This window comes from Coloeus monedula (assembly GCF_965178545.1).
Source record: "Coloeus monedula genome assembly, chromosome: 5".
NCBI lineage: Eukaryota > Metazoa > Chordata > Aves > Passeriformes > Corvidae > Coloeus > Coloeus monedula.
The window spans coordinates 30755851-30900029 of record NC_138785.1 but is presented as its reverse complement, the minus strand read 5'-3'; the positions used below and the strand labels follow the sequence as shown (position 1 = coordinate 30900029).

Genomic DNA, 144179 nt, shown 5'->3' with positions numbered 1-144179 from the left:
AATGCAGCCAGAGATATTTCCCTTGGCTGGTGTAGACCTGCTGTAAGTGGGTAATTCATGTTAACCAGATTTGTACCTGGTACACCAGGATGGTACTTACAGGTCTGATTCATCTCCTTTCTGCTTTGCAAAGATCTGTGGTGACCGACAGGAGTGTATTGGAGAAAAAACACAGGTGAATCTTGTCTCATTGCATGTATATTTGCAATGAAGGACTCTTGCCCTCTCTAGTAGGGCAAATCTAGTATCAGGCTTTAGTTGGACAGACCTGTTTTTGAGCTACAAAAATCGATTTTTCATGATTTTCCTCTGGACTGCCCCGTGGTGTCTGGAAAACAGTCTCTTGAAGTGATGTGGCTGCACCTCCCACCAGTGACAAGGAGTAAGAAACATCCTGAAGGCAAGTGTGAGGCACCAAGGGCTGTGAGCAAAGAGAGGGCTGACAGGCACTTTCTAGTATTACGTGGGAGGCCCTGTTAAGAAGCAAGCATGGTTCAGCTGGGAGACTTCTCGCTGGCAGGAAAAGCTCTCCAAGGGCCTCATGCACAGTAGTGGCTGAGCATCCTGCTGAAACCAGTGCTCAGCCCCCAGGAGAGTGATGGGGCCATGCTCCTGTCAGCCTCCATCCGTCACTTGCTGTCCCTCCTACGGCCAGTGCCAGGCTGAACTGAGGAAGACCAGGAGCTGGAGAGGGCTCAGCCCCCAGCCTGGCAGAGGTTTATGTGGGTGTTCAACTCTGTGTGCTGCCAGCAGCTTCTTCAGTGGTGATGCAGGCAGGTTCAGAGTCTAAGATGAGGGGTTTTGGTTGGCCTATTGAGAAGAAAGAATGGGGAAAAGAGAGTGAAAGGCAAAAACTGATTCCAGCTCAGTATATTCTATGGTTCTATGATTTTGTTTCTCTAAGCAGACATATTTGTACATTCAGAAAAAGCCACTCCCAAGAAATGAAAATGTGAAGAGTGGATTGGAAGAAGAATAAAACCATGTAACTCTACCATAAGCAAGAGAAAATGAAACTTCTTTCTTGTCTTTTAAATCAAGTTCTTTCCTGCTGATTTGGGAAAAAAGAGCAGGGAATGTAAAACTCTTTGCATAAGCACTAATTTAGAAAGAAATATATAGTAAGCAAAAGAGTAAAACCCAGTTAAAATATTTCAATAGAGTGCACATTTATCTTCAGTCTACCAGTTCAAGAGCAGTCGGTGTAACTCACCTCAGCTCATTTCTTCTTAGGGTGGACCAGGGGACACAATTTAATCCTTCTGTGACTGAGACACCATGTCATCAAACCTACATGAGGATTTGGCTCATTCTGAAGTAGTATGTGCAGGGTATTTGGGGTGCAGCTACCAGCTGGTGTGCTGGGATATGCAGAACCTGTACCTCTGAGTTTGGGATCTGCTCTGCAGAACAGGTCACAGAGCCAGTCAGAACTGAAACTCTCCCTAGAAACTTGGAGGATTTAATCTGAAGTTCTGAATTTAGTGCAGCTTGAGTTGTTTATGAGCAAGGCTATTTAAATAACTTTTTTAGACATTCCTAGATTGTAATACATTTAAAGTTTATTTAGATTTAATTAAAAAGCCTGAACACTGACAACCCACTCACCCCAAAACCTCACAGTACTACACTACACTGACTGTCAGAAGATTAAAGCAGAGGGAAGTGAAATAGCACAGTGCTCTAATGTGAGAACACACAAAACAGGGATCTGGGGACCCATATTTAAGGAATCTTTAGAGAGCTGAGATAAGCTGTTACTACTTTAGCTGATCTCTTTCATTAAAACATGCACCTTTATCACAGATTAACATATATCTTATCATGAAGGCATGATCCTGTTAATATCAAAGATAATTTGGCCCTTGATGGGCTATCAATTCAGTTATTGAAATAACTTCTATTAAAAAAAAAATCTGCAGGTCTTTGTGTATATTTAATGCAGGGATACAACCAGAGATCAGTGACTTGCACCAATATTTTATTCAGTGCTTCAAACTGATGCCCATTTGACAGCGAAATGAGGGACTGAGGGAAGACAGGAGGACACAATTAAAGTTTCCACTGGCAGGACAAACCTTAGCCAAGGTTTATGCTAGAAGCTTTTGCTTTCACTTTTCCCATGTGGATGGTCCCTGTGGTTCAGCCATGCACTTTAATCCACTTAGCTGCCCAAAGATGTCTGATGAGACGAGAGAGAAACTTGTACCCTCTCCACAGAGGAGAGGGGGGACACTTGAAATTTGTTTGGCTTACCCTCTTCATCATTTTTGCATTAGGAAAAGAAACTTTGTGTTTAGTGGTAGGTGGGAGTGGCAAAAGATTTGGAGAGACTCTGGGTGGTCTCCAAGGGTCTGAATTTTGAATCATGCCTTACTGCATGTTCATCCCACAGCGAGGCCCCAGGCAACTTGGAGGGAACTAAGAGTTCCTCCAGTGTTTTGAGCACACGGAGGCACCTTTCAGTGTCAGCTCTCAGGGGCATCCTCACCTATAATCTGGTGTTAGGGCACCATGGGACACACAACCCCATCCTGCCCTCTTGGTTGGGTTTGAGGCTTGGACAAGGGTTTTCCCTTTCTCTGGGTCCTACAAGCTGCTCTTGAGTTTTGCTACGGAGCTGCTTTGCAGCCCAGAGAAGGACAACTTCTGGTAAATGGCCATGCTTGGAGAAACCTGCTAGGAAAGGTTGTCTGTGGTGTGGTGGAACACCATGGGTGGCCAGGTGGGCTCACGGCAGCTGGGCAGCATATTCAGGGTTGTACCATACATTCTCTTCCTGGCAGGGGCTGCTGAGCCGTGCAGGCAGGCATGGAGCTGGCCAGTGTAGCAGAGCAAGAGAATCCCAAGGAGCTGGGATTATTTGGGTAACTTGTGCAAGTTGCTTTGAAGATACGAAGAGCTGTAGAATCTTAATTATTACTATGAGGTGTCTTAACAGCTCTTTTAAATTTCCTGGTTGCTGTTTACTGTAGCGTGCATTTATAAAGGGCTTCTGGCAAAAGGGACTCTTATTGTTAAAATTCAGAAAGTAAAATTTTGGGTTACATGTCCAGTGCTCTCTTGGATAAATTATATAATTTGCCCAACAAAAGTGAGACCAAAATTAATGGAGGAGGACTTAACATTAATGGAGCAGAGCCATCTCTTAGCCTTTGCTCTCTGAGCCATTCTGAAATTCCTGGAAGTATACAGATCCCCCAGAAACCTTTCTACATCACTAAATGTATTTTAGTTGTGTTAAGGAATAATAGCTCACTGTGTAATACTATTGGCCATATTTATAGAGAAAATGCTTCCACCCAAAGTCTTAAGTGCTTCACTGATCTTAATGAATCCTAGCTGGAAAGAAACATGATTTGTATTTATGAACAGGGCACCTGAGGCATTCAGAGAGTGAGTAATTTTTGTGAGTGCAGAAAGGCACTTACACCCACCTGTGCAACATGTTCTCCCCTGTGGCTGCATTTAATAAAGCTGGGTGGGTTCTGATACTTGGGGCTCAGTACCATCCTCATGGATGGTGCCAGCATTAGCCCTCCTCTGTCCTTCTCTCCTTGTGCTCAGTGTCCTCACATTTAAAGATAAAATGCAAACACTTTCAAAGCTCTTGCTGCTTGTGCAGATTTCCTGGTGCATTTTTTCGTTGCTTTCCATAGTTTCTGGTTGTGTGGAAGCTCCCACAAATTGACACAGTAGAAAAATATGATTCCAGGATTTGTGTCTAAACTGGGATCAATTCCCAGCTGCCAGGTCACCTGCTTGCCTTTGCCAAACCTGTCACCATCACTCAATGACACCTGCATGTATTGCTACTGCTGGCACCTCGTTTCCAAGTGATGGAAACCTCAATGCACAGGAGAGAAAGGAGCTGTGACAGCCTCCACCAGGTCCCTGCATGAATCACCAGGACAACATGATCCTGGACCACTCCAGGGGCACATGTTCCAGAGAGCACGAGCAAAGTCAGAGAGTTCAGCAGCAGCTTCCTGAATCTGAGCAGAATCCTCCTGGTGTCCGACTCTTTTCAGCTCCTCAAGGTGCTGAAAGGAGCTGATTGGGGTGTAATGGCAGGATCACAGCCTGTGGGGAACTGTTTGCCAGGGGAATGGTACAGGCTCTCTTCCAGCAGGTGGTTTTCCATGACTGTGGGGAATCAGATGAGAAGGTGTCTATTTGTTTCCTAGCTCCTGGTACACAGCTCAAGCATGAGAAACATTGTTCCGAGGCAGCAGATGAATGGATCACTGTTAAAGATGTGGCATCTCAGGTGAGTTCCCCATTGGCTTTACACTACACACTGTAGTCACTTATTTTTTACTTTCACTTTTCCCAGTTCCTGGTATTGGCAGCTATCATGTCAAAATGCACAAGTGCTTACTTTTCCTTTGGAGCTGTAAAATAAGATGTTATTAAAAGCTCAGTCTGTACTGCTGCCAGACAGTGCCACTAAACAAAGATGTGAACTAATTTGTATGCACTTAAAAACCTATTCAGTATTTCTCCTAAAGCTCATATCAAACCTTTTGGGGATGTGTTGGGAGGATTTGACAATAATGACTATATATTAGAGAAAATGCATAGCAACATCCTTGGATGTGTTAGGGAATTTACACAGATCTTTTTTCTTTTTGGGAAAGGAAGAATCTACAGTAAATTGCTTTGCTTTATATTCTCCCCAAACTATCAGTTGGGAAGAAGTTTGATAAAATATGCTCTTGAGGAATAAAAACTAGAACTATTGTTTTAATGTGGCAGGCTTGAAGGTAAAGAGATAAAAAACTGATTTAATTTCTGTCCAGAAATGTGTAACTGGAGGGAAAAAAGGGGGATTTGGAGAGTTTGGTTTAGAAAGAAGTTCTTTTTCCTGCAGGAAAAGTTGAAGATTCATGCTGGGCTCTGTATGGTAGTCAAAGACTTTTTTTGGGAAAGCAGGAGCCCACTGAGCTACAACATGGATAATCTGCCCATGAACAGCCAGGAGTTAACTGTAACTCTGATAAAACTAGCTTTTAAAATTGCCAAGGGGTTCAGTGTCCCTGGTTTTTAGAGTGAGTATCTTGCAGAAAGATCAGGAATTGGGCTCTATACTCCATAGGAGGCTTGTCATGTAGTTTTTATTTGCCAGATAATTGTACGCTGGAGTCTGGTTTTGGGCATTAGTACTCAGCGTTAACATCTCCTTTCATTTTATTGTCCAACCCTTTTAGATGTGAGGTTTTACACAGATTAAATTAGGATTTAAAAGTTGTTTAGTCTTCTGTTCAAAATAAGTGCATTTAAAGAAAAGAAGCTGTAGCATTTAAATGAAGGACAGTAAGGAGTGTATACCCAGAGGGGCTGTCACTTCAGATAAGTGTGAAAGCAAGTTCTCTATCAAGCTAAGACAGAGAGCTGGTTTCTTCATGTGTTAGTTTTGCTCACGACTCAGTATAATCAGGAATCCAGGAACTGTTCAACCAGACTCAGGAGAATAAAACCTCCATTCAAGTAGAATGCTGATAGGTTTTCAGGATCTATTATACATCCCATAATATAAATGGAAAAGATGAGTTTAATCTGCGTTCAGCACATAACAGTAAACATTAATTTTGTTATTTACCATATTCTAAAAACATATATATTCAGTAATGACATACAGGCCTGGATGACTGGGCTAACCTTTACACCTGGATTTATGAACCTGTTAACAAGCCTTCCTATTCTCTCAGAAGGAGGGGGCCATAAACACTGTAATTTAATCATAAAGCTTTTGACCTTAGCACTATCAATGGGACTCCTTGTTGCTGGCTGAGGGTGTATAGGAGTACACTTGAAAGCTGGTATTGCAAAAATATGTTTGCTATGAATTAACATTTGAGTGAATTCTGGCAGCTACTTTATGTCTGGTTTTGTCTGTTCTCTGGTACAAAACTTCATCTAGAATATCTGAGAGAAGTTACATTCAAACTCTAAATGCAAAAGTATTCAGTGAAACAGAAATATACATAAGCTGCACAGTTATTTTTGCTCTCTCAGCCAAGGGCTCGAAGCAGTCCCAATCATGGCCAATAATAGCTGAGCAAACCTCAGTCTGGAACATTAAATATTTCTTTACAATCTGGCTTAGTAGATAATTATAAATTTACTTATTGCAGTAATGGGTAAATTAAGCAGTTGCATAGATGTTTGCAGAATGGTGCTTGCAACTAGAGTTTTACAGAACAAAATAATTCTTTTGGCAGTGGTAGAAGACGAAATACATTTGAGAAAATTACAATTGGTCTCAGATATCCTGCAGATGGAAAGAGACTCTTACATCATGGGATATGTTATTTGCTGAGAATCAGTTTTTCCAGCTCCAGTTATGGATGAAAAAGAAAATTTAAACTGATCAAAAATTAAACAGAGCCGTGACTGTGAGGTTTAAACTTCAAGTAGGTGGGAGCACAGAAATGAAAAAGAGCCATTTCCACACAGCTGAATTGAGATAATGGCTAGGCATGAGAACCCTCTGACACAACATTGGTCCAAGCAAGGAATTGCTTGGAGGGGTTGAAAGAGCCAAATTTGTGGAGTGCATAGGGAGAAGACAAAAGGGTAAAGTTAACTGCACTGTTTCAAACCTCAGCAAAACCTCTGGATATCAAGGAGATACATTGTGAAAGCTTTGGCCATACCCTCTTCTGCCAGATTTTTCTTCAGTCTCCTGTTTTAAGAAATTTAGAGGAAACTTTGGAAATGTGTTAGCTAACACTGCTGACCAAGAATTGTGGGGTTTTTTGGTCAAAAAGTTGGTGAACTTTAAAAGTACACTTTGAAATGGGTTGTACTGATCTGTTTGATTTCCACATAGGTTCAAAGATCGACCATCAGGGAGAGTCCGTGACTACAATGGCAAAGCCACAAACACTGCCTCTATTTTTGTTTCAGAGGGGTAGGATGTTCATGTTTGGCACAGAAGGCCTGCTAAGGCCGCTCTGTGTTCATCATGTCTTTCAGGATACCACTGTGTCTGAGCCCTTGCAATATCAGAGCCTTTATCTTTGAGAAGGTCTGATAGAGCAGGATAGTACTATTATTCTCATTTTACAGGTGGTGGAATCAGGAAGAGAATGTAGTATGGCAGAAGCATGTTTGAGGCAGGAAGCTGAGTCTCATTATCTCAGTTTGCCCCCATGGAACACATATTTCAGAAAATAAGTAATTTAAGGACTCAGATTAATATACTGATTTACAAAGTGTTTTCCAAAAGAAAGGAACATTATTTATTTTCATTGCTTTCCAGGTGTGCTGGTTCACAGTGAACAGTTTGGACAGCTTTATGGACTGCTCCTTCTCCAGCCCTGTGATACTCTTCCATGAAACTATGCCACCTCTTCCACACTAATGTCCCTCTCTTCTCCCACCTCTTAATGCCTCACTGCCATTTTTACCTGCACTGAAAATGCTGGTTACATTTATTGATCTACTAATTGCTCCATTTCCAAAAATACAATTGTAAGCCTTTCCTTGAGTATTTTGCCTCACATGCTTTTCACTTGAGTCCTCACAAAATTACAGGGCTCCCTTCTCCTCAATCATGTGTTTCAGCTGCTTTTTACTCTCACGCCTCAATGATTTGTGGACCTTTCCCCTCTGGTTCTTCCCTCTCCATGCTGGGGATGTTTTCTCTTTTGTCTTTGTGAGATGCTGTCACACAGCTCCAGCAAGCCATGTGTGAGAGAGATTCATTGCAAACTAATGATAGTCCCCATGTTTATTTGAGTTGTTGTCATGTTCAGTCTCCATCAAGGCAGAGTGAGTGACTGCATCACTGCCTCTCACTTACAAGCTTGTGTTAAATGTCATTTTCCGCATGTGTTATAAAACACTGCGTGGTGAAGAGAATCCATTTTGTTCTGAAACTTGAAACCCCTGTCGCCAGACACCAGAAATAACCCCATGTAAGTTGTATAAATGACTTTATTATGGCCAGCCTAGATGCTGAACCCACATTTGTGCCGTTGCTAACTGCTTAAGCAGAAGAGCCTGGCCGGAAAATTCACACCGGCAGCATACCACAACTTGGTTTATTATGAAGTCAGGTGGTAACAGCATCGAGTTTTGTCCAGCAAGCACCCACAGCTCTTCCACCTCCTGCATGCTAAAAGGTACTCCTGCTGTAGACAGCAGCTCATTGACAAAAGCCATATTGACTGATGTCCTAATGCATTATTGAGCAGCTGCACAGGGGTCATCCCTGTGTGCAGCTTAGATATTGGGTGTGACAATAGACAGGAGAAGGGGCAATTGGGAAGCTTTCATTGGAGTCAAGATCCAGCTGAAACTGGGCAGCTTGTAATGATGGCGCTTGTCTAAAGAATCAGAGAGTCATGAGAACATATCAAGGGTATCTGTGTAGTTGCTTTGTCTTCAGCAGCTCATGAGTGAAAGGGACATAAACAACACTCAGCCAAATCAGAGCAAGGAAGCTGGAGTGCTACCCATTAATTTCTTTGTAGCTCTCTCTGAACAGAGTAAATAACTCTTTAACATCATGTTTAGGAAAATAATAATCTTTACATTTGCTCCAGGACTTCTCTGATGCTGAGTGATTTCCAGGTGTCAGAGTAGCCTGCTCAACTCACTGGGACACTTTGGTTTCACTCTACTTTCCGACATCTCATCCAGTTTAGATACTCCTCAGTATTAAGAAGATCCTCTCCATAAAGTTGAAAGGATTGGCAGTACAAGATGTCTCTAGGGGAATGGCATTGCCCTCTGTCAGGTAAGAACTGCTTTGGCAGGACATCAGGAGACAGCCTGAAACTTGGGAGTCCTTCATGCTTTGGAGAAAAGGCCTTCTGTCCATCTCACATGTGGGACAGGTAAGGTGTGTGTTCTTCCAAGCATGATGTGTTTTAGAAAACCACTCCTGTGACTCACATTGCATCAGTCTGGAAAAGGGCTTCCTATAGAAGGGCCAGCTAGTGGAGAATTACTTTGCTGACTAGTTCATTTTTGGGGGGGAGGTGGGATGATCTGCTGGTTTTATGTTGCGTTGTTTCCATGCCAGACTGGTCCAGCAGAGGGGGCTTTTACACAGAGGAGAGGCAGCCTTGCGTGTGCAGTTCCCAACACGCAGGTGCAAGTGCTCCTGCAGCAGGAAACAGCAGTCTGACCAGAATCCACTTACAGTATCTAGTATTTAAACACAGGCATGGGTTTATTGCATTAAATTCGTGATGCAGGAGACATTTCCCATTTTTATTTGTGCCTGGACCAGTCATCTGGTGCAGTATTGTTATGTCTGTTAACAAAATGTTCCCCTGTTTTCACTCCACCTTCCCAATCATAGGATGTTTCAACAACTGCTATAAAATATGCTCACACTGTTGAAATGCAGCAGCACTGATATGACCTGGGATGAAGCATTATATAAAATCTCAAAATGTTTTAGAATTACATTTACGCAGCACCTAGAATTGACCCTTTGTAACAAAGCAAAAGCTCTATTTATGGCTCTGACATGTCTTGTTTGATTGTTAAGTTAGATTCGTACACATGGAAAATTAAAACCCCAGTAAATAAAAATTGGTCATTTGTGCAAGCAGGGCCTCAGTGAATACGAGAAGCTTGTGACCTCATTTTTGACCACTAAGCCCTAGTCCTTGCAGCCAGCCCCACTATGGGTGCATTACTGTCCTCAGATTTCATTTATACATCCTGAAATCATGCTTTACAGCAGCTCCTAGTTCCCTCTCTAGTCAGATAGTATCTGTGCAGAGCCATGACCAAGCTCTTCCTTGGTTGTGACTTGCCATTAGACATTCACCCATTAACAAATTTGTTTAAAAAGTTGGTTATTTTCTTTAATGCAGAGGCATATCTGAGTTATGACCAAAAAAAAAAAAAAAAAAAAATATATATATATATATATATATTCAGATATTTCCAGCATGGTTGAAGGTTTGATATAGCTAATTTTAGGTGCAGAGTAAGAAATGAAAGTTCTGCTAAGGTGGCTTCTACTGTGGAGCAACCCTGGCTGTTGAAATCCAGACGTGACATCCGCTGGCTTTGCCTGTCCCTGTGCAATGTGTATTTTAATCTACTGCTGCTTGTAAATGATTAATCTTCCAAGATTTCTATATGCTGCTGCGTATGCAGCAGTTAGCATTGTGAGTAGACTGATCTCAACATCCTACTCTTAACTTTTTTGCACTTGATAGTTTAGATTTGTGGGTTTTTTTTCCTTGCTGTAAATGCAGATTTTTCACTTGAACTGTTTTGCAACTTGCACTGATTCCTCAAATAGAATATTGTCAAGTAACATTCAAGAAGAAGAAAGTATGATTTAAGAAACAAGTGTTAAGAAAAATATACTTTGGTGACCAAATAGGAGGAAAAGAAGGAGAAAAGTGTGGGACATCCTTAAAGATGTATCAAGAGCATTGTAGGAAGGCCATGGCTCCTGCAACGTCTAAGAGTTGATAGGGAGCTGAAATCTGCATTTCATGAGAACCTCCCCCTGCAACTCCCTTTCAGAGCGACCATTTTTTTCCTGAACATTTCTGTGAAATTGATTTATTATCACTTTGGCAAAAATTTTGATCATAAATTCTATATACTGATGGAAAAATCCAGGGACTACCTGGGACTTTGGATCCAGGATTCTGCAAGGCAGAGGGATTGATACAAGGGAATGCAGGTGAAATAGGTTAAGTCTGTGATGTGCTTACAGTGGAGAAAGGATATGATGTCGGAACTGAGGGGGAATATGCTTGCTTGGGAAAAACACTTGAGCAATTTGAATTTTTTTGAATGCTTTTAAGCGTTTGACTCCCTGTGACAGAGTGGAATCCCTATTTGTACATGAATTATAGCCCAGCCACAAAGAAACACAAGTTAGCACAGCACAGTTTGTTCAAGTAATCCAAATCCAGCAGTGCTTCTCTCAGCACTCACATTTTCCTCTCCTACTCAGGCATGTCCAATATCAGTAGCAAAACTCCAAGACTTCCTGTGTGAGTAAATAAATAACTGAGCTTTATTCATTAAGCATGTTTCTTTAATATAGCAAGTTTTCAGTGATGAACAAAGACCATGCATGGTAATTCAACATTGGAACCAATTCTTCAGGTGTAGTCCCATGCCATCTAAATTGTGATAGTGGCTCATTCCTTTATTTATTTTATTTGTTGTCTTTATTTATTATTTTATTTATCTTTATTTTATTTATCATCTCCACGATAATTCTCAGTGAGAAGACACAAGATACACCATTTTGTTAAAAAAAAGAAAAATAGACACTAATCTTAAACTTTAACACTTGCTATTGGAAATCCATATAAATTCTGCCACCATCATTGGCCAAGGGTGACCACTGGAAAAATACCAGTTGATTTTTAGAGAGCTACAGTTTTTCTATAATTTGCTCTATATGACAGAATGATTGATTATGCTTCTAATACCATTTTGCCTAGTACCTGCTTGAGGGCTTCTTTTGGCTTTTTTCTGCAAGTTAAGTACACTTTCTTGGTCATATCTAATCCTCTGGAATAAAATCCATCTGTTCCTTTTTAGAAAGTGAACTTTTACAGCTTTATTACAGACCGTACAACTTGGTAATTGTGAGTTTTATGTTTCGTAGCAAATACTGTGTACAGCTCTAGCTTGGAAAAAATAATTGAGGAAAACCCATTGAGAGCTGCAATAAAAATCATAGCAGAACAGAGCTGAAAAGCAATCCAGTAGCTTCCCCAATTCTTTCTGCTCCAGGATAAGAACAACTACCTTTATAAAAAATATTGTATTCTATTATCATGTTATATCTTCCTAATACATTCTTCAATGCTTCCAGTGATGGAAGCACCACACCACAGCCTTGCCTGCAGTACACACTGCAGTACTTGTCTCCTGTTCTCACCACCCTACGTCTCACCTTGAGACAGTGTGTGCTGTAAATCCTTCACTCAGTCTGTGGATGCTTTGGAATATTACAGATGAGCCCCAAAAGGTCAAACCACACGTCTGTTTTAGAACAAAGCTTTCTGAAAGACCTTCCTCAAAATGGTGGGTTTGCAAACCGGCATCACTGAAACGGTGGGGGCTTTCTGATTTATGAATAATCGGGAGTATAATCAAGAAACATGATTTCATTGTAGCATATGATATGAGTGTGAGTAGAGAAAAATGTCCCCCAAAAAATGCTTTTGTACATGCCATGAAATGAATAGCAAAATTGCAACCTGCATAGATGTGCATGTTTATGTCTGAAAACAGGATTAGTTTCCTATTCATCTCCAGAGAAGGAGATGGTCTGTGGTTTGCATGCTTCAGAAAAAGCTCTGTGAGTGATATTTCACTAAGTGTTGAAATTACTTCACAGCACAGAACAAGATGTCTCGCTGTGCCCAACTATTTTGACTGAAAGAGACTGCAATATTAAAAATTACTGCTGCCCCTGAAAATTTCTGCCTATCCCCAGAACAAGTTTGTAAAGAGTTAAAGGAAAAAGATCACTATGGAAAAAGAATCAAATCTCAGCTGATACATAAATAGTTAATCATACAGAGCTAATCAGTAACCTAGGAAGAGCAGCAAACCACTGATCCTTGTTTGCTCTTTATCGCACTGAGGAGTGACTGTGCTTGGACAAATGGGAATAACTTTGCCAAGATTTCCTATAAACTGTTTTTGTGGTTTGATACTCTAAGGGAAGGATTATACCACAGTGAATTAACAGAAGAGCTCAGGCTGTGTTGTGTCCTGGTATGCTGACAAGGGGTAAAAAAAAAATGTGTTGAAAGGATACAACTGTGAGAATGGCCTAGCCTAAAAATTTTCTGTAAAACCAGACAGCCTACATTTGGGCAACTAAAGACCTGACCACCTTGTAGCAAAGCCCAACCAGCCCTACATCTTAGGTGAAGCCTGCAAATGCTACTTCAGTGCAGGCACGAGGTATCTTCAGCACCTCAAGGTTTTCTGGGCAGAGTGACTATACCATCCCCGCCAGCCTGGCACTGAGAGCAAAGAAACTGGCAGAGGAAGACCTGCCAAATGCTGGCTCAGAGCCTGGCTGAGGTGGTGAGGCCCTGCAGTGAGGTGTTGCTGTTCATGCACTGCCTGGCTGGATTAAAACCGAAGAGAAATGCCCATTCCCACTGCCCCAGATTACCCACCAAGCTCCCACACCAGTGTGCTGCAATACCCATGTGCTAGGAGTAATAGCAGCGGAGTGGACAGGCCTAGGAGTCAGATCTCCATCTCTTTCTCACTCTTCTTCTCTGGATTAAAAATAAAAGGTTAAAAAAACACATCTAATTTGCTGTGGTTTACACACAGATACTGTAGTTAATGTTGGGAAATAAATTCTTGTGATGCTCTTTGATCTTTCTCCATTGGCAAGATTTTTACAGTCCAAACTGCAATTGAGTGAATTGTAATAGAATAAGGATTCCTTTTTAATTTTTTAGCATTGCTATTTTAAGAAATTTGTTGGATCAATAACATAGCTTTTTTTTTTTTTTTTAATGTAGCCGCTGAAAATCCCTGTAGTAGTCAGGCTGTTAGGAGAGATGTATTTGCTTCAATACACGTTATGTCGGATTCCTGGAAAATAAGTAACTGCATCATGAAAAAGAAAAAGAGTGGCTTCTATTCCCAAACAAGAGTCTGTCTTGTTGAAACCTCTGAGCAACCACTTTGCTTTGATTATGTATGTTCATTCTTTCTTTGATCACATCATTAAAGATGGAGAAAGGATTGATTTGCTTTACTTTGTTCTGGCCTTAACAACTTTGCAAGCTGTGTGAGACAAACAAAGACTCCTCAGAAAGAAGAAGGAAAATGGGGAGGAAAGAAAATGCTGAAAGGTCTCCTGGCTTTGTGAGCTGAAGCAAAAAAAAAAAATTTATTATGACAGTTCTTCTTGTGGCAAAGCATAGACCCACAGAAATCAAGAGTTTAACTTCTCAGGAGGCTGGTCTCCTGGCTGATATATTGCTTGACAGCAATGAAAGCCATTCATGCCACTCCACGTGCTCACCATGCTTGTACAGATCCTTTCTGCAGAGGGAAAAATCAAAGATTACTCTCTCAATTCAGAAAAAAAATTACTTAATCCTGCTAAAACTCCTTACATCACTGCATAACTGCTCGTCTCTGCTATGGAAAGCAATGGAAACACTGGATAGCAATTTGTGCTCGTGGTTCCCTGCTGTGAGATGAACTCATGCTCACTTGAAGGCCAAGTCCTAGTCAGAGCCTCTGTTTGCTCCTCACACCACCCACCCTCACATTTATTCCAGTCTCAGTGTATCTGTCTTCCCACTGGGTGTGCAGGATTACAGTCCTAGAGGATTAGGCCACTTCAGTCTTCACCCTTTCCTAAGGGCTAGTCTGTCCCTTTGGGCTGCTGACTTTCTGCATGGCTCCTTCAACAACAAAGTTTCACAAGGCCTTATTAACAGCAGCGTGTAATATTGATTTATGAAATATCAAGAAGTCTTGCTTTAAAAAAATTTTAAGAGAGAAAGTTACACTGGAGCACTTTGTCCCTAGTGAATGGAAAGAAGATCAGCTTTTTGCCTCAATTTAATTTTCTGATTCTTCTCAAGGGGATGCTGCCATCTTTGCCAATTTGCATTGAATGAGTAGTTCCCCACTGACTTTGTGGCTGTATTATTTATGTGAACACCTCCTACTCTGTCAAACATTCCCCCAAATCACATAAACACCACATTTAATGTAGCGAAAACCCTGGGGATAGTTCACTGTAGGCTTGGAAGATTAACTCAAAAGCACATGCAATGTCTGAAATGCTGTTTTGTGCATCAGATGAAAGAAGAGAACCACTGAGTTGACCCATTTACCACATATGTGCAATCATCCCCTGGTCTGCATGCCTGGGGCAATGGATAGGAGGAGTGAGAAGGGAGCTAGGAGGAAAGGGACAACAGGTGGGAGTGAGGATGTGCATCTGAAATGCACAGATTTAGTAGGAGTCATACAGGGACCTGACTGACACACCTGAGAATGTTTTACCATGCTGCCAGCTCTTAGCTGATACAGGTTGCAGTTGTCCCTCTGGTGCTCTGAATGCTGCCAAAGAAATCTAAGAGCCATGTTTGTCTCTGGTTTTACCCACCCCCTTATGGGCAAGAAGGCCACATTTTCTCCCATGTCCGACTGCCCTTTTCCTTAATAGGCCAAGGATGCTGGTTGGACTGGTTGGCACCAGGGGTGCTTTCCACTGCCAGAGCGCTGCTGGGTGATCCAGCTGCTCAGGGGCACCAGCAGAGAGGAACTCCTGGTACTCCCATCTGTCTGGTCCATCTGTCAAAGAAAGGCAACACAGGGCTGTTGGTGTGACTGAGCAGGGTGAGGGCATGGCTGTTGGGCAGGGCTTTCCCAGAGGTATGGGAAATTCTGCTTCCACACCCTGCTCTGCTTGATTTATACCAGGTTTGATAAGAGAAGGCCCCTGTAATTATCTGTTCATCAATCAGACAAAGTCTATGTAGTGGGTTCAGTTCGTAAACCAGGCAGAAACACCAGTAAGTGTAGTGGTTTGGTTCAAAATATCCATTACTTACTTATTTTCCTTCTGTGAGATAAGAATTAGGAGAAAGCAAAGCAGGCACAAAACTTAAAAGAATATAAAGAAGTTTATTAACAGACCTAAAAGAAAGAAAAAAAAGTCAGACTAAACCTTCAGAACACTTCTCTTCCCCCCACCTTTCTCCCTTCACCCAGTGACAACATAAAAAGACAGCACTTGAGATTTTCAGTCAGTTTGCCACCTCTATAATAATCTCTTTTTCAGTTCACTTAGGGAGAGGAGTCTCTCTTGCTCATGCTATGGAGACATCTCCACAAGAAACAGTTCTCTCATGGCCTCAGTATCACAGCGAGACAGCCGCCCGGGTCGGTTCTCAGCTCGCATGTGAGAGTCCCTTCCCTCGATTTACAGCTTTCTCCACAACTGTTTTCAAGGCTCCCATCTTGAGCTAATGGGGTACCATTTTAAGGTTGAGCTGTTCAGAAGCAAAAGGTTCTCTTCACCTATCTCTGGGAGCACCTTCATCTCTAGGAACAGAGGTCTTCTTCTCCCCTGGGAGCAAGGGTCTTCATCACTTTCATCTCTCCCTGTCCAAGCTTCTCATCAAATCACAGTTACTTCAACATTTGCTTATTTCAGCACAGATACTTTTGCCCACAATTGCAGTTTGAACGCTCCACCCCCCCATGCTTTCATGATATTACAGGTACTCTGATGGATCATAGTCCATCACCATAGCTTTACAACAGAATTTCAGCTTCTAAGTTTGAAACATCTCCTCTTTCTCCTCTCTAGGGGTTTTAGCTCTTCCTTCTTCACTGACTTTGGTGTCTTTATGGTGTTTTCTTCACGTGCCTTCACTTTTCCTCTTTCTCCGAGTCAGGAGCGGATTGATGTCTGCAGGCTTCATCTGTTCTGGAGAATCTTACAGCACTAAGAGAGTTAATCTCACCCGGGCCGTGCAGCTGGAATTCGCCTTTTGCTGTTGGTCACCTAATTTCTGCCGTGTGGCGGCCAGAGCTCATTTCGGTGCAGCATTTTATGTCAGCAGCCGCACTGGAGGGGCTGGCCGAGCCGTGGGGCCGCCTGCACGGAGCAGGGCCATGGATGGAACAGGGCCACTCGGCTCCAGGGTGGCTGTGTCCCGGCCGGCCCGGCCTGCACGGAGGGGCTGTGCCGGGTGTGCAGCGAGCAGAAGCGGCTGAGATCTCAGCCAAGCTGCGCCGTGGCCAACCCGGCCGGGCCGTGCCGAGCAGGGCCCAGCCCAGCCCCCTGGGGCGCACCACAGGCCCCCAGTCACCTGTCCGAAAGCCGGCAGCAAGAGAGCTTTCCCAGGGTTTGTTCGTTCTTAACTGTGGATCACAGAGGCGTGTCAAGCTTCTTAAGTGGATTTAAAAAGTTGCCAATATTCAAACTAGCCAGTCGATTGGTTCTGTTGGGTCTAGAGGATGGTGTAAGCACCTCTTTGCAAAAGAATCACTTCCGTGGCTGATGGAGCCCTCTTTAACTAAAACCCCAAACGATGCTAAACCATGACAGTCTAATTGAAGACACAGTAAAGAGAACAAGTTTTCTTCTCAGCTCCTGAATTCCCTTTTATATACAAAATATTTGTGTGGGAGCAGGAATGTGAACTATGGCCACTTACCCAGGAATACCAGATCCACCAGGCTACTGAGTGAGCTGCTCTGTAGCAAATTCTCTGCGGTTTTCCTGGAAGCAAATTTTAACTATCCAGCAGGAAGCAGCTAGTTTGTGTGTGTAAAAAAATGGAAATCAAAGTGCTTAGGGAAACTGTGGGACAAGTGGCATTGAGCCAGCCCTTACCTGGTTCTGTTCTCGGGATTTGTCATGTTCAGTGCTCATCACCTTGTATGGTTACATAAGGATTTAGGGAGGAAAATCAGTTTAGTTAACCATTTTTTCCAGCAGAACATCTGAAAACTCCATTAAGAGAAGTCTGCAGACTGGAGGAGAAGAAACATGACTTTTTTTTAAATTTGAAGGCTGTAAATTTGTATTCAAGGGTCTGTCATTTTACTAGGTAGTGAAGCAGCCTGATTAGCAAATTCAGGAGTCTTTCACTTGTGGGAAACAACAACAACAGAGCAGCTGTCACTTTTCAGATCCACATTACTTTTAGCAGGATCTCCACACTCAGGCTGGTGTCCCATGGAGCATCCAAATTACTGTTGTGATTTCTTTTGCACTTGACCAGCTGTGCTGCTGTAACAGAGCAGGGCTGTGGCTACACTGCAGCTCATATGGGTTCTTCCCACCTTTCTTGGGAAGAGCCTTCAGGTGGCCACCAGGCTGTGTAAGGCAGGGGTCCAGAACTGCAGCATACATCATCCACTGGTTTTCATTTTTAATTTCCATGGCAAAGTAAAATAGAGATTCCTTCTCTCTTGAAATATCTGCTGTGCTCCTCTTGAGGGCTACATATGTGGATGATTAAAGACAGCCCCGGAGACGTTCGCTTTCTTCCCGTGATCTATGTCTTGGCACATATGTTTGTTATTCACTCATTTGCAGTCACTTCCTATTTCCCCCCTAATTTCAGCTCTCTTGTTTAGAAAGCGGGAATTTTTGGGAATGGGAGGCTTTTCCCCCTATTAGACCAGCTGAGAGGGTTGTCAAACAGGTATTTTTCCCCTGGAAGGGGAAATTAATTCACATTAAGCAGTGAGGTACCCTCCCAATCATCTTCTCTCCCAGTTTTTGCACACACCTAACAGGAGGCTTTGCTCATGGATCACTGACAGCCATGGCTGCACAGTGGACATGTGCTTAGAATTACATCTCACCCACACCCTCCACAAGACAGGTTCATCCAAACACAGTCCTGATGGAAACTTGTTTCTTTTCCTTTCCTTCAGATTGTAGCTTGAAAACCTCAGATAGGCTTACATGTGAAGGAAAAAAAGGAACATATAAGGAAAACACTCCATCTTCCCTGCTGTTTTCCCAGGGAGTATCCATGTGTTCTTCCATCAGGGCTGACTTTTCACATGAACATCCCTTCCCATACTTGAAAGCTTGTGCACAAATGCAAACATACAACAGTCCCTTTCCGGAGCCTGAGGAAGTCTTGTTTCCTCCATCCTGTAACTGAGTATCATGAGACAGAGCAAGAAATTACAAGGGCAGGCAAACTAAAGCCCATTTGATCCCTACTCCAGAGGCTTCTGCATGCACTTCCTTGGTCTCCCCTCACAGGCTGGCCTGCCCAAGCTACTCATTTCCCCCTCTATCTGCAAAGCCTGGCCTCCTGACTTCTGCAAAGTAACTACCTCCAGAGTTTGGCTGGAGCACTTTCTTCCTCTCCTCCTGAGCTGCAGTAGCAAAAGCCTAAGCACATTGTGATTTTAGGATTGGTGCTCTTTGATTTTAGCCTGGAGTTTAGCAGCAAAATGTATTTCTAGGGAGAAAAAGTACTGGCTGTTAAAAACCGGGGCTGCTGTTCCAGGCCACAGCAATCCTCACAGCTGAGAGGTGCCCAGCTGCTCCTGTTCCTGCTCCTCCCTGCTCAGGGACTCAGTGACACAGGCTCTGCTTGCAGGCAGTGGACCAAAAAGCAAAGATTTCCAAGAACCAAGGCACGTAATCATGTTGACCTGCTCATCCAGGTCAACACAATCCATATGCTGCCAACAGATGATGGAAGGCTGGCACAGAGGTTTCACCTTTGTGCTGTGTGGCAAAAAGGAAGGTGATGCTGGGAAGGGCATGGTATTTCTCAGTTGGAAAGCAACTCAGAAAAAAAAATCTTGGAGGCCAACTTCTTCCACATACTTTGTGTTTGAAGTGAGTCCTTTGTCTACAGATCTGTCATCCCTCTGGTTAGCTGATCACCCAGTCATGCTCTCATTTGGCAAGGAAATCCCAGGAGCTACTTGATGGCTTCCTTCATGGGAATAAAATTTGTTCCAAGCAGGAGCAGTTTTCCCTTCAATTCTAAACAAAGGTATTTTTTTCAAAGTTTCCTTTAAATCCTGGGAGCAGAGGAATGAGGAGTTAGCACAAGAACAGGAAGAGCACAAGAACAGAACGAAACTTCTCGTAAAGTTCAAGCTGAGAAAGTTGAAAACCTATTAGCTTAGGAGCCAAGCTTGTGATGAAAGCTGTGAAGTATTTTTCCTGAAATAGCAGATATCAGAAATTTTTAAGGGGAAAAAAAATTCTTTGATGTTTTCCAGGTTGAGCTGGTAGAAGGAAGGTAAGTAACCCCTCATCCCCCAAAATACCATCTCGGGAGAGAAGGAACTTGTGAGCAGCAAGAGTTACTGGTCAGCCAGGTGCAATCCAGCTGTAGGATCACAGGCCATTGCGGCACTCTCTCTCCCCTTTGCTAAGCCTGCTGGACAGGCAGATTGCAACATATACAGTGCCTTTACCTCTCAAATCCCATCTTTGGGAGGACTGGAAGAAACAGAGAAAGGCAGGTCAATAGAGACTCTGCACATGCACTGTGGATCTGTGGTAATTTTGTACTGCAGAGCAGAGACTGGTTCTTTGAGGCATTTCTTGTGCACATCTTCTAACTCCCCTCCAAACGGAGAGCTGTCAGGCTAAGTGAGGGCATTCATATCCACATGAAACATGAGTCAAGTAATGAGTGCCAAGAACTTTGTTAAAAGATGGTTCATGCCTAGAGAGTAGGTCACACAAATCCCATAATTATGTACTACCCTCTAATTATGACATCAAGATTTTAATTTTGTGTCTCTGAAAATGTTTTCAAAGTTCAAGGGTCCTGATGCAATAATTGCCCAAAAGTGTAGAATTCGTAACACTCCTGCTGGTGAAATATCTATTTTTAAGAAAAATATTGGCTCCCATTCTACCATTGACATGACCAATGGAGAGATCAGCTTTAGCTAAAATACAAAAATATATTTGTCTGGATCTTTCTTTATATTTGTTTTGGAAGCCTTCCTGGTTAATTATAGCAGTACTCAGCTCAAGCTGCAAATATGGACTTAAAGAAAGAACTGATGAGTCATTCTTTACTGAATGACACTTTCTAAAGGTAAAGATCTATAGTTTAACTTTATTTTTTTATTCTAACTCTTTCACCCTCTACAGAGCTGTAATCCCTGTAAGGTCGATATTGCTTAACAGCACAAATAGTCTTTGTGAATTCAAGAACTATTTGTACTCCTCTTGCACAATTTATTGCTATGGAATAGCTCAACCAAAGAGCAAGCAGGACTGGAAATTTCACGCTTGCAGCTCTTGTAAAAAATTGTGAAAGGTGGTGGATAATATTATCTCACTTTTTGGAACCAGAAAAAGTCATGTAATTGGAGTTTGCCAACAAAAAGAGTAACAAATAATGAAACAAAGAGGTATCTTGTAGATGCCTGAGCAGAACTTTGAGGACAAGTTAAATAAGTAGCTTAAGCTCTGGAGACACATAGAATGACTACCACTGCCTTACCCAGATGGTGTCTGTCTTATCTAGGCAATCTCAGTAAAAAATAGAAGTTTAACCTGTCTAATTAACACTGATTGTGAGGGTAAAGATAACTGGGTTCAGAACACAGATACAAACAGGACCATCAGTGTTGAGAGCTCATCAGTAGCTGCACTTAAGCCCAGTGTTATCAGGAGGAAAACTAGAAAGGAAATAAATTACCAACAAACATATTGTGGCTAACAGCAGGTTCACAACTGACCAGCCACGAGTATTTACAGGCATCTCACCAAGCAGTCAGTAATTAAGCAGTGGATATAAATAATCCTAAATGAAGGGTTTGGTAAATGAATTGGTTCGGTATATCACAATACCACAGTCACAGCTCTGTAGGCTACTGCATGTGCAAAGCCTTTCCTTGTTGTTATTAGTGCTCCCATTTCTGTGATTTGTTTGGGGACATGCCTGAAACTCAGATTTTCTAACTCTTCCAGCAGAGAGGACACAAGTGCCCAGCCAGCCCGAGCCTTTGGCTGTCCTGGCATTGGTAGCAACAAAGTGACCATGAGCGTCTCCTCAGTTCAGGTTTCACTATTTCACCAGGCATCATTCTGAAAAAACAATCCATGTCCTTTCCCTCTTTTCCTCTCTTTTGGACTTGCCAGTGTGTTAGAGAGGAACTACACAAGGAAAAGGATTTGCTCAAAGTAATGGACTCAAAGCCAGATGTAACCTGTGTGCTTCACTCCAACTCAGGAGGGGATGTCTCAGGAACAGGAGGCCATGTGTAGAATTACAGCAGGTAAGTGCTTACTAAAAAAGGTCTACAAAAATACAGTACAGATCTTAAACCCAGAGTGTCTGCTGTACTGAAGGATTAAGCTTATCAGTAGGAGTGGAGAACAGTTTACTTCAAGCATTATTGCTTAATTTCAAAATTAAAAAGTGACAGCTGCAGAATTACCAACTTGTTGGTGTCTGATATACACACTTCAATCTGCAGGCAGCTGACCAGCACTGTGGGGTTTTAACTGCTGAGAAATTTCCCACTGAAGAATGAATTCATGAAGGACTAGTAAGTGCATGCTGCACACGGAATTATACAAGCCCTTTTTGAAGTCAACATCAGGAGCAAGACTGTATTCTCTAAATTTACTTTATAGCTAGTTGCTGTTTCACAGCACTGGTTGTAACACTGCAAGTTCTAAGTTTGCATGGGATACTTTCAAGCAGTGAGCTGTTATTCAAAATGAAAGTTATACATTCCTTTAAAGATCTCCTGACTTTAAGAACAAGCTCAGTTGCTGCCTTTTAGAAAATAACTCCAGGAAGCTCCATACATCAAACGCATGAGACCTATGAGACCTTTGCAGTTAAAATATCGGTATTTTATACATATAAATGCACACATACTTTTGATGAGTTTTCTAGATTTCTACAGAATTTGAGCAGCAAAGTTAGCTCCTGATTCCTCTTACTGCCAGTATCATCCACAGAGGAGTGTGAGAAAGCAAAACAAAAGAAAAAAAAAATTAAAAAGATCCCGCAGAGTTGAGAGCAATTGAATTTTCTAGAGACACTTGTACAGTTTGGACTTACTGAAGCTGTACATGACTGAAGTTCACTCCTTTAAAAGAGGGGAAAGCTCTCCCTGCCAAGGAGTGATGTGTGTCCACCAGCCCTGGGCAGGCACAGCCCAGCTCAGGAGCTGCTCAGCCTCCCTGGGGCTCACAGGTGAGCAGGTGGCTCTGGCTGTGCTGATGTACCAGAGACATCACAGCGTGTCCTGGTTTGCCAAGCTGTGGCAGAGGCTTTTGGTCAGATGTGCAGTATCTGCAGTTACAAAAAGACAGGCTTAGGAAGGTCTGTCTGGGTAATGATGACAACCAGTTTGCCCTCTTTCAAACACCAGCAACTTTTTCTTTCTGTTTTACATCTGAAGTTGTTTAATTTTTTAGAAGTTTAGTGCTTTTATTTTCCAGCATAAGACCCTCAAGCTCATTAGCATTGCCCTATTGAGGGAGGTGGAAGGGAAAGGAGACTTTTTGTTGTCCAATTTTTGCTGGCTCCTTCACTCAATCCTCCCTGTGGTGTTGTACGATTTTAGAAGACAGAGATGTCTTTGTTCCTGAGGCTCCCATGCAGTGTTGCTTTGCCAAGCTTGCTCTCTCTGAGCCATGCCGTTTTGTGTGGTGGCCTGGAGCCCATACCAGTCCCATGGGCAGCATGCAGGACCTGCCAGTGGCACTCCTGCTGCCCTCCAGGACAGCACACAGCCTTAACACAGCAGCTGCCTCATTCCCTGCTACAAAGGGATCATTTCCTTTGCTCAGGGAAGAGTCCCTTGCCTCACTCACTGATGCACAGACTGAGGCCACACTATGGGGTGGCAGAGCAGGGAGTAAGCAGTATTTTGTCAAGGCAGTGCAAGAAGTGAGCAGCCCCTGGGTGCCAGAGTGCTGCTGCATGTTGCTGCAGAGTGCTGCTGCCCACCACCTCCTACGGCACCAGGGGTGGGCAGTTAAGTAAAGGAAGGTCAAAGGTGCTTAGAGCTGCATGGAAGAGAGCAACCCAGTGCCAAGGCTGTGTATGTCCATGGTAGCTGTCTATTTGGGATTTCTATGTGGTTTCCTCACTCTGAGCAAGCCAGGTGTTCCCAGCCTCTGGATGCAAATCCGTACAAGCCACCAACATTTTATAGTGCATGCAGTGGTGCTGGCCAGCTGCCATGTCTCATTTCTTGTGTTCTCCTTTCGTTTGAAGGAACAGGTGTCCTGATTTAATTCAAACAAGTCTAGGATAAACCAGAGAAAATAGCAGCTCAGAGGTGTTCTCTCCAAGAGACATGTATTGCATAGGAGCAGATATTCTGGAATTTTTTCCCCTGGATATAGCACATACTTAAAACTCTTTAACTCATGCAAATTTTTCTTCTGGCCCACGCGATATATTGCAGTGGGTGGTTTTGTACTGACAAGGCTGGCTGAAAAAGTGGGGTGGAAGTTCACAGAGGACTTCAGATAGGACCAAGACCTTACTAAGCTGGAGTCTTTGAGGTTTTTCCAGTTTTCTCTTGGATGTTCCATCAGCTAAAAGCAGCACATGTTTTTGAGAAGCCAAGTTTCCTGTATGTTTCATACTTTTCTGTTTGAAATTAGCCCTGTGAAGTTCTTAGGCATCCTTGTACGACTTTCTATACTATGCTCAACTTACTACCAGAAATAACAGCCACACACTCTCAAATTGCGTCTACTAACTCCAAGCACTCTCCATGGCTGGGTCAAGGTCCTCTTCTGCCAACATAAAAGAAAAGCTGCCTGGGGCAAGCCGAGGGGCAGAAATCCCACCAAGAGTAGCCCCCAGACCGCATCTTGTGGTCAGCCCACTGTCCAAGGCTGACTAGCCCCTCTCCAAGCTCCCTGGGAGCACCGGCACCCCCTCTGCGGGAGACTCACTGCCCACAGACAGGGCCAGGGACCCCCTGGGATGGGTATTTCTCACAGCAGCAGAATGCCAGGCCCAGCACACCTGCAGATGCCCTCTCCAGCTGCTGTGTGTGAGTTCAGGCCCCATGCCTGCATCATGCTGATTGCCATGTGGGACAAAGGAGTTCAGCTCTGCTTGGGGCTTGCAAAAGCTCCACCTGAAGCAACAGTTTCATGAGATATGTTTGAAGTGATTTAACATCCTTCCAGCCTAAAACTCTATGGATATCAACAGCGATGAATTAAATTCTGACATGGGACAGAGTTGCCATCATGAAATGCATAACCCTCTTAAGTGATAACAGGCCTGAACAGCTTTTATCTCCCTAGAGAAAGACTCTGTTACGCAATGGAAAAAACATTCCCAAGCAGACAGCACACCCCCAAAAAGCTGTGATCTTACCTGTCTTACAGACAGATACCCTTAATTCTCATCTGCCTCCCTGGGCTCAGCTTATCTTATATGGATAGAGCCATGTTGAAAGAAAAGCTGTAGTGAGAAAGCAGAAGAGATGAGCAGCAAAGCCTTTGTTAACTGTATTTTGCTGTCTGTCGAAGAAATACTTAGGAAAAAGCTTTTAAATGCTCTTAGCAGTTCTACTGTCACCATATGTATGCAAGCACCAGCATTGTATTGGACAAACCTCAGATCCCTGCTATTTCTAGTAAAATTTTAAAGGAAAAAATACGGACCAAAAAAAAATTCCTTTTTATGTGACCTTTAAGGTCCTTTTGATGCCTTAGGTTTTAACTTTTATATTTTTCAAATCCTGTACTGCCTAGTGTGTAACTCTGAAGTTTTGTGTGGCCTGTTAGCTGCTGCTCTCTCATGCTGGTCAGACATAACAAACCTCTCTAGGTTTGCTCTCCAAGGACACCCAGATTGTCCTAGGTCCAAAATGTGTAAACTAAAATCTTAAGAAGGGGGGTAAACCTGGGGAAATTACATCATTAACTGGGGTTGCAATGGGAGAATTGATCCTGATATGCAAATGAACCAAACTTATAAAAGTGTGACAAAGAACCCATGACTCAGGGTCCATCTTGGGTGCAGCCTTTTGACTGCCCAGGGTGTACCTTTGAGGGCCCTTCAAATAAAAACCTACCTGTATTCCCTTACTCTTGTCTAGTCTCAGTTTCTAGGTGGCAACCTCAGGCATCACTTTCAGCAAAAGTAAATTATTCTAACATTCAAAAATTGCTATTTTTTATTACTGTTTCCTTTATTGTAACATTACCTCCTGTCATTTCTGTGGTTAGATTTTCTTCATCACCTGCCTTATGGAGGTGCCAGCAGTGCTGGAGGGCAGACCTGAGATGCAGTGGTGATGCATGAAGAATATGAAGAATTGCAGTGACCACAGCAGCAGAAAAGATTTGAGCAATGAATTGCAAACTGTAGCTGGCAACAGTGGGATGGGGACTGTAGCAGGTGGACAGAAAAGTCCTCCTCTGTTAAGCTAAACAATGGAGTTCAGCCTGGGCTGAACAGACAGTCAAAATCCTTGAAGCAGCAGGTCCTGGGGCTGTGTAAAGCAGAGAGGAAATGTGAAGAGCAGTGTAGATGAGAGGTAAAACAGAGCACTGTGCCCCAGCAGAGTTCATCTGGCTTCATCTGTCTCCCCCAGATCAGTAATGTAGGCAACACAGCCTGCTCTGTCGCTGTGTTCCCTGGTGAGCTTCTGACAGCAGCAGTGAGGATTTGCTTCCTGACAAGTTCTCAGGCCTCCAAAAGGCTGGAAGGTGGGAGAGCAGGCACAGCTGAAGGTGTTTATGTGGGGGTTTCTGGCAGGGATTTTGTGGGCACATCACTCTCAGGGAGCGCAGAAGTCACCAAGCTACTTGGAGGAGAAATATGAAGAATGTTTATTCAGCATTTTGACAGTAAGCAATGTGGCAAAGACTCAAGAAACTTGTTGGCCAAGTCCAGCATCACTGTAGAATCTGTGTTTTCTTGCATGGACTTACTGTGAGCTTTGTGAAGTGTTTCATCTTTGTGTTCGAGGCAGCTGCTGTGCATGAGGGACAGAGCATGGCTAAAGGTGGGGCTGTACCCCACTCCTTGCACAAACTGGCAGGAGAGCATCAGCTAGGGCTCCATGGCTCCCCTACACTGTGGGTGGGCTCCTGCATGCACTTAGCTTAGGAAAATGTTTCTTCTTGCTGGAAAGGAAATAAACAGAGCACTGCTAAAGCCACGTGGTGATGGATGCCTGCCTGTCCACTCAGTGCTGAAGGACAAGCACAACACAATTTCTTTCATCCCAATATCATCCTTCTGAGTGAGCAGCAGCCCACATTTAGTGGGATGCCAGGATGGCTGATTCTGCTGGGGACTTCCTAAGCACAAGCTCATTGCAATCCATGACAGCTTGACAGAGGACACTAGAAAGAGGAGCTGATTTTTGTGCTTGGGGGCATAGACAATGGCAAGGTACCTGTCAGAAGCATAGAGAGGTGGGTACAGGAGGAAAGGAAATGTAGTTTCTGCCATAAACCTGAAACAATCCCATACTGCCCAAATCCTGCTTTTTTTTCTCCCTGGTTACTGAACCAGTTATTGAGCTGCACCTACCTCCCGTCTGCTTTGCTACATTATTTGCTCTTTCACTCTCCCTATGATAATACTGACAATGGTAGGCAGCACTTCCCAGTGCATATGTGCAATTCCCTTTTCTTGCTGTTTCATTTTCAGACTGCTTCTTGGGCTGATTCCCAAGCCAGTCCTCAGGAAGGTCACCATGGTCTCTCAGAGCCCCATGCGTCCCCACTGTGGGCTTCCCACTCTGCTTTATCCTCCTCCCCCCGCCTCCAGCTTCTGCTGTCTTTGCTCAGAAAGATGATGTGGGGCTGGAAGCCAGAGGGGGAGTGGTTGGGGTTCAGCAGGGATATGATACAGTCCACACATTTTTCACTTTGGGTCTTGTCTCAGATTTTGGTTTGTCCTGCGATAGATGCAAGTCACTTCACTGCTTTGTGTATACAGAGCAACAAAGCTTTTCTTTTCCTTTACAGCCTGCTTTAGCTTAACTGCAAAAGAGTAAACCATGAACTGCTCCTGCTGTGCAGTGGGGATGGCTGTGTCCATCATTCAGCAGGGGTGCTTGTCTGCACAAGCTGTGCTGCTGGCAGAGGGATGGGTGGCTGGGATGTTCAGGGAACAATGGACACAGGATTGTCCAGAAAATGGCTGGTGCAGAGATGCTGCAGAGCAGTCAGTGCCATCAGTATGGCAGTGATAGCACAGTGCTGGCAGGGTTCACTGGCAAGTGCTGCCCTGCTCATAAAGGTCTCCCTGCACAGACGGTACCATGACGGACAGGGTTTCTGTTTCTTGCCAGAGATGCAAAGATTAGGATTTCCAAAATTTCAGCATGTACATTTAAGCACCTGTATGATGTGCACGCTTATCATACAGATGCATGTGACATACACAAAAAGAAAAAAACCACATGATGCTTCTGTGTGGTGCACAAAAAGATGAACTTGGTAGAGATCTGCTGGGAAGTGGAACAGTAGTCATGCTGTAGTCTCATACCTGGTGAACCACTTCTCTTTTTCAATAGATGGACTTGGTGGCAGTAGAGAGAAAAAAATGCATGTTACAGATTAATAAGACACAGAGACAGATTTTATTTTGAACCAAAAGTTAAAATTTTATTTGGAATATCAATATACCCCAAAAAAATAAAAATAAAAACTTCCTTTTATGTAATGAAATAGCCATTTGAAAATGGTAAAATAAAGATATTTATCATACTATTCTCTTCTAGTTATTGTACACATATTAAGGTTGTTTTTCTTTTTCTGAATATAAATCTAGCTTGAGCTTTAAGGCTCCAAAAAGCCTAAAGCATGTAGTGGCCCTTTTGAGAAAGCAGATAAGTCAATCAGAGCTGCATTTTTTCAGCAGACAGGCCTGTTTGAAGCTGTCCAGGACTGGACAGAAAGGAGATTTCTCAGGAAGGTCACTGTTTCAGGGAAGTATTATTTTATACCCATTGGGAAATACACTCTAACCCCTCTTCATGCAGCATTTTATATTATTATGTCCTGGGGAGGGCCCTGGTTCCCCTTAGCTGTCAAGTTAATGTGCAGATCCAATCTTATTTGTGTTGGTACAGTTGATTTAAGAAATCAAGTCCTACCCTGTGATGTTTGCTCCACTAGAAATTAAGTCAATAACAAGACCCTGGTGCTGCCTTTACCCCTGTAAGCAAAAGCCTGTGTATGGTGCACTGACTGCAACGGAGCGTTCACGAGAGCAGGATCGGGGACTTGTCCTTTAGCTTGCTTTTAATAAAATAAATGGAATGGAAAATGTATTAAAAGAAAACAGTGCAAACCCACTGGCAATTCTGGGTTACAATTCTTCCCTTGTAGAGGGCTCACTAATGCTAGGCTGGAAAATATGACTGAAGACCCACATCAGAGCTGAGTAATGCCCCAGATGGTTCATGTCACCACTCAGCAAAAAGGGAATTTGGGACTTGCATCACCCTCTGCAACTGGGCTCCACTGGGCTGAAGCAAAGCTACCTGAAGTCACTGGACATCTCACCAACAATCTCACTTTCAGCAGGCATTGGAACAAGTCCTGAACTTATGCAGTATAGTCTGAAATTAGCTTTGATTCTTCCTTGATCAAAGCCATTTTCATTACTTAATGTCTGTGTTTATGGTTCCAATACAAAGATGTTATAATTCTGCTTCTGGTTCTGAAGTACAGGATAGGCTACAACTACTAGAGACATTACAGCAGTAATGCATTATATGTGGCACTGCTTACAAAGGCTGCTGTTTCATGCTCACAATAATTGGTCTCTTACAATCTTTGCTGCCTGAAACCACCTGAATATTGATCCCTGAGGTACCATCGTTTTCAACTAAAATGTCCCAAGGTTTTACTTTCAGGAGAAAAAAGTAAGATATACCCAGGACTTGAACAAGTTATCAGAGCATGGATGTTCCTCCAAACAAATCCACAGACCCACGTTTGCACTCAGGGAGTGACTGCCTAATTAACTTCTGCAGGAGGGACCCCTACATGGAAGCTTTATTCCACAAGCCACCCCATCTTGGGCACCTGGCACTGTGCAGCCCACCCTCCTTCCACATGGACTTTCCTCATCTTGGAAAGGAGTGAGTGTTCAGCCTGGAAATACTTTGTCCTGGGATATGGAAAAAATCTCCCTGTGTGTCTGTCCTGCAACTTGTGCTCAGTATTTTATTCCTACTACCTAGCCTGGCTCTTCTGAGTGATTCTTTTTGCACACTTTGGCCCTTACTCCTGCAAGTAAAACTCCTGTCATTTTACTGTGAGATGCTGGTGAGAGGTCTCTTTTGGAGCCAGCTGCTCCTAGTTGGGCATTATCAGTGAGTCCAGACATAAATAATTTGTGACTCTGAGTTACAGAAGGTCTGTAAGAATGAGGGGTTTCCTTCTCATCACAGGCACAGTTTATAGAGGATGCAGAATTATCCAAGCTTTTGTTCTTTCACTAACTAGTTGAAAATATTTTCCTTAAAGTGTTCACTACACAGAAGTAGTGTTGAGAAAGAGCCAAATTCTGCTGGCAGCTGCCTAAGCGTAAATCCATACTGACCTTTCTGGTTTTATTTCAGTACATTGAATTAATGCATCAAAACATAAAACACGGACTTAAACCCTGGTAGAGTGACCTCATCACCAGTGGAACTTTCCTGACTTTTAACAGTGGATCCCATAACAGCATTTCCAGCATCTCTCATGGCTGTCACAGGTCTCAAAATTTATATAAAGTTTGAGTTCCCCACGGCACGTGTGAATGCAATAGAATTACAGATTTCTTTAAATTAATTAGGGGAAAAAGGGTTCTGGTAGTGGACAGAAAAATCTGAAAATACAATTCCAAGACTCAAACCAGGGGAAATAAGTAGGACCCAATTATCTGTGTTTGTATCTTGTGGCTCAAAGGTTGGAACAGCTGGAGTACTGTTGAGGTGTCATTACATTAGGGTTGAAAAGCTCAGTGTTTAAGTATATGCAGGTGGGTTAAATGGGATGTCTAAATATGATGCATGTATGTTTTAGGGGAAAAAAAGTAAGAAAATCAGTGTCAGTTGTTTTTCGTCTTATTGTCAAATTCTTTAATGCCAGCTACCACCTTGGGCTCCAGTGGAAAACCTCAGAGGAAAAGCCCAATGGTACAGTAGGGCCATAGGACCTGTGTAAATGCGTGTGTGATGTTACAATTTCTGAAGCAAATGGCAGTGTCACAGCCAGTTCCCAGTGTGACAATAAATGCTCCCTAATTTGTCACTGTACCTTACATGTCTGATCCTGCTGCCCCGTTCCTACAAGGGCGCTTGTCTGCAGCCCAGTCACATGCCAGGATGCCCCCTGCATTTGGTGCTGAGCCCCCCCTGCACACCAGGGGTGCACCTGCACTGCCTGCTGAGGAGGTCACTCGGGCTGGTGACTGCACTGGAGCCGCTTCCCAGGCAGCAGGGAAGCTGCCTCTCGCACACCCAGCCTTGTCTGGGAGGGCAGTGGGCATGGTGAGGAGCAGGTGCTGGAACAGTGCAGAGGTACCCACGAGGGTTTCGGGAGATGGGGAAAGAGCAGGAGAATTTCTTGCTCTGCTGAAGTCAGTGTTGGCATTGCCAGCATGACCAGCCAGCACCTAGAAATGTGGGCTTTTAATCCTATGCAATTAAGGAAAACAGAGTATGAAACAGGGTAGGTGGTTGTTTGCAACCCACCCCGTTTTTGGCCTGTGGTAAACTTAGGCTGCAAGTCCTTGCCATGCTGTGATGTCACCTGTCATTGATAAAGGTTATGGGACTTTTAAGTCATGAGCCATAAGCCTCAAATTCACAGGAGATGTGCAGGGCTCCTCCCCCTCTGCTCAGATAAAGGCAGTCAGGCACACTGGCTCTGTTCAAAGCACAGCAAAGCCTCCACTGACTTCAGATAGTCCAAGATTTCTGTCCCAGCTTCAGCTCCAGACACTGCACCACTTCCACCCCTCTTGCTCTATCTGAGAGACTTAAGACACACAGGACTGAGGGTCTAAATGGCACAATGGTGGGCTTCTACTAACGCTTATCAGCTAATTACAGTTGACTTTTAATTTTGCCTTTTCCACTCTTAACCAGTCTTCTTAACCTGCTTTTTAGCCAGGGCAAAATTAAACATGAGGAAAAAGGCTTATTCAGCATTATAATTATCTACTCCCAAGCTGTATAACAAAATGGTTTACACATTTAATTGGTTTTGTCTAATATTTTCACGTATACAGTAGTCCTATTAATGAATATCATAGCTTCATTACTGCATATCACATTTTGCTATGTTTTGTACCATAAAATAATGTCAGCACATCAATAACTTAAATAACACAAATGTAAACTCATTTTCTGTTTGTTATAATTATGATTTTAGCCTGAAAAGGCGTTTTGATTTGTAAGACCATTCACATAATATGGAATGCAACTTTATTTGTTTTTCTTTTGTATATAATGAGACACCGAAAGCCCTTGTCATCTCTTAACAGGATACTAAAGCAGCTCTGTTTCATGAATGACAGCACAATTAAAGCTAAAAATCATAATTAAAAAACCCCCTCTGTACTGTACAATCTCAAATTAAAGCAAGAAAGATAATGACAATCTTTTGCATTAGCCAGGAAATGTGATTCTCTGCCACTGGGCTGTTTTTTCTTGTTGACAATTTACAGAATGTGTATATGGGTGTAGTTATAGGTGTGTGTATATTCTATGCAGAACAGCAGTCCCTATTTTGTTGATCTAGTTCTTCTAATTGTTTAGTTAAACTACCTAGCTGTTACAATTTAGAATACTACATTAACACATTTAACATCAAGTTTACATACTTGCGTCTTTGAAATACTAGGAACTTTTACACATTTTATTTGGCTTCGTAAGGACTGGAATACCACAGATAATGCAATCTACTTGTCTTTGAAAGAATATGGCTGTTCTCAACTAACTCTCTAAGGTTCAGAGTGAAATACATTTCTCCTTATATCTGTAGCTGACTTCAGAGAAGAAAGAGTGTCTTCTTAAGCGGTCAGTCTGATGTTACAGTACAGATTCTGCAGAGATATATATTTATTTAATGAAGGATTAATTCTCTCTGGACTTTAGAGTCAAGCTGTTGCAGCAAAATTACTTCATTTAGACTATTTTTTTCTACACAAATCTCAAGAAAAACCTATTCCAAGTATGTTTTGTAGTAGTATCTCCACATGACCAGAGGAGGGCACTTTGAACATCTTTGCACTGCCCAGGAGGCAGATGCAGAAGCACAGTGATACCCAATGTCGAGCATTCCTGCCACCTCTCCCAACTCAGGCAAGCATCCTTGTGTCTGCAAAAACACAGAGTCCCGATTGTACCACAGGGCTGTGTTCTGAAAACAGTGGGCAGATAAATCACTCTCTTCTCGCTAACTGCGATTTCTTCCAATTTCCCCCATTTAATTCAGTGTTGCTGCGGGCGAAATTAAGAGTAATGGATAATTCCTAAAAATCTCGTGAGGGGAGTTGTCTCCCTCTCCTTCCTGAACATCCCTCCGCTATTAGCCCCTGGTAATTTAGCAAATATTGATTGATTTAACCCTCTATGACTTATCCTGCTGCAGAAATTCCTTGCCTTTAACTGAAAAATGCACTTGGAAAATGCACTCTCTGAGATACGTATTGCAACAGTGCATCTTTTCACATTAGACTCTTGTAAAAGTACTGCTCCTTTCCGCCTTCTGAGGGAGGTCACTCTGTGTCCCAGATCTGCTCTCCTGGCAGAGAAATCAATCTCTTCTCTTTTCCATTCATAACCACAGTGTGGAGTTCAGCCAGTTTCCATGCAGGAAACATCTTTTTGGGCTTCATTTTGACTAAAGGTATGAACCTTCTATGGAAAAGATTTTAATTCTGCAATCTTGTTGTTATTATAGACAGATTTTTTTGTCACCTCTGCTTTTTTTTTTGTTTAACGCAGAGAAATTAATAGAAAGGATTTAGAAACCTTTTTTTTTTTTTTTTTAAATAAAAGTCTCTCCTGAACCTTGGGGAAACACACTGCTTATTTAATGTACTTTTTCTCTCCCCTTAACACTATTCCATTTCTCTTTTCTTCTGTTTTTTCTTTCCTTTTTTCTTTCCTTTTTTTCCTCTTCTTTCTTTTCTCCTTCTTTTCTAGAGCAGACAGGTACAAGAAGGAAGTTGTCTTTCATCAGCAGTCCTTTGAGATAGAGTTGAATTCAGTGAGTCCTCACCATGATAGGATCATAAACTTACTGGGTTAAACCACGCTAACTTTCCCTAAGCTGCCAAGTTTTAACTGCACCATACATATATGTGTTTCCTTGTGCCTTTTTTTCTTATAATTTTGTTTTTCTTGATGACCCTGAGCTATGGCTTCTCGTTTCTACCACTAGTCAACCTTTCTTTCTTTTCTGGTTTTGCCGATATAGGCCTCAAAGAAAAAATGGCAGAAGAGCACAAAGTAGCTGAGGTACATGAGAGAGGACCAGATGATGTTCTGCACGTGGGAATGGCACTGGCCCTGCTGCATCCAGGAGAAGACCAGGTAATTGATCACGCAACCGATCAACATCTGAGTGATCTGCGACAAGGTGATGAACATGGCAAACTTGCGTGAGACCCTGAAGCCAGCAGCTCGCAAGGCATAGTACGAGTACATGACGGCGTGTACTCCATAGTTCATGGTCATGAACCAGCCACCGCCAGCCACCATGTCCTTGTAGGAGTACCAAGAGTAAAGTAACACAGTAATGTGATGGTACCAGTGTAAGAAGATGAGCTTCTGCTTCCTAAGAATAATGAATATTGTATCACCTGTAATAAAAACAAAACACAAAAAAAAGAAGAGGGGAGGCAATGAGAAATATATCAAACAATTCTGTAATTAATGCAGTGCTCTCTTCCCTTTGCTATTGCTGGAGAATACACTACTTTAGAGCATGAAATCCACCTTACCTCTAGATCTGAGAGCCTGTCTAATCCAAGAGCCAGTTTGGCTCCTAAGCTCTATGCAATCTTTAGAAAACCAACGCATCTACATTTTCCTGTACGGATAACTCCATTTGGAAACTCCATAGATTTACTTGGTAGCCTTTTGCTGCAAACATTATCCACAGAAGTCTGAGGTGAGGTAGGTGGATGTACATGTATTATCTCTAACTGTGAGACTGTCCATTATATACTGTGAGACTAGAAGAGAAATACAGCTTGACAGAGAGCAGAAAACCTAGAGGAAGCAGCAGAATGTCCTCTGATTCAAATGTCTACGTGCAAACTGGACCTAGTTAAAATCACTAGAGCCTTTTGAGCTAATACACAAAAAAGCTGTTGCATAGGCATCCTACCATAATGAAAGAGATGCTCCCAAAAAGAAATTTGGGTTATGTTGAAACACACATCTCTTTTCTGCAAATCCATCTTACTATCGTAGAAAAGTAAATATTATTCCTCTTGTTTTTTTTCTTCCTTCTGCTTCTCATGATTGCAATGAGCATCTCAATTAGCTATATTGATATGTATGTATGCTACTTGTTTTCCACTGTTATACACACAGTGTTTTCAAAAGGATCCCTGGGATCTGAACCTGGGGACTTAGTTTGATGTATAAGTATCCCAGGAAATCTAAGTCATGAATATTAGTCATGGATGGAAGCAAAATTGCACTGTCTTCACAAGGTCTATAATAAACCATAATGCTACTGTTCACTTCATTAACTGCAAGATGTTGACTCATATTTTAATAAGTAATCATATGTTCAGTTTATTATTGCTGTGCAGTTCTTCCTCAGTTTTAGCAACTAAATTTCTGTGCGTTTGCAGCAATTTAAGCAGCAGGAAACCAAGGGATTCTGACACAGCAAGGCAACTGGTGTCTGTCTCATTCTAGTTTTAATGCTGATGAATTGCTGTCCTCTAATTTGCTGAATCAAATTACCTGCTGAAAGGTAAAGTCTTTATTTTTGCTGTACACCTGAACACAGTGAGAGCAGCAGTCCTTTGAGGTTTAATAAGGGCATAACCTTAAATGAAAGCTGGTGGGCTGCTCCCTTCCATTAAAACAACCCTTTCTTACAGTAATAAGCCACAGATGAGAACACATGAAGACTGACTTCCTAGTTGGCTTTCACATGTATATCATAAGTATCCTTATCAAGAAACTGCTGCAGAGATACAAATTTATAAAAATCTGGACTGGAAAAGCTAGGGACATTATGGGAAATTGGTTTCTACTTGGAGGAAGAGGACAGCCACAGCTTTCCATGTCTAGGGAGGAAGCACCTTACTGTTCATAACTGTACACTTAGATGTGTACTAAAGGATGAAAATTGCAGAATGGAGGAAGAGCCTGACTCAAAGCTTCTTACTGACACAGCTGCTATAGCCCACCCTTCACTTCTGTAGCCATGGGGCATGTGACTGCCGATTATGCCACTCCTATTTGCCTACAAGTAGCTCAGGAAGAGGTACAGACCACATTGCTTTTCCTTCTTGACTGCCCCGCTGTGTACAATCACTGCAGTTTATTCCCAGGCTGGGAAAAGTCTTATTCAACTGCACATTGATCTAACTTCAGCCAAGCTGGAATTTACCACTAGAGACTAAAACACATAGTTTGGGGTTGGTTACATTTACTCAGTTTTTCTGAGACTTAAATGAGATTTTGATGGTGATGAGACCCTTCTTGTGCTTCCTGCATGGACATTTCTTCTCTAAAAATACATATATGCATATGAGAGAAAGAGAACTCACCTAGTTCGGGTGCTTTGCTTAGCACAAATGCATATGCCCAGAATTTGCTGACAGGTCCAATGTAAAAACTCTGGTCACACACTGACTGTTTCAGGCCTTTGGTCATCAAAATGTACAGCATATAAGCACCAGTTCGAACAGCACCGAATATACTTTAAAACAAAAAGAGAAAATTAAGAAAGGTCAGTGGACATTCGAAATTTACATGCCATCACTCCCAATCATTATGAGGAAAAGGCCATAATTGTGCTGAAATAGAAAGTTTGAGACAGCTTAAAAGCTGGAGAAACTCTGCTGGCTTCTGGGAAGTTACTCTAAACTCAGACTTGTAAAATGGAATGCAGCCACATCCCCTGATGAAAGTCTGGAATGGTAACATCAGTGTTTTTTATTTCATTACTACAGGAATGATCCTTCAGTTTTCAGGAGCAGGGAAACATCTATTTCAGCTCTAAACAACATGCAGAGTTTTGATGCTGATGGCTGTGAAACGACAAGAAATGAGTCAATAAAATGCTGTATTTGCAACATAATCAGGACCCATTCCCTCTTCGGATTTCCTCAGAGTTTTCTCTCATTTCTCCCTGTATTTGTTACACCTGCAGGAGCTCTGAGCACAGCCAAACCCAGGTAGGATACACAGATTTTGATGAGGAATCTCAGAGCTGGTGTTTTGGTGCACATGCTTGACTTCATCCCTCGACAGGTCATTGCTAACAGAGGAAACAAGTAGTTAAATCAAGCTGTAAACAGCAGATTCACCTTCACCTCATCAAAGTGAGATGCAAGGTAACAGTGTTCTGTAAATGAGAAACATCAAGAGATTTGTAACGGTATTAATTAGTGCAATTACAGAGGGGATAGGCTGACATCCATCTCATGTAAGGAACAAAGGCTTCTGTCTCACCAGCAAGGATCTCTGCAGAAGGAAATGCCTCACTGCTTTATGGCAAGAACATGCCTGCCCATCGTCTACCACTGTAGCTTGGTGGCGCTTCGTAAGGTGTGATGAATACTTGGTGAAGGAAGTAGCTTTCAAAAAAAAAGGAGCAAAGACAGACACAACCTATTTTGGGATTGAGTGTATCTTACTTTATGCCTACATCATATGTCCTCATCCCTCTACCCAGCTCCATCTTATCTCCCCTCTAGCTTCTTTGTGACCTTGACCTATCCTGGTTCCCACTCTGCCTCATTGTCTTTTGTGACTATTACATGGCAGCAGGCAAAACAAGCCACCTAAAACTGGTGTACAAACACATGTGGGTAATGCAAGCTACCATTTATGCAAAATGTGCGAAAGAAGGAACAATTCCTCTGAAGTTATAGATTCTCTGTTACTTTTCCTTGTCTTGTGAAGTCAGTATTCTTTAAAAAACATGTTTTAAAACCATTAAGGCAGCTTCAAAAGCTGAGTTCTGTGGCAGTTTCTATGGTACTTGGTCAGACTAGATGGTTCTAGTAAGCCTACTGAACATAAAAACTGCTGACCTAATTTATATATAATATGCAGAGCATATTTAGATTTCCAAATCTGCAGCATTGATACACCCTGCTGCTAAGGAACAATGCAGAGTGCTCTCCCGTCCCCTGCACAGAATCTGCAGCCCAGTGAAGTGCCACAGTGCCTGCTGCTCTTTGGGCTGTCAGTGGGGGCTCTATGGCCACATCATGCCCATGGAGAAGTGCTGCATCCTGGCTCCTGCACCACTACCTTTAGATGCCTGAGGTTTCACTGCGCCATCAGGAAATTCAGACAATTGTGAGCACTTACCAAGCTACTATTATTATCTGCTATTTGCACAGTGGTATTTGCACATGGGCTCTACTACCAGATGAGTCCTCTTGTGCTATGTGCAAATAAAAAACACCCTGCTGTGGTACAGGTGTGCTGAAGAAGTTTAGCTGAGTCTGTATTTCCCATTAGCATTGCCCAAAGCAATGCACATATTCCCAGGCTTAAGCAAGAGAGCTGCTGCAGTCTCTCACGTTCATCCACCCCTGCATGCAGAGGAGACAGCGCAATGCTCTCAACATCTACACAGCCCATAGTGCATCCCCCCCCCATGTAGGGTTGTTTCCTCCCAGAAATGCCCTCTCAGCACACTTTTCTCACATCTTTCAGGCATCCGTCATTTCAGCTCAGCAGAGAGTGCCAAAACCTGCAGGAGGAGTTTTGAAATGAGGTGCAACTTATTTTGTGCCTTCTCTTTGGTGTTTAAAACATGCTCCTTTTTTTTTTCTCAGGAGCTGCATTTCTCATTCCCAAGAAGACAGATCCTGACAGAGATGTGATCTGATCACTTCCTGAAGCACTGAACTCCTCAGGCTAGCCAGGGCATGCTGCTGCCTGCTCCTATGTTTTGGGTGGTTGCAAAACTGCGTGGAGAAAGAGCAGGCAGAATACCTAATGATACACTGGTCTTCCCATTAGTAAGTATCTCAGTGCTGACATTAAAAGGGAGGGAAAAAAGGAATTTTAAATTATGAAATCGAATAGCTGTGAGCAATACATCTTTCTCTGTAAAGAAGCTGTACTGCTTTTCTAAAAAACTGTATGTTACTAAAGTTTTAAAACCAAAGAGAATTCTGTGCCATGAACACAAATGCAAATGAGAAGAACACTTGTTCGAGCAACAGGCAAACAATGATCTAAGTGTGATTGAGTATGGACAGCCAGGGATTTAATCTAGACTGGTAACAGAGCCACAGAGTCTGTGCCTGGTGGGGATTACAGTGTCCCTTTGCTGTCTTTGAGATTATATTGATGTAATTCTGCCTGTCTTTCTGTTTAGCAACTACAGCAGGGCTCTCCCTGGAGTGCACACCCACACTGATTCACACTCACACACTTTCCTACAGTTCCACAGGATGGTGGCTTCCTCTAGTTCCATGACTCTAGAAGTGACTCCAGTTACAGCTCTACATGGTGTGAGTCAGACTAATCTGTATTTTTTTATTGGTAGAAACCAAGTTACATTTTCACACAATTCACAATGGAAGGCTTTATGAAAAAGAAGGATAGCAAACTCCAAGTAACTGATTCAATTACCTAAAGAGACACCACGAGTAGGTAGCTGCTTATGAGAAGTGCTGCATGCCAAAACACTACCTTGCCAACAAGACTGAAAAAAGATCTGATGCATGCCTGCAAATGTGTCTTGGAGCCAGAAAGCTAGGACTGCTTTTTGTGCCTCTGCCACTTCATCTTGTTTGTTCTGTAAGGTAAAGTCAACCAACAAATTTCTATGTTGCAAAGACATGATGTGCAGCAGAGTGATGACATTGCTTACTCAGTAAATAACTTCTGCTTCATTCTGTCCTCACCCTGCTTTCTGCTGTAGCTTTTGTGAGGTATTGAAATGAACTGCTTACCAAAGCAGTCTGTCTGGTGGGAATCATCTGCAGGGATTTTCAAAATAAGGTAGCAGTGAATTACTGTACAAGTACAGTCTTTTACAACTAGAGAGACTGATCAGAAATAATCTGCACCATCTAATGCAGCTTTCTCATCTATTCGGGCTCAAAATGTCCTACATTCTCCTCCCTTCAGGCAGTGACTTCTCTGGTAGGTTAACAAAAGCCCAACTGATATTTTACTGTCCATAGTATGATCAAAATATATCCATGAGTAAAATACAAACTAATATTTTTCCCTCTCAAACTTGTTTTCAAACAGGCATTGGTGGGTTGACTCTGGCTGCATGCCAGGTACCCACTAAAGGTGCTCTATCAGACTCCTCCACAACTGGACAGGGGAGAGAAAATACATGAAAATGTTACTGGGTTGGGATAAAGGCACAGAGGGATCACTCCCCAGTTACCATCATGGGCAAAACAGAGTCAACTTGGGGAAATGACTTTATTACCAATCAAATTAGGGTAGCATAAAGAGAAATAAAAGTGAAATCTTAAAAACACCTCCCATGTTCCCTTCTTCCTGGGCTTAACTTTACTCCTGAATTCTCTACCTTCTCTTCTCCAGTGATGAGGGGAGGAGGGGGATGAGGAATGGTCCTCCTGCTACCAAAACCTGGCCACAGAAATCCAGTATTCAGAGGGCCTCAAAACACATCCCATGCATGGGTTAGGTGCAGAATTAAGAAGGAGGCAAACTGAGGACTGGAGAGCTGGGTGATGGAAAGACAGTGCAGGTGTTATTGTCTGAAGCCTATTGCTACTTTCTGCTGTCTCCATCCCACTTGCCAGAAGGGAATGAAGTATTTGTTTCTCAAAAGCCCAAGTGAGCAGCAGGTACCTCAAGCCTTCAGTACCAACCCCAGCTGGCGTTGTAGCAGGCTTAGCTCCTCCTTGCAGTGGAGGTCACTGCCCATTTTTGCTAGGGCTGCTTTCTAGGGACACCCATCCCTGCACTTGCCTCCTGACACCTATGGACACCCCAGTCCAGGATCAACACTGCAAAATTGAGCAGGGAATGTGACTTCCAAATAAGAACAAATTTAAAAGTTCAGCACAGAATATAGCAACATGCCCTAAAGGACAGAGTGGAAAACCTCTACTCCGGTTTAAATCTTTAAAAAAAATTAACCAAATCATGCAATCTGTATAAGCAGAACATGATAAAGATGGCATTGAAGGGGACAGGAGTCTTGACTATGGCTAGGGATGAATGAAAAATATGTTAGCTACAAGCTGGAGGTCGGTAGTGGAGTATCTTTTTGAAAGCATACCATCCTCTGTACCCAGTACCCAGCACCCAGCAGAGAGCAGCAGGGAGCCCTCAGACAAGAACCAGCTGTGCTGCACAAAATTATGGGCTGGTAGGGACTTCAAGCAGAACCCTCCTTTCCCAGGCCTCACAGGCTGTTCAACAGCCCAAACCACTGGGAGCCAGCTGGTTCAACCAGTCTCTGAGGTGTTGGACTACACTGTGCTATGGGTGTGCTGGGCAAGTCCAGCAGCGAGCCAGCTGGCCACCCAGACAGAGCTCCCACAGGTCCAGCTCCAGCTCCCAGTCCAGAAAAGGGAAAAAATTTTATTCTGCCCTGACCTGCTTACATGGTTACTCACAGGAGTCCTGGCAGGTGAGTCTGTGCCCTGGGAGCACAAGGCTATGGCAAAAAGCACAACATCCTCCTTTGTGAAACCCACATCGAGCAGACAGTGGTCCTGGGAAAGCAGCTGAGATGACCACACTGACTGAAGCCTGCTTGTACCATAACAGCAAGAAAAGAGGGGAAGCAGGTTCTTTAGTTGATTGTTGACTCCCTTTTTTTTTTCATTTTAGCATGTGAAATATTTACAGAGGGAGCACTCTGAATTCAAAGGACATGTCTAAAGGGCAGCAGGTGAAGAATGTGGAGCTCCCTACACCTTCCTTCATGACAAATCAATCCATGTTCACCTTCCCGTTCTGGTCAGCAGCAGTACTTTGGCGTTCATTCCAACCTTCCCTTCTGCTGCTGAAGAGTTCTCTCTTAACACAATAAAATGGCCTTTCTGTGTCTTTCTGATTTAAATCCCAGCGTCCTCAGGAAAGAGGAAGGAGTTGTGCTGCTAATGCTGAGGCACAGGAGCGTGGCAAGTACAGTGACCCCTCTGTCTGTCATGTCCGAGCAGCAGGGCAGTCCTGAGAGCACACCCAGAGACAGCAGTTTCTGTTAAAAGGGGCAGCAGAGTATTTCTGTGCTTAGCCAAGCAACAGAACACATGCAAACTATGAAGTGATACTAGGAAATTGCAGGGAGGAAGCATATATAAGAAACAACTCTCAGAACTAATTTTCTTGAAAAGAAATGCAGCTTCATCAAACATACTGAACTCCCCACCAGCACAGTTGTCAAAACAGCAAAGAAACTCAGAAACTCCTGGTATTACCAAGCACCATGTACCAAAGTAGGTGTATGTCCATGTCCAAGAACATCTCACATCATTCAGTCATTCCCTTGCTGTGCTTTTTAACTCATTCCTAAAAATAAGTTTGTAACAAAGCCATTTTTCAACATGAGTGGTAGGTAGGTTTACTAGTTCTCTGGAAATATTTACAGTTTTTCTTCTCCACCTGGTAATGGTGAACTTCTTTCCAATCACTCTTATCTTCTGCAGTCTTGTGAAACCTGGTCCCAGAGTACCAGCCCATCAATGATGTGCACCACAAAGGTAACACAGCAGAGACAGGGCTAGGTGACAAATTTCTTAAGAAACTGATAGATCTTGCTGCTGGAAATTAAGCTGTTTGTAAATTTCCATCTGTCTCCCATAAAACCCTGCTTAGGCCACGTGAGAAAGAATGGTAGTTTTGGCTGACTCAACAGACACCAAGGCACCTCCAGAGGATGCAGGCACTGAAGGGGGCATCTGCCAACCAGCAGAGGGAAGGGCTTTTTCCAAGTTTGCATTATTTTTTCCTAGGTGACTTCAGATAAAGTTGGTAGACCAGCATTGGGAAATGGCCTGTTCCAGGGAGGAAGAACATGAGGATAGGTCCTACCTAGCAAACAGAAGTTCTGGGAACATGCATTTGTATGGTGACCACACACTAAATGTATGTTTACAGCTCTATTACAGGAAGATAAACTATTATCTGTGTGGACAGGTGAGGTAGTCAGATCACAGTGTGCTTGCTGCATTGCTGTTGCTACTGTGACAATACTGACAATCAGCCCAGTGGGAAAGATGGAAGATTTAATGAACCATTGGCCTGCTCCTAATCTAAAATCTGTCTTTAAATTTTGTGGTGACTTCAGGTCCCCTAGGATCAGAGTACTCTGGGAAACTGCTAACCTTAATGGCAAAAAGAGAAGACAGTCAAACAAAATTTTAGTAGTTAAATCAGAATGCTTGCGGGAGTCTGCCTTCATCATCTGGGAAAAAAAAAAAAAAAAGAAACTGCATTTTTTTCAGTTCTCCCAGGATGTGGCTACAGAAAGGGTAGTTTCTTTATAAAGTTAAGCAAAACCAAAAGGGAATGTCCAGGCTAAAGGGTTTATCTGGGTAATGACAAATGAGGAAAGGATACACTGTGGTCTGGTTTGTGCTGACCAGAATTATGGACCAACAGCCTACTGACTTTTACTGGTGCCTGGGTGATTATTCAAAGACTATTGTTCCAAAGCTTTTGTGGGTGGACGTGCCAGACTGTTTTGAGGCTGGGAAATGAATTAAGACTATGAGAGTAGCCTCCTTAAGAGCCTGTCCGACAGAGATGGCGTTCTGTCCTCCACAGAGAGGGGACTGGTGAAAAACCAGGCCACACACCAACCTTCCAGTGCACTGCAGCAAAGGGCAAGTGAGAAATACGTTTCCTGGCTAATTAAGTTTCCTTAAACTTTTGTGTCCATGGGTTACAGGGTACCACAGAGAGAGAATGTAGGTTCTGTGGGCCCCACTTTCTGGGGGGCTGACGTGTGCAGGACCTAGCAAAGGAGCAGCACAACCCACTAGAATTTGCAATTGTTTCAATCTGCTTTCTGATAGCCAAGCTGCTCTTGGTGTTTGTGGATTGGTTAGATTTCATTGTAGCTGTTCCTCCACTTCTTTTTTTCTAAATGAATCACCTCTTAAATCTTGCTGTGATTTTTTCCCACTGATGGACATATTCATCCACAGCTGGCCAGCTCTGCAGGGGGGAGGGAGGAGCAGCACCAACTTCACTGGGCAATGTGTAGTATGTGATGGTGCAGTATTAAAAAGTTGGATTTTCCAGATGAAACAAATCTTCTAAAAGAGAGAAGGACTCAATCATGACTATGAAAATCTTAATATACGGTGTCACTTAAAGGTTGTCAGACTACCTAAATGTTATCTCAGATGTGACTCCTGTCTTAGTTTGTCTCTTTTATTGTATTCAATAAAATTTAAGTTACATAAGTTCCATGAATTACCAAAAAATCCTGGATCTTCTTGTATTTAAACTGGTGTAGAAACTATTTTCTAAGTTTCCTTAGACTTATCTTTGATTGAAAAATCATGATATTTGTACTGTACGGTGAGAAGCCAATCATTAAGTACAAATGAAATGTGACCAATGACTGAAAGCTATCATTTGGCTGTTGCTCCATGTAGTGACTGACATGGAATTAATGGCTCTTATTTTGACTTCACAGAGTTAATGAGATCTGTTGGTAAGTCACTGCAATATAACGAGTCCTCTAAACTTTTCCACAGAAAAGCAACCTGGAAAAGGATCTGGCACCCCATGTCCTAAATGGTCAGTGTGATGCAAGGGGCAACCTATATGAAATATTAATTTGTATTAGTAACTGACTAGAAGAACTAGCTTTATAAGTCTGCACCTAGTTATTGAAAATATTTTGCTAGGTTTGTGGAAGAGGTTTAACTTTCCTAATTAAATTAATCAGTCTCTTGGTCAGTGAAGAATACATAGTGAATGGTACTCACCTAAATGATAAAAAAAATTTGAAAAAGTATGGTACTGACTATGGATTTGGTCACTCTTAACTCTAAATGTAATATCCTTTTTTTAATAAGCATTTAAAAGTTTTATAAGCATTTAAAAGACAGGACTTCTTAACAGTGAGCTACCTTGAAATCCTGGAGAGACACTTGTTCAAATTATAGCTGATGAACTCAGCCCAACTGTTTCTTTTGTAAGAAACGGCAAAGAAAATTAATGTAATTAGGTTATTGTTTCATCATCTTTCAACATTTCCAAAGTGCTTTCAAGCAATGCCAAGGTTAGTGATGGAGAGGGAGACCTGTTCCTGCAGAAAGACTGTTGTTGTAAGACACCTGTAAAGCACTTCTCTGCTTTACCTCCAAGAACTGATCCAGGTACCTCCCCAGAAGTTTCTGTCTCCTCACTGAATCCACTTCAGATGAAAAGGACATCTCCATTCTCTCCACAGAGCAAACCTTCCTCTGCCATACCAAAATCTTGGTCTCCTCTGCTTTCCAACAGTGAAGACCTACCACTTCCAGACTGGGCTATCCCTGAGATACCAACCTAAATAAAATTCAGGCCAGCAACTGCTTTAGGTCAGACATTCCTGTGTGAACAAGAACTGCTAAGTGCAAAGCTGTTCATAAGCTGGGGTCTATCCAGGTAACTTCCTTTAGACTTCTGTCTGTGTTGGCATCTCCAAGGCCCTTAACATTGTATTTGTGAATTCCTTACAGAACTTTATGTCCTTTACTCGTGTGATAGCCTTGTAAGGTGGTTAAGTATTAAACCCATTTCAGAGACAGACAGGTGAGGCAAACTGAAATTTGTCCTGTCGAAAATCTGCATCTGACTTGGGATAAGAAATGATGTGCAACTTCGTGAGTCCAAGGTTGTGGGTTCAGTCTCCATATGGGCTATTTCCTTAAAAGTCGGACTTGATGATCCTTGTGGGTCCCTTCCAACTCAGGAATGTGAATCTGTGAATCTGTGAGTTGTGGTTCAGTGCCCTACCCAGGAGGTCTGTTTGATGAAAGCAGAAAGAGGCCTGACCTCACTCTGTATCAGTGAAAACAGTATAGTTGAAGTAACAGTAAACACACTTCAGTAGGACAAATTTTCTTCACGGTCCTTTGACCTACTACAGATTTTCTTTCCACTTTTTAAAGTTGCTCTCTAAACCTTCAAGTCCCAAGTCCTTCATCTTAATTACCTCAGGTACACCTATATTTTTCAAGATAAATAGTTTCTAGACATAAAAGCTATTGGTACACCTCTTAACAACACTTCATTGCTTGTATATTTGGTACTTGGCGGCACACTTTCAAGATCTAAAAATACAGAGTGAGGTGCACAGACACACAGTGCAAGTTTACAAAGCTGTGCTCTTCTAGAAACACCAACAGCTGAAAACCTTCTGACCTAGCCTGAACATCGGCTGTGCCTTCCACAGAGGCAGTCAGACCCTTGCTCTCCCTCTGTTTTCCCTTAGGAAAGTATGTTAGGCAAACACCAGGGTAGATTTGGCCTGACACAGCTGGACAGAAGTGACAGAGAATGTGACCTACAGAGTTTCAAGAGCATTCATGCTTCTACCTCCTCCCCACTGTCACACCTTCTGAGTTTGCTTAGACTGCTGCAGACTGCAGCAACTGACCTTAACTGTAAGAGAAAATATTTTTATTTTCTCCCTCATGGAAGTTTTGCAGTTGTTTTAACTACTGTAGTTGTTTTGCACCAGTGAACTCCAGAATAAAATCAGGTATGGATCAGAATCCATGACTGGGTGCTTAACTCCTCGCAACATGACCACATACAAAAGTGAGGTGGAAAATTCAATGCCAATATTCTTAAAAACTCCTGTTCTCCTTTACTTAAGCCTTCAATTGATAAAACTACAAAAATGCAGTTTTAATCCTATTCAGCAGCAAGAGAGTCCGTGGGAAACCCATTTTAAAAGGCTCCTATCCAGCCAAGTCTATGAAGGAAAAGCCTGAAGACATAACCAGTGAGTCAACCTTGGACAAAAACAGAACCCTGAACTCTCACTGTAAAATGAAAAAATCTGGTTATTTCAAAGTCAATCTTTCAGAGGACTGCAATGCCTCCTTTTGTATGTTTGGGATTTAAGACTATCATAACATTACTGAGCTCCTTTCTGCTCTGTATTGTTTGCATTTCACTAGGGGAAAAAAATCACACTGGCTAATAATTTTCTCACATTTTCCTTTAAGGAAAGTAATTTTGAGCACAGATGTGAAAAAATGTTACCAAGTTTTCACTGGTGCCAATGAACTATGGTAACTACTTACATGCTCATTCTATATTTAGCAATTTTAGTGTAAAACTGTAACAGCAAAGAAGGAGGGGTTTGCCACCATATTTTACCCCTTGTTAACTGTGTTTAGACAACCATGTGCCCAGTTACTACAATTCAGTTGCTAGCAGACAATTGAAAGCACAGGAACAACTCCCTCACACCTGTGTCCTCCAAGGCCTAGCCTATGGATAAAATTATTTGGGACCATTATTTATTCTCTTAAAACAGACAGGAAAAAGAAAAAATTATGAAAAAAGCACCTTGGTTCCATGATACACTTTTTTCTTATGGTAACTGAATATCTTTAAAAGCACTTTTTCAAAAATTAACAAAGCAGTCATTTAAGAGCACTTATGTTAATCTCATTCTTTAAAAAGAACATAGAATTCATCCTCTTCAGCCCATGTGTCTGAAAGGCTGCAAGGTATCTATAAAATGACTAAACCATTGTAATTAAGAGCACAATTTTCACAAATGCTTCAGACTAGAAAATGTCTTTAACTTCCTAAACTGCCTGAAAGCTTGTAATGATGAATGCCTTTGTTCCCACTTGCAATTTTACCTCTCCAGCTGAGAAAATGTTCTATTTGAAAACATTCACTTTCTTTGGGGAGGTGAATGTGATTACTAGCAATGGGCATTCTCTGTGGCTCTTCTCTGCTCCGAGTTCCTGTATCCATGCACCCCACATGGATGGCCCTCTCATGCTGGAGCTATCCCATGCCTCCACCCATCCCACAAGCAGGCTGCTGCCTCCGTGCCCGCTGCCCACCCTGCTGTGCTGCTCTGCCTGGTTCCATGGCCACAGCATTTGCCTGGGCTGGTGAATGATGCAGCTAAAATGGTCTCTCCTCCACTTTTTAATAACATGATTTCACTGCTCTCATTCACAGGGAAAACAAAGACTGGGGAAGGCAGGAGCCTTTCCATCCAGCCTTGGCACTATAGAGTTCAAAATGTGGCACCATGCTCTGACCGGCTACTCTGCTCTAGGAAGCCATTTAAAAGGCATTTAAGTCAGTGGTTGGTATCTCTGCTGGATCTTGTTTCAAATACACTCCTTTACAGGGTGAAAGAAAAGCCCAGGACTGACTCAAAAGCTTGGAAATACACAGGCTACAGTTGAGAATGCAGCAGGAACTGTACCAATGCTGTATTAGGTACCATTATTTTTATTACAAATTCTATCTCTATAAACCACTGCTCTGAATAACAGAAATGGGTCCATCCAAAACATACACAAATGTAAGGGCATGAGAACACCAAGAATTTAACAAGCCCCAACAGTAAAACCTTCCTTCTGATGTTTTGCTGCCTAGCTGCTCCTCAGCCTCTCCCACTGACCATCTCCTAACTGGGAAGGAAAACAAATGGATCTTGCAGTTCACCCACACAGTCCTCCTTTACCATCCTTGAAGGTGAAGGAGACTCATTCAGGGTGGAGTCCAAGCCACAGTAACATTAAAAAAAAAAAAGGTAGGAATAGGGGGAGATGAGGAATAACACTTTTTTTCAGTATGGTGCTTGCTTATCCTAAAACCTGCTGGTTAGAAGTACTGGAAGTGTTTTATAATGAGGTTCTCTGGCTTTCAGGACCATGTGTGTGAGCACAACCTGTGCTGATCTTTGCAGTTATTATCAGTCATTTTGGCAGAAAACTTTTCTCTGCATAAATTCATGCATACTTTGAGGTTTGGGCTCAGTCCTATCAAAATCCCAAAGCAAATTTCAGAGAATTCTCCCTCCATTTCTAAAAGAAACCCCCACCACTGAACCAAGCACACAAGCCTTGCTTTTCAGACCGGTCTACTGCACTGATCCAGATGCCTTTCTAGAAAGCTTTTCAATGCAAATCATTTGAGTTTTCAGTTGGGACCAAAACCTGAAGTCAGGCCAGCTCAGACTGATTTAGAAACTGTGCAAATATTTCACATGGCTCTAAGAAATAATATATCATTTATGCAGCTTTATAAACCCATAAGCATATACATACATGCCTGGGTGGTGTTAGGATCCCATGTGATAAATTTTGGGGAAGGTAGTGAGTTCTATTAAAGTGACAGCTCGCTCTGCGGTTTCCACGTGAGGGCAGGTACTGTGCGTCTTGCATCTGCCTTTTTTTTCTCCTTGGCAATAAATCCCTCAGTGTGGGGCCACTCCCTTCAGCCTTTCCCTCTTGTCAGCAGATTTCTTAGTCACAACTCACCTGGCTCCCCAAACCATTTCTTTGTCCTTTTTATTGACAAAACTGGAAGGAAAGCCAGACCTAACTTATTTCTTTCCCTCCCCAGGGACCTCATTAAGCATACCCAAACAGTGACATCTCTGCAGGGCTCTCGATCAATGGACACTGTCATCTGGAGATTTTAATCACATTAACACCACAGCAGAGGAAAATCCATCCAACTCTCCCTTGCTAAAGTGGCAAACTCAACAATTTTGCCAACCGCGGCAACTACTACTCGTAAGACTTATCTGTTCGTGTGGATAAAAATCAATCTACCAAGGTACTGCCTTCCAGTCTCTCCTCACAGAGCCTGAATTACCTCTCCAGGAAATGCAATTTGATCCTCCAGGCCTGCCTTCCTTATGATTGGGAATAGCTATATTCAGACAATCCTGAGAGCAGAGCACACACACAAAAAAAAAATAAATCAATAAAGTAAAATTTTGTGAGCTGGTGGAAGAACTTGCATTGGTTACAAAGCACAGTAGAAAAAAAAAATGCTGGGTGTACATCCCTACCAGTAGCTTGTGCAGCAGCGGGGAAGATAACTGGTGAAAGTGAAAAGAGTTATACTTGCACAGAGAGCCTTACTCAGAGCACTTGGCAACTATGCAAGGCCCACTGGGTTTTGGTGGAGATAAGCACAGAGCAATGGTCAGGCTGAAGGGCAGCTGCACTCAATCATCACCCAAGGAACACCAGAGGACAGTGCAAGCTGCTTACAGGGACACCCTTGTAACCATACACTGTTGAAAAACACGTAGCTGTTTTCTTACAGAGAATGAAAAATAATTTTCCAGCTTACCCATGCATCCCTGTATCTCCTCTGATTGACAAAGAGGCAGTTACAAGCTGATCAAGAGTAATTACCTATCATCTAGTTTTACTCTCTTCAGTGTGCGGCTACCTGACATTGCTTCCTGGTAACCTGGCACATGGCGGGTAGGAACTTGCAGGAACAATATTTCTTGATGAAAGCTCTTACTTCTCAAGCAACACCATCACTAAATAGTAATTGGACTTTGTTGTAGCTGAAATTCCCTGGCACCCTGTGAAGGCTGCATACTCAATGAGGTATTTTCCTTTCAAGAAGTATTTCCTAGTTCTTAGATATTTATTTCAGCAAGTTTGGACTGTGGATAGACTACTAGAAAGGAAAAAAAAAATCAATTTTCAACTTAAGCCTTGTGTTTGGTGCAAAATCTCACAGGAATTAAGGAATCCATCTGAGGATTTCTAAAGTAGTCCATGAGGATTCATAAGCACAGTGTGCCTCTTAAGCAATCCTTAATGAAAGCATCAGGGGCATTTGCACTTGTTCCTTTGTTGTTACTGAAATTATTCTCAGCATCCAATGTCATCTCAAGGCAACCTTACAGTAGGTGCAGAATTGCAGTGATTTAAATGATAATCCAAAAAAGCAGCATTATCTAGTTCTGCAGGATAAATGAAAGATACTTACAGGATCAAATGTATCAAGTTGGCAGAGTAACTGTCATGTATAGCACTGAAATGTATGTGTTCAGGAGTTTGAAATTACCCTACACAAATAAAGCCAAACAGAAACAAAGTAAAAGGTTTAGCAAAGAGTCAGGCCAACCAAGGAAGCCAGCCATGAGTAAAGCTGTAAAACTGGCAGAAGACAAAGTAAGAAAAATCTAAGTTACAGTGAAACACTAGCATTTGACAGAATAAGGGAGGCTTAAAGAAGCTAAAAGTTATAATACAACTGTAATGTCAGATCCATAAATTTAATAACAACTGGAGGCACTGATCTTCTTTTTCACTCTGTCCTCAGTGGGGCAATACTCCTGCAAGCTGCTAGAGAAGTTCAGGGATTTGCCTACAATTGGCAACTGTTTTTTGTTTTTTTTTTTTTTAATTCAACAACTTAGGGGGAGGATGCTGAATGGTACAAGCACAAGGAGACACATTTGTTTAGAAGAAGCTAAACTTGTGACAAAACAGTGACTGTGCTAAGCCACGGGCCAACACCCGTATGCAGCCAAGCCCTGCGTGCGAGCACTGCTGGGTCTGGCAGTGTTTATTAACAGCTCGCACTCAGACAAGGCGTTGGATTTGATAGGTCATGCAAGTTAACACCTCTCAGTGTTGTATTCCCGCTGTCTCCAACAAGCACAAGCTGTTGGGGACTTACTCAGAAGAAAAAACTTGGGAGACACCAGTTCCCCAGGGATTTCCGCATGGAGGAGGCCCTTTTAGCATGCTCACAAACCAAGTATCGAGGCTGAGTAAAATACAGAAGTGCTGCCACATGGGGAGAGAAGGGAGGTTTGATTCCTTTTGAATTAATGATCTACTTTCTCTCTAGTACCGTTCCCTGCTTAAGTCACCAGACAGATGTTCTTTATTCCTCAAATAACATTTCAGTCTGCTCCCTGTATAAAATTTGAGAGGTAAAATTTCACTCCTGGGGGCTCTGCTTTGGGTACCATTCATACTGAGTGGTGACCTGCGATGGCTCCCATGGGCTGGGACAGGGTGAGCTCACGAGAAAGGTGTAATTCAAGGTGACACACTGAGAGTCAACACATTCATTGATTGCGAGAGAGGGGAAAGAACAGGGGCAGAACGAGCACAACAACAGCTTTTCAAATAAAGTATTGAATTCACTTTGCTAAGATGCTCATTTTCCAGCAATAAAGACAAGCAAGCCAAGTCAGAGAGAAAGAAAAGGTTTTAAAGAAAGGAGGTGCACCTTAACACTGAGAAAAGAGATTTTCATAATAATTTTTAGACAATCCTATCCGTATCTCCTGCAAAGCAGAATTAGCCAGGTCTCACAGTGACTCCTTGGTTTACTTTTAAATAGGCATGAGTAGACAAAACCAGTAAAACCAGCCTACATTCAAAATTACTTTGATGGACACAGGAATCCACAGGAGTAACAGCAGAGTGAACAAAGGGGTGAGACTTTAGAAGATGGGCACAGCATTTTGTCACATGGCATCAGTTACAATTCTGGGAGTAAGGATAGTGTGTTGCACTGTATGAATTCACTCTACACAACACTGTTTGTATTTTCCTACCAGAATTACAGTAACTTACAGAAAAGAAACTTTTCTTCTTAAACTGCTAAATCTCATCCAATGGATTTTTGTCTTCTCTCCAATCATTCTGAATTTCTATTGTTCACCCAGTATTCAACTTCAGCTCCAAAACGGTAATTAAAAAGATGTTTCTTTATCTCTTACATAAGAAAATCGAGTAAGCATGTAAAGATGAACATGGTCCTGTAGAAATAAATTGTTAAGTATGTGTATATTAAGGCTTTTACTGATTTGGGTTCTGAGAAATGTCCTGAGAATATGTATTAATGCTTTACAAATATAGGGAACGTTTCACTTTGAGTTAATTTCCTTTAAAATTTATAAGTGAGATTATTAATTCACCTTAAATGCTGCTTATTAATTTTAATGTTATTTGGCAAACATTCCTCTTTTCAGTAATTAATTTTCTCTTTGAATGTACTGTCAGGACCTTATAAAATTTCAGAGTATTTTAAGATTTTGATGGGTTGCTCAGCAACATATGAAATTAAGTTGTGTTTAAATCTCCATGGCAAGTATCTGTGAATAGCAGCTCTTGTGAGGGGACATAAATCTCTATCATCTTTCATCGATTTTCCTACTTACAAGCACGATAACTAGAATGTATTTCAGAGTCACAAATCCAAGCAACTGAAATCCTTTCTTTAAATGTATGTTTTGTCTTTTCTGTTTAATTTGGCTCAGAATTGAGCTCTTCACATAAGGGTGTGTCTCAGACTACCTTGTCAGGAGCCCTCTGTGGAATGAGTGCAAACCCCTCTACATGTGCTGCTGTGCTTCCAGTAACATATCAGTAAACACCCAGCCCCATAAAGGCAAAGTGAGTCACCTTCTTTTAGTGAGTCTTTTTGGGTCTTTCAAATATAAGACCTGTTGTTGTGGGAATACTTTACTTTTGAGGCCGTGGTTAGCTTTGTGGCAAGCAGCTAGCGACCTTTTAGCTACATTTGATACCATTTCTACTACTTAGAGAAAGTGCTTACCTGGAAGAAAGACATTTGGAAACCCTGTACTGACATCTACTCATTTCCACCACTGCTACAAAGCATGGCTGGCTTTGGATTAGAATCTAAGTGATCTCAGGGGATGATAAGAGCCTTACAGTTGTGTGGCTTGGCTAGATGAAGAGATATTCCTTCTCTCACTGCACCTACCAGTCATCGTCAAGCTTAGCCTCTGCCTACAAATGACTGCCTCCCATTAGATGTTTTAGCTTCTTAGCCTCCTGTATTGACGTGCCAGAGCTCCCTAGGGAAGACAACCTTTTCCTGTTATTAGTTAGAACCTTGACCCTGAAACTTCTGCTGTCAGCCCCTAAAGGATGCGCAGGAGAACGGTGCCACGCTGCTGTCCTTTGTGAAGACAAGGCGATCAAACACGTTTAAGCTCCTTGATAGAAATGCTACCCATACACAGACTTCTTGGCCTATAGAAGGAATTACAAAAATCCAACTGAGATGTAATGAAAACATGAATTAATGACTTCGTATCCTTCTGTGAGTCCTGGCCTCAGCTTTGCTGATTTCTACGGATGCCAGCATGACACTTCTGATAGACTCCAAGTAAGACATTCAATGAATGGCCCCAACAAAGTGTCACAAATATAAAACTGGCAATTCAGGTTTGATGTGTTTTGCAGATTTTTAACACCAAGGAATATTCAGAAATACAGGACTGACCATCACTTTGATTGTGTAGGTAAAATGGCAGTGGTTTCCTTGGGGTCATATGGGACTGAAGAAAGACCTTTTGTGTAGCTTCGTAACAGCAGGTTCCTGTTAACAGAGAGCAACACAGGACTGCTCCCTCACGACCTCAGTATGTAACCAGGCTGGGTAAACACACTTAATTAAAGTGTAGACAACAAACTGAAATAGAACAAAAACAAAACAGAACAAATCTTCAATGAGTTAAACAAGTCAACAAACCTGCTAGGGACCAAAAAACCAAACCAGCCCAGCAACCCCAGTATCTCAAACTGATTTCTCAGCAAAAGATTTCAGGAGATGATGTTTTCACAGGGGTTTCCAAGTGAAAAGCAAGATTTACTGTCATTGCTCCTACTGAAGTTTTCAGAGACAAAATGTTCAAAACTAGTCAATGCTTTCAAAGGGAAATAAAGCTGATTTTTTTTCTCAGGAATCCGGCTGGCTGCCAGTGTTGACACAAAACTCGCTCTTGACTGGGCTCCTGAATGCTCAGCAAGCTCAGCAGGGTGGTGTAGTTGTTTTGTTTATTTATAAGCGTGGCAAGTTTCCTACTGTAGCAGCTACCACATTTAAATGATCTTGGCAAGCGCAGGGCATACAGGATACATTCTGAAGAAGGACCATGTCATTGCCTGGCAGGCAATTTCCTTTTCTTTTAAAGCCCTAAACACATCTTTTCAGCCTCTGCTAAGTGTTACTATTTCTGAGGATATTTGAAGCAGGTAAAATGGTAGGAGTGCTAAAAGGGAGATAAACAAGGAGTCCAGAAAAAAGCCTCACAATGACCTTGAGGCAGAATACTGAGGGCTCTCCAGGCAGGTTTTTTTCCCTCAGTACAACCACTCACAGCAGACAAATATATTACTTCGAATTTCTGCAAGGTATTGTAAAAGTCATAGCATTTTAGCTTCCCAGAAAGCCAAAGATGAAGTCTTTTGAAATTTAAGCAGCATTTTCCTGGATCTATAGTAAGTCTGCAGTCCTCTAAATGTATCTGAATTGACCTTTGGAGGAAGCAGGAATGCCTTTCAGACCACAAATGTATAAATGCAACACCTAGTTATGACAGGAGCCAGAAAAAAACCAAATCCAAGTTACTTGGAAAGTTAACAATATTTCCAGTGCTGCTTGCTAAGAGAGTCAGTAAGGCTGTGATCGATGGCCCCAGAAAGAACAGTGGTGCTGAAGCACCAGGTAATGGATGTTCCAATGAACACTTTTATAAGAAGTCTTTGTCTCACGTTTTAATGAATTCTTTGCCATTTTTCCTGTTTTCCAGGCAAGAAGTCAAGGGGTTTTGTATGGGATTCCATGTTGTTACGGAAGCTACAAAGGTTTCATGCTCTGTCTTACTGCAAACATTTTGGGTTGGTTTTCCCCCTTCCCTATTTCACTCTTCTGCACACTACTCAGCACCTCAGAAGTGCAAAGCATAGTCATATAATTTTCATAATCAACTGATGCCAACTGCAAATCCAGCAGGGTAAATGCACAGTACTTCTGTGCAGGCCAAACATCTCACACACCCACTCCACTTTGCTTCCTCTTTTCCTAACATACAGAGGAAAGGGTGAGTTCTGCAGCACTTGGGGAACACTTGTCCCTGAATGGTGCTATTTGAGTTGATGGAGGAAGCAAACTATGGAGTTGTGAATCTCTGTTTTAACTGTGCCCTTCTGGCCAATGCTTCTTATCTGCACAATCAGAGCTCACCTTGAGTGCCTGCACTGAGGTGATCTCCGTGGCAGACTGATCCTGGCTGCTTGTACCTTCAAAATATGAAGGCCACATTTTTCACATCACCCAGCATCACTCAGCAGCTCATGCTGGCCATGAGTTAGCTATTTCATACGATTATGATGGGAAACTCCAATTAGCAAGTAAGGAATGTGCTAATTTCAAATTCCATCTAGACAGTGTAGTGTAAATTCATGCTATTCATTGATCAGTGCCTCGATCTTGTGATTGTGGGAGGAAATTAGCTAGTGAAACTGCTTAAAAACCCCACACTGTGAATGTCAGACACATCTAAAAGTAATTTAATTTTTAAATTTGCTCTAGACATCTTCTGCAAAGGAGAGTTCCAAAATCATGATTCCCCACCTCAAATTGAGAATTAAACTACAAATGCTTTGTGTAAGCCAGCTAGTTCCTAGTGTCCACATTCAATAGGAAAGTGCAATCAGGACTGGGATCCTGCTGGCAACAAACCACTTTACAAACTGATCCACAAATGAAATGCCATCTAGGAACCAATTCAACAGCTGCTGGGATTCAGACATTTCTGAAACAAACAATGACAATTGCTTACAGGACCTTAAAGCAAAATGATGTCAGACACACAGCCAGAAGTACAGCACCAAGTGCAAGCAAATGAAAATTACAAATTTCCACAGTGTTAGAACTTGCTCTTAAAGTTATCCAGACTGCTAAAAGTTTTGTCTGCTCTGAGATATTCTTTATTGTGTTGATGAACTGTTAAACCCAAGCCAAATTAAAGTTCTTCTGTTAGCATGTCCTAGCTATTAGAAATACAATTTATTCTCCCCTGCCAGTGTTTTGGAAAGTTTCAAGGTGATATAATTTTGGAGAAAAGAAAGAAAAGCCATGAAAAAAGCCAAACTTCTTCATTCCTGCTTTATTTCACTCTGTAGAGTCTCTCAGCAAAAACTATTCCCATCCTGTGAAAAATAATGCATCATTCACACCTGCTCAGTAAACAAGCCTGTTTTATGTAGCTGTGAACTAATATAATCAGGAATTACTATATTGATATTAGAAAGATACAGGTAGCAGTGTTTGATAACAGTTTGTTGGTCTGTATGTTGTTGAGTGAGCTGTAACTTACAGTCCCAATAGTCACTGAAATGAAGGAAAATCCTGAGGTCATCTGTGTACTATTACTAGTAATTTGTACCAAAGTTCATGTGTTTGTAAGGGCTACTTTTATAAGCATTTGTTTGTTCATTCATTTAACTTCAGCCACATTAAAAATTAGCATATTAAGCAGATAAAGTGGAATTCAGGTTGGTCAATTTTGCTTCTGACTTCAGCAACTACCAACAACCTGAACATGACATTCCCCGTACTCAGTGTGGAGTCAACACACAGCCGAGAGATGTGCATTACTGAAAAGCAGCCTTTCCCTGTGGAGCCACCTTTTTGCTACAGTCACAAGCAATTTGTGATGGAATAACCAGAAGTCAGCTCCTGATATCGATTACAGTGGTCTAATTTACCTGTCATCAAAGCACTGAGTTTTGGTTTACCTCACTGTAAAGGAGATCAGAGTCTTGACTAAATATTCCATACACACGCACACACACCATATAAACATAGTACTACTAGTAAGTGAGAACAAGACTAACATCTTAATGTGTTTATTTCCATTTGTAGCTTGCATGGTAAATGTATTGCAATGATAACCACTTTTTCTCATGTCCTCCTTCATTTTCACCTTTGTTCTTCAAGAGAGTTACTGATTTCTCCCCTCTTCAAATGCTCTGTGATCTGGTAAGTCAAAGGGGATCATTTCAGTGTTAAGGAGGGGATCAGGACACAACCCTGAACAGCAGAAGCAAAGAAATGCCACTTCTGTGTGAGCCTATTGTCACACTAGCAGTGCTGCTGTATGTGAAGAACCCCAAACCTCTTCAGGGCCTCTCCCAAGGCAGGTGGTGTGAAGGAGTGCCTACCTGAAGACGGCGAGGCTCAAAGACCAGAGCACTAGCGGCTTCCTCAGTTCAAATTTTGCTCGTTTGTTCATTAGGTGCCGACCACCAAATATAAAGGCAGCGTACAGAGCTGAAAAGAGGAATGATTTCTTCCTGCAAAACAAAACCAAAGAACACCTGTCAAGTGTTTAATTAGTATTAGATACACAGCAGAGTCACATACGGACATCACTGCTAAGGGCTTGTGTGCTTCCTTAAAAGGAAACTCTTCTGGAGGCATTCCTGCATCCCAGCTGAGCTTATCATTTCCATATGAATCTACATGCCTGCATACAGTCAGGGCCAAGTGCAGGCAAAATTGACCCTGGAGAAGTTCTGGAAAATGACAGACAAATTTGGCTCCCGTTCTTTGTCAGTTTCCAAACACTGAACTTCTGTGAGGAATAGAATAGATATTGCAGAGCCCAGACACACTTTTGCAAGTAAAACACAGCTGGTACTTGAACCAGTTGATCACATTTTGCACTTAATTTCTCTTTTTCATACAATTTTTTGTTTCCTGCAGAATCCTCCCTACATGGCAATTTAGTTTCCCACTGTTTCCTCTAAGAAGACACTCAAAGATCACGAGCACTGCAACACACCATGATGAACCCCACAAGAAGCAGAGAACCAGTGAGGAGAGGTCAACAGCCCCATTAAGCAGCAGGACCATGCTGGGTGGCATTGCCCTGCCCATGAGTGCTGGTTCAGGAAATCCAGTGCATTTGCTGAAAGGTCAAGCAGGGCTCTCTTAAGGAACTTCAATTACACTCTTCAAACTGCAAGTTTTATTTTTAAAACTGCCTGATAGTAGTTCAGCTCAGCAATAATCACCAAACATTTGAACTCTGCTACTATAACTCATTGTAAATCATCCATTAGAGGTCAAAAATGGACTCAGCCTGGGATTCCTTCCCACACAACACAGTATTACGCTAAGACTTAATGATGTACACCATTAATGGTGGCCTAACTGGAAAGGTATCTGTTCAAGAATAGAATTTTCCCTACATTATTTATCATTACGTTCACAAATATAGGGTGGACTATGGTTTTGCACCAGGTGCTGGTTCCTACTGTACCCCAAGAAAGAATGACAAATACTCTCAAGTAAGTTAACTACTTCATCAACATCATGGAAAAGACAGAAGCAGGCTACAAGACCTCTAGTTCCTTCTGACACTGGAATCCCAAGGGCAGCAGCAGCAGACAGGCCTGTGATCAGGGCATGGCACACTGCCCAGGCTTCCCACTGGGAGAGACCCACATTGTGGTCTTCATAGGATTTTCAACTGGATGTTTAAATGATAGTATGTTGCTTCACCTTAAGAGAAAGACAAGTATGTGCCATGGTGTCACTACTGGTACCACCCAAGTGCCACCTCCAGGCTCTTCCCTTAAGATTGGCCAGCTGAGGTTACCCCATGGCAAGGAATTTGTAGAGCACAGCACGATCCTGAGGGCCAAGCATAGAGTGGCACAGCACAGCATGTGCCTGTGCCACCTCAAGGCATCTGGTAATGGATCACGAGACCCTTGATGGCCAAAGGTCTTCTTGGAAGGTTCAGAAAAACTAAGAAAAGCTGTAGCACATCTGACTGGAAATACAAAGCACATGCAACCTTCAATCGAGGTAAATGAATTGAATTTTATGTAAGTTTGAAAGCTAAAAGAGAAAACTCCAGAGACAGAAGCGTATCAGTATGCATTCTGCAGCATGCCATTTTCTGCCAACTTAGAAACTCTGCTTCTACTGATGTATTTACAGCTCTGTGTTGTAAAACACAGGTAACTGCACGAAAATCCACCTGATGCTCCGAGAAGGGAGGACCCAGTGCCTGTGGTCCACTGGGTAAGCTTTAGCATCCATGCTGGCAAAAGCCCCAGGAAGACCAGGATGACCACAGAGCCCGCACCCTCTCACCCTGTGCATTTAGATGGCCTAATTGCCATGGCAATGGTTATCATGACCAGGTTCTGAAAACCACAAAGCCTCGGCCCTTATTCATATCATAATACAGAAAAAAGCATTCATTTTTACTTCACTGGTCAGGGAAGGGACAGAATCACCAATCTGATAGCATGACTGCAGTTTAGCTAGGCTGGAGATCACTAAATATTTGTTAACCAGTTTGGGTAACGATGAACAACCTCAAGCTTGCTCATACTGAACCACCTAACTGTTTAGACAAGATTTATGGGTTACAAGACAGAAGCAAGCTCTCAGTGTGAGTTTGGACTGCATTCCTATCTCCTTCCCTCTGCAGCCTTTTCAGCAGTGGTGTGAAACGCAGCCCATTGCCGCCCTGGGCATGGGTGAGGGAAGGAAAGGAACTGTGATGGACCCATAATCTGCAGTCCTGTCCAGGCTGCTCCAGGGCACTGGGAGAGATGTCTGCTTGGCCTGATTTTGCCCCTTCAATCTCACAGAAGTCTGGGCTTGCAGCGCTCAGTGCAGACAGACAGCAATGCACATGACAAGGTATGGAGATACACGTACACACATACGGCCACTCGAGCCATGTCACGTGCAGGTGCCACACAGGAGGGACTGTGCAGCTCCACACCATGAGGGAAGTGCAAACCCACACTTCACAGCACTGCAGTGTGAATCCCCCACGCCAGAGTCAGGAAAGGCCTGTCTTGCACTGATCTATGCAAGGATCTCCAAAGCAACTGAGAGCAGTGCAGGATGACATTCCAAGTCGTGCAGGGGAAAAGAATGCAACACAGTGCTGCCATGCAGCTGTCAACACGGCACAGGCCATGCAGGCTGGCACGGGAGGATGTCGGGATTCATGAGCTAGAGACACTTTGCAGGAAGGCAAGCTGGAAACAGTTCAGTTCTAGATCAAATACAGCCAAGACTTCAAAGTAATGGTTCAACTTCAGTTCCAGTTCAAGACAAAAAAAGCAGTCTGAATGAGTTAGCAGTTCAGGTCTATGTTCTGCTTGTCTCCTGTTCTTCCTGAGCCAGATAATCTATATATCTACACCAAGTAACATTTCACTTTGCTTCTTAGTAGTGAAACTATCTTTTGTGAATTCAGTCAGTTTATTGAGGTCAATAGTTACATTACAGTAATTAGAACCAAAAAATTTTAGGTCACTTTAGAGCTTTGTAATGAGTACAGCACTATTTACAATGATGGTAAATTGTACTCCCAGAGTATGCAGCTTTGTATCAGCAGTGGCAGACAAGGCAAGATTTGACTGCACACATGATGTGAACTGCAAAGAGCAGCTGTAAGCAGTTTCAGACAAGGAGGGACACAGTAGTATTATCTCCCATTAGAGGTAAGCACAATACTGAATAATGATTAGGCTGATTTTGAAATCATCACTGTTTTGATGCTTGCTACTTTTTGCACTCAAAGGACTTTGAATTTTCCCCATTTTGCAGCATAAAAATGGTTAAAAGAACCTGGCAGGCCAGATGATAGCGTTACAAAGGGGTTGCAGAGGTATGTACTCTTAACATAATCTGATTAACTGCATTAGACTGGTATTAACCAGTTTCCTACCAGTGTTTTTATGATGGATTTTCCCAAAGATTCATGACTACAGTCTGGTCCTGGGATAGTGACACAAAGCAATGGCAATCTGACAGAATTCAATTAGATCTGATTGATTTTAGTCAAAGGAGAGTAATATCGTGTCAGAGACTGAAATATTACAGTTTATGACTTAAACATTTTCCTAAAGACTTTTAAAACTATATTACAAAAGCTGCGAAGAAGACTACCACACCCTGAATGGGGCCCTGACTGAGGCCTGACACCGCTCGCTGATGAAAATAAGATAAAGTAACAACTCAGGGCTGGGGACATTCACTGAGCACAGGCTTAACACCTCCAAGATGAGGACCACAGCCCCAGGGCTATCAGCTGCAGGGCTGGCACAGACCTCCTGCACCAAAGGGTGGAGTGAAGAGAGGCTCTGGGTATCTGGGAAAAAGCCTCTGGTCAGAGGTGCAGTGACTGCCCACCCTCCACTGTGCAGAGGAGCCCAGCTGAGGGCTCCTCACCGGGGTGGGAAGCTTATCCACAGCAGAAGGGGGTGACATGGCCCATCACAGGGGCCCCCCTCAAAGGGGTGCCCAGACCCTGCACCAGAGCACCAGAGATGATGCAACAGACCCTCAGTGTTGCAAGGGACACAGTGTGTCAAGCTGGCACCTGCAAGAGAGGCACGTGGACATTCCCACCTGGCCCGAAGTGTGTATTAATCCACGGAGTTCTGCACTCTTCGGCATGGCGTGTGGTGTGTGGTGTGTGGTGTGGCACGGCGGCAATGGGGGACCCTCACCACCAGCAGAGCAGATGGAGGGGAACAACGAGACGTCATTGGGACCCTCGGAGGGATGCTATGCTTCCACCTAACCCCTGTCACCTCTCCCTGTCCCCTCACCTCGCCCACACACTTCTTTCTCTATTTCGTTATTTCTTTTCTCTTTCCTTCTCTTTGCCTCTCTAATATTAAATAAAATACATCCATTTTTTGGCATCAACATCTAACCTCATTTGGTTTTAATCTCATTTCTGGGAATATTTTGAGCCTTCTAAGTTCCTTCCAGTTTATACACAGAGACTTAACTTTCCTTGCTTTTCTGGGTTTAAACTGGATTGTAACATATCGAACAAGCATTCTGAAAGATGGAGGTCTGGAGTTGTTCTGGAGCAACGTAACTTTTACTATTAGCTGAAGAGAAACTAAATAGAGCAGAACAATGGCAAAAAAAAATTAACCTTGAAACTAAAAAAATAAAATCCCTCAAAGTAATTCGGTAACAGACTTGCATCCAATAACTTAAATGTTAGCACATTCATATGTTTGTCTTCAATTCTGTTCTGCAGGGTAACGCAGTAGACATAAAGACAGGGCTGCCAAATCCTCCACATTTTTCTGGCATTTCTGTTTCTCACAGTTGTCTCCCACCTTCCTACATTTTCAGACTTCAGGGACTAAGTACCATCTCTACTGAATACAACTCCATGTTCCTCTGACAAAAGTTGCCAGCTCTTTCCCCCTTTATAGGTTTCTGAAGAACCTATAAAAAGCTGTATTTAGGCTTACTACAAGAGAGGGAGGCAAGAGGGGCTACAGGCTGAAGATGTGAGACAGATCTTCCAGGACAGAAGCACAGAGGTGGCTGTATCATGAGGCAAAGGGACAGGAAGAAGCTGGGAGCCATGATGGGAGAAAGAGAAGAGAAAGGATGACTAGTAAGCGTGGCAGCAAATGAGGGGAGCTGGCAGCCATGAGATGGACATGAAGCTGGGATAGCATGGAAGGCAAGGAGGCTTGAAGCCCTTTCTCTGCTGGAACCCCTGGAAGGGTGCTTCTTGCATCCATGGGCAAACCTACGGCAGAGGAACAGACACAGGAAAGAGGAAAAGTATAACTGACAGGAAAGAGGAAAAGAAAAAGTATAACTGAAAAGAGGGAGGCAGAAACTGAGGATGATAAAGGAAGACAGGGACAAAGCTTCTCCTCATTTCCAGCCAGAAGTCCCACCCAGGAAAGCCTACTCAGGCACCAAGGAGTGACAAGAACAGATCAGCCACCCAAGCCTCAGGCAGGAAAACACAACACTGGGAAGGGACAGCAAATAATCCAAAGAGGAAAGCAATGGTAAACAAATGGCTAAGGAGTAAGACATCCTGACTCCCTCAGAAGTACTTATTTATAAAATGCTGAACATGTTAGAATTATCACAGTATTCTAAAATAAGGGGCCAAAGCCTGAGGGTGAGCCTCATGTGCAGCAGCGCGAGACATCCCCCGTCTCTGATGCAAAGTGAAATAGCCCTGAATATTGCAGTACTGCTGAAGGAGGTAGTTTTGCGCCCAGATGCACTGCTGCCATTTTTCCCCCTGAAAATAGCAGACTGAGTCATTATTGTAGAGTTCTCTGATGTTAATGAGTAAACTGAAACAGATATGTATCTATATATATGTGTGTGTGTGTGTGTGTGTGTGTTATAAAATTGACTATTTCCACAGGATTTTCCTTAATCATCAAAGAAAGTCTTTATAGAAATGCCCAAAGGACAACCTCATCATGGATTGTTTATCTTTCATCATGTAATACAGGATTATCTGCCTAACAGCATTCAGTAAGAGAGCAGTAAAGTGGTGGTAGCCTCCTCTTTCTACATTCTGTAGGATTCTTAAAGCTTTTTTAAATCAAGACGTATTTACTTTGCACATTCAAAGCTCATTTTAAAATTCACTACCACTCCTTCATATGCTGTAAGGGAAGCACAAGGGGTTAAAAAATCCCCACTGCAGTTGCCAGAGCAGAGTGCTGCTGGAAAGTAAATAGGCAGTTTCAGACTCCTGATGTTTTTCTTTCGGCCTTCTTCATCACCATTTTACTCATGTAAAAAAAAAAAAAAAAAAGATTTACTGAAAAAAAAATAAAATAATGTTTGGTTATATGAAATATAAGGGAAATTTCCTATTCCTTTCTCCCAGCTTTCAACAGAAAATAACAACAATCACTTGTGTTTATAATTGAAACTGCTAACTTGAAAGTCTAACTGAAGCGCTTTAACCTGAACCCATGTGAATCCCACACCACACCCATGTCCACAGATCAGCCAGCAGGGCTGGTAGCCTTGGCAAAGTTACTTTCTCTCTGGTACTTATTTAAAAATCACACATTCTGTATAAAAAAGGGTGTGAAAACGCTTCTCAGTCTCTCAGTGTTTCTACCTCAGAAATACTGTCAAAGCAAATCTTTCTCTCTCTCTTCACTGATAGAATTTTGACAGAACTGGCAAGAAGAGATCCAATGTGTAGATATGCCAGATCTGTGTATGAAAATATAACCTGTAGTCCTGGCTTAGATTTGAGTTTCTGCAGCTGCTTCCCATTGACCGTAGCAGCCTTTGTAATGGAGAGAGAAGGACACACAGAAGAGGAAGATCTGTCTGATACACGCATGCCAACACAGTCTGATTTATTCCTGCAGCTCAATATCCTTTGACATTTATATTTAGCACAGCAATGATGAGAGTCACACACACATGTAGGTGATTCACTGATGATGGTCTTCGATGTAAAAAGCTACCAGAGAATAAACAGGGACATATCTCATACCAGTCATCTGACCCCTTGATTTCTAAAGCCTGCCTCTCAAAAGGCCATTCAGCCTCCTTGTGACAGGTACTGTTGGATGTTCAAGTCTGTGCTTCCCCAAAGGCTGGAGCAACTCTCCAGGCACCTCTCTCCTGTCTGGGAGCAAGGGAAGAGAAGTCAGAGCCCTGGGAACACATATGGGCCAGGGGCTGTTTTTCCCCCACATGTGCCTTCTCTCTGGGGTCCCATCACCCAATTCATGTCATTACTGCCAGACAGTACTTGAGTCACTGCCCCAACTTCTTAGCCCAAAGAAAGGGAAGAAACATGGGGCCGGGAGGCTGCTAGGAGGACTGCTGTGGGAACTGTCCCAAGCACAACGTTGCTGGAAAGGATGGAAGATGAGGAAGACTTGCAGCTCTGTGAGTGCTAACGGCTGAGCTGAGGGGCAGCCTGAAGCCCAGGTCCCCCACTGCCCAGGTCAGAGTGCGAAGGGTGAGAGCTGCGGGGGAAGCAAGCTCTGAAGAGCAGAGCAACTATTTTTTTGTGGTATATCACCACCTCAAAGCCTGCTCTGGTCCAGTGGAGATAGCCCCAGCTCATCACCAGCCAACTTGCATGACCAGTATCCCAGGGGAGCAAGGGGCTGAGCCCACCTGGGCCTCTGCCCACACTGCATTCAGTCAGACCCAGGGGCAGGAAACCACTCCTGTGTTGGCAGGGCAGCCAACAGCCCTAAAATTACAGAGAGGAGAAACAAGGGCACGGAAGTGTGGGGGCATGGGGGAAGGTGGCTCATGTCCTGCACCTCCCTGATGGTTGCATTTGTTTTGTTGAAATGTTTGCCAGTATTTGTAACACTCATGTTTGTAAAACATGTTACAGAGTATTAGTCACATACTTAAAATGTGCGCAGCTAGGGACAAAAACAGCAGTAAATTTTTCTTGTTTTCTCTGTGAATGGGAAAATATAAGAACAGCATAGGGGTGAGAAAACAAAGTTAAAATTCATGAACAATTTTGGCGGTTTTTTCAGCTAGATGGGGCAAACTCAGCTCTGAAGCATAGTCCCCTGTTCTTTATAAGCCTCATATAGGCTTGATGGAAGAAACCATATTCCTGTAAAAAACTCATAAACTGCAACCCCAAATATCAGCCACGTCACAAGAGAAAAGAACCTCTCAAATAGAAAGCACTTCAGAAAAAAAACCCAAAACAAGTTCCAAAACTTTGGGTTTTGAAACCAAGTTGCCAAAATTATCACTGAAAGAAAATCAGCTTCTGGCTCTGCCCCAGATTTCCTCCACTTACGCTTTGAATGGGGTCCCACCCAGTGGAGACAGCAGGTGAGTGTGCTTGCTGTGATAACAGCCACTCCTGAGTCTTCCACCTGGCACAGACAGCAGTGGAAGTTGCAGCCCAGTGAGTTGGCTGACTGGGGTGAGCCACACCATACCCTCCTACCCAGTTGGCACGTGTCAGCCTAAGTCAAAGCCTGCATCACCCCATCCTCAATGCCACCACACATCCCAGGGATGGGCCACATGCCAGGGGTGGCATCTGACTTCACTGTTACTGACACTGATCATATCTAACAAATATTTTTGCACAACCCCTCCAAGATTTACACTGCCAGTGCTAAGAACTGAATCTAGCCCCAGAGGAGTCACAGGAGCCTACTGGAAAAATGACCATCCCTGTCCCTGTGAAGAGCCTTTACAGAAGCCCACTGTAGTCAAGAGAAACTCCTTGACTGGGAGCCTCTGCTTAATCCATTAGCATCACTCCAACAACATATCTAGTTCTTAAGACAAAGATTTGGGGTTATAAGAGGTGACAAATTGGTGTCCCAATTCCCCATGGACCCACCACAGGTTTTTCCAGACTTTGCTGAGACTTTCAGGCAGTCGGTGGAGAGATGGCAGAAAGCAGAGAAGCTAATGTAGGTCATAGGCACTGCAGGTCTGATGAAAAGCTACAGTACTTTCACTTTGAATTTCATCAATGTAAATGTAAACCTCTGGCCTCCACAGTAAAAACACAGAGCTAGTGAACACTACTGCAAGTGAACTTGGGGACTACTAACCTACATCCTTCCTAGTTGAAGTCACTCTGTTTGCTCCCACTTCTCACCTGAAAGCAGTTAATGAAGATGCTAGTGGAGGTATGTCATACAGACATAGCATGAAAATAACTAGATCTACAAACCGCCTTACTCCTTTGATCTGCTTTATCTGATCAAATTAATCAATGGTTATGACATTTTGTAATTTTACACTTAAAGGAGTACATCAACGTAAGTCCTTCAGATCTAGGAAGATCCCTGAAGAAACTCAAAATGTTCTTTATATAGACAAGCGCTGCTTTTTAAAACTGCTTAGCAGATAGATATTTCTTTATTAAACAGGACAAAACACAACTCAGGTAACAGATCAGTAAGAATACTGAAGCTGCCTTTGCCCATGCACCTGCAGAAAGCCTCAGCACCACAGTGGCAAGCTCACGTTCCTCTACCATTGCAAAGGCAATTTGTAAACATTCTGGGAAGTAGTGTCTGCTGGATCTCAAAAAATATTTAAGCAAAAATAAAAGCCGTCATTTAAAATGAAACATGGAAAATGCAGGGGTTGTAAGCAGTGTGTTATTTTTCTATCTATCCGCCCTAAAAGACATTCCAGCAGACATTGCTCCCTTCCAGCCTTCTGCAATATGACCTCAGAAAATGATGTTGCTACAACATCAGTGGATTGCAAAACACAAACAAATAAAAACTGTTCTGATTTCCCTGAGAGTGTTCTCAGCCAAAACAGATATGCACGATTTTCCTGTAGAGCAGAGCGCAATGTTAGAAATAGGACAGCAAAAAGTAATGCACAAATAAGACCTTACAGCCAGGGCTTGTTGATCACCTTATAGAAAGCATCACCGCGTAACTCCTTCAGTGCCAGAAAATATTAAATTATCCTGGAGCTTTGGAGGAAACCAAACTAAGGGGATGCCTGAAAAGCACAATAATTTAGAATACTGTCCTGGCTCCGGCCAGGACAGGGTTAATTTTGCAGTAGCCAGGAGGGGGCATGGCTCAGACCCAGGGGTTATTCTATACCACCACATGTCACTGCCGTGTTGTCAGGTTGGAGGGAAGGGAGTCTCTTCCAGGGAGAAGGGGTTCCTTTTGGTCCAGTGAGCATGGCAGAGGGAGCTGTCCAGTCCTGTCTGTTGCTGGGGGTCTTCTGTATGAATCCTTCCTTTCCTGTACCCTCTGTCGTAAGTATTGTTGCTGTTATCGTTTGTTTTCTTATCTCACTGCTCTTCACAGTAAACTGGTCTCATCTCAACCCGTGGTGCCTCCAATTCTCCTCTGCAGCAGGGGAGTGGCCAGGAGGGGAGTGAGTGAACAGAGCACAGGTTTTAGGGGGAATTCTAAATTGGGACATACCATTCCTAAACCATGACAGATAGACACTTACTTCTCTTCCCCACCTAAAGACCTAAAACCATATACATGGATGAGAGCACGCCAGCAATACCATTTGGTGGCCTAGCTTTGATTAAAAGGGGATACTAGTACCAGTGATATTACATTAATGGAACTGTGGAATAAAATGTTTTGCTTTCAAAACTTGTGAATGCCCAGGCGACCTGTGGAAGAGAAGGGAGCAAATGGATCTCATAAAAAAGGGCATTTTGGTGGAGAAGCAAATGAAAGAATATCTTCCAACAACCCATACTGAAGAAAAATCAGGTCATCTTGAAAACAACTGCCTGCTCTGACTGGTCCCATAGTACTTTTTGATGCATGATGTCAAGGACTGCTTGATGTATCTAATAAAATCTTCAAGGACATGTGACCTTTGTCTACGGATGAGAAAGCAAATGACAAAGGATGCTAATGGACATGATGCCGTGAACCTGGACCTAAGTCCTGACTGATAGGAAACTGGCAAAATCCAGACAAAAAAATGGGGCAATCTTGTCATAATCTTTTCAGTTACCACTCTAAAACAAAGAGCTCTGCCCAACAGCCATTTTCCTTCTTAATCAACTGGGAATCAGATCAAAACAAACAGAAAGGTGTTACAGCACAGCTCAGAACCTGCAACAGCAAGCAATTCAGAGTAGCCAGAATGCAAATTTACATGCTGCTACCTCCTTTCAACACAATGTTTTGCCACTTGTCCAACATGTCCACTGGCAGGGAAGGTAGCATTAGCTGGTTATGTTATCATTACCAAATGACATTTTTGTGAACTACGCCTCACTACTACTTACGATTTTCTTGCTTTTCATTCCAAGTGGAGGCTTCAATTCTCAGAATAATCTGCTAATAAATTTGTGGGTACTTTCAACCTGTCACAATTCCCATGTCACTGACTGTGACCTATAGCTTCTCCATTAAATCCAGAATTGCTTTACCTGAAATCAGTCAAGGCACTATCTTTAAAGGAGACCCTTTCAAATGCAAAGGTAGAGGCACGCTGGCTTGAATCCAACTAAAAGTCTTTGAGGAGCATATTAAACACCATGAGAAATACTGCAAGCAATAAAACAGTGGAAGTAATTTTCTAATTACTGTCAGAATTTTCAGGATCTGAGGTGGACAAAATTTAAGAGGCAGGATGACATTCCTAAACCTGTAATGGAAAAAATGGGACAAAGGAACATAGCAAAAGCTGTACTATTACCAACACCTGTTCCTCAGCTAAATATCACAGCCTGGCTGTGTTTTGGCCACTTCCCGCAGATATCCCACTTGCACTTCTGAACAAGTCCAAAACAATCGGCATAAAGCAGCAGAAGTGGCACAAAGCAGTACAAAGTACATGGCATTAATGTAGCTTATCTCTATCCTGTCAGCAATATGGTTGCGACAGCTTGTTCTGGCTTTCCACCTCTGCCTACAGCATCACACTCAGCACACGCCCCTCTGTCTCTCTCAACAGGTGGCACGACCCACTGGCTCTCCCAAACTAAAGAGTCTGAGTCTTTGTTTTTGTTTCCAGCCACAAGGGTTTGACTGACTGCATTCTGCCCTTAGCCACCCCGTCACCTAATTAGATGGGATACTAAACTGCTTAGTAGTATTTCACTTTCCATCACAGTGTAAGAAGACCAGGTTACTAACGGATTAGGAAGTATAACATTAAGGTGTTACATATACAAAGAGAGTTGCCTGTCCTAGTCTCTTCTAAATCTTGCTCAGAGGGGACCTGTTAAAAGACAGGAGATGCCAAAAGGAAAGCAATCCTGAAAAAACAAGGTGATGAATCTGGACTATGGTGGAAGTGGCTGCATACATGACCCAAGAGAAGGAAAAGGAGCATTATGAGGAGAGAGCAGTGATTGACATCCAGCTCTTCTGGACAGGAGACAAATGGAGCAATCAAGGGCATAAATATGAATATATTTTTAAACAATCCACATACATCAACAGTCAGAATTCAATGGCTGTGGTCACTAAGGGACAAAAAGCAGAACCAGCTCACTGCAAATGAATAGGAAAGCCTGTTAGCATGTCAGTGATACTGCTTCAGATTCTTTTCAAACAGGAAGCAGCCTCCCATGAAGGTAGAGAACTTCAGTAAGTTACCTGACCTTGGTTTGTTCCCAAAGGTCATACAACCAAAATTTGGTTTACATCTCCAAATATATTCTGTTTCCTGTTCTTTTCTTTAATTGGATCGTACACCACTGTAACTTGTGGATTTTGCTCAAATTTCTCTCCATGGCAGGTTGACTAACTTACAGGTGGCCTATAAAGAGGTAAAAAAAAAAAACCTGTTCCAGTCAAAAGCCAGGCTACTCCTATATTACTTTCTGTATCACACGGCTACTACAGTAGAATACTCTCCATGCTCATCACCTACGCTTACCACTTTTCTTTCACGGGGCTCTTGTAAAGTCAGCAGTAAATCTGCTTCCTGTATCTGCCCACTGTTTCTCTCATGTTATGATCAGATGACACATGAACCCATTTATATTGGTATCTCATTCAAGGATGCTCTACTCCCTTTGCAAAAAGAATACAAGAGTCCCTTGGCCCCTGTGTGCAGGATTTGGTGGGCAAGAGAGGGAGAAGAAAGTTTGACACTGTTTTCTCAGAGGATGTCCTGAGGTGCTCCAGTGCTTTACAACTCTTCCACCAGAGCCCACCAGCCAAACAAAAGCAGCACCCAGGCACCAGTCACCCTCACTGCCCTGCACTTGGTGGCCCCATCACAAAACTCACACATGCAACTGGGAAATCTTTGACGCTTTCTTGCTGAGCCTGCACAATTTAAACACCTACCACAGTCTCCGGGGGTGGGGCACTCCAGTTTCTGGGCATTAAGTACACATTAACAGTAGCCTGCTTTTATGAGCCTCTCCTCGGGAAGGTAAATGCTATCTCTTTGAGGCTGGTAATGATCAACGAAACTGCACATTTGCCACCCAGCTAACCTAAGTGCCCAGAGAAAAAGCTGCAAACCTGTGTATTCAACAAGTTTTTCCACTTCCATGATACCCTAGAGCAAACAGCAGTTTGCTAAGGTTTACTGCTTTAGGTTAAGCTTCTTCTGTTGCTGTAGCTTGCTTTGAGATCCATGAGTGTAAACATGCTACAAACGCGTATTAGAGACTTCCACAATTACTCTGCATGTGGAGCGACACTTCACTCCAGCCTATTTTCCAAAAGGCAGACAGTCTTGGAATTGAAAGCACCAAGGGGAAAGTTTACTCATGTTTTAGGAAACTATGCCAGTGATTCCCCTTCAGCCCCATTTCAAGGGGTATTCTACTTTGTTCTATTTCTCCAGCTCACTGGGACTCCAGCTCACTAAAAACAAAAATATTTTTAGAGCCCTTGACCTGCACCACCACTGAATGACCACCAACACAGTTGCATGCCCCCATGTTTGCCTGCATCCTGGCCACAGCTGGGCTGCGTTGCAGTCAGCCTGTACCTGCACTGAGAGCCAGCAGTGATGATCTTGGGCATGAGCTCTGCTTTGCTTCTTTGGGGCTCCAAGCTGCTACATCCACATGGTCAGCACAGTGCAGGGGTGCACCAGCTCACATGGACATGTCCAATGCAGCCCTTCATTTTGGTCCTTCCTGCTGGTCTGAATCACCAAGGTGACACCATGTACAGAGGGACAAGTGACAGAGAAAAACCTCTGAAGAAAAATGTTTGAGTCCTCTGTCTTTTGCCAAGAAGGAACAACATTCATTCATGCTCGAAGTTTTGGTTCAGCAATTTCAGTCCCATTGGTAGAACAGGTTGGGCCAAGCAAAAGCACAGCCAGTTTGTGATTCATTGCAGATTTTTTTATTTCAGCCTACAGTTTATGGTTTAATCCCTCTACCTGTCTACCCTATCAATAAAAAGAATCAGCAACTCCCCGCCTCAGACATTTAGCAATCTCACAGAACACCGGTGACTTGTTCAAAGACACATCAAGCCTGTAGTAGCAGAAGTTTGGTTTTTTGGGGATTGAATTCTTACAGCTTTGAGCTTCTCATCCACATTTCTGGAAACTACTGGATCTGTGCCACTCTACTCATCCTGCCCCACCCCTGGTAGCTTTTGCCCTAAATAAAACAAGGATATTAGCATGGCTACAAACCAGATGACAGACCTAACTAGACTTTAGTCACAACCGTACCAGTCGTTATTACTTAAATCAGCCTGTGCTTCCTTGTTCTTCTATCTCTGTATTTAAACATTGTGCTGATATACGCCAAGTTCCCTACGGCACTGTAACATACTTCATTCATGTCTCACATGTGCTTGTTTGCTTAGATGGCGGGAAGAATAAATCCCACTTCTACTCCCCACTCACTCCTGTTAAATAATACCAGCACTATGGATAAAAATTAAATACTACTGATAATACTGCTATTAGTAACATACTAAATTAGCCTCTTAAATAATAAAGAAAATGGATTTGCTCACAAAACAGGTAAGTAGCTGAGAATGCGGCACCATGTAATTGAAACTTAACCCCACTGCTACATTTGCATTCACAGAAAGACCATAAACTTTGAGTAAAACTATATTCAAATGATTTGGCTAAATTTGGTGCTCACAGCCTGTGCTAGGCTGACACTTTTCTGAGAAGGCTCATGAACTGGTTCCATTAGACCTTCTAAAACCTACTGATGACAGGACGTGTTAATAAGCAATGGGATTTGGGGTTAATAAGCAAATGCAGTTTGGGAGCTCCTTGAGACCAAGTAAAAGCTGGTAATGTGTCCATGTGAATTTAGTGGCTGCATTGATCCAAAAGAGCAACAGTGAAAAAACATTCTCAAGCAGCTGCTTCTCTTCCTCACCATTGCATACTAAAGCATTTTAAACCATGCAGTTGTTTAAACTATAGGGGTGGCACATTAAGCACCCTTCCTGCATACATCCTGCAGCCAAAACAAAAATGTGAAAATCCTAGTACAAAACCTAATCATCCTGCAGCTAATATAACTGAAAAGTGACAGAATAATGTCTTGATGTCCTGGCATGGCTTATTCTTGTATGCTAATGCACTCTGGAGAGAGTGAGCAGTCCTGGAAAACTCTGCATCCAAAGCTCCACAAACCCACCAGCACTAGGGCTCCTTCACTATTTAGATGGTTTCCCAGCAAACTTTGTGAGCTTTCTGAATGGTGTCTCTGGGGGCAGAGTTTTAGACCTAGAGCTGCAGTTCTTTCCTTACACTAGTCAAAAGCTCTTCACGAGATGTCTCTGCAACTTCAGGTCAACATCCTGCAAGAGAGCTCATCCCAAACGCTCCCACACCCACTGCTTCTTAGTCTATTTGGAAAAAAAAAATCTCTGCTTCCTCCAAATTAAACATTTTACAAAGAGGTAAAATGGGCTGGGGAAATAAAAATCCCTGCAGCTGCCTGCCAGCAATGGGCACGCATCACTGCTCCCGTGGCTCCCTGGGCTGCAAGTGTGTGCCACATGAAGGAAGTCCATACCTGATGATTAAATTTCTAAATCGTCGTTTCCATGCAGCGCCTGGGGGCAAAATAGGCTCTGTCATCCTTCCTGAAGCTGTTAATACTGGACCAAAAAAATTAGAGGAAAAGAGTGGAAACAAAAAGCTGAAGGAAACTAAATTCAGATGATGGCAGTGAGTTGAGTCAGTGAAGGCAGCTTTTTCTTTTTTTTCTTTCTTTCCCTGCTCAATGCCAGACTTGTTTAACAAGACTCTCCTTGGTGAATTTTCTTTTGTAATTAACAAATGAAAAGGAAACATGCTTCTCTGCCTTAAAAGAAAGGACAAAGAAACAATGCAGCTGCCTTTTGCAATCCATTTCCATTTTTAATATTAGGAAAAGGTTTTGCTGCCTCTGCTTAAGTACAGTCTTACTTTTCAGCCTTCTTTAGTTCGGGAGGGAGAGGGGGAACAAGCAAGTGTCCTAAATGATTGAGGATTTCTGCATTCATATTAAATGATAAACACCAACAAAGTAACAGTGAGAAACAGTTTCTAGCATGCAGGCTGGGCAGACCTATCACAACAGATGCAGCAGGTGGCTGATCTCACAAGACCTCAAAGATTATCTTGCTCTTCAACCTGTGCTAACCACACATGCTTTTAATTTTTTTTTTTAAAGATATTTTGATGCCTTACAAAGGCTCACACAACTCTTCCCTGCTTCATGTCTATTAAAAAACCCTGGCAGGTTGAGTTTGCTCTCATGCAAGAGGGAAGGTGAGAAAGGTATATAATCTCTTCAATTTTCTTGGCACCAGAACAAACCCACAGACGCCAGCCACCACTAAGTATAGACAGGAAGATGACTCCCCGTCATTAGGACATCCAAACTCTGGGAGACTCTGCTTTCCAAGTGCAAAACTGCTTGCCTGCTTCAAAGATGGGGCTTGGCAAGTTTGGGGAAAACAAAAATTACAGACTAGGTGATGGGCTGCATGACCCTTGAGGTCCCTTACAAAATTAAACTGGGCTTGGGCACTCCTGCCTGTACCCCATCACTTCCTGCATGACTGTGCTGAAAGTGATCACTGGGAGCACAGACCCAGGAGAAGAAAAGCTCGATGGTGCTGGGTACGGCTGGGTGTGGCACACGAAGGTGGCAGACAAGTACTCACCTCTACCCTACAACAGAGTACCTGCAAAGAGAAACATGCAAACATAGCACTTTTAATTTGCAAAAGCTTCTTCCAACACAAATCCCCCAGGCTGCAAGGCTGGGACTTGTTGAGCAAGATGTACACAGTGGAACTCTGAGATGCCTGCACAGCATGACAGCGTAGAAACGACAACATACAGCTGTCCTCTGGGCAGGAAACTTCCTACAGACTGCATACCTAGGAGAGCTGCAGAGCTATCAGCAAGGAAGGGAAATCTAGAGAAGGAAAGAAGGAAAGGAAAAGTAAGTTTGCAAGCATTAAGAGACACAAAAATCTGCCCTTGCACAGCCACATAGTGACTGTCAGCCCAGCTCATGTGCTGTATCGTCTTCTGCATCCTTGTAGCCCAGTGGCAAAGGATGGTCTCTATCTCCAGGGCCCCTGAAGTGCTGTCTTAACCACTCAGACACAGACACCAGGAGCTGGGATGAGGCTTGAGAAATGTCTCATTACTCTGGACCTTGAGCGGCTGCAGTGGCAGTGGGATCATCACGGATCCCAAAGTGTCCCCGTGATGGTATCAAGCCTGCCTCCAGCACAGTGCTCTGCAGACCCATGGGTTCTGGCTGCACCCATAATAGCTGGTAGCTCAACCCAAAACAAATAAATTAAAATTAAGATTCCTTTGGGGCTGACTCATAGCAGAAATGTAGTCTTTTACTAGCCTGTGCTTCCCTTCCCCCATGTGTTCACCTCCCTCACAGGAGAACGATGAAGAACTCCAATTTACCAGTGAACAGGCTCCCACACCTCCCCAAGCCAAGCCCAGTTTTGCTCAACACTCCACATCCCCGCAGCTACACAGACAGTTTAAAAGGCTCCAGTTTAGAAGGCAACTCAGAGCCAAATGGTTAAACACCTTACTTGACAAAGCTCACTGAGCAGTGCCCATGCACAGATTCCACCTTCCTTTTATTTGTTTTGCCGAAATGCTTTGCTGCATTAGTGCATTGACTGGGCTGACAGTGCGTTCCTGGGAACTAAACAGTAAACTATGTGCTAGCCCATTCCTAGCAAATTCGTCCCTTGTAATAAGAGCATATTTTTGTCTGGCTTGGTTTGGATCAGTGGCATTTGTTATGCATCACTACAGAATAAAAAGAGGGTAAAGATTTCAGAGTTTGACCCTACACTGTGTGTGCAGAAACGAAAAAGGGAGGCTGGCTCTTAGTGATAACAATATTTATCTGAGCTCAAGACTTGGTAAGTCTTGAAGTTTTTACCAATTGATGTTGACAAGCGTTTTGTAGTTTCAATCCCCTTCCCAAGAGACCTCTTTAAGGACAGCACTGCACTGCACTGATGGCACTTGGCAGCTCAGCCACTGTGGCAGCTGATGCCAAAAGGGCTGACAGGGAATTAACTGAGTCACTCTCTCACTTCAGTTCAGGTCAGCCCAGGTCATGGCTGAGGTGATGTGGAGAGACCTGCACCAATAAACCTGTATGGGTGGAAAAAGGGCTGCCAAGCTGGTGTTTGCTCCCAGTGCTAAATGTGCTTTTCCACATAATTCTCTAGCTGTGACCATGGATGTATCAAGAAAAAACAGAATCACAGAACCTTTTAGGCCAAAACACACCTTTATAATCATCAAGTCCAACCATTAACCCAGCACTGCCAAGTTCACCTCTAAACCATGTCCCTAAGCATGACATCTACACGACTTTTAAAACCACCACGGACAGTGACTCAACTCTTCCCCCAGGCAGCCTGCTCTAGTGCCTGTCAACCCTTCCTGTGAAGAAATGTCTTCCTAATATCCAATCTAGACCTCCCCTGGTGCAACTTGAGGCCATTTCCTCTTGCCCGATCACTTGTTACTTGGGAAGGATGTAAATGGTATGGAGCCATACTCCTCTTGGGGGTGCCAAGCAGTAGGATGAGAGGCAATGGGCAGACACTAGAACACAGGAAGTTCCATCCGAGAAAGAATTTCTTTACTATGAGGGTGACTTAGCACTGGAACAGGTTGCCCAGAGAGGTTGTAGAGTCTCTTCTCTGGAGATATTCAAAAGCCATCTGGACACAGCCCTGAGTAACGTGCTACGGGACTCTGCTTGAGCAGGGAGGTTGGACCAGATGATCTCCAGGGGTCCCTTCCAACACAAATCATTGTGTGATTCTGTGAAAAAAGACCACTCCACACCTCACTGCAACCTCCTTTCACATAACTGTCAAGTGTGATAAGGTCATCCCTAAGTCTCCTTTTCTCCAGGCTAAACAACCCTAGCTCCCTCAGCCACTCCTCACGGGACTTACCCTCTAGACCCATCACCAGCTTCACTGTCCTTCATTGGACACAAACAAAAGTTAGTGCAACTTATTGGGAAGGGAGGGCAGGGAATGACCCTTGCTTCAGGCATAAACTGGCAGAAAGCACCAATTTCTACAGCTGAGAAACACAGATCAGCAACTCCAAGCCAAACATAAATGCTGCAGGCAAAGCTGCTCTACTGCCTGTCAAAGAACAAGCATATTTGTATCCTCTCCTTTTTATCTGCACAGGCCCAGTGGGAAATAACAGAGAGAGGATGCCAAACACTGCCAAAATATGTGGTGAAACTGCACAGAAGCCAGAAAAGCTTTCACCTCTCTCTGACTGCCAGAGAAACACTTAGGTCTGGTCCAAGCTTAGGGGCATTAATAGAAAATTCCTTAAAATTTCAGAGCACTTTGAAAAAGTTGCATATTAATTGATGGACTCTGTTTTTGTCATTTGACATCCCTAAGTCAGCAAAACTCAACAGCTTTAACAATCTTACTTTATTTCTTAGTCTCCCAAGTCCCTACCAATGCTTTTTCTTGATTAAGCAACCTTTCTTAAGGGACTGATCAGCTTTCAGTGATCTCTCTTCCTGTGTGACCTATTCACAGGCAGAATTGTACTGAACATCCATTCCCCTTCCCTGGGGTTCCTTGCAGTACCTCTGAAGAGTTTCATTCTGCCTTTTCCTGACTGGATTGGAAAGATTACCACTCCCTATATGGGTGTGTTGACTATATCTACATTGCTTAGTAAATGAAAAAGAAACATTTCAAAAAGCTATTCCTCATCTAAAAAATTCACATGGCCCAGCCTTCAAGAGTGACTTAAACAAAGGTATCTCAAGGGCGGAACTACAGATCTGACCGTGTTCCTGCTGTGGTCAACCACAGGAGTCAATTCAAGCCATTTACAACCTCTGCATCCTTACAACAGGCATTAGCTGGGAGTCAGAAGGGGATAGATATCAATGCAGGCTTGCCTTCCCACTTCCTTGTGTGATTCCCACTCACTGCACACAGGTGGCATCATCCCTGGTCCCACTACAGCTTAGCTTCTTCCCAAGAAAAACTGAGAAGTCCCTAGGCTGCTGAGGAACATTCCATACAAAGTAAGAGCAAGTTGCACTCTACTAAAGAAAAAACCCAATTTGTCTCTTTCTATTAATTTTTGGCCTGTACAACCCAGCTGAACCCATTACAGTTCATTTCATTGGCATTTGTGCCAGTGCTACAAGACTGTAATTTGCACTGGTGCCAGGTTGTCTGCATTGTGAATCTGCATTGTACAACCCCATTATACTTACTCCAGTGCAGGTTTCTCTAGGGTGTGTCTGAAGAACAGAAACAAAACCAGAACTTACCAGGAACAAAAGTAACTGAGCTTCATCTTTGGTTTACAATAGCTCACTGGACGCAACATGTATGTTACATATGAAAGTACCACCTGATGAACTTCACTGTAGGTCACTTGAAGTATCTCAGTTTAGTTATCCAGATGTAAAATAAATGTGTATTTTCTATGTCTGCATCATCTTCTTAAAACTTTGGAGACCCCCACCTCCTGCAACGTCCTGCAACACAACTGTTTGTTGGAGCCTGCTTACAGCACAAAAATCAGAGATAATAAAGCCAAGAGGGAAAACTATCTTTTTCTGCTCATTTCTCATACCTGTGCAAAATGCCACAGCATTATGAGACACATAAAGACATGTTAATATGGAGAGATTCACAGTAACAACTACCCATATACAGTACTTTTCCTAACAGTGGACTGTTGGTAAAGGCAGCTGACTTCCAGCCATAATTACTACATAAAGTGGTTCATCTGCTTTAAATGCCTGTGTAACCTCGTTACTGCTCACATTCTTCTCACACTCTGCCATTTTACAGACAGAAGACTGTGTTAAAGAATAGACTTGGCCACAGTCTTACCTGTGCTTTTGAGTCCCTTCTGTGGGGAAATGCTGTCCAACAGCAGAACTTAGCAGGAACAGATTCAAGACCTCTTCCCCTTTCTCTCTCCTCCCTGACTCACTCTCGTTATACCCAGGTCTCTATATAGCCGAACTAGTCTTGATACTGGGTCGCATTTGGTTTTACCCAAGTCAGTGCCAACCCTCCTGCCCCACAATCTTTCTTACCTTGCAGACTTTTTGGTGTCTGTGGGAGAAAATAAGGCACAAAATATTGCCCAAGACCCTGCCTCTACTCAAGTGCACTTCTGATTATTCACTTCATTAACTGACTGTATCAGGGAACTGCAGCATCAAGCACATCACATGTAGGGCACATCTACATTCTCCTTTTCAATATGTCTTTGTGATTTGCAATGTATTTCTCTCATTTAGAAGCAGAATAACATTTCCTAACATAGACTGAATTTATTCAGATGCATAGAAGTCAGCTGTCTTTACCACTCACAGATGCACTTCAATGTAATTAGTTTCATGACTATTCTCATTTGAACTTTTGCCACTAAAATGTTAATGAGTAAGACCAGACAGTGGCTTGGTAATGGGATATATAGATCCTTTCACAGTTTGCTAGCTTAGATCTGGCCCATGCTCACCATGACCAAAGGTCATTACTACCTGAAGACTATTTGATAATCTGCATGAGACGAGCTGATAGTATTAAGCCCATGCTTAGCAAGTAACAGCCTTATCATTTCCTCTCAGCAGAAACACAAAGCTGAGGAGGGTCACTGCTACTTTTACACAGCTGTGGTCAGAAAACTTCAGGACACTTCACCCAGCATCTTTCACTGGCAATGAATTCCATGAAGGTGAAAGAGAAATAATTGGAGTTGAAAAAGCTTGTGGATTTTTTGTGCAAGATACAATTAGCCTCTCTGACTCACTGTCACAGATTGTTTGCTTTTAGCACACTTGTAAAGAGAACAGGAAAAATAAATAAATAAATACTAAACCCATAAAAGATCATACTGTGTCTGAGGTTTAGCCAGTCACTCATTAGGTTCAGAAGTGCATTTAGGGATGTGAACCATGTTAATCCTGATATATTGTGCCCTCTTGTCAGTCCAGCAAACGAAAATACACACAACTTTCAGCAGTAGCCAACACATACTGTATCCACTCCTTAAAAAAATTATACTCTTCTGTTTGGTACTGATATAATTCAGCCCATACATAAGCACATACGAAAATTAATAAATTCACCCTGACAGCGTTCCAATGCAAGCCTTAAAACATATTGCTACCTTTTCACAGACAGTAAAATGTGACAAGGACATGCAACAAAATTATTTGCTTAAGGATTTAAATGAACTGGGACTTGTTAAGTTTTCATGGGGAACTTTAGGATGGGTAGGCACAACAAAATTATTCAAACAGAAATTCCAAGCACTCGAGCTGGCAACCCTTCTCTTATGACTGCACATGGGGCTTGACCGAGGTTATGTTTCTCACTAACAGGATGATACCTCCAGCACCATGTTCCTTCACCTTGCCATCCAACTCTTGCCTTTACTCAGAGTCACAACACAGACGCCCAACGAATCCTGAACAAGCCCACTCCGCAAGCACTGATTTTGACAAAATAGGCAATGCGTGCAATAAATGCAATTGCCTAGCCTACCCTAGGCTTTCCCCTTCTTTAGTCTCTGAAGAACAGTTTTATTTGGACTGGATTATCTTCTGCAAGAGATTAATGGTGGGAGATCTCACAAAGCCTCACCATTGTTTTGGCCATGAAAAATGAAATTAAAACTGCCAAGTGGCACCCAGTCTTCTGTGGATTTTACACTATCATCAGAGCACTCTTTCAAATGTAGTTACAGGCTACGGTCTTCCAATGTCCACACGTGCAGATGTAGGATAAATGACATGCTTGCAGGGCGCTGTTATTTCATCAATTTTTAAAAATTAATGACCAAGACTTAGCTTTTAGTCTTATCATATAAGATAGTAATTCTACCTTTTTTTTTTTTTTTTTTTTTTTTTTACAGAAAAAGGATTGCAGCTTTGGTAAAAACCAGTCACTGCCCTAACTGGGAAGTTGTGATATATTTACATTTACATGCATATGACTGAGCCTCAGCAATTGGCAATACATGAAAGAGCCAAGAACAAGTTTTTGAGCGATGTTGTCTTAGATGTCACAGGAGATAGTGACTGTAAATGCCTGTGGCTTTCAGATGCCAAGATCTTGGCAGCCAGTCTGGTTTTCAGAGCAGAGCTGCTCAGTACCCTTTACAGACTCTCATAAGGTGTTTCTGACTAGGAAACTCCCAGGGAGATACTATAACCATCAGTCACTTTGAAAACCTTGAGACCCAGCAGATATCCAATATTAGGTATCTCACTTCATGCACATTTCAAAGAGAAACTTTCACATTACATGGTGCAGCCTTAACTCCATAGTTACTGGCCTGCTCACAGGCACTCTTTTCCCACCATTTCCAGATTTCACACAAATATTGCAGCAGAGTAATGAGTGTCACATGTTAAGATTCAATTTAATTAGTTAAGAACCCTCCAAACCTGACACCACATAAACAAAATGGCTTTTGCCTAAATTACACAGGCACCCTTCAGTAATAACCCAGCTGCTCTGTGCTTTCACTCGTTCGTCTCCAGCTGGGATATGGAGTCACCCCTTTGGTCCTTGCATAAACACCTGCTTGCACACAGACAACTTTCTAGGTAAAACCCTCAACACTAAAAAAGGCTTCAACTAACAAAACCTTTGAGACACTACGGTGTCTTGATGAGGGACTAGTGCTTTTCTCTAGGAAGCCACACCACCAGTCAGTGCTGTCATCTCAACTACAGCCACATTCAAATTATTTGTTTATTGACTGAAATACTTATTCTAAACACACTGGATGGCAGCTTCCAAAACATATTGATATTACAAGGCAAAGGCAACAGAAGAATTACCTCAGTGTAGCAAAACCGAACCTGAATTCAGTGACTTGACAGGAAGAAAGTGCACTTTTACAGCACTGCTTGAACACAAAGCTTTGATTCTCTAGAAATGGGGCACTTTATTCTGTACTTATATTTTTCCTCAAATAGCAAGGTATGGTACTGTTGTACTACTGACAGATCTTTTCACTGTTTGCAATGATAATTCCTTTTTTTTCAAGTATTTGGGATTCTTCTGAAGTGGGATCTTCTGAACTTCACAGTGACATTCCTGAAATAACTCTGAAGAAGAAATAATGAGCCTCCCCTTACTTTACAGGTTCTCTAATACAACATAAGCAGCTTTACAAGGCTTAGCTTGTCTCTGCTGACCTAACTGCATATTTTATTCCTACAATAAACTAAAATAAGCAGGCTGCTTCCACAACAATTGACTAATTAACATAGTGCTTTTGTTACTTTCTTATTAAAAAACAATCCTAGTCTTTCAAAAATCAGACGTACCAAGTAACAGCAGAGAAGATTATAAGAAAGAGAGATAGACAGAGACACACACATATCTCAATGAGCAGATCAGTGTGTGCTACAGTTGTTTTGTGAGGTTTGTTTTTGGTTGCTGGGTTGTTTTTTTTTAATTTCCAGCCAGTTAGGGTGGTTTATTTCATTGCCTCTGATTCATTTTCTCAAGTGCAGACACTGCTCAAATCCCTGTTGGCTGCTGTGTTTGAGCACTCTCCAATCAGCACTACGGTGTTTATATGGGATCTGTCTGCTACTGAGTCACTGTGCCCCTGCAGAGAGCATGAGGTCACTTGCTGCTAGATCAGAGCACCCACAGGGACCGCCCGGAGCTCAGCTGGACAGGGGAAATGTCTTTTACGTGAGAGACGGGCTCCTCTCTGCTGCCCACCATCAACTGCACTGCCTCTGCTCCAGAAGAACCCAGTACCGGGCTTTTCACTAACACAAACTTTTAGGAAAGACAGGCTTGCAAAATTTACTCTCTGGAACATCGATGTCTCTCGCACTGCATGAAAGCGATAGCTACACACCCCCCATATATACACTGTGCCTACTGATGTTGGGAAGTATAGGGGGGAGAGGGCATTTAATTGGAACAAACCCCAGAACTGCTTTCTCAGACCAAGCCTATCACACCTGTGATGGCAGACAGCATTCAGATGTGATGTCCCCAGTCTACTTCTTTTGTGTTTGCCCACAAAGGAATCAGCAAACAGTGCTTCTAAATTGTTATCATTAAACTCTCAGAACTAGTGTCTTATGGAAAAAAAAAAGACAAGGCAGCATTCAATTCAGTTCAAGCAATCGGGCAGAAAATTACATGTTGATGCAAACTTAATTCACGAGGGTTTAATAATTTTTTTTTCAAGTATTTAGTACTATTTTATCTGACAATTTGTTTTCTGAAGCCCAAGCGGCTGCTCTGAGTAGCAGTATTTGATCAAAAATTCTGTCATCCCCTGGTTTTACCCACAGCTAACACATTTTGCTTTTAGAGAAAAAAATAGTTTGCTACCCATACCAAAGCTCAGTGGCCTCAGTGTTTTTAGCTTCTTCACTTCCCTCATTTTAGCTTTACATTCTGGCTGAATAATTTGGTTAAAGGTATAAGTAAACAAATATGATAATCCAGAGAAAAATGAAAGGCAATGGTATCTCTAAATACTGTTATATCCACAGCAATAAATAAATAAATCTAATGTAATACAACTATACAGGTAACAGACTGAACATACAAGTAAGCTGATCCTGTGAAGAACAAGAGTAAAGAAAGGGATGTATCTTGTCTCCAGCAGCTGTTTACGTGACAACGAGCCTTATGTCCCAGAATGCCATCATGAACACCAGTAACACATGAAATGGTACAAATGAAGAACTGTGAATGGCAGTTAAAGTAATACAATTTCTGAACCTTGTTTCACTACTGATGTTCCAGAAATTCTACATCAAAGGCTTCTTCCTAGAGACTGATAAGACTATATGCTTTTTCTAAAGATGTGACTATCACAAGAAGAACTGACAGGAAACACTTAAGGAAAGGACAAAATTTTCCTAGGCACCAAAACATTCTACAGTACTCTCATTATGTAGGTTACTAATTTGCTTCAATGCATAATCAGGCTTATTACCAGTCACAAATGCTGTGCATAGGACTTCGCTTCTCAGGCACAGACCCTTGTTCATCCTCCCTTTACAAGATGGAAGAACTCTTCAGTGCTCAGTATTTTCTTTCCTTTCTGGCGCTAACATGACAATTTAGGATAAAATCATCAGATAAATCTTTCCTCAGAGGGCATCTTCTGCGGCCCTTGAATCATCTGCAACTCTCTCACAACTTTTCCATCTTTGCAATAATACTGTCAATGCTGGATACGTGAATAATATTCTTTTTTCAATATCCAAAACAATTTTTTTACCTTTATTCCATGTTAGTCTCTTTGGACATTGACTCGAGCATGTTCTGTGGAAGGAAAAACCTGACCTGTCCATAACAGCAACAGCTGATGCACCGGCACATCCTCCAAAAGAGGTGTTTGAAATCACAGGACCCTCAAGCACTGTTGGAGTGAGAGCTCCTCTGGACTCAGGCCCAGAGGGAAGCCAAAGCACAGGGATTGAATTAAAACCTTTGGACAAGCTGAAATACATGAAGCCACACCAAAGTGAAATAGAAATACAGATTTTTTAACTTTTAGTAGAAGTATATGCTAAGAGCCTTAAACATTAAAAAGCTGCAGCAGAGGCCTTAAACACAGTTCTTGCTGCAGCAGTGTTACCTTTTCACAGAATTCTTTTACTTCAGACAAAATATAGATAGAACTATACTGCTCACATTTTTTAGATACAGTGTTCACATAAACAGTAAGAGCTGATAGAAACTGTATACACAAATCTTACACTTGTGTAAGACTTAATGACTGTTAGAATTAGACCAGGATAGGTTAAGAAAAGAAAAACTAGAATCATATGTTAATCTTTTGGTCAGTTAACAAATACAATCCACATTTTTGTAAGAAAAAATATAGAGTCTATAGAGTCTAGAGTATCGAGTCTAGAAAACAGAGTATATAGAGTAGAGTATATAGAGCATATAGAAGAACAAGCTGGTTTTGCCTGCTGCTGCTGTTTGCCTTTATCATGTAACCCCCTTCGAACTCTGCGTTCAAGAAAGCTACGAGACTATGAAATAAAGAACTTATCGCAACAGCAGCCTCCTCTGCTCTTTTACCCTGGTCCAAGAAGGAAGGGTACCCCATCAAAAGCTCAACAAAGCACACTGGATGTACAATTAAACACTGGCTGTGTGACTTGATTTCTCTAAAAGGCATTTCATCAAAGATTAAAAATAATCAAGAAAAGCTGGGATTTCCTCCCTCTTGCTATAAAAAACAAATACAAAAGCACTCAGAGGTCGAGGCACCAGACTAACTGCAAAATGGTTAAGCTACCCACAAATGTTTCACTGGAGGTCATTCTCAGCCCTTGGGAAGAAATATGAAAGCAGACAAACTTAGGATAGCTACAACTAAAAGCACCACCTAATACCTTAACCACTGCCTCATCAGAACCATGGCCCAGAAGAGCTCCAAAGTGCAGCTCAGTTTAACACGTTTTACGTATCTTTCTTGGGATAAGGAGGCTGAAGCATCAAAGGAAAGGCTTTGCAAACAACACGCTACGCAATTTTGAGGTGAAATTTTAATTGCACAAAAATAAATGCCTTTGGCATTATCATTACAAAACCAAGTTTATCTTTGTCCTCCTGCCTGTTTGGATTGCTTGATTGTGCAAGTGAACTAATCGCCTGGTTGTGCAAGTTTCAGGAAGGTGACATTTATTCAGCAAATACATTTAAGAAACTGAACTTCTAAAACATAAGATGCATGAATGTGATTGTTTGTTTTCCTGTAATTATTCTAGGCTGTAATTTAAATACCATCCTTCCAAATACAACTGTGTAAAAAAAAAAATTCCGCATCATGTGCATAGATTCAAAAGGCATTTTTTTCTATAGGTATGGATATATTATCAATCCAATCTCACCCTTCATGTTGGATGATCATAAAGTGCTTTTTAATGAAAATTTAGGGAGCAGAAGCCCAGTGGCACTTCACACAGAAACTTGTAATCCAACCAAAGTGATCTTGATGCACACATCTCAATCACGCCACGAAAAATCATCTTACCCAACAGTGCATGTATCACCAGCCAAACAAACAAACATACACTAAAAAATTGATTTTAAGTTTGAACATGTATTTCTTTTTCATTTACCTTTCTGTGTCTTAAGGCATTTTTTGGCAGTAATACCCATACTGTGTCATTTCATTGTTTCTCCATAAAAATTGCCCTTCCGAAGTTTACATGTATGCATGCATCCATCTCTACAGCACAGCTACATACTCTGGATAATCCAGATGAATAATCCAGCAAATATCACAAAAACGTATAGTTTTTAACTGCAGACTTACAGGGGGACTTTGAGAACAACTGCCTGCACCCTCCTCTGAATTAGCACTACAGAAATCTAGAAAGATCTTAGTCATCTTGGGCAATTCTAGAAGCTTTTAGGCTTGTGTGTATATGCAGTCAAATTCCTCCTTTGGATGCCTCAGAACTAATGCATCACTGAAGCCAAATGAAAGAACGATACAATTCTGAGATCTTCAACAGTGATAAAGCTTACCAGTGGCATCAAGTTGAGTTTGATAGCATTGAAATCTGTGTCTGGTCTTGCTCCTTCTCAGTCAGGAAAATGGACATACCAAGCAGTTGCCAGAACAAAGCCAAGACCAATGTTTACCTGCTGCTCTGCTTTGGTTACTGCTATTAATTATACACAAATTCCTTGAACTTTCAAGGGGTTATGGATACCCTGATGTCCTAGTTTCATTTTGCTGGCACTTACTAAACTTTCGAAGGACTTGCCTGCCTCAGATGGTCTCATCCTCCTCCGATTCGAAGTTATGTCCTTACTATTACTACTGCAGCATGACAACAAACAGAAAGCCCCAAGGCAAGTGGCACAGCTCATCCCACAGAACTCAAAGGATTATACACGGTAATGTTTATTTGTGCAACACACACAACTTCATGTGTGACCAAAGGGCAGGGGAGTGTTCCCCAACCAGTGTGGCAACCTGCAACCAGCAGAAGCCGTAATCATAAGCATACTTCTCTGGGAATGCCTAAAGGGAGGACGGTGCCAAGCTCCTACCATGCTCTTCCTCCCATGGCTGGCAAGAGGGTCACAATCTCTCTGCAACTCCTCTTGCATAACTGAGGACTGAATTCAGCCCTCAGTTTTTTTAGATAGCAAACTGAGCTGAAACACCTTTCATCACACAAGGCAATTTGCCTTAATCACTTCCGAGAAGGTGTGTGTAGGCAGGTGTGGAGGTAAAATCAGCCACAGAATCACAGAATTAGTTAGGTTGGAAATCTGGGATCATGAAGTCCAACCTTTGAACACCACCATGTCAACTAGACCATGGCATGAAGGACCTCTTGTCCTGTTACTTGTTGCCTGGGAGAAGAGGCCAACCCCCATGAGGCTACACCCTCTGTTCAGGTAATTGTACAAGAGAGTGATAAGGTCCCCCGAGCCTCCTTTTCTCCAGGCTAAACAACCGCAGCTCCCTCAGCCGCTCCTCATAGGATTTAACTCTCCAGATCCTTCACCAGCTCCATTGCCTTTCTTTGGACTCGCTCCAGCACCTCAGTATCTTTCTTGTAGTGAGGGGCCCAGAATTGGACACAGCCCTTGAGGTGTAGCCTCATCACTGCCCTGGTCCCACTGGCCCCACTGTTGCTGATACAGCCAGGATGCCACTGGCCTTCTTGGCCACCTGGGCACACGCTGGCTCGTGTTCTGCTGGCTGCTGACCAGGACCTCCAGGTAATTTTCCACTGGGCCACTTCCCAACCTCTCTTCCCCCCAGCCTGTAGCGCTGCCCAGGGTTGTTGTGGATGAAGTGTAGGACCCAGAACTTGGGCCTTGTTGAAGCTCAATCAACACCCCACTCCCAACCAAAGGTGCAATTAAGGGAAAATTCCCAAATGGCTCCACCCACAGCATTGCACAGGAAGTGCAATGGAAATAGAGCGCTGTATTTCTTCTCCAATTATTTTCTGTTTACATGAAGCCCAGCATTGAAGAGACCCTATAAAGGCAAACCCGTAATTGCAAAGAGCTCCCCAGGTTAATCAGGTCTGCAAAGAAAGGTCCAGACCATGCTTCATAGGCTGTTCTCTTCCTCTTTTTCTAATTCCCTCCATCCTGGCCTGAAAGGAAGAGGTTTAAAAATACAAGGCCCTTTTCTACAGACCACTAAGCAAATTCAGGTTTAGCCATCTTTACACTTTCAAGCTGTAAGGCGTGATCCAAAAAGATTAGACGGAATACAGCAAATTTGTTTTGGCCTTACAGGAAACGGCAGCTTGAAGTTCCTTGCAAATAAGCTAACTTTTTAAACCTTTGAGATGCTGATCAGGTTTTGGAATTTTTTTTTTTCTTCTGGACTCATTCTCCAGTCTTCCTGCTTATTGTCCTGCTATTTTAACTGCCTAAACTATACTGAATTGAACTAAATCTAATATAGAATTATGTAATCATTATAACAACTGAGAAGTACAAGGCTAGCGGATTCATTCATTATGATCTTCTAAAATTACTTCAAAATTTGCGTTCTGTGAAGGCTGTGACTGAGCCTAAAAACACTGCAAACCTGTGATTTTTCTCTCCCCACACAGACACTGAAGTGCAGAGAAGAACAGATGGATCTCTCCACAGTTCTGCAAGCATGGGAATGGGGAAAGAGCATGCAGTGTCTACATGAGTTTGCAGCTGGGGCTGTCCATCATTCTTCTACTGATAATAGGTAGCATGGAACAGCATTATTGTCATTCTGTATTGGACACTCTAGTCTAGTCACACCAATCTGTGCAGGCTCTTGCACCACCTTTTGTTACTGAGGAACAGCTTATGTAAAAGGTAAGGTATGATTTTATCACCATTTATCACCATTTAAATACAGAGTCTGTCTCCACAGTTAACTCCAATGTGAAGTCCCATGCAGAGCATCCAGATTCCCACACATCACATATTGAAGTTTCAATGCCCTCAGGAATTTGGCTACCTGATTTTGCCTTATTTGATCTGTCAGAAAATTGGCAAAACACTACTGTGCCTGTATTTGGTCTGCTACATCTATTGAATAGTAGGACAGTTATTATGGTCCCACCCATGGAGAGCAAGAAGAAAAAATACTAAATAACAGAAGAGAGCCTGGGTGTCTCAAGCAAAATTATTATTTTATAACTGAACAGCAGCTGTATTAGAGATTAGCTGTTAGTAGAAAAAAACGTGGCTCTAGAGAATAACCTAAAGAAAACAGTGATCTTTCTTGGGAGAGCTTTTCCTGCAACGTAAGAGCATTACATCTCATTAAAACCTGTACTTTTTTAGCTTAAACCTTTGTGCTTTTTGATTCTGGAAGTCTGTACTTGATCCTTTATTACCTACTTGACTTAAGACTGGGTTCTGACTTATGAATCTACTTGCAGAAGATGACTGATTTATAATGCAGGAAACTCTGCTAATATATTCCAGACCACATTGCTAAAATGACAGAAGTTTAAGAATAAGGTCTTCTAAATTAACCTCTTATCAGACTTAGGAATGTTATTCAAACAATACCAAAAATGTACTGTACATAACAGAAGAAGCCACAGAATGGAGTTATATACAAAAGAACAGTAACAGCGTTGTTCTATATTTCACTTGGAAAAAGTAACCCTAAAAGGTTTTAAACCTTCTCTGAATTCAATGAAACGAACTTATATGAACTTAAAAATGTATAGCATGTTGGGATTTTAGACCTAGTTCACATTCACTGTAGGAAATTAATAAGAACCAAAATAAAAATTTTTCAATATTCAAAAATTCTAATATAGTTGAAACCTGGGCCTCAATCTTTCACTTTGTGCATGCAGATTTGCTGCATCTTCACCCTGAGGTGAACTGAAAGCAGCTCCCAGAGTGAGAGAAAGGGTACTATCTCATGCAGGACCACAGCCCAGGCTGGTACCAAGTAAAATGCAATGACATAAAACACAAGAGTACACACCATGCATAGTGAAATGGAAACAGGAGTTATCCCCATGTGTCAGTGACTGCAGGTACAGTAAGTCTTTACAAAACAATGCTTGTTACATTTGCTTTTGAGCAGTGCCATAAAATTGAGACACTGCATGATGCTACTCAAGGATGCCACCATTTTCTACTCAAGGGCAATAAAACATTAGTGTGACTGCAGCCTACTGGGTAACACACTAAACTCTGATGAGGAGTCCAAATATAGTTATTTGCCTGACCTGGGTTAGAAATAGGATTACCATTTAAATATATTTCAGAGTCTACTGGAATAAGCTATTTCACTCTACAGTTACCCAATGGCACAACAGACTCCTCTCTCTACAAAGCCCTCGGCAGATTACAGAAGTGTTTATTGTTTCTGCTTACAAGCCAAAGATCAAAAGATCTTAAGCTAAACAGATAATAACACGAAGTGAGAGGCGAGCCATGAAAGTCATACGGACAAAGCACTGACAGCAGGAACCAAAGACTACAGCTTTGGTTAGATCGGTTTCTTCACAGCTGCTTAATCACTGAATTCAACCAGTGAAAGTGCTGTGTAGCCCTTCATGAACTAATAAGCACACAGAAAAAATTTAGATGAATACTAATAATGGTGTACTTACGGAAAATCATAGAATCACAGAATGGTTTGTGTCAGAAGAGACCTTCAAGATCATCTATTTCCAACCCCCCTGCTGTGGGCAAGGACAGGTTCCACTGGACCAGGTAACTCAAAGCCCTCTCCAACCTGGCCTTGAACACTTCCAGGGATAGAGCATCCACAGCTTCTCCGGGCAACCTGTTCCAGTGCCTCATCACCCCCACAGTAAAGAATTTCTTCCTTATATCCCATCTAAATCTACACTCAGTTTAAAGCTGTAACTCCTTGTCCTACCACTATATGACTTTGTAAAATGTCCCCCTCCAGCTCTCCTGTAGCCCCTTTGGGTACTGGAAAGCTACTGTAAGATCACCCCAGAACCTTTTCTTCCCCAGGATGAACAAATCAAATTCTCTCAACCTGTTTCCATAGGAGAGGTGTTCCAGTCCTCCGATCATCTTCATGGCCTCATCTGGACTCACTCCAACAGGTCCACGTCATGTACCCAAATCAGCACTCCCCCTTGGTAATTTGTCATAATTAAACAAAATTTGTCATGTGCAAGTACCCCAATATGCCTGCAATACATCCGTAAGATATCAACATCATCACCGCTTAAGATTCAAGCAGATTTAAACAGACACTGAGATGGATTTACTCATAAATCAGTCAAATATATAAATTCCAGGATTTGCACACACTACCTCAAGTTATTAAACAATGAAGGGTGATCCAAGGAAAGTCAGCAGACATGTAGTGCCAACATACACTAAAGAAAACAAGAGACAGAAATGCTTGACAAAATATTTAGGGAAGTTGCATAGGAATAATCTCTGTAAGAGAAACATTTATTTGTATGGCCTTGAGTCTCTTCTCTTTTTGAGTTAGTATTCTTTTACAGTGGCTCATGGTACAGGAAAAGCTTGTCCTATGAAAGCTTTGCCTCAGTAAAGCATGGCAGGGCTGGGTTTGCTTCCTGAAACACAACAGCAAAACTGCAGCAGCCACAGGTAAAGCCTTAAAGACTGCTTTTGTACTTTTCAGCCACAAAAGATGCCCCTTTGAAAAGATGAACAGTCAAATGAAAAGCACTCCCTCATTGTGTGGCTACAGTTCTACAATTCTGAGTAAATCAGAAAATCATCAATAGTCCTTACATTACAAATGAGACACTGATTCTATTTTTTTTAAAATAAGGTGTACATATAACGTGCATTTAGTTTAAAACCTGATTTAAAAGATCAAAATGCCTGAATACTGGAGTACCACCAAATCCTACCTAGATTACTTTTTAATCACTGCAAATCAGGATAGAAATTGCCAGCTAGTAGAAGGCAGATTAAATGCTAATGTAGTCTAGAAACTTTGAAACTTAAAATTGAATTAGTGGAGAAACACTTTTAAGCCTAAAGAAAAGATGTCCAAACAACACAGAAAAAAGTGGTGGCTGATACTTATTCTGTTGTGCTGTAGCCAGCAGGATGTTTCTCCCAGGGAATCTGAAGGGGGCTGAAAGCCTCTCGTGCTAGGCTTCACTTCAGTGAGCAAGGTCGCATGGTCTATTGGGCAGCTTCTCAGACCTCCTTGGCTGGTACAGTGTTTTATGCCTCATTTGAACCAAACCAAATCTGTTTCTTTCTCTCTCAATCAGCCTTCCACCCACTGCCTCTGCCTGGCAGACACATACAGACACCATTTTCAAAATCAGCCAGTGATGCTGCTTGCAACAACAGCATCAGGCTCCCTTCTGGGGATGGCTTTAAATTTTAGTCCAAATGCAGGTACGAAGTCTATGTTGGTTAACAGCAGCAGAAAGAAATTCATCCAAGTATCTGGGAAATACAAGTCCTTTTTCAGAGAGCTGCCAAATCTGAAGCTTTAAAAAGTATCAACATACAGTGCAGGCCAATAAGTAGTACTGGATTAAACAGGAATGCTAAAGGTCTATTAAAATCATTAAAATTAACAACTTGGACTTAATAACCTCTAACTGCATTAAGATGTCTCAACATGCTTGTAAAATAAACAGCTGGAAAATCTGATCTAACTATCCATGTAACTAATATATGGGTATTTCCTTGACTCTGCCTGCAGCCTAAAGCACCTTCCAGTGGTACAAACCTCTTCCTTTATCTTACAGGAAAAGCCAAGTGGCCATCTTAGGGTTGGGGAGGAGATATGGCACAATACTGAAGAGTTAGCAGTTTGGAGGCCAACCAGGGTGGGAGCAGGCTTAGGGCTTCCAGCCTACAGGGTACTCTGGTAAGGCAACAAAACCTTCTCCTCAACTCTCTAAAAGAGGTAATTTGAAAGCTGGGTGGCAAAGTCCTGGTTTCCATTTTAAACTCTGCATTGAAGCAGCTTTTCATTCCAGAAATTCATCATCCAGCTGCACAAGGGAACATTAAAAGGCACCAGGAGCAGGTGCTGCAGTTTGGAGGAGGAGAAGAGTTCATCTGTTCCAGCACCACCATTCACCCAGTCCTGTGAGAGTATGTCATGCTGAAGAAAAAGCTTATTGCTCACCTTAGGCAACAGAAATGAAGAAATATTTCAGTAGAGCAGACCTCGCCAGAATACGCACTACCACTGACTGATAAAGATAAGGCATCTTTATTAAAGCTCTCATATTATTGTCTGTTCTGGTTTCTGTTCACTTGGGCAAATAAATCTCAATGTATGACTTACAAATAGGTCATGCCAAATGCTCTTTGTCAGAAGTATAACACGAATTCAGAGGAAGCTGGGATAGAGGAGATGGACTAATTTAATGTAAAACAAAAGCTCTGCTCATCATTTAGTTTTCACTGTATGGGTTCATGGTGACAGGCACCGCTTTTGAGACTCTTTCAGATGCTTTTGAGCGGCTTTCAGAAGGATTTGGACAATTTTCTTCCCATTTTCAAAAACTTCATCTGCTTTATTGCCCCACACAACAATATCATCAATGTACTGCAGGTGTTCCAAAACTTTATCCTGCTCCAGTGTAGTCTGGGTAAGTCAATGGCAGATGGTAGGGCTGTATTTCTACCACTGCAGCAGTGGATTTCAGGTGTACTGCATGCCCCTCCAAGTGAAAGCAGACTGTAGCCTGCATTCTGCTGTCAAAGGGATTGAGAAAAGTGCATTAACAAGTATACAAAAGTATGTGTACAAGCACACATTGTCCTGATATGGTTTGAATACATACTTGGTCCATGAAGTATTCAGAATCAATGACAAAAATGTCAATCCTAAAGTGAGTAAAGCTGGGCACAAGCCCATAGCATTGCCACTGAAATGCCTGGGGGGCTTTCTGAGCTTGATTCAAGAAGCTGACAGTCATTTCCACTATGAAGAAACAGGTAACAGAAGACACGAGAGAAGCTGCAAGTTTAATTCCCTCCAGCACTTACAAAAGTCACAATCAAAAATGCCAAGATTTTTCTGAAGTTTCTGTTTGCAAATGCTAAGTATCACTGATCTCACTGAATCTGAATACTGAAACCTGCAATAAGAAATCCTATGAATACTGTTCAACTTGAGGAAAACAATCATGCTTAAAAAGAATCAAAAAGGCAACTCTTTCCAGGCTGAAGTTCCTCAAAGTGTCCATGTACTCAGAAGCCTGGTTCTGTTCAGCCACTGCTGTGCAAAACCAGCACAGAGAGGCCGTAGTTTCAACACAGGGAGGGTTTTGAAGGCACCATTGACGCTGGATTCCTCTTGATAATGTTGGGGAGTGCTGTCTGTCTGCACCTAGACTGACACACAAGTGGTGAGCAGGAAGGAGAAGGCACAGAGGCAAACAGCATGTTTCGTTTACAGCAATGCTGCTGCAAGGTGATGCTGCTGTTGTATGATCTCAGGGGAATGCATACATAATGCTCTTTGAACCATGAGGAAGATGCTGTCTGCTAATTAGTTCCCTGGTAATTGGCCATGCAGTGTCGTTCCTTGCACGAGGACTGCTGATATATTGGACATCATCTGATTAAAACAAGAGAAAGGAGCATTATGTGATAGCAACTTAATGAGGTGGGCTTCAAACTAGACCTAAACAAGCTGGACAAGAAAAATAAATGGTGGCTTGTTCAGAAGCCATTGAAAAGACAAGACAGTTGCAACCATCTGTGCTACTCATACAAAAGTTTAGGAGCCTGGGCTTTAAAGGGGAAGAAGTTGAAGACATACTAGTTGTTGCATACTAACCTGGATTTTAGGCTCATTTTAGGACTATCACTTAGGATCGCTGGTATTTGAGAAGAAATGTCAGAAATGACCTGTACCTCCCGAAGTACATGAACACTGCATATCAAGAACAGGCATTCTTTGAAGTGGCAACAGACACGGACACTTAATGGCTCCAGGGGAGAGATCAAAGTGGGAAAGCATGCTGGGCTGTGAGGATGCAGGACTGCTGCAGCACAGCTGGTGAAGAGCAGCCAGACCAAGCCCTTCCAGGAGCACCCTACAAGCAGGGTCGGTAGTAAGCAGGGCCTCTGATCACCCATACTTCTCCTAGAAAAGCAGGACACTGGGGACCCAGCAGCTCTGCCGAGCTTCTTAGTCATACCCATGTACAACTCCCACTTAGAAAGTGCTTTTAGACACAGGCTGCCTGTGTTAGCATCTTCTGCAGGTGAAAACACAAAGCTGCCAACAGCCCATTCACTTAAGAGCTGGACTTGATGATCCTTATGGGTCCATTCCAGCTCAGAATATTCTGTGATTCTGAATTTAAATTCATTGTTCAAAACAGTTTGGGGGAGCAGGGCTTGAAGAGACGGAAAGACCAAATGCAAGTGGTTGTGCAAAATGCCAGGCAGTGATGCCGGGGACAGCCCTGCCCAAGAGCAGCATGTCCCTGCCCTGCCTCCCATGCCAGCGGGCTTCAGACCCCCAGTATTTTGTTGCTGTTTTTCACTTCCGGGTGAATGATATTAACATTTGTATCCAAATGTAAATACCTCCACCAACACAGGAGCCAAACACAAACAGGCTGATTATACAGTGTCTGGGGCACAGCCCTAGTAACAGAGATAGAAATCAACACATCCAGGGAACAAGAAAGAAAAGGCAGTGCAAGAGTGAGTCAGCAAATGTAAGCAATATGTTAGTCAGGCAAGCGTTTCTGAATGCACCACAAAGCTGCTCACACTGCAAAGTCACAGCCCCGATAACCTGGAAGACCATCCTGGTGTGAGGGCCCCCACCCCTTTGTGAGGGGACCTCTAAATTTTCAGACTGGTTTTGGGAGGGCTTTAATGTAGATTTTTTCCATTGCCCTCACCCTCCCCCCCATTCTTAAGCCTAAGAAAGGAAAAAATCTGTGCCATGTTTAGAAAGACAGTGATGTGAGCATGGAAATCTGGTAAAGCAGAGGAGGCCGGCTGTGCTGCTGTGTCAGGTGTCATGATAAAGGCTGCAGGTTTCCAGGATTAGTCTGGCCACTTTGCAGGCCATGAAATGCTCCACTGAGCCTGTTTAGCCTGTGGTTTGGCTCTTCCTCCTGCCAGCCTGCATTTCTCTGCAAAACAAGTGACTGAGTGCCTCAGAGTACCGCTGTGACATGTCCCCATCAGCGCAACAGCCACGGGGAGCAGGGCCGCACCGCTCCTCTCTGCGGCCACACACATCACAACCCACTGCACTGAGTCCAAGGGACACAGCTGCAGAAAGCAGTGACAGGGAAGAAAAAGCAAGGCACAAAGCCAGGGAAGTTTTACAGAAGTCACTGGATTTCACGTCACCAGCAAACTTATTTGCAGTTTGTCTGATCTAAATCCTGTTGTTCCGCCACTTTGAAAATGCAGACTCTAATTAACTCACACTCTTATATACTCTGGAGCCTGAAGGATACTTGCTTTTGTAAATGATATTTATAAAGCACGAGCTATTTAATACCTGCTTAACATATATCCATAACCTTCAGAATGTCTTCTATGAGTCAACACAGCCTGACTTGAAATGACATCTTTCCCCTTTCTGTTCTGTAAGGCTTTCTGCAGTGTCCAGCCACTATCCCAGAGCACAGCAGACGGCAGCCTAAGACACTGCTCATATTAACTCATTAAACACTGGGTAGTTTTATTCTTGAAGAGGAGCACTTGCACAGAGAGGACTACATGTAAGCCCATCTCTGGGAAACGAGCCCTTTCCAGTTTTGTCTTCATGCTTTCTAGCAATCTCCCATATATAACCATTTACTCCACAGACAGATCCTGCATTTACAACTCTTCATTGGTATTTCTGCAGGAAGCCTGTAGGCTGGTGGCTTAATCCAACTTCAGCAGCACCCAGATTTCTATCTGCACCAAAGCTACAGGTAATGGTAGAGCCGTCTCACTTCTCATCCACAAATATTTACATCCTCTTCCCATTCACATCACAGATACATCTCCCACTGACTTGGATGAATCCCAGGCCCCAATTTCAATAATGAAAGTCCTTGACAGTCTATAGTTCTCCAGACGGGTGCCTTACCCACTCTTTGAATGAAGCAGGTCAAGCAGGATAGTCTAGGGACCACACCACGGGACATTATCACAGCAGACCGTGGGATCCAGTTAAGAGAGGGATGTTTGTCCAATTCACAAGAGTGTTTGTCCCCGCTCCTGCAGCTAGAACGAAACAGCTCAGACTGCATGGGTGCAGCATTTTGGGCTCACCAGCACCTAAGTATAGATGCCATCACAGGTCCTACTTAAGACACATCACCTCCATGCCGTGCTTTTTCCAGGACTGCTTTCAGGAAAGCTACACAGGCAGCCTGAAGGCAAGGCAGCTGGAGCAGTGGGATAGTTTACTGCCTCTACTGGTCCCTTCCACTCTGCCACAGGAGACCAAGGTCCCAGGAGGAGTCATGAAAGGCAGTTCAGTTTACACAGCTGTAGCAGTGCTTCCATGTGTGTGGCATGGGGCCAAAGTTCAGCCCCGGGAAGCTACTCCAGTGCCAGCAAACCCAAGGCAACCCACCCTGATATCATTCCCTTGTGCAACCTGGCTGACAGGGAGGCTGTCCTTGTTGCCTCACAGGTTGGCTGACATTCAAGAGGGAGCATTTGATCCAGCAGCCAGGAAAAACGCACGATGGCACCAACTTTGTCTGTACATGCAATGGGAAACTCTCCAAAGTTTTGGGAACCAAAGTCTTGCTTTCTTTTAGTGTCACACAGGACTTGAGAGCTAAGAAGAGAGACATCAGGTGAAAGTCTGGAAATGGTTATTTTCATCTGGGAAGCCTTCCAGCTGCAATGGCTGTGGGCAGCTCTCAGAGCAGCCCTTGTGACTGTACGGATCCACCACTTTCAACACATCCTTCCTGTTCTTAGAAATGCTGCATTATAGAGCTTTCTGTCCTTAAAGCATCTAACTCACCAAGAATGTGACTGTGGAATTCTGTCTCAACCTTAGCAAAGGGAAAAAGATAACTTAAAATACCATAACTCTTCATGGTAATACAGTGAACACGAATGTCCCTCTTCCAAGATGTACAGCTATTTTACAACACGAGAACTACCTGAAACCCCATTGAGTCAGGACTCATTCTTGAAAATTTAAACAAGATAAGTGGGTCAAAGATGTCTGAAGCCAAATTCGTATCCCCTGTAAACAGATACAACACTATCTCGTTTAATGGAAAGGAGTCCAACGCTCTGCCAGCAATAAATATGGATCATAACTAAGGTCATCAGGACACAGCCTATGAAGACAAAATGCTGGACCATAATCATACAAGCAGAGGCAAGATGGCTGTGGTCTGCAAAAATCTCCCTCAATCCTACATGCCATTTATTGGAAACAATGAAGACTGCTCACAGTACTTCCAACAGTTCATTGAGATACAGCAATGGACCACCCACAGTATCCTACACATGTAGCATGCCTACCCTGAAGCCACCAGCATTCGTTAGGGAAGATGCTCCATGACACCCCAACAGCTGAAGTCATGGGTACTGCTAAGGCAAGAAGAGCATTTGGAAAGCCCAAGGCCAAAATCTGTGCTCCCAGCTTTAATGCCAATACGTGATAGATGCTAACAGATCCTATTTTGTTACCCTAGTCCATTTTTCTTCTCCATCAAGGGCATGCCACTACAGAGAGCAGAGGAAGGAGCTCTGCTTGTTCACCCCCCAGTAAAAAGCCGTGGTAGCTCTTATCAGCCTGGTGTGTATTTTTTTCTAAATGTAGGCACATTTTTCTAAATGTAGGCACAACTTCTTTTCATTTTATCCTAACACCTTCTCCAATTATTCCATTTACAGTAACGACCATTTCAAAATATGTGAATTGTCATAATTGTTTTACGTACCAGATGCTACATTAGGGTTACATTAGCCAACACACGTAAGTTCAGGAACTAAATCTTTTATACTGAAGCCAACTGCTGTTTTACAGTGGACTTTTTAGTATTTTTCCACTTAGTGACTGGAAAGTGTCTTTTAAAAGAGAGGGCCCTTTTATACCAGTATACCATGGGGCTGTGGAAAGCTACAAGCAAGCATTCTTCTTTGGTTATTACTGCCTTATCCCAGAAATCAAGGACCATGTGACTTTATCAGAAGGTGGCAGTGGGACTACCCTGATGCAGTGCTTTTTCTTTCAGCCAGAGACAGCTCAGGGCCAAGCCCGTGCTGCCCAGCTCCACCAGCCCAACGCCAAAACATGCACCAGATGATTCCCACCCTGCAGGGTGTTTTACAGAAGCATCCAGGGCTTGCCCAGCCACCTGTCCTGCTGACTCGACTGCTCCTAAAGGGGAAAAAGACATACGGAACATGAAAGAGGAATGGGCAAAGGGTTGTAGAAAGTAAAAATCAGAAGAAAGAAGAAAATGCATTATGGGGGAGAAGAAGGAAGAAGGATCACGAGAAATAACTATGGTCTAGTTAGTTCCCTGAGTCTCTACATTTGGTAAGAGAGGGAGCGGTTTTACAATAAAACTTAATTCTCTCCGTTGCCCACTTCCTGATGACTCAGACACCTTACATAGCAGGCATCTGTGGTCAGACAAATGCCATCACCAGCGCCTGCAAGGTGCTCCTAGGACCTGAATGAGTGAACAGTAATATAAACTGTCTGTAATCACCAAATACCAGAATCTCGGAAAATAAACAAAACATCCCGAGCAAACATCCCGAGCAGGATCAAAAGACATCATAGGCAGAAGGATCTGGGAAGGGCATTCACTGTAACTACCATCTTTATGCAGGGGCACCATTACAACAAGGACCACCTCTCATGAACATCAGGGGACTGCTTTTCAGAATGTTACTTACAGCAAAATGTCTTCCTTTATTTCCTAACAAGTGTGAGCATCCTGGGTACAAGACCAGTATCTTGTTTCAGACAGTGCCAACAGCAACATCTTAGGAAAAACTATAATGGGGAAATGCCCTCACAAAATAATGTAAAGACAACACCGCATCCTGAAATACTTCTACCTGCTGAACAACCTGTTTCATCCTGAGTCTGAAATCAGTGCTGCACACTCTCATCAGCAGTTCCACTTAGCACATCCTCACAGCTTCTGCCTTTACCTAGGAAAGGCAGTGAAGCCACCCGGGGGTTTGGGCTGGCCGCCTGTGAGCACGGAAGATGCCACACACACGTGGAACAGGACGGATCCTCATCCACACCCGTGGCCGGGGCTGAGGTGCAACAGGGTCCAGGGCAGCCGGCAGCCCCAGAGCTACTGTGCCAGCAGAGCAGAAGTCTTTGTGATGGTCAAGGTAGACAAGAGCATCTAGAGACCCATGTGGTGGACAAAATAGCTTGGAGTTTTCTGCTTGGCTGTCAAGCCAAGGAGAGTGAGGAAACAAGAAGGAATTGAAATGTAAGATGTCTACATCATTTCCTACTAATAACTAATGTTTCTTTTGCTTGTGACCTGCAAAGACATGGAAAAGGAGCTGGACAGCCAGCTCCTCCAGGGAGAACTAAAAGGAAGAAGAGCCGTGGCTTTCAGCTGCCTGGAGATGATGTATGTTGGCAACAACAAAATTCCCATTAATGTTTACAGACGACCTGTAAACATTCAGAAAGCATTCAGAAGAATCACATCAGGGGACCTAGAGGGTAAATTCCCAATTAAAGCTAAAAGGAAAAATACATAAGGAAAAAGACAGACTTTGCAAACATTTGTTAATAAACCCACTATCTGAATGGCACAGCGCAACAACTTTGGCATCCCATTTTTGTTTATACTTAGGGGATTTTACTGTTATCTTAAGCAGCTCTTAATGGCTCTAAATAAATAAAAAAAGAAAAAGAAAAAAAAGAAACCTGAAACCCAGGCAATTTTATTAGTCAGAAGATAAGACTCCTCAATAATAGCACTCTGATATTTTTTCAAAAATTAACTTGGCCCATTGTTTCTTCCCCTTAAAACTTTCATTGGCACTTCCTGGGATTGCTCCTTCCAGGTGTATTTATACTGCTGGTGGCTCAAGACATAGAACAGACCTTTGTCCTTAATAACACTCTTGACTGACTTTAAGTTTTATGTCCAGGGGTAACTGAGGCCATCAGATATCAAAATCAACACATTCAATTTGACAAGCTCACAACCTGGATGATGTCCAACTCATTTTTTACTCACTTGCAGACTTCACATACTGAAACTAATTACCAACAAATTTTAAAAATTCTATTTAAAAGTTATCATCAGTCTGAAGTTTTATTGGACTATCTGAAGGACAGTTCCTTTCATAAATTTGCAATTAAAAATGGTCTGGACTTCTGCAGTTTAATCCCATGATACCAACACTAAACTGCCTTGCCTCTAATATTACAGCAGCTCTTCTCAGTCCCCAGTTACCACAATCAAGGAGACAAACTTTGCCCCACATCCTTGGCAAGAATAAAGTATTCTTCACTACTAGTACAAGTGTAAAGCTGCATAGTAATAGTGTAAGACCATTGTGTTTTCTGTACTGTTCTAATGTAGTTACATACAGGTCTTACCACCTCAGGATCACCTTTGTGACATGGCAGAAAACCAACTCTGAATATCCCCAGAAAGGAATTATTCCCTATTTTGCAGCAGGGCAAATGAGGCAAAAAGAGAAATTTTCAGAGATGACACAGGTCCTTGATTTCCATTAAAATGAGGCACTCAGGCACCTGACCAATGCCCATCTTCTGAAAGGTGGCTATGGCTGCCTTCAGTTTGAAGTCAGGCTCCCCATATCCTCAGGTATCATTCCCCTCCATACCATGCACTGCATAAACCACTGCGTGTCCTCTGCAAAGTCCCAAATCCTCTGGCATGAGGTAAACCACTGACTTGGATCTCCCCCTCTTTTTCCCCACTCTGAATACCAGCTCTTTCCACAGGAGGTCAAGGACTTCTCAGCAGATGCAAGCTCTGCCCACCATTTCATGCCATGCTCTGCAGGACTTGGGTCCCTTCCCTAGGCAAACTCAGGTCATGTTGATTTTGGAGTCCTTCCACCTTGCTCCTAGTCCATAAGCAAAATTCACAGGAAAAAAACTGCACAAAAGTCAACAAGACTTGCAAGTGACAGTTTGCAATGGAACACACAGTGCAAGGCATAACATGAAGGGCAGTAGCAGGTACCACTCCTACTCTGGATCTGAAAGCAGTCATACCATTTGCAAACCTTGCACATGAACTGATACAATTTTCTTCTGCTATAAGCCTGGGTGCAGCACAGCCTCGCTGTTTCCTGTGCTGTTGACAGATTATGAAATGTTTAACTGGGTGTCCCTGCAGAGCTCCCCATGGGGCTGCACCAGCTTTCCCCAGTGAATCCAGGAAGTCCCAGGAGATGTGATACTGTGACACAAACAGGAACAGCACAGCTTGTAGCAGCAGCAGTCTGGGATGCTTTGGTCAGTGATGGGGCAGCACAGTAGAAAACAAAACCCTACCACTCCAACCCAGGGCAAGGCTCAAGTGGGCTGACAAAACTGTTGGCGAGAAAAAATTTACAGTACAGAGGTAATGCAGTTACATAAACATCTCACGTGTTGATATAGCCTAAGCCAGTGAAAAGTTTGTATTTCACACAATGCTAATGTATAGTTAAAAATAACCTTTCAATCTCTTCTCTTTTCCATTAAAAGAAAAAGCACCTAAACTCTTAACTAAGCTTTCCAAAAAGTGTTTTGGAACATCCACGTTCCTGAATGCCCATATTCCCTTCTAAAAATGATGGCAAGTTCCTAAATTACTCCTTGCTCCACTCCTACAAGTTTATTATTCCCAGAAGTATGTGGTGTTTCACAATGTAGAAGAGAGTAGAACTCTCAAGAGGTTTAAAATCACAGAAGCAACATGATGACAGATGTGTCCACATTCTAGGAACAGAGTAAACAAAAGGCCGATGCCTATGTTTCAGTGGTAGGCTGAATTCAGAAGACATTGATATATTTATCTTCAGGATGACATTTTGGTGTCCACCATGTTTTTTTTAAAATGTTTTTTCCCAGGACCACCCAGACAGAAAACACCTGAACTCTGACAGGAGATCTGCTGTCATTCCTCATTCCTCCATCCTTTCATTTTCAAGGAGCCAAAACCCTGTGATACTCCAATACATCAGTCTTTGGCTCAGAAAGGCCTGCAGGATGAAAGAAAGGCAAAGAAGTGGGTATCCTCTAATCTCTGCCATGCACTGGTGGCCCTGTCAGCTTTATTGCCAGTTTGCACAAGAGAGCAGCAAAAATCCCCTCTGGAGAATGACACGTGGGGGCCAGCTAAATTCTTGGGCCAACTGAATTCTGCTCAAGTAAAACAGTCTCTCTGTTGAAAACAATTCACATCTTCCCTTTGACTCCTTGCTGCAGCACAGAGGAAAGTACAGGGTGACCGCAGCGTCCCTCTCTACATCCTTCGCTTGGCATCTAGTAAGAGCTCAGGGGAAAAAAAAAAATGTAATTTACATCAGGTTTTGGCTGCTACGCACACATGCCTGGAGAGATATGCTCACAGCCTCTCACTCTTGATTTCTGCATGAGGTAAGAGCAGCTTTAGTGGATGAGGAGAGCTTGTTCTGCATTTAGGAAACAAAACTGTCTAGGACGATGGTGCTTGTGTGAATTATTAAAAGGCAAGTGCATTTACAAATCCAAATTATCTGACCCTGTGCCCTTCCACATCTACCTCTCATTTTGACTTGAAAGAAAATCACACCAAAGGATAAATTTCTCTCAGCACTGGCTGCATTTTCTGCCTCTGTCACATAAAAGTTTTGGTAACAAAAGGTTAAAAATAACTTCCTGCACAGATGTTTTCTTTGAATACATCAACATTTATCCTCATCTAAGGTCCACAAAGTTGATTTCAGGATCGAGTTTGAGTTGCCAGATCCCTTTAAAACCAAAAAATTCCCAGCAGTCCTTATGCAGTCCTTCTCTCTTTACTGAATCATTACTTCTGTTAAATAACAAAACCAGCCAGTATCTGCAGCAGAGCCCAACAGCTTTTTTAGGGAATAATCACTTCCACTTTCATCCTGCTCATCCTCCTCCCCCTACTACCTGTGAGCATGCTGCCGGCTGCCAAGGGTTAAACCTTGGCTTTTCAGGAAGCAAAACAGCAGAGGAAAGAGAGAGAGGAGCGAGGAGAGCCTGCCCAGGGCAGCAGCTGGTGGGAGGACATCGGGCTGGAGCAGAGATATCCGGAGCGCTGCAGCAGCCGACGGAGCAGCAGAGGAAAAGTTTCGGTGATTTTAGGCAAGCCCTGGCGTGACGTCAGCTCTCCCAGATAATCTCAGCGCAGTCAGCACAGGCCTCCTGCCTCCCCATTGGTGAGCCCCTCGTCAGCAGACATCTGAAGATAATTATTATTGGCCAGACAATTATAACAGGAACGACTGTCACTTCGTGCTGATGCCTGAACCTGGTGCTCTGCAGCACGATGGAGAAGGACTTTGGCAGTCACCACTCCATCCAGGCATTTCTGTCACTTTGCCTTTCCTAAGCACTGGCCAGTTTTTGCTGCCGCACTGGCTGCAGCTGGGAATGGGGATCTCAGTGCTACAACACTTCTTGCTGTATGTCTGACAGAACTGTGACTTTTCTCCAAAAATATTAATATACTTACCCATACGAGATAAAGGACTAGAGCTGCTTTAATTCTCATGCAGCAGTTTAAGGAACTGCAGACTATTTACTTCATACCACTTCCCTCTTTGAAGAAGTTTAGGAGGAGGTGCTGGAAGAGCTTGATTTGAGAAATCATTTTAAGCAATTATTTTCATAAACATTTGACTTAATCCTGAACATACTGAAATCACACCTCTCATGGTTTGAGCACAGTATGACAGTATCTTAAAGTGATACTGTATTTTATATTTAAAGCTACTCAATGGCACTATACTTAAACATGTATCAACAACAGCTTTCCAACAACATAAAGTGTAAGGAGTTTCATGATAGTAACTGGACCTGTTTCTTAACCTCCTGAAATCCTGACATTGTTAGTTTAGGGAAGGCAACTAATTGACAGCTCTTACCACCAGAGGCCCGCAGGCTGCAGGTCCATCTTTGCAGCCTCCAACCTTGCCCTGCCACTCCTGCCTCCCTGCATGAGAACCAGGCAGTCTGGGGCTATACCATAAAGGAGTGCATAAATGTAAAGCCAGGCATTCAGGGAGGCATGAAACCAATCAGCTCGGAAGTATCAAGCAACAGACTACTCATTTCCCCTCTGTGTCAAAACAGCACCCTCTTTACAGCACTGCTAGTCCAGGCCCAAGCTTTAAAGAGGTCTCAGTGCAATGTGTGTTGCAGGATAGGGTCTTCCATATAGTGAAGCAGGAACATCTGGAATGAAGCAAGGAGGACCTCATTCACTGCCATTAGACCAATATGCCGTCAGATGGGATTTTCAGGGGCAAATGCTAGCAAGGAAACAAACCCTAGGATGGGGAAGAAAAGCCTGGGAGCCAGCTACTGCTGAGGGCAGAGGACGTGTACTTGCCCCAGGGAGTGATGCAGCTTGGAGCAGGCTCAAAGGACCAAGGCAAAGGAGGGGCAAGCCTTGGCTGAACAGAACCAGACCTTGCACCATGATCCTTCCCAACCAACCATACCAGTACCTAGGGGTGTATGCCACTACCTCCAGGCTTTGCATTCAAGCTTTTCCAGCTTTAGGCCTACACAGTTTTAATTAGAAGGGCTGGATAGTGCTTTAACCAGCTCAGAACTCAGAGGATATATAAAAGGATTCACGTCCATCCTCAAACTAGGCTACATCTTCATACGCAACCTAGTCAGACTCCAAAGATACATCTCAAATTCCCAAAGTCAGGGTCAACTCCTTACTGCCAATTCATGCCCCCTAACACCCTACAGCCTTTTTTTTTGTGTATTTTTTGTGTTGTAAGGTAACAAGACATTGTTCTGAGATGAGGTAAAATAGTAAATGCCACACCTACAGAATTTGTTTACCTTCATGTTAGCATTGTAGTAGTATTGCACCCTAATTTAAATAACAATTACAATATAAAATCCTGACACAGTCTTTCCTCAAACAAGTCCCCCTTGTCTTACTGCTCAAAGAGCATGTTTATCCCTACAAACTACTACTTAACAACCTCATCTTGGATGGCTCTTATGTTAAGGATGTGTACGTTAAGGCTACACCTACAAAGTGCAGGAGCCATTGATGTCTGCATACACAAACCTATTGAGTCAACCTGACAGGAGTAAAAAAAGCTGCTGTATTTTACCAGGTAAGCTCCCTGCAAAACTCAAGCGCTTGAGCAGGACCTGTTTCATTAAGCAAAGGCATTTCTTAAAGACAAAAATGCACAGTTTAACCTAGAACGCAGAAGAGTCTTCACCAGCATTTTCAGGAGAAGTCTGCCACGATAGAGACCTCAGAGAGCACAGCTCTATTTCATTTCCAGAAACACTCCCAGGACACAGGAAGATGATTCTCTTTCACTTTCATGAGAATCAAAGACATTAATTCATCAGTTCCCTAAGAGAAGGTGAAAATAGACTGAAAAGCATGTGGACATGTATGATTGTGTCTCTTTAGCTGTACAGCAGCAGTGTAACACTGACAGTCTCCTCCTCCGAACCTGGAAAGTGGGAGCCTGGCATTATGGAATCCCAGCTAGCGACCTCTGCAGCAGGTGAAACTGCCAGGGAGACTTTAGCAACACTGCTTAGTATTTATGTAGTACCTGACATCTTCAAGGCACTCAGCAAACATTACCAAAATCATTAAAGCACCGAGTAAGGGCATTTCAGCATTATTATCCCCCACTCCCCTGGTCTTTCTCTGCTGGGGAAACTGAGGCCTAGGAGAGGTTATGTAACATTCCCAAGGTCACATCATGAAGCACAGGAGAGCCAAGGAGAAGATGCAGGAGCGCTAGTTGCTAGGAATGTTCTTTAAAATAAACTGCATCCCTCCTGGGTTATCTGGCTATTATATACACTCACATATCACCCCCTCCATCCTCTTTTACCAGAATATCCTATTCTGATGCCAATTTTCTTCTGGAACATGGTCAGAAAGGGAAGCATCCAATACTTCCAGCCCAAGAATATCTATGTGGTCTCCTTTTTCCTGAAACATGAGTGACACCAGGCACCCCTCAAGAGGTAATGAGCTCACCTGCAGAACAGAGGGAGACATACATGGTCATTTTAATTACACTGCCCTTAAAAGTCCCTGGACAAGTCACTAAAGGATTCTAGCAAATCCCTAGCTGAGATCCACCTAGGATCCTGGACTATTCTGCCCTACAAATGCAGGTACCAAAGCCTGGGCCCATAGACAGTCCTATCCTGCCATTGTCACATGAGGGTGGCATGGGGAAGGTCCTCACTCGGGAGGTCAAAGGGCAGACAGCCCTGCCAAGGGAGGTCATGCAGGCAATGGAAAAGTTGGGGGCTAGCTGGGGAGAGAGACCACAGAAGCAGCAGAAACAGCAAGACTGGGCACTAGGCAAGGCCGGTCAGGGACAATGCATCAGCAAGGCACAGGTGAGCGAGCGCAGACTGTGAACACAGGGCCAGTGCAGGTGGACAAAGCCAGGACAAGGACTGGGGCAAGGTGTGGGCAAGTGTCATGGAGAGAGGGATCCTGGCCCCGAGAACAGCTCAGAGGGCCTGGTGGAGGGGGCAAGGACAGCTGGGGCGCTCCCTCCATCCTCGTCTCCCTGCTGCCGGCCAAGGCCCAGGGATGCCCCCGGGGCAGTGCCCGGCAGAGAGCAGCTTCCCGGAACAGCCACTCCCCTTCGGCGGGCCAGGATGTGAGCGTGCCTGTGTCCCCTTGCGAGGCCATCAGGCTCCGGCTCGCCGCGACCCGGGAAGCCCCGACGGGTCCCTGCGCAGCCCCGGTCCCGCCGCGGCTCGGCTCGCCCCGGCTCCCCGGCCGCACGAACACGCCGGGAAAGTTAATAACCGCATGGCTGCAAATGAAGTTTATTAGGAGCTGAGGGAGGGGGAAGGCAAAGGGGCTCCGCGGGGAGCGCGGGCAAACGCGCAACTTGTTTGAACGAGCCTGCAGCGCGGGGAGCGGGAGGGTCGGGCAAGGATGGAGGCATGGGAGGCCGAGGGCAGAGCCGGGGCACGTGTGCGGCTCCGCGCCGCCGGGCCAACCGGAGGGCCGGGGCGCGGCGGGAGGGTGCGGCGGTGGGGCTCGGGGCCCGCAGCGCACCGCACCGGCGGCGGGATGCCCCAGCCTTCTGTAACCCGGCGGGGTAGCCCCCGCCCGGGCGCGCAGGTAGGGCCGGCGGCAGCGCCCGTGTGCCCGTGCACGGCGGCGCAGAGCCGAGCCGCACCGCGCCGGCCGGGCGCAACCCGCGCACCCGGATGGGCTCAGCGCCTCCCCGATCCGGGCGGGCGGCGAGGCCCGGGGGCGGCACTCACCAGTTCTCTTGCATCCACTGGATGGCCGCATGCTCGTTGAACTGCTTCTCGAATTCGTATTCCTGCAAAGTCAACACTGACATGTTCATTGGCCCGGTGGCTGCGGAGCCGCTCCCCGCGCCGAGATGCTGCCTGCCGCCGCCTCGGGAGCCGGGCCCCTGCGCGCCCGCCGCCGGAGAGCCCCCGCCTCTGGCCTGGCCCGCCCCGCCTCAGCGGTACCCCGGGTTTAGCATAGCTCCGCTCCCCTCCGCGCCTCTCCTCCCGGGCCCGCCGGTCTCCTCCTCTTCTGCGGCCGCCGCGCAGCGCCCGGGGGCGGCGCGGTCTTAGTGCCCGCCCGCCGCCGCCGCCGCCGCCCGGGACACCCGCCCCCCGCCGCCCCTCGCACAGCGCTGGCTCTGCTCAGTGAATAGCGCCCGGGCTGCGCTTTTGGTTGGGAGGAACTCCCGCACACACCCCAGGCCGTCAAAAATAACTACAAAAATAGGAAGCCCCCACCCCTGTGCTGACTCCATGCCGCAGTGCCCTGCGCACCCTCGCCGGCCAGCCGGGAACGAAAGAATCACGAGCTCAGATTTAGCCAGAAGGGCAGACGCATATACACTCCCCCAGAAGAAGCCTACACACACCCCAACATGTCCCCTTTTGCATTTAGATCCCAGCGCACCTGCTGCGGGTGCCGCCATCCGGCGGGAGTGGGCTCTCTGCCGCCCTGCCCGGCCGGGTCCAGCTTGCGGGGACAGGGGGTTGCAGCTGGGTGTCCCCATGCGGGTCCTGCAGACTGGGTGCCCTGAGCTCTATGCTGTGCACAGACACGCTTTTGGATGTTATAGTATGCATGGGGCTGGTGGAGCATAGGGCAGAGACCCTAAGTCTAACCATCACCTGCTGAGCTACTCTTGCAGCTGGGTCACACGGTGTTAATGCAGCCTTAATTTTGCCTTCCAGTTGCATCTGCCACTTGCTGATGTCTCCAGCTGTGCTCTTCCGATTCCGGCAGCATCAGCTCGTGTGCTGCAGTACGAGCCGAGCTAAAAGAGTGGCCCCAGCCCCCAGTGAGCTTGCAGTCTTAAGGCAGGAGGAAAACAATGTCAAGAAAGCCAGCCTAAGCAAGCAGGTCCAGCAGGGTCAGCACTCTCTTGACTCCTGGACTTCCAGTTCTCAATGACATGGAAGTCTTTAGTATCATTAAACCCAAACACAAAGAAAAAAAGAGAGCCTTCAAGTATTGAGGCATCAACAGCTTACCAGCTTGCATTTTGGCTGCCATGTTCTTCAGAGTCATGTTTTTCAGTACATTAGCCAGAAGGCCTGAAGACCTTCTCCCTTACACTGGCAGCTTCCTAAAGTTGGTGTCAGAGCTGGTGAGGTGCACAGGATGAAGCTGAAGGTTATGAAAAGTTATGACAAGGGCTCCTTTAGGGTTAGAATGGCCATGGGGCTTCAGATGAGGTTGACTATTGCCTTCAGTGTTTCTGCCTACCTGGAAGCTCAGCTGCCAGCCAGACTCGCAAAGCATCCATGTGGCATTCAGCCTTCATTCCGGAATGCAAGACATCGGCCAGAGGTTAACGCATAGCAACACTTGAAAATCTACTGTAACAGTTTCAGGAAATACATTAACAGCCTGGAAATACTAAACCCTACTGGGATTCATGTGTCTCAAAAACTCTCTGGGGACTTTTCCAAGTTTTCTATAATTTACAGGACTTCTGCATAGGTTAAACAATCTGCAGTGAATCTTACTTCCTTTCCTGTCCTGCTCTACCTGAAAATTCCCTCTAGCATGTGACTATCTACAAGTTAATACTGAAGCTTGGGGTCACTTGAAAAGTCTGCATGAACAATGGAAGAACATATAAAACATTCTTGGCCTTGAGGAGTTTGTAAGACCTGCTTCTAGCTGATTATATTGATTGCAGTCAAGAACACTAAACAAAAACATATAGTCTATTTTGCAGGGAAATAACTTTTATGTAATCATATTTGAAGTAATTTAATTAGTTCTCACATAAAAGCACAAACTTGAAGTGAAAGTAGGCAATGCCTCTCAGGAGAAAGGATGTCGGGAGAATGATGTGGTCTCAAGAGACAGGGAGGACAACGTTAGTCCCTCTGTACTTGTTCATGTGCATACCTCTATACTGTTGTGGTTTTTTATGGGGTGCCCATCTCGTTCAGTAAGTGGATAGTTATTGAGCATTACTTTTTATTCCCTTTATTTAGCATGTCTCCTAAGGCTGTGTAGAAGGTATAGCAGGTAAATGATACATTTTCCACCAGATATATGTTTATGCCATTTCTGTTTACCAAAGACCCTTTGGTTGAATAATGCAAGCAGCTTCATTCAGGATTTACAGATAACTCTCTAATCAGGCTGGGCACCTTACCATTATAATTTCTGCTACTAAGCAAATACTTTTCCCTCCGTGTCACAGTGTTAATTTATTGCAAAAACCATTAGGCTTCTATTGCTGTAAGAAGTAATGTTGAATAGTTTGTCTTGCTGATGTGTAGCTAGGTCTCAACTAAACTCTTAGCAGCTGCTGGGAAATGAGATGCTATACTGCTGACAAGTCAACATAAGGTATAGTAAGTGGCAATGAGAGTTGACATTGTGATTTAAACATAACATCAATTACTAAAACACACAAAGACTTGAAGGAGGCCTGTGTGCTCGAGAGCTTATTTCCAGCTATATCAATGAATACATCAAAGGATTTAACCTCTCTGTCTGTGATTTTGCCATACTTGAAATGAAAGTGACATGCAATAATGGAAGCCATGGAAAACTGGGTTCTCCTATATACCCCACAATCTAGAAACAATTCAGTGATCCTCTTGGATAAGGTAATGGGAGTTAGTATCAAAAATGAATGGCCCTAACAAAGAGAAGGATTTCATCAAGTGCCAGGCAATGAACAAAAAATGGCCAAAGGATGTTTATGGCCAGCCCAAGTTCTCCTGGAAACTCAGGCCTGCAAAATTGTTTGTGCCACAGCATTATTCAACCATGGGAAGCTGGGAAGCTGCTTGAATGGATGCCATGCTAAGTCTAAGCAAATCCTATGAAGCAACTGTTGTACACAGGAAATGTTAGCATGTAATAATTAATAGTAAACACTAATCTGAATTACAATGTTACAAAGACATTTAAAGCAGGATTATTGTCATCTTGAAGGTCTGTAAAATAGCCTATGTCTCTATGTACTCCCTTCTGTCATGCTACAGTATCCAGGGACTTCAGCTTAATCGCGTGCTTAGAAATCACCTGTGTGCTCTGAAAGTACCTACATCTGAGCTCTTCTGAAGTATTTTTAGTGCAGCTCATGCCAGTTACCACAGAAAAAGATGATGGGCAGGAGCAAGCTGCGGAGTGCACGCTGGGGCTGGGCATTAGCTCCAGGGTGCAGGCCTTGTGGGTAGCTCCGATGGAAATCTGTCTGTCATTGTCAGGGCTATGGTTTAGATTGGCTAGATAAAAGCTTACTGTTGGAAGTGGGGTAATTTTATGTTTGTCTTCACATGATTCACCTCCTCAGCCCCCTCAGTATTTCCTTCACAGCCATAAGAACCAGAAGCATTCTTCAATTTGTGCTGAAGCTCTAGGCCGTGGTTTGTGGCAAGAAGTGGGAAATATCTGTGGGTTTGGATCACATGACGTGTTGTATATAAAGCACAATCCAACAGCAAGACCTCCCTCATTATAGCCATTTCCATATAAATCACTGAATTTGTATTTGTGTGTGCTATCTTTGCACACACTAGTAGCAGTTCTAAGCATATCCCAGATGGTTTTCATTCATAGGCAAAAGACACGAGTCTTTTTCTGCATTATCTGCCAGTACATCTGCAGACCTGTGGAGTGCTTCATCCATACAAGCTGGGGAAAGCACAACACCAACAGCATCCTTCCCTACAGCCTTGGGTAGGATGATATCAGTAAATGTGAGAGAAAATAAATTGACTTTCATTGCTCAGAGCTCAACAAAAAGAATCTGTTTTGTAAGGCAAGGAGGCAAGATGCAGAAGCAAAAGGTGAAAAATTTAAATATGGGCACATATTTGGAGCTGGATGCTTGTGCTGAGGTCCTGTACCTGTTTGCCTGCTGAGGTCATGATAAAGGTCTATGGCAGAGATTGGAATAGGAACTGACTTATGGAATGTGATGTTAATCCATATATTTTCTTGACATTCCTATGTATTACTATTTAATTGAATGAAGTTAAAAATGGAAAATTTGGTTGAAGTAATAGGGTCTGTGCAATCACATTCTAAAGACTATTTTAATTTTACATTACAGTACAAAAGAGACACAGAAGCAGAAAACATGGCTTCATTATGCCTAGTGCTGTTATTACAGGTGTCTGGGTAGGTATACATATATTTTGGGTGGTGAGTGGAAAGATATACACATAGCAACAAGTGTGTGTACTTCAACTTTAAATGTATGTACTTTCTTATAGTTTGGATTTCTTGGAAGCCTATTTCTGCATATTTCATGATCTTGGAAAGTGAGCAAAAAGCTGACAGGTGCTTTGATAAAGTGGCTGCAGAGCAAAATACTGGGCACCCTGAAAATCTTGTTGTTTTGGGTTTTTTCTTCATGATTTCACCCTCTAGCAGTGAGATTGCCTGCCAACTGTGATTAGGAAAGTGTCATCAAGCAGGCCTGGACTCTTCACCTGCTTCTGCTCTGTGCAGGTTTAACTGCTTCCAGAGCCAGCACAACTGATATCGCTATCACTCCTGAACAAATCAGTTCCCTTGCTTCTGTAAAAACCCCTGATAACGCAACAGTGGCATTGCCAAATGGCTTATGGGCTCCATCCCAACTGTTTCAGCTTGCAGTACAAACAGATTGCGATTCTGCTGCAGGGTTTTGTGCTGTATCTTGCAGTGCCTCTGGAAAGACCTCCTGGTCTCAGCAGGGACTAGATGTGGTGGCACACTTGCTGTCTGAGGTAATGGAGTCAGCAACGGGATTTGGAAATGGCGCCCACTTGCTGCCTATTCGAAGATGAAAATTATCACTTGGGCTCCTTCATAACAGGAATAGGATTAATGCCTGTTAATTATTGCATAACTGTGCCACAGCATTATTGGGGTTATGATTACTTACTACTGTTTTCAGATCAAATGTGAATGTGCTACACAAGTGCCATGTAGAGATTATTAAAATGAAGGACAGGACTAAGTCATAGTTATGCTGCATAATCTTCCTGCTGCTGATGAGATCATACAGGTATGCACAAAGGCTCACTGATGAGAAAGAGGAAAAAGAAGGTCTCGCTCTTCCATATAATAATGAGATATTTAACCATACAAATATTTGATTGTATTCACTTTTAAGGATTTATCATAAAAGTAACGGTGCCTCAAATAATGCTTAGGCTGATTCTTCAAGACTGAAAATGGGAAATGATTGCTGAGCTTTTCTCTTGTTCTTTCACTTCATCAGTCGGACTAAACCCTGCAGTCAATGAGGAAGGGGGTGCAAAAGATGAAGAAATCTTTATAGTCACCTCCTTCAAAACCTTTAGTTCTCAATAGCAGTCACTTGCTCTGTGCCATCTGGAATCTGTGCAAAAATAGTATATAAAAGAACTTTACTTTGCATTTTAGAGATGCATGCACTTTAAAGTACAAGAAAGAAATATTTTATAGAAACAGTTGCACAGATAAGCTGTTTTTAAAGGGCTGCTTTTAATTTTTAAACATATCTTTGAACGTCTTCTGCACATGTACTTTTTGGCTTCATAAGTGCTTTGTGTTGGCATAAAAAAGTGGTCTGTGATAGCATTAGATGGAATACATGCAGAAAGAAGGACAAATTATGATGATAATAAAACTACAAGGATTTTTGTAGCAAGTTGGTGGGGTCGAGGGTAAGTTTTCATACCCAGCTGTATGTTAAATCTGCTGTCACCATTTCAGAGGTATAGGGAAGTCTATGGGCAGGCTCTGCCCCTGCTACTCAAGTATTGGATTATCCTATATGCCAGCAGTTTCATCAGTGTAGCTGGAGCTATGTTATGTCATGGCTGAGGACCCTTAATATTAGTTGCTTCAGTCTCAACTCATTTTCAGAGAGATTGGTGTCTGGTACTGCTGTTTAAGATGTCCTCCAGTATTCTTCTTGGCCTCCAGCAGCTGTTCCCCTAAGTCCCATGCCCTCTGTACCAGCCCTAGAAATGTGCTGGATACCCTAGCCTACCTACCTGTGGAAGCAGTCACCTGCAGTTGGGTACATAACCATGCCTGTGTGCCTCAAACTGTTTGCATTCCAACAGGAGAGCCACAGGAATGCCAGTCCTTTGGAGGATGAATGCTATTTGAGGAGTGTTCCAAAATAACAGGTCATCTTGCTCTCTGCACTCCAACCGATTGCCACACTGGCAGGAAGAGACTGCCTGGGTGGAAGGGCTGAGCCAGCCTGGTTGCTACAGAAGGGGAGTTTCTGCTCCTTGCTCTCCCATTGGTCATGCATTCCCCCTGCTTCTGCACCCCTGGCACTCCCCATCAGCTTATGCAGCTCACTAGAGTGGGTGGGTAACTAATCTTAAAAAAAAGGTAACTAGCCTGCAGTGAATTGTGTTGGCACCCTGAAAGGTCAGGTCTGACTCATAGAAAGGGTGAGTAGTGTGCTTGGTGGTGCAGCTGGAATTGGGATGCTCCCTTGCACTCTCTCAAAGGGGCTAGGTGAGCCAGCAAGTTGTAGTGGCCAATTCTTCAAACATCTCCAGGGGCAGGGAAGAAAGACCACGTGCTAAGTATGGCAAGGGTGCTTAAGTGTGACATGCCAGTTCTCTTTGGGTTTTATATATTACTGAACAGACAGGTTGTTCCTCAGTTTCAGCTATCTGCTTGTTTTAATCTTGTTTTACTGCTTCAGTGGTCATCTATCTACCAATCTGTAAACTGGAAAATGCATATTGCTACAGCCAGGTGTTGTCCAAGGATAAGCCTGCAGCATTGCAAGCTTACAGCAGAAACAACTGCTCACTCAGAGAAGCAGAGTGCTTGAAATAGAGTAGCCCTGGGCCAACTATTCTGATCAGAAAGGGGCAGGTTCAGGTTTGCTCAGCTTAGTTAACTTGTGCTCAGTGTGGCTGAGGGCTCTGTTTAAAGTTTGGCTCCCAACTGGAAATGAGCGGTTTCAGAGTTCCAGTACGAGGGCCATACGTAAGTTGTCACATGGACATAAGGTAGGACATTAATATATCAGTTTAGGTAATATTGAATATGAAAAAACAGTGATAAAATCTGGAACTATGGGAGCTTTTTAAATCATTTTTTAAACTACAGATATCAGGAAAGATCTTTCCAGGGATAAGAATTGCCTTCCCATAGGAAGATACAGAAATATACCACTGTATTTGATCCCAAGATCCTTTTCCCAGTCATTTCTCTCTCCCTTTTCCAGGACAGTCGAAAGAAGAGAGATGAATTTTCCAGCATGCTTATATGACTACTGGATGAAGATTTGAATATGCATAGGTCAGATATGAGTACTGATCAGCACAAGGACCTGACCAGAGGAAGATTCTCTGCATTTCCATATGAGGCTCCTTACTAACTTGCTAAGGAAGGACAGCAAATCAATGTATTTCCTATCTGAGCCCCCTCATCTGTTCAAATCAACACCCAGAAGACAGGAAATTTCATCACTTGCTTCTTATGTGTATAACTTGTGTCATGGCATGGTCTCTGAAGGTCAAAGCGCTGATTCTTTATTACAGGAATCAACAGAATATTTGTTAGGCTTCAGTCAGGCCCCAGAAGCAGGCATGCATAAACACAATTTATGGTCATACCCCAAAACTGTGAACTTAAAGGGTCTTATTCGTTAAGCCTAAATGGGTCAACAGCAGAGTTTCCAAGATGCTTCTGACAACTCACTGCTCTGCTTCATTTTCTCTCTAAAGAGCAAAGCTCTCCCATCACAGCTGACACAGAAGGCTAAATTCATTATTGAGTTTTCTAAGTAGGGAGAGCCTTAGAAGGAAAGTGTTATTTTACATGCAAAGCATAATTTTTATGTTGCTTATCTGTTACATACGTCGTCCACATAATTAAAATGTACCCTATTCATACTGTTCATAGTGTAAATGCTTGTCTGTGATTTGTGGTCATCAGTGAAGAAAGATCTAGATGCCATAGTGCTGTAGCTAGGTGTTAATTGCTGTCATGTTGTACAATATGACAATTGCACTTGCCATGATACTCTACTGAGACAAACAGAAAACTCAAGTGTGCTTTTAATCATGCTGCAGAGAGAGAGCCCTGACTGGGGAGAGAACACAGAGCTAAACTGAACACTGGGAGGCATCACAGGAAGAAGGGGTCCTTGAGCTCTCCCTTGCATGAGGAAGGTACATCTCCTGATTTGTAAGTCCCTGAAGGACGTATATCACTTTCTCTGCACCTGTTGGCTGAAAAGGAAGAATGCCCTCCCTCTGCTTTTTTTTCCCTCTGCACAGGCTAATAGAAGGGAAAGGAAGCAGACCTGTCCCAGCTTGGGAGAGGAGGGGCCTCCATGCCCTACTTCACCTCAGGCCCCTGGCTCACTGTTGAACTAGGCAGAAAAGCTAGTTAGAGATTAGAGCTGGTGGGTTTTCTGTTTCTTGCAAGGCAATCACCTTGCTAACCAGTTAACTCCCAAATTAGTGGAAGGTTTTTACAAAGAGAGAACGAGGGCCAAAATCTTATCTGTCATAAATCCTGACCTTGTATCAGTTACCTCTGAATCTAGTACCTGAGTTTAGTGGGAAGAAATAGTAAACTTCAGCTGCCAGTTCAGGAAGCCTGCCTGATGTACATATCCAAAATAAGATCAAACATAACATTGAAAAAAAAAAAAAAAAAAAAACAAAACAAAACAAAAAAACAAACAAACAAAAAAACAAACAAAAAAACCCAACAAAACAAAACAAAAAAAACCCCAAAAGCAATGTTCTGGCTGTGCTACCTTCCTTTCACCTGCCCAGACTAGGTGCTCACGTGCTCTGGTGCTAAAAGCAGATGCTGTGCCTCCCTTGAAAGTGGCAGGGACGAGAGTGTTTTTAAAAGAGGACCCCAGCTCCTCTTAGGGTGCATCTAGGGTCAGCAGGGGCCAGTTCTGCTGAGTGTTGAGACATCACCAACCATATCAAGTTCAACAAGGGAAAGTGCTGGATTTGGCACCTCGGATGTACATACAGACTGCGGAACGAGAGGCTGGAGAGCAGCGCTGCAGAAAGGGCCTGGGGGTCCTGGTCCATGGCAAGCTGAACATGAGCCAGCAGTGCCCGGGCAGCCAGGAGGGCCAAGCGTGCCCTGGGGGGCATCAGGCACAGCATCGCCAGCCGGGCAGGGGAGGGGATTGTCCCACTCTGCTCTCCTCTGCTCTGGGGCAGCCTCCCCTCGAGTGCTGGGGGCAGGTCTGGGTGCCACAGTATAAAAAAAACATTGAGCTGTTAGAGAGTGTCCAAAGGAGGGCAATGAAGATGGGGAGGGACCTTCAGGAGAAGCCTTAGGAGGAGCGGCTGAGGTCACTTGGTCTGTTCAGCCTGGAGAAGAGGAGACTGAGGGGAGACCTCATTGCAGTTACAGCTTCCTCATGAGGGGAAGAGGAGGGGCAGACACTGATCTCTTCTCTGTTGTGACCAGTGACAGGACCTGAATGGGAATGGCCCGAAGCTGTGTAAGGGAAGTTTAGGTTGGCTATTAGGAAAGCATTCTTCACCCAGAGGGTGGTTGTGCGTCGGAACAGCTCCCCAGGGAAGCGGTCACAGCACCAAGCCTGACAGAGTTAAAGAAACATTTCGAGAGTCCTCTTGGGCACATGGTGTGAGTCTTGGGGATGGCCCGGTGCAGGGCTGGGAGCTGGTCTCGAGGATCCTTGTGGGTGTCTCCCAGCTCAGCAGATTCTGTGATTCTGTGATCTCTGCTCCCAGGAACAACCTGCTGCTGTTGCTGCCTCTGCCGCTGGCCCAGCTCCCCGCTTCTGCTGGGTGGCTGTGCCCTCTGCTGGAGCCTGCGTTTTGGACGCTGCTGGGTAACGACCCGACCCAAAACGGGGCTTGGGCAAAGGGGCCAGTCAGTGCTAAAACTCACGTAAGCCCTCCACAGCCCCCCTCCCTGCAGCATGTGCCCCTGAGGGCTTCTGCAGGCTGCTGATTGAAGGGATGGGGCCAGTAGCAGTTCTCCCCCGTTTTAAGGCCCCGTTGGTTGCAATGGTGTCACTGTTGGGTTTGGGATAGACACTGAATAAACCCCAGGGCCAGGCACCTGAGCTCTGGTGTTCTGCTCCCAGGTAAATTTTAGGTGCAGAGCACAAAAGCTCTCACCATTGGTTCCTCTCTGCTCCAGTGGGAGTTTAATTAATTCCTGCAATCTATACAGCAATTTCCAGCCTGTTAGCAGGCTTTCTTCCCCAGTGCCAAGCACTGAATAGAGGGATGGCAAGTACCAGCCTTAGGACTGAGAAACGTTGATAAGTGGGTCCAGCTGCTGAACTAGTTTTTAGTGTTGCTTCCTCCTCTATTTGGCAGGGAGAATCAAGACTCTTGCACCGAGAGGTAATTTGGAGGTTGGATCTCTAAGTTGTGGTCTGTGAGAGGCTTTTGTCACAGCTTCACTGGATGTTTGAGCTGTGCTGAGTTCATTACTCCATACCATCTTTTGTACTGTCCTGAGTATTGTTAGGTACTTGCAGGCTACTTCCTGCTGTTTCCATGCAGGGAAATACAACTCATATGGAGCTAAATGAAGCAGATACAGCAAATAAGATGCTGTGCTTATGCAACTTATTATTTATAAACCTTAGGGGAATTAACCTAGTGAAATGTATTCTAGTGAAGGATGTCTTACTCTGGAAAATATAAGATAGGAACAGGGGCACAAGATGGATGAAGGTACTTCATGAAACTCATTTGCTAATAAGAGGCAGATTTGGGGAAGGACCAGAATTACTGGGGCAGATTTTTACTGAGGGTCAACCACTTAACTGTGTGGAAGTCAGTGGAGGTAGGGCAGTTGACATCAGCTGGTTCAAGTCTAATATGAATTCCATCACAGCTTTTTACTCTGCTGACAGCAATGTAGAGAAGGACTCTGTATCACCTCCACATCCAGTGCAAACATCCCAAATAATGTTTTCATTAAATCGTTTTGCAAAGACCCCTGAGAGATCAAAACAAATAATAAAATGTGTGTTATTCTTTCTGAGATGTCCTTGACACCTGTGATCAGCATTTTGGTTATAGTTTCTGCTCTCACATTCAAGAAGGGTTGTGGGTTCTAACCTTAGAATAGTTAGGCATTTTTGAGGGGAGACTCCCTGGTGGGGAGATTGTGCCCCAACAAAGCTAATGTTCATGCACACACACAGTTACCGTGGTCTATGCGTAGTGACGGGAGAGATTTCGAACCAATTGCAGAGCGCAGCTGGAAAACCCTCCCATACTGCTGGCATTCTGGCATCTGTAAATGAAAGCTCCCAGACTGACTTGCTGTGGACAGGCTCAAGTGTCCCCTCAGGAGCCCTGAAGAAAGTGTCCATGTTGTGGTTGGGGTCTAGACGAACAGACCTTGTCCTTTCCACAACTTGCGTAGGTCACAGTCACTCTTTTGCTCAGATAAGTAGGAAACACAGACATAGTTTTTCCATATTTGTTCTTCAGTTCTCTGATAATATCAGTCCTTTAGAAGTTTTTCCTGGTGGTTTACTTCTACAGGCTTTCCAGTTTCATTTCATTTCCCAATTTAGTGACCTGAAACATGTCACCCAGAACTAGTAAGCCTTGATTTTGGGATAGTTGAGGGAATAAAGATGACAAATAGCACTACACGCTGCATAGAATAAATTACTACTCCAAAAATTCAATAAAATAAAAAACCAAATAACCAAACAGAGCAGAAAGAAATCACATCTTTCTACCCATCTGCACACACATGCCCCAAAACCTTTCAACTGAGCTTGGCATTTTGTACTTCTACACCACAGATTTTTCTCAGCATAAATACATCCTTGCTATAACTCCAGTGACATTAATGACTGCCTTTCATGCAGGCTACATTTAACCTCAAAGGCCCGATGCACTTGTTGGGATCAGCACTGCTCAAAGGAGATCCTCATGATTTTCAGTCTCAGGCAAAGTGGTCAGACTGGCTGTGAGACTGTACTTGTGATTTCTATCATCTCGCTGAACCTTTGGAAATTTCCTGTGAAATGCTGCACCTGAGTGCATTCAGAATAAAGCCCTGAATTTCCATAAAAGCTCCTAGACTTTGTGTTTCAGCCCTTACTCTTTTGTTGTGATGGCCAGGAAGACGATCTGGAGTCAAATCAAGTCCCTTTTGAAATCAATGGCAAAACTCCTTTCATCTGCTTTCTCTGCAGGGAAGCCATGCTTTGAGCTAGAAGAAAAATAGCAGAGACAAAAAACTACTGAAGGTCTAGGAAGTGTGGAGAGAAAGGAAACTGAAGTAGAAGGGGAATTATTTTTTGGGAGAGTGTTAGATAATTATATTCATTTGTCACCACTGATTTTTTGTATAGAAATAATGAAACAATGAATTTCTTTTTTATGCCTGTGTTTTGAACTACTGTGCACCTTTCTTTACCATACACATTATTAAAGGTAAACAACATTAACCTTCGATGTAAAATATCTCCTAGGTATTTCATAAATTGCAATGTAACATGCAACAAAATAGCATTTTTTATATTGTAACCTGTTTATAACACTGAAGTAAGGCCAGAGATTAATTCAGAATTGTGTGTGCCTACATGTATCATGACTGACATAGACATGCCTTTCATTTTTGACAGCTGAAACTAAGGACAGTTTTCCTGCTGCCTTTCCAAAGGCATTCATCTGTAATTCCAGCCTGAAGGTCACCACCCTCTTTTTCTAGCAGAACAAACTGTCTCTACAAAAAGCTGTGTTGTAGCTCAAGCTGCAGGGAAGAATGAATCAAAGTACAAAGCATGATGATGAAAATGCAGGTTTCAGGCTTTTCTAGCACATCTGTAGCCCCTGTCCTCCTGCTGGCCATAATAATCACCTCCTTGCTCCAACATCTCTTTCTTCACTTCCTTCACATTTTCAGAGCCCGGCTGACAAATGGTCACCTCAGTCAGATATTAAGGAACTGGTTGATATCTCCTTTATTCAAACATTTCATAAATACAGGTGACATAAGGACCTTGACTGCAGAAGACATTTTAAGGGCAAATCCTACTCTATAAATGATAAGCATCTCTCACCACCTTGATAAAAATATTTCATGGATCTTCTGGCAAGATTTGTTTAATTTGTCCAAACCCATGTGTATTTACTGAAATCAAATCTTCAAACATACAATATGTCATTTTTATAGCACCTTTTCTTCAATATCTAAAACTATTTCAGATCAGAAATTATTTTCATTTAAATAGTAAGAAATAAAAAAAATAAAGAGGGGAAATAGCATTATAGCCACATCCACAAGTGGGAACTATCTAGGTTACAGCATGAGCATAGTTGTACCATAAACTTTAATTATTAAACAAAAAAGAAAAAACAAGACTGGATTAAGCTTTGTTAGCAAATGCAGCTAAGTGTAATAGAGAATTCAGTCTCAAGTGATCACACATGAATTCAGCTGAATTAGGTTGGAACCTATGTTTCCCTCTGCCCCTGATAACATATTTTAGGATAAGCCAAAATTTCATGTCAACGCCTTTGAAACCTAAAGGTTCAAATTTTCCTTCTGAAAAGGGTTTTTTTAATTGCTTTTTCAGCTTATGAGTAAAATTAAAGGCCTCAGAGCACTAGAGAAATATTAATTTGTTGTCCCATTCTTTAATTTGATGGGGGGAGAGGGGGGAAGGAAAAAAAACCCAGACAGACAGTTATAAATCAGCTTCAAGCTTATTGCTTCTATTCCCAACCTCACTCTGGCCCTAAAGGTCTGGCCTGGGTTCCCCACAGTATCACTGGTGCTCTTTTCCTGCTTTCCCAGTCACCTGTGCGTGTCTCAGACCCCTGCTACTACTCTGGATCTTTCAGCCTGCACCATAGATAATAAAATGGGAAGCACTGACCAGTGTGGCCATAGGTTTCCTTTCTGGTTTTTCTGCTCTCTTTTGTGAAAAGGAGCCCTTTTATTCTTTCTTTTCACGTCAGAATGTTGGGAATAGGCACTGCCAGAGCCAGCACTGAAATGTCTCAGCTCCGCTGTACACAAACGAACCTAATGGAACCCGCACACAGGTACAGCTGTAATTTGTGAGATGTGCACTGAAGCGTGCAGGCAATGATCCTGGCATCGTAGTTGACAAGCAGAACAATAAGGTGGTGTTCTGTGCAGCTTGGATGCCAACAACTTTCTCAGCTCCGTCAGAAAAATGGCAACTCAGATTTTTTGAACCAGGGTTTTACTGCCGAAGGTGCCAGGCTTCTAAGGGCTGCATGAACACACCTGGGAACTGACTGAGTTGAGGTACTGTTTTATTCCTACTGCATTGTTACAGGGTACTCGTTCCGTAAGGGTTATGTTTGTGCGGAGTCAGAGAGTGCAAAGGGTGTGTGGGAAAACGTGCTTTTCTATTGCATGAGCCATTCCCCTTCAGCAAGGCAGTAAGGTGTGTTTGAGAGCCTCAGATAGGACTGAAGGCAAATCATCTGGCTCTGGAAAAGAATTATCAAAAGCAGCACGATCATGCTGGCCTCCAGAAGTGGAAATGCAGATCAATTTCCAGCTACAACCCTTCCTTGCAAATGCAAGTAAAGGCAGTCATGGTGATCTCTGGGACCTGGACATTTATCTCACCAGTGCCTGGATGCCAGCATTGGCCATGTGTGCCAGCAGGCAGCTGTCACACAGTGATGAATTCTGGCCACTAGCAACTGGGATTATATTTAAACCAATGACTTACAATGGCAAGATTTTCACTCCTGTTGTCCCCTAAACTGACCTGAGAAACCTAAAGTTTCATAAGTAACTTCACAGAGAATATCAAGGCTCATCAAAGGTCAGGTAAAGAACAAAACCTTCAGTCATTAGGTCTTATTATTTAATGGCAGCTGGTCACTGTGGTAGGCCCTTCCTCCTCCTGTACTTTGCGGTATGTGCTAACTGTTATGTGTGACTTTGTAAGGGACAATCAGTGTGTTGCTGAAATGCTTTTTTAAAATTTTAATTTCATTAAGGTATTCTGGTAACATTTCCAATCCATTTTCTGTATTCATTATCTTTGCATTCCCAAGTAATTTAGTTAGTTACAGCAATGCCATTAAGAAGAAAAAGATCAACCCTTTGATCTCAGCTTCTTTTATCAGGCTCAGAAATACATATTCTATCTAACCTACCTCTAAGGACAAAACAGTAGCAATTAAAGGTGGAAATCACAATCCAAAATGTCCTCTGTCCCACCATCTGCTCAAAGGGAAGAGGGGAGGTCTACTCCCCACAGTTGCTATTTCAGTACAAATAACACTGTAATGGGCCAGTTTTAGCAACAACAAAATGAAAAGTACAGCATTCCTGTTATACAAATACAGTATCCACATAACTTTGGCAATAAAATGCAGAAGCCTAGCATGTGCCCCTTATACTAATTATGGCTGATCCATGATAAATACTCTAATTGATGTCTGCTGCCTCGTAGGCATAAGATATTATTCTTCTGAAGGACAATTCTGTGTTTCTTAACATACTAAGTCTGAACATTTGAGTGGCTACTACATGTGCCTGACTGTGCAGGCAAGAAATTGTGTCTGCACTTCTAGGCAAAACCAGGATTTTGCTTCTTCCTGAATTCAGCCTGTCCTATGTCTAGTAAACAGCAGAATGGAAATGTTTGGCAAAGGAGGATATCTGCTAAGAAACGTGGAGAATTAATATTGCAAAAGTCCATGTTCTAGATTCAGTATGTCTGAATTTTGCACAATCCTTACTTATGCCTTTCATTATTACATCTAAAAAGCAAGCTAACAAGATGCACTTCTCTGGGAGCAGTGGGAGTTGCAATCTCCCAGACACAATTTATGCACTTATGCATTTGCAAAAACCTTCCAGTGATTCTGACAGGAGACAGGCTCTTGCATTCCATAATAAGGTGGCAGCTGACGAATATTTATTTTTTCCTTTAGTACCTATCTTGTCTGCTTTAATTGGCTGCTTGGGAATGCACTTGGAAACCTGGCACAGAGCACTGACACTGTGGTGCTCTGAGATGGGGGTGGGTGCCATCAAAAACATTTGCTTTTTAAACTTGAGTGGCAGTGGGGGAAAGTTAGAAGATGACTGGTAAGAAACAATAAGGCCTATACATGTGATCCTGTAGGGAAACTGCATTTTCCTTCTCTCCTTTCTTTTCTTTGCTTTGCTCTTGTCTTCCTGGGATCTACCTTCTTTGACGTAGGGGGTATTTTTTCTTTTACATTACATAGCATAGTGGGACTGCCATACAGAATTACAAGAAACAACACCACCGCCAATAATAATAACAACAACAGAAGCTTTCCTGGAAAAAAAAAAACCACTGACTTCCCAGAAAACTGAGTTCTCCTGTAATAAATACAATTACTTCCTCCCAAGCTGAATTTGGCCTATTTTGAAAGATACTGATACAGGAAAATAACCTAATTTCTTCAAGTATGTGCACTCCAGTGGGAAACTTTGCAGTCATTACCTTTTAAAAATTAGACTATGAATTTTTCTCTTTGACAGTTTCTAATGAAAGTTAATATTTAGTAATTTTAGCCATCTTGTGGTAAGATTAGAACCGCTGTGGGGAGGGCAGAACAGAGAAAACTCTCTTTTCACTACAAGTTGCTGAATTAACTGAACCTGAAATGCTTTGCAAATGTGTGTCTGTGCCAGAAAGAAAGAAAACAAACAAGGTCTCTTCAGCAGGTTTCTTGCCTGTCCCATTTCCCAGTCAGTTGGCAGCTCTCTTCAAATGGAAAATATGCCAGGTAAGCTAGTTTGCCTGGTGTACAGATCCCTGGCAGGCAAAAATTTCGGGTACTTTTAGGACTGAAGGCTCTAGTAATGTCTGCTATGCAGTCAACATTATCAAGAGTAAGGATGCCTTCAAGTCCTGATATAAAGGACTCAAACCATTTTGGTTTTCCACTTGGATTAGGACAAAACCAAACTGTGTAATCTCCAAATCCTCAAGGGCATAGAATTACGTTTCTGTGCACAGGTTTGTAGCTTTGGACAAGTCACTCGTTACATTAATAAGGAATTTCTGAGTGATGGTCAGAAATGTTCTCCAATGGAAAAAGCTTGGCTTTCACCATGAATGCTTCCCTTGCTTGCCAGCAACCCCCTACAGTCAACATATTGTATATCAAAACACAGAGTACTTGTATAGGCCTGATTTTTTCCCCAATTTATAGGTTATTCAACCACAGCAAAACAGAATTTCACCTCTATAACAATGGCAACAAGATGACAATGTAAGTTCATTCTCCTGCGTTGTTTTCTTCCAGTGGCAATGCTGTCAGCACTGCTGGGACAATAAAATATCAGGGTTTATTAAACCAGTACTAAACCTAATAGTTACAGGAAAATTGCTCAGTGAGTAGCAAGACCATGCAAATATTACTGTTAATGGAATATTCTGTTAGAGAATTTAAGAAAAAAGAGTTACAATTGCTTTGCACTGCCTCTGGGCAATGGCTAATTGCATGCTGCTGTTACAAGCATGTTTTGCTAGCAAGTCTAGAGTGTAGGTACATCAGGAATGTTAACTGAGTGCAACAAGTGTGGCACCTCTTTCTGTTTTAAGGATGCCTGCATCTCGCAGTTGATGGCTGTGTAAACTGTGTGCCCCTGGTCCAGCGCCAGTGCGGACGTGTCTGTGTGTGCCTCAGCAGCTGCCAACTATCCAGGGGCAGCACACAGAGGCCTGTGTGGCTATGAATGTTACTGTGCTGGGGATGGATCTGTGAATAATGGCTACTGTAACTGTTTGTGGCAGATCTGAAAACTGATGAAATTGTGACTGATGATGCGGTAGAAGTTACTGCTATGGAGGGAGCAGCAATTTGGCATTGTGGTCCCGTGACAAGTTTTGGCCTCATCACTATGTAGGGCAGAGCAGCTGCTGTAATCACAAGTGACGGCTTGGGATTCCTGGGCTCCTGAGGTCTCTGAGAAGGCTTGCAATCACAGGCTGGCCTAGTTTCCCCCTCTACCAGAAAGGTGGAGCTCATTCACCAATGCTTGCCTCAGCAATGGTGGGGAATATCAATCCTGAAGCCCCCTAAGTGATGAGGAAACTCCTCCCAGTCACTGCTGGCCCCAGCCAGGAGTTATCAGAGTGACACATTAGTGATGTTCAGAAGCTGTGCCTGTGCTGCCGCAGATCACATTTGTACGAAACCAGCACAGGAAGTCTGCCTGCAGCCTCTCACAGGAGGAAACAATGCTTCTCTGTGCAGTTACCATCAACCTCATATCACACATTCTCCTGCTTTTCCCTCCCTTGAGTCCATTTATGTATCATATAATTTTTTTAATTATTAAACATTGTGAATAGTTTGAAAATGTCTACTTAATTTGTTTTTTCAAAGCTGCATTTTCTCACATGTATTAGACAGGCATTAGGTGGCAGTATGGACTGGAGACTTCAGCATGGGGTAATGGACAAGATATTCATATTCCTAATTCCAGTTGTAAGATGGAAAGATTCTCTAAACTTTCTCTTTTGCCTAAAAAATGGAAGTGTGAGTAATGGTCCCCTGACATCCTGTGAAGATTAATTAGCTAATGTCTTCACAGAGCTCTGTGCATGAAAAATGTACTCCATGAGTACAGAAATAGTCAACAGTTTTTCTTTTACATCAGTTTAATGTCACACATTTTGTCCTTGGTTTCTGCAGTGACACATTTGATCCATAATCCAGCCCATACATTCTCAACTATTCTATTTTTAGATTTCAGAGAGATACAGATTGGAATTTATAGCTAAATCTAACTTCCCAAACCATAGTCTGACAGGAGATATCAGAGCTAAGTACACAGTAGCTAGTGAAGAGCTGACAAAGTGCTTTCATAAAGTCATCACAAAGGTGGAAAAAACCCAGTGGGTCATCTAATCCATCTCCTTGCCTCTGAAACATTTTTCTTTACGGTACAGTTGTACAAATGCTGTATCTAAGATGGTGAAAATGTTGTTAGAAGTTTTCTAGGGAAATCCCCTGTCTGACAACCAAGGAAGACACAGATTTTCAGATCAGTTTCAGAACTAATTTTCTCCAAGTTTTAGCCTGTAGCTTCCTGGACAATGTGCTTCAATCCAATCTGCATCAGTTTTCAATGAGCAAACAGGAGTTTGGCCAGAGCCTGTCAAATATCAAAATGCCTCAGCTAAATTCTGATCCAAATATACTTTGACCCATATCTGGATCCTGCTTGAACTAATTTCAGTGACTCCAAAATTACCTTGTATTATTGATATTTCAACTCACATCATGGTGTTTTTCCTCCCAAGAAAACAGGATATTAGGAGGACATCTTCACCTCATGCTGTGCCTGGGGCCTGGCAGCATACCTTCCTACAGGTCTAGACTCTGAGCTTGTGCTTTTACATGTGAAATTCAGAATTAATGCCATCTTTTAAGCTACCATATCGCACTTCAGACTCATTTCACTGGCTCTGTATTTCCATCTTTGCACATATCTTATCTTTCTGCATAGCTGCTTTGTACAATTTTCCCTTCCTTTGGATTAGTTCCATCTTTTCCTCTGCCTCAATGAGTTAATTTGCATATTTTCACTCCGAATCTCACACTGTTATTCTGTGCCTGTGTTATTATCCTCTACAGCTCTTTTTTTGTATCTTCTTTTATATTTCCTCCAGGGCAGTTACTTATACTTTCACATCATCTGCAGTTTCCCTTACTCTCACATTAATGAGAACACCTGCATAAAAACTGAGCCTAACACAAATCCCTACCTCATCCATTTTCCTTTTAGGATTAATTTCACTCTCGTGTGTTTGTATAAAACCCCACTCTTCTCAGACGTTCTTGAATGGCAGGGAGTTACTTGGCTTCTCTGCTGCTCTGATTGCTCCATGCCTTACACACGTTATTTGCCCAACCAACCCTTTTCACTTGCAGCATTGGATTCCTTTTTCATTTCAATCTCAAACACAGGAACTTTCTTACATCTCTCTTGACAGCCAGTGTGCTGTAAGGTGTCTGTTTTTTATGTACATGTGAGCAGTCTAGAACAATTTTCCCAGTGTTCAAAGCATTTGGTGTTAGGTAAGACCCTGACCTCATGCTTGTATTTATGGCTCTGTGGATGACCAGGAAATTTTAACTCACCTATTGGTTGAGATACTCGTGGTAGTTTTCTTAGATTCGTGGCTCCCGAGGCCAACGGGGATGATTCTTGAGCAGCACTCCCCCGTGCTGACTCTCATTGAAGTGTAGCTGCAAGAAAAACAAGAAAAAAAAGTTTTACAATTGCTACCATAACTTTTAATGAGAGCCTTACTGTTAGATCCTGTGCCATGTTTCTAGTCCCATTTTTCTGGCTTCAAGGCTGCAGGAAGCCATCACCAAATCAACTCATGGACTACAAATTAGTCATGCTTTAACTTTCTTTTTATGAAATACAAACTAGCTCCTAGTCTTTGGTTTTCTGCCCATAATACATATTTTCCACCTTCTTAATTGTTCTCTAACTCTTCTCTGAACCCATTTCAGTTTGCCAATATCCTTCTCAAATGACAGAACTGGACACAGATTCCATTAGTGCTTTCTCCAGTGCCAAACACAAATATCATCGCTCCACTGCTATTTGAGATACCTCTGTTTATACATCCAAGGACTGCATTAGACACTACCCTGTCCAGGAGAAGCTTATTACCCTAGCAGCTCAAATTACGCTTCCCATCCCTTACAGAGATGCTGCTTTTTGGGACGCGGGAAGATTTCCTCCCCTCATTTTTATTACAAATTGCACCCAGACCATGTATTTGAGTAATAAACTTCAGTTTAAGCCTTACTTTGTTTAGCTTATTCTCCGTTTATTCAGAGAACCACGTTGTCCTGTCTGGCTTTTAAGCCCAACACTGCTGCCATTGTACACTTCTTTGGTTTCTGGCAGTTAGTCAATGATCAAGAAGCAGCCACCAGCTGACCACTCTGGAAGCACATATGCTTGCTCATGGCTACCTACTTATAGGTACTGAAGACTTGTGACCCATCTTATTTTTTAAGATGTGCTATGGTAATTTTGTGGCAGCCTTGTTTATTATCAAAATATTATGTAAGATCTAATCAAACTCTTAACAGATGTCTGAGCACATTATATCCCCTAATGCTAGCCAAATTTATCTTATCTTTATCTAGCAATCTATTTCAAATATGAAAGCATCCATTTAAGCTCTTTAATAAATAGCAAGTAATAATTATAAGCTCATTAATTCTCTCCTCTATTTTATTATTGAATCCCATTTAAAATATTTTACCCAGGATGAATGTCAGAATGAGAAATAGCAGGGGAAAGCATCTGAATCATGCCATCTTCTGATTGTAAACATTGGCACAGAGCTCAAGATGCCTCTTTCTCTAAATAGTTATTTAAAATTCATCCTAGAAATATTGAGGTCCTCAACCAGCTCATTTAAAACTCCTGGCCGTTGAGAAAGCAAAATAGTTTATTTCTCTCATTTTAATGGATATTTTAACAAAGTTTTTGTCTAATGTGTCCCAGACTTCTCTGGGAGCACAGTGAGACTGTCTATCAGTGATGGCTCCATGTATCTGGTAGGTGCCCTCAAGACTTCTCTCAGTTGCCACCTACCCCTGGAAGTAGCAGTATCCCAACTGCATCTGTATTTCTCTCTCTGAAACTAATCCCCCCTGAACAGTCAAACTGGTACTTCTGCTCAAAGGCAGCTCTCACAGGTGTCACCTTAGCAAACACTCGAGGCATCTCCCAGCAGCCCCTTGAGCCTGGTTCTTGCACAAAGCTCAGGGGGGAGTCTGAGTCCCAATATGCCCTTTCCAGGAGGTGACCTGCAGTGTGAAAGGCAGAGGCACCTGCTCGTTGGGGCTTTTCAATTTGATTTGGTGAGATGGGAGCTAGCTGTTGCCCTTTTCCTCAGAGGACATTCCTCCTTGGAGTGTCTCTAGTGGATTACCACCAGCCTGGATTTAGAATTAGGCGAAGGCTTCAAGCTGCACTCCCTAAAGCATTTGTCTACACAGCTGGGACCAAGGTCTAGCAAGGACACTCTTCCAGGAGTTGCTCATGGCCCAGCTGTCCCCACAGCCAAGGGTGTGTGGAGCCCTGCCAGCAGCATGCTCTTGGCAGAGCCCGTAAAACACCTCTTAGAAACTCAGCCTCAGGGAAGGCACATTTCCCCACCTCAACTGCCCCGTTTAGCCCATGTTTTCTGGTGGGAAGCAAAGGATGAAAGAGAGATATAGACTTTTAAGTTTATATCTCCAGTTAAGAAAAAAAAAGGTTCAGATCCTGTTTCATACATGACCTGGCCTGTAGCTTTATTCAGCAACTTCTGTGTTAAGAAAATATTCAGCAGGCAGGGGAAGGGGAGAAGAGGGTTAGAAGCTTAAAGCTGTTCTGCTGCTACATGAAAGATGGGTGTGAATAAATTATACAAAAATAATCCACCTAAAAAATAAATAGAAAAATAATGCTAAGCCTATTTAGACGTGGTGATTCTCACTCTATGTTTTATTTATGAAACTGTAATCCTAGAACAGTATATAGTGCTATTCTTTATCCTCCCATGAAGATAATGTGGTAGAAAGAAAGGCATGTAGCATGCAAAAAAAGCACGCAAAAGGAAGAAATTGATCATGTAATTAAAAGAGATTTCTTTCATGGAGATTAAGAATGTTTTAAAACAGCATCACATAATGGAGATTTATAAGTGATTGCTTTCACAAAACATATAGTACACTAAAAATGGGGGGAAAACCCCGCTAAACCTGTCATGTTTTACATCTTTGACACTGCACAAACACCCTGTGTCAAGTATAAAACCGACGGTTTCAGCTGAGACTTGTTAGTAGGCACAACTTCAGCTACTGCAACTGAGAGCAGGCTTGTGTATGCCTGTGTGAACGGGCTCCACACAAACTCCTCATTTGCTCCTCAATTATTCTTTCTGCACTAGTTCCCAAGAACTATTTAGCAGTCCTGGTCGCTCAGCAATCTCCTGTGGTTTCCACACCGAGGTAAACACTGTCATGTGGGGCCCGAGTCTTTGCCCTTAATGCGCTAATTGAAACTTGGCTTTGGGAAGGAAACGAAATGAGGAGAACTGTGGTGGGTCAGAAACCAAAGGTGATTTTTCCTGGCTGGCCAAAAAGGTGAATTTTTCTGGCTGAATGAGGTATGTCCTGATTTTGTGCCAAAACAGGGCTCCAAGTTGAGCTGGAAAAAAAAGTAAACATCTCCCACGGTTTTGGTCCGCCACCCAGCAAAAAGCACATAGTTGGCTTATACAAGTAAGACCCCTCCCTGCTCTTGGCTTTGTTCATCCAAAGCTTGATTGCACCCTGTGAAGCAACAATTAGCAGTGGCACAGAATTAAGCAGATTTGTTCTGTGAATTCAGCCATTGTAATAGCTTCTGCTCAGGATTCCCACTTTTATCCATTTAATAGTTGTGATTTTGGTTTGACAGCTTAACCTGTGTGGTAAGGAATAGTGTAAAAACACTTTCTCTGATAAGATGCACCACAACCCTCTCCTTTGCTGTGACAGTGGTATTTCTGGGAGAAGAATTTCTTGCACTCTTCCTGGTTCTGTGGGAGTCCACTGGCAGCTCCTCCATAGCCTTCTGCCCCCACTTTTTTTGGAGGGTATATTCAATGAGAACACCACCCATGACTTCCTTGCTTGACCTGCTGAGTCACTTAGAAACTCACAAGTCTCTGGGGCCAGATGGGATTGACATGAAGGTACTGAGGAAGCTGATGGAAGAACTCAACAAGCCACTCTCCATCATATATCATCAGTCCTGGTTAACCATTGGGGTTCCAGATGACTGGAGGTTGGCCATGTGACACCCAGCTACAAGAATGGTTAGAGAAGGATCTAGGGAACTACAGGCCTGTTATCTTGACCTCGGTGCCAGGAAAAGTTATGGAACAGATCATCTTGAGTGTGATCATGAGGCATGTACTGGGCAACCAGGGGATTGGGCTCAGCCAGCATGGGTTTAGGAAAATCAGGTCCTGCTTGTCCAACCTGATCTCCTTTAGTGACCAGGTGACCTGCCCAGTGGATGAGGGAAAGGCTGTGGATATATTTACCTGGATTTCAGAAAAGCCTTTGATACTGTTTCCCATGGCATTTTCCTGGGGGAGCTGGCAGCCCATGGCTTGCACAGGTCCCCTCTTTTCTGAGTCAAAAACTGGCCGAATGGCTGGAACCAGAGAGTGAGGGTGAATGGATTACATCCAGTTGGTGGCTGGTGACTAGGGGGCTTCCCCAAGTCTCAGTATTGGGGCCAGTTCTGTTTAACATCTTTATCAATGATTTGGACAAGGGATTGAGAGCATCCTTAGTCAGTTCACAGACAGCACCAAGCTGTGTGGGAGTGTTGATCTGCTGGAGGTTAGTAAGGCTCTGCAGAGGGATCTGGACAGGCTGGATCCATGGGCTGAGGCCAACAGTTTGTGGTTCAATAAGGCAAAGTGCCCTGTCTTACACTTGAGTCACAACTACCCCCAGGCAGTGCTGCAGGCTGGGAACAGAGTGGCTGGAAATCTGCCCAGAGGAAAAGGACCTGGGAGTGCTGGCTGACAGCAGCTGAACATGAGCCAGCTGTGCCCAGGTGGCCAAGAAGGACAATGGCATCCTGGCTAGTATCAGCAGTAGTGTATCCAGCAGGACCAGGGCAGTGATTGTTCCCCCGTACTGGGCATTGGTGAGGCCACACCTCGAATCCTGTGTTCAGTTCTGGGCCCCTCACAACAAGAGGGACATTGAGGGGCTGGAGTGTGTCCAGAGAAGGGCAGCGGAGCTGCTGAAGGGTCTAGAGAGTAACTTATGTGAGCTGAGCAGCTGAGGGAGCTGGGGGTTTTAGCCTGGAGAAAAGGAGGCTCAGGGGAGACCTTATTGCTCTCTACAACTACCTGAGAGGAGACGGGCCAGGTGGGGTTGGTCTCTTCTCCCAGGTAACCAGTGATGAGAGGAAATGGCCTCAAGCTGCAGCAGGGGAGGTTCATACTGGACATCAGAAAGAATTTTTTCCCTGAAAGGGTGTTTAAGTGTTGGAGCAGAAACTGCCCAGCAAAATGGGGAACTGATCACCCCTGGAAGTGTTCAAGAAACATCTGGACATGGCACTTAGTGCTGTGGTCTAATTGACATGGTGGTGTTCAGTCCAAGACTTGGTCTTGGAGATCTTTTCCAACCCTAATGCTTCCATGATTCTAGGTGTAGAAGTTTGCAAGCAGTCCTACTCATTCACACTTTGTGGCATATGTCTGGCAATGACAAGAAATAGGTGATGATTTACTTCAATAAACTCACAGTCACAGGACATACAAGAGCATTCCATAAATCTCCATTGATGGTGAAAGGCAAAATTCATCAGTACTTTGGATGGACTTTTCCTTCAGCCTGGAAGAGGGCATGAAGACTATTCCAGCCATCTAATTTAAAAACAAAAATTGAATCTAATTCCTTAGTGTGTTTTCAAGTCCACCCTTTGCTATGAATCTCTAAAGGCTTTAAGGCAACTGCTAACCCATCAGCATTGAGGAAAAAGACAAACAAGGGGGAGATAGTACTGGGAACTCCAGGCATCTTCATTTTTTCATAACCAGAAATGCCATGTCCCTATCTCAGCATCACCCCGTGCAAACAGGGTGCAAACAAACACAGTCATAAGCATCCTTTGCCTCACTTAGAATGAGAAAGAAGGAAACAGTCCTTGAGGAAACTGAATGATGAAATAGCACAGCTATTCATCTAGACTATCTGGGACTGCTGTGAGAGGCAGTACTTCACACTCACATACCATACGCACACACAGACTGATGGCCGAGAGCTGCAGCAGAAGCAAAAGTGAGATGGGAACAGAGAATGATTTGGGATTCTGTAGACCTGAGGGGACCTGTGGAAGGAGGAGTGGGAGCTCTGTGTCAGTTTGGCACAGGAAGGGCAATTTTTAACTGGGACTGGAATCACTTGGAAATGCTTTTCAGTATCCAGTTCCCTGAAAACAGACGTAACTCCTTCCAGTGCAGTCCTGTATACACTCCTATTTTCCACGTACACCAGAGGTAAAGGTTGAGATGCAGCATCTTCCAATGCTGGAAGGTGCACAGCTCACTGTTTAGCTTCCTGACAGTGACTCCACTGCCACAATGACAGAATACAGCAGATGTACCTAAGTTAGAAACTCTTTAGCTACTGCTGCAGCTGTAAAACTCAGTGCTGAAATACCCACCCTTCTGTTCATTCAGTTTCTCCAACCCATTTTGCAGCATTTTCTGCAGTCCTTGATGTTGTGGGTACAACAGACAGATGTTACCCCCTCTGTTGCAAACTAAGCCCTCCTGAGCCAGCCGGAGGCACCACAACCCTGCAATGCCTGTTGGGAATGAATGGAAAACCTGTGTGGTTAACAATTCATGTCTCTATCCTGCCTCTCTGCAAGAAGGATACTGAGGACTGTTGCTTACCTTTGTAGTGCTTTGAGAATAATGTAAGCAATTTTCTACCCATCTAAATACATTATGCCTTAGGAAATTAGCTGGTGCGCAGAGAATCAGATTATGCAGGACTAGAAACAGTGTCTACCCACACATCGGAAATAAAAAGCTTGACCTTAACTTTTTGCTTCTGCAAAGGCCATCTGGTGGTCAATTGGGCATTGGTTATGCAAGTGATGATGTGCACACACTACAGAGAGGCTTTACAGAAGTGCACAGCACTGCAGCAGAGATCCTCCAGCTCCTGCTTCTCAGCTTCCAAGAGAGTAGAGCAGAAGTCTGCTCCCCAGACAGCAGTCAAGTGGATGCTGGCAATATTTCTGAACGGGTGATAGCTGCTCAGTGCCCTTGTGTGAATGAATATGAACTTCAGCCAGCCATTTTCCAAAATTATCCGTTCTATTACTTCAAAATTTGTACTTCAACAGAAGCCAAAATACTGCCTGCAGTCATTAGAAGAATTGCAAGCAGAAAGGAAAGGGCCGGGGATTTGCTTCTAGGATGGCCCTGCCATACATGATGCTTTGATAAGAGAGAGGACTGTTTAAATTCAAAGGTGAAAGCCTTTGAAAAAAAATATATAATTGAAATAAGCTGTGTGGTTTAATTCCAAGCAATTCCAGTTTCTATATATTTTTTTCATATTGTAACCAGCCATTTATATGCAGCATAACATAGTTTGCAAACAGCACTACACTATCAGAGAAATTTTGACACTCCTGAGTAACACATAAAATAACGAGGTAGATTTCCAGTTTTCAGTCTGAGAAAACAACAGCAGGCTACCCTACAATAGGGAAGTTTGGATTTCATGGTGCACATGCTGTCTACTTTTAAACTACTGTACATTTCAGTGTAGAAACCCCATCAGCACTTTACCACTGTTAGTGGGTTGCCTGGCTAAGAATTAATTCCTCATTTAGATGGCTCCCTCTTATATGCCTATGTGGCAATCGACTTCTGTTCTCACAACCAGTGACAACATCAGTATCAGTCCCAGCTGATAAAACCTCTTCTTCCCTTTCTACTTGCTGGGCTGTAGCTCCTGGCTGGAACTGCACTGCAGAGCAGACATTAAAAATCATTTTTCTGGAAACTGGGTGGCTCAGGGAAATGTCAGTGAGTGGCTGCCTTTGCTTTTCAAGCACTAGAAAGACTCCAGCTGGTCCCTTAGTCTCCTGGTTAAAGGCAGCTGAAAGCAGCTACCATCTGCTTGCATAATGTTTTTCTCTGAAGACTTGGTATCACCAGTCAGTCATAAATGCCTGTGTCCACACAGGCTACATATTTCATTTTCAGCAAGCAGTTTAAGGAGTCTAAGGGGCACAAAGATCTATGAGTTACAGTTTTAGCCTATGGATAAGTAGCAATTTTACCTTGGCAATAGCTGTATGAGAAAAAAATGTTGACAGTTATACAACATAATGCTGACAGCACTCCATCTTCTGTGTAAGCAGGTAGGGAGAGAGGACTGTGGTCTGGGCAGAAGACTGCATGTACCACCAAACTGAATTTGTCTTTGGAGCTGTCTAGGCACAGGGAGAATAACACTTTTGGATCTACCAAGGACTTGTTCTATCTTTCCAGCAGAACAAGGAAGCTGAGTCATGGAGCTCCATCTGTGCTTTGCCAAGAGCAGTATGCCAAGGGAGATCCCAGCCCCTTCTTACATGCTCTTTCAAGCACAGTTCCTTAGCTATTTAGAAATGTATATGCCCAGCACTTTACACCTCCATTTATAGCAATTTCTTAAACAAAAAGCTGATTTTTGCTGTTACTGGCCCAGCTCCATTCCAATTTCCAGAAAAAAATGTAAAGTAAATATCACAGGGTAGCTATTGTGCTCCAACTTCCACTCAAAAATTATGGGGTTTTTTCCCAGTTAATGCTGATGGCTGAATTTAACAGTCAGAACTGGGGCTGGAACTGAATTAGCTGCTCTTGTAGGACAGTGCCCACAGCTGTCCCTGAGAATGCTAGTTCTGCTTATGCCTGACTCCCTTTCGTGTAATGAAAGGAAAATGACATTGGCAGAATTGGTGACCACTTTCCTCCTACCAAACTGAACACTGGAATTAAAAAATCCCAATCTGCGGCTGGATGCTGTATGCAGCCGAAGGATATTATGTTAGATCACTGTCTATCAGGTATAGCTAAATGTGGTTTCATGCCAATGTCTCCTACAGTGTTTTAAGTGGGCTTTAATTAACTACTAACTATTGGTTAGTTAAATGTTTTTAACTGAAATTAAATCAATTACACTTTTTTCCTTTTCCCAGAGTGAACATGCTCTGTGGTATGCGGGAGTACCTTCTTTGCTTTGGGCCAATTGGATATTTATTATTTATTCAAGTATGCAAAGAGCCCTTTTGCTCCTATAATTCCTACTCTGCTGTCCTCACAAAACCACATCTTGACTCCTATTATATAGTCCTGATGAGGAACATGGATTTCACCATGTGCATGGTGGTGTCAATTTAGGAATAAAGTAGTAATACTTTGGAACTGATAGTATCTTCTCCTTCCATTATAGAACTTGGCATCAAAGCTGGTCTGACTCAGCCAGCTCTTTCCATTAAAAGTTGACTATCAATCTTATTATTCAAAAAAACCTCCCAGAGATGCTTATCATAACATTTTGTTCATAATCAATTAGAAGGTACATTTGCTTTTTCCAGGTCATTAAGATATTTGAGGCTAAGCAACTTCCAGACTTCATTAAAAAAAAAAGTCTGCAAAGTGTGATGGAAATGTGAACCAGGGTTAATTCCTTGCACACTTCCATCGATGTGACTGACAGGGAGCCTGGGAGGTCAATTGTCTCAGAAAAATACAAGCACCTCCCATGTCTTCCCCTCGGTATAACTGCTTGTTTCAAAACCTTATCTGAGAAACAAACGCTTCTGCCATGGCAGAAATGAATGGGATTAACAGTAACATTAAATTAATTTTGTGTTCAAAGCACCTTGACCGACAGTCTGAGCGAGTCACTGTAAATGCACAAACTTCCTCCCACTCTTTCCCATAAATATGCCTCAACACTTGACAGACCTCACAAGTAAATGGTGGATTTGTGACCTTGACTATCTCAGCTTTAAATCAGTGCCTAGCAGTACTACCAAGCTTGGTTTATATAATCAGATAAAAATAGGTGGCAAATCCTATTTACTATTAGGCAACTAAGTGCAAAAGGTATGAAAAGTTACATCTGGTCTAGTCTGTTTCCTTGAACAGGTTTATAGGACTGGCTTAAATGCATGGGTTATTCCAGCAACCATACTACATCAAACCTGTGGAGACCTATTAAAAAAGCAATGGGAAATAGTGTGGTAAAATATTTGGCTTTGTTTCTTTCTGCCTTCTGCTAACACAAAACTGCAGCCCTGCCTGGTGACCAAAATTGTGCCACTGTCTGAATGGAGGCACAATCAGAATTGAAGGATTATTTTCTGATCAAAACAGGCAGGCCTGTGTTTTGCATATTTAAATTGTGGGGATTACATTTCTTCCCAGCAGCATCTCATGACTACTAACTAACTTACTGCTCTTTCAGATTGCTGTACCTTCTCATGAGACTGTTTCCCACTTGAAAACCCAACTCGAAATAGAAAGGTACTGCTCAGCTGCTAAAAATGGATGCAGGTAGAAAAGACCTTCTGGTACAATCACTGGGCACAATATACAGGAGCAGACTTAAATGTATTAATTTATTTGAGTGAAGCAGAAAGGTAGTGCTAAAGGACCTGCAGAAGCATTGCCATTCCAGGTTCTGCGACCTTGCTCAATGTTTCAAAACCATCTTAGCAATTTTATCTATTGTACTTGCCTGGCAGACATGCTGCCTTTCTGCTAAATCACTGGAAGGAAGAGGATGGCATTTACAACTACCACTGTCTGCCTGCAACACACAGAGACAGAGAAAAGATGGAATTACCTAAAATAAACCATTTTCTCCAGTAAAGTGACTTAATAAAAGAAGGGCTAGTAATATGATGTCTGTAGATGTCTGTAGTCTTTTTATGCCTGTATTTCTTCAGATTTTATCCGACAGCCTGCCTATAAACCTTGCCAGAATATCTGGACTCCCTTTTTATTTGGCAGCAGATAAGGCAGAGAGGCCCTTAGATTTAATATACCTTAGAGATAAGAGGTGATAATACCCCTAAATGAAAGTCCTGGAGTTGAAGTTTGCTTACCTACCCTGACTTTCTCCAAAACTCCAGATGTAGCACAGTTATATCTCTCACAGTCCCATGGTATGAAGTTCACCAAGGGAAAGTGCTGGATTTTGCAGCTGGGATGGGGCAACCCTGGGTGTATGGACAGACTGGGGAATGAGAGGCTGGAAAGCAGTGTCATGGAAAGCAGCCTGGGGGTCCTGGTCCATGGCAAGCTGAACATGAGCCAGCAGTGCCCTGGCAGCCAGGAGGGCCAAGCGTGCCCTGGGGGGCATCAGGCACAGCATCGCCAGCCGGGCAGGGGAGGGGATTGTCCCACTCTGCTCTCCTCTGCTCTGGGGCAGCCTCCCCTCGAGTGCTGGGGGAAGTTCGGGCACCACAATATAAAAATGGCATTGTTAGAGAGTGTCCAGAGGAGGGCCATGAAGATGGTGAAGGGCCTTCAGGGGAAGCTGTGTGAGGAGTGGCTGAGGTCACTTGGTCTGTTCAGCCTGGAGAAGAGGAGATTGAGAGGAGACCTCATTGCAGTTACAGCTTCCTCATGAGGGGAAGAGGAGGGGCAGGCACTGATCTCTTCTCTGTGGGGACCACTGACAGGACCTGAAGGAATGGCCTGAAGCTGTGTCAGGAGAGGTTTAGGTTATTAGATCTTAGAAAATTGAAATTGAAATTGAAAATTAGAAAATTAGAAAAAAGTTACTGGCTATCAGAAAAAGGTTCTTCACCTAGGGTGGTTGGGCACTGGAACAGCTCCCCAGGGAAGCGGTCACAGCACCAAGGCTGAGAGACTTTAAGAAACTTTTGGACAATGCCCTCAGGCACATGATGTGACTCTTGGTATGTCCTGTGCAGGGCCAGGAGTTGGACTCGATTCTTGTGGGCCCCTTCCAACTCAGCATATTCTGGGGTTCTGTGATTCTGGGATGCCACAGGACACCAGAAGCACATGATAATGGACAGCCACCGCCCCAAAGGAGGCAGAACAGGGTGGATGGGACGAGGATCTGGCAGACCTGCTCAAGGAGGGCTTCAGAGCATGGTAGCAGGAGCTTCTCTGATCACCTCTGCTGATACTGCTACATCTGCCTTTTGCAGAGCCTGCAAAAGATGTATTTTGAATACCTGCTTTCTGGCACTAGACTTGAACCTTTGATGCTAACACTTGAAAAGTAGCTGCAAGTCTTCTAAAAGAAGTAGTGTTTTGACTGTACTGCACTTCAAACCATACACTGAACATTCACTTTTACTACTACTTCGTAAATAAGTTTATCAAAAACATTAATAAGAAAAAAGTTGTGCGATGACAAAGTTGATCATATCCTGCAGGAGCAGGATGCTCTCCTTCCTCTCTCATCTACTTTTTGAAAAGTAACTCTGAGAGTTTTGGTATCCAAAAATAGTATCTCAGAGTTGACATAGCAGCTGTTTCCTGCAATGACCTATTTTCACTGCAAGCTTCAAAAAACCCCCACTTGCATGAGCCTGGTTAAATGTAGGAGAAAGTAACTTTGCACTCAGTGAACAGGAAGTCCCTTGTTCCAGCACACCCAGGGTCACACAGTCACTGCTGCACAGCTCCTTTTGCCAGCCTTGAGGGGCAGAGGCACAAGGCACAGCAGCATCTCTTTGCCGCCAAGGCAGCTGCCTCTGCCAGCTGGGCTGTCCTCAGCAGCAGGTATGAATTGGTACAGCAGGGGATGATACACAACAGCTTTTCTGCTTTCTCTCTCATGTCTTTAAAGGCCACTGATGATGCCAGTAATGGACTGCCTTTCACGGCTTGAATTTATGTTTTCAAGCTGCTGTGTAATCAGCTGAATGGGTGAAGGCCTTCTTCCCTTCTTTTGCTGCCGCATAACTCACTTTTCTCTCCTATCTCTTGTCACCCTTACTCTTTTTTCTTTCAACTTTCTTGTCCTATGTAACTTTTCTTTACCTTGCTGAGCCTTATTGATAATGAAGCAACAATTTAAATAGTTGACAATTGCAAAGATATTCCAGAATATTCTGTATCCTTGCCAGATGTGTTGCTAATTTAATGTTGTATATTACACTTGGCAATTCCTTCTTTGTTTTATTTAATTAAAGTTTAATTCCCACTAGTTGTAAAAAATACCATTTTTCTAACTCGGCTTGTGTTCTATCGTGAAACTGTATTTTCAGGTACAGTTTTATGTTTGTCCACAAGAATCCAGCTTAGAAAGGAGCCTAAATTCCATTTCCAAAAATGCACTGTACTGTCATATTTTAAGAGCAATGTAACAGTTCTTTATGGACAAAAGCATAGTCAATATCTTTTAGGTATTTTAATGAGATCTAGTCCCAGCTGAATAAATTAGTATTCAAGAAACTGAATTAATTTGAGATTCCCAACACCAAGGTTAGTGGTATGATTGACATGCCTGAGGGATGAGATGTCATCCAGAGGGATCTGAACCCTATGAACTTTGTGAGGTTCAACAGGGCCAAGTGCAAGGTGCTGCACCTGGGTCAGGGCAACCCCCAGTACCAACACAGGCTGGGAATGAACAGACTGAGAGCAGTCCTGCTGAGAAGGACTTTGGGGTGCTGGTGGGTGAGAGGCTGGACATGACCCAGCAATGGGCACTCAGCCCAGAGAGCCAAACGTGTCCTGGGCTGCATCCAAAGCAGTGTGGGCAGCAGGGCCAGGGAGGGGATTCTGCCCCTCTGCTCTGCTCTGCTCTGGTGAGACCCCACCTGCAGTGCTGCATCCAGCTCTGGATGGACATGGACCATGTTGGAGTGAATCCAGAGGAGGGCCACAAAGCTGATCAGAGGGCTAAAGCACCTCTCCTATAAAAACAGGCTGAGAGAGTTGAAGCAGAGACAGATGTTCCCACCAAATAAGCAGGAGCTATCCCTGCCGATATCCTTCTGCACAACAGCAGTGACCTCCTCCCTCTCTCAGTTGTCCCCGTGGCTAAGACCAGCTACAAACTCAGAAATGCCTCAAAACTTCTCTTAATGCAATACAGGCCAGCCAAACTAAGATCTCAGTGTTCAGGGCTATAGCTGCCCATCCTGCAGATACTATCTGATCTTCTATCTTCTCTGTTTCTGACCTGTCTCATGTAGGAACTCTTCATTCACAGCATCTTTTCCTACTCAAGAGAACTAGAGAGTTTAGCTAACAGAATGATTTGTTTCTGGGATCTTGTTTCAGCCTCCCAATACATTGTACTAGATGCCCCAAAGCAGTTAAGTAGGTAAAGAAAATCAAACTTCCCTGTAAAGGTAATTTCTACAGAGGGAAGGCAACACAGTATCAGCACTCCCTGGGACTCCTTGAAGCTCTAGATATGCTTGGTGTTTGCTGTCTTTGGGACAGGGCAGCTTGGCTCTGTGTGGCACTGGATATGGTTTAGTGATGAACGCAGTGGTGCTAAATTAATGGCTGGACTTGATGATCTTAGAGGTCTCTTCCAACCTTAATGATTCTATGATTCTATTGAGAAGTAGTGGCAGAGCTTAGCCCACTGCACCAAGCACTTAGACTACATTTGCCAATAGGGAATTGGATGTGGAAAAGCAAAATGCTCAGCAGTGTGCAGGCTCACCTTCTGTTTCACGCAAATACAAAAAGAAGAATTTTGGTGTGTTTGTCTTTAGAGAAAATTGATTTGGAATGGCCTCCTACATGGCACAGTTTGCTCTTTGCTTCCTTGGAATTCGTTTTTGTTTTGCCTGTTTCAGACATGATCACACTGTGCACATACTACTGAAAATACAGAGTAAGTAATGCTTAACACCTACAGTCTGCTTTTGCTTTGCACTGAGCCACCCATAGGCAGACCCCTGCAAAACTGAAGAGAGGTTAGTGCAAAAAACAATCAAAATGCTGCCAATCACTGTGTATTAGCTATTCCCAGAAACACAGCTATCCACAATAAGGGATACACATGGATAAACAAAGTAGTTTGAAATCCTGCCCCAATACTGCACATAGGACATGACTATGAGGTTGTAATAATGATGATAACACCATTTATCTGGCAGGGAGTTACCGTTTCCATAAACCAGTATACTACTGAAAGAAGAGACCTGTGCCTCAAGATACTACAGTGGAAGTGGCAATTAAGAGTAGATAGCACACTGTCCTCTTTATGATAAACACAATTATATAATGTTATTATGCAGTGATATTTTTCATAGTCTGCTTTTGCATATGTGCCATTTTAGAAACACAATAAATAACTGGAGATGTTCTTCTCAGTAGATTGGACTGCCTGAGGTTATTCCCATACTAGAGATTCAGTTCTCATAAAGCTTTAAATAAACTGAGACCAAATAAAGGAAATCAAATGCACCATTAGAGGAATAGTAGAGGATTTATTTTCTCAAGGCAGTGCCCTACAGGATCTGTGCATCAATTGCAGATGTAAGTACAAAATGAACACAGTGCATTCCAAGCTAAAGTGTGCTGGTAAATGGGAACTGCTAACAGTAGGCTGGATATATATTGCTTCACACCTGCTTCTCTGTCCTTCACCACGCAAAAAGGGACAGCTTTTCTTCTCAGTTCCTCCCAGTCTCACAATCCTTTTGCTTTTCCATGCTAAGGACAGAAACAAGGACAATGGAAAGAAAGACACAATAATCACTCACACTGAACTTCTTTCTCTCAGGTCTGTTTAAGTTTTTTTCCCTCAGTTCTATCTGC

The 144179-nt window shown here is 43.2% G+C and overlaps 1 protein-coding gene across 1 annotated transcript; it reads right to left on the bottom strand.

Annotated features, from left to right (window-relative positions):
• Positions 1 to 33870: 33870 nt before the first annotated feature.
• ELOVL6 (ELOVL fatty acid elongase 6) lies at positions 33871 to 108715 on the bottom strand (the record flags this gene model as incomplete). The annotated part of the gene is made up of 4 exons (XM_082281432.1): positions 108619 to 108715; positions 57615 to 57746; positions 36231 to 36382; positions 33871 to 34295 (listed from the first exon to the last, which is right to left on the bottom strand). The coding sequence occupies exons 1-4, from the start codon at positions 108705 to 108707 to the stop codon at positions 33871 to 33873; spliced, it is 798 nt and encodes a 265-aa protein (XP_082137558.1). The 5' UTR covers positions 108708 to 108715.
• Positions 108716 to 144179: the final 35464 nt, after the last annotated feature.